The sequence below is a fragment of the Grampus griseus genome, assembly GCF_964374135.1.
Source record: "Grampus griseus genome assembly, chromosome: 2".
Taxonomy (NCBI): Eukaryota; Metazoa; Chordata; class Mammalia; order Artiodactyla; family Delphinidae; genus Grampus; species Grampus griseus.
In genome coordinates this window covers 27,730,633-27,850,142 of record NC_139018.1, presented here as the reverse complement: position 1 = coordinate 27,850,142, position 119,510 = coordinate 27,730,633, and the positions used below count along the sequence as shown (strand labels likewise).

Here is a 119,510-nt window from a genome sequence, read left to right as displayed (position 1 = left end):
TCACAGATTTGTTCCTAATTGGACTTTCTGTTAGAATTGAATTAAGTCTATTCACTTAATTTGAGAAGAACTGACATCTTCATAATTTTTCCTCTTTTCATTCAGAACCATGGTAAACCTCTCCATTATTTCAAGTCTAATTTTATTCCACTCGGATATGAGTCTGTATAGTTCTGTAGTTTCCTTTATATAGATTCTGCATATTTCTTATTAGTGATATTCCTACCTGCTTCATGGTTTTTTGTTGTTGTTGCTATTGTGAATGGAACCTTTTTTTTTTTTCCATTCAAAAGCGAACCCGTAGAGCGATAGGATCTCTACCACCGCTCTCAGCTGTGAGACTCTATGGTTCCTTGGCTATATAGGAACATTCAGCTCGCCCCAACATTATCCGAACCGGAAGGAAGGTGGCAACCGAGAGTCGCCAAGCAAAGGGCCGCTCTATCTTGCCTTTGTTCTCCTCTCGGTGGCTACTGCGCAGGCGTAATCGCCCCGGTACCGTCCCCACCTTCCCGGTCGCGGGCGCAGCTCGGTAGCGCCGGCGCACTGGCGCGCTCCGTTTACACGCTCCGGGACCTGTAGGCGCCGCGAGTTCCGGCTGTCGCCGTCGCCGCCGCAGCTCCTGGAGGTCGGTTGCGACGCGTAACGACGCCGGGACGAGCGCTGCGCCTTCTTCTCCGATATGTACCCGAATTGGGGCCGGTATGGCGGGAGCAGCCACTATCCGCCGCCGCCGGTCCCGCCGCCACCGCCGGTGGCGCTTCCTGAGGCCTCGCCGGGGCCCGGGTACTCGAGCTCGACGACTCCCGCGGCCCCCTCCTCTTCTGGCTTCATGAGCTTCCGCGAGCAGCACCTGGCGCAGCTCCAGCAGCTGCAGCAGATGCACCAGAAGCAAATGCAGTGCGTGCTCCAGCCCCATCACCTTCCTCCGCCCCCCCTGCCGCCCCCGCCGGTGATGCCGGGGGGCGGCTACGGGGACTGGCAGCCACCGCCGCCGCCGATGCCCCCGCCACCTGGGCCGGCTCTCAGCTATCAGAAGCAGCAGCAGTACAAACACCAGATGCTCCACCACCAACGAGACGGGCCTCCTGGTTTGGTTCCCATGGAGCTGGATTCTCCCCCTGAATCTCCCCCAGTACCGCCAGGGTCTTACATGCCCCCGTCTCAATCTTACATGCCTCCACCTCAGCCACCACCCTCGTACTACCCCCCGGCCTCGTCTCAGCCCTACCTGCCTCCCGCTCAGCCGTCCCCTTCTCAGTCCCCACCTTCCCAGTCCTACCTGGCGCCCACCCCATCTTATTCTTCCTCTTCCTCTTCCTCGCAGTCCTATTTGAGCCATTCCCAGTCCTACTTGCCCTCTTCTCAGGCATCTCCTTCCCGCCCCTCCCAAGGCCATTCTAAATCCCAGCTGCTAGCTCCGCCACCGCCGTCCGCCCCTTCTGGGAATAAGACAACTGTCCAGCAAGAGCCTTTGGAGAGCGGGTCCAAGAACAAGAGTGCTGAACAGCAGCAAGCTGCCCCTGAGCCAGATCCCTCTACGATGACTCCACAGGTAAGAAAACATCTGCCCAAGCTGCGCCTCTCACCTAGAGGGCCCTAAGTGAGCAGGCCTGGGGGCTTTACCCAGGGCTTAGCCTAATTCCAACACACGATAACTGGCTAATTTACACTCCAGGGTAGTCCATAAAAGTCAAAGGTCTGACATCCCAGCTTTTCAATTAGCTAAATGTGGATTATTAAAAGAACAGTGTTTGAAGATATTTCTAGACACCAGAGTGATGGGGTGACTCAAGAGTTACTTCTCAGATGTATTCCTTGGTTTCCTTTGATCATGCTTCTAGGTTTTATTGCTGTTGCAAAGGGCTTTTTTGTTGTTGTTGTTTAATTGTAACTTAAACTAAAATTCTGTTTTAGGGGCAGCATAAAAAAGAAGCTTCTCAAAGGGCTGACACCTGAAATGCATATGAATCTTATGACCAGTTAGTTTCTTTAAAAGAAAATTAAGGGCCACTGATAGCTGTCAGCTTCCTGAATTAAGAAGTCTCAGCAAATGAAGGGTGGAAATCTTGTTCTAATCAGGAACATCCTAATTATGTTTATAGATATATATGCAATACCTAGGGAAGTCTACATATTTGACCTTTTTGGGAATCTGTTGGTCATTTAAGGAACTGACCCATACATCCTGTTCTCACATCACTTAAAGATAGTTTTAAGACATGACCAATTTGCTGCATTGCATTGTTGTTACCATTTACTCCACAGTAACAGCCTTGGAATTCAGCCAAGTTTTAAAAAAATGGTGGTGACATCTCTTCATTCATGAGAGAGCCAATCTTCTAAACTTCTCTTTCAAGTGATGCTTCCCTGTCAAAGATTGATAGGGTAGCAGTAATAAATGAATTCCTGTCTTGAGAAAGAAGATAAAATTAAGTGGAAGAAATAATTTGTTTTGGTTTCTTAAAATAGACACTTTTAGCAATTAGTAATCTACCTAGATTCCCTCATGAAAAAAGAGAGTCTTTTAATCTACAAGCTCAGATTTACATATAAAGATTTCCAAAAGATATTATTCTAATTTTACAGTGGTTTGGCATTAGAAATTAAGAAGAGAAACAGGTTGTTTTTTTTTGTTTTTTTTGCATCTTTATTGGAGTATAATTGCTTTACAATGGTGTGCTAGTTTCTGCTTTATAACAAAGTGAATCAGTTATACATATACATATGTTCCCATATCTCTTCCCTCTTGCGTCTCCCTCCCTCCCACCCTCCCTATCCCACTCCTCTAGGTGGTCACAAAGCACCAAGCTGAAAACAGGTTGTTTTAAGTAAGCAAGATGTGGTGCTTGGCACATCATCAGGAGAAAACACTTGAGATGCTGGGGTAAAACAGTAGAATGAGAGATTCTGTTAGCTTACACCAAATTAGTACTATCCCATCAGGTTATTTCTCCAGATTCCTCCATTATAATAGAGATGGAATTTTTGCCCCCTTTACCACCCCACTCTGAGATTTCCAGTGCTTTTGTTGTCCAGCACTCTCAGAGTTAGTCCAAGCCAAAATATGACATTTATATCCTCATCTCTACTGGACTTTTTCTGGCCTCTTAGACAAATGAATTGTTTTTTGGTAGTGGGGGATGGGGGGTGGGAATCAGACCGATCCTTAATATGAATATTTAGCACGAACACTGTTTTTGTTTTTCTGCCTTTGTACCCTTGTCTATAGTGAACTTCTTTTAGTGCTTTGACTATTCAGTGCCTCAAATTCTTTGATGAGAGCCGTAAAGAAAGTGGTGGAAGATGAGATTTGAGAGGTGGGAATGGGCCAGATCAAGAAGGCCCTTGCTAAGCCTCTTTAGGTTTTTTTTACCTCTCTCTAGAATTCATCCCAACTTCCTCAACCCTCTCTCCCCCCTTACAGTTGTATTGCTTTCGAGGCACATCTCAAATATCAGGGTCTCTATGAAGCCGTGCTTCAGCTTACCTGTGTGGTTTGGTTCTGTTCTTCAAATCTTAAGTCCCTTGCAGACAGGGACTGCCTCACTTACCTTTTTATCCCCTGTAGCACCTAGGCCAGTGTCTTGCCAATTTGTCAGCTCTCCACAAAGTTTTGTTGAATAAGATACAAGCGTTGTCGTGTTCTAGACTTAGGATACTTTGGTGTATTAGGTGGTAAACATTTTCTTCATGCCAGTGCCAGTCTCTGACAATTAACCCTTCTTTGTTGATTCATATTTTATTTTTGGAATATTTCATTAAAAATTTTTTTATGGTGAAAGATTTTAAACATGCACAAAAGTAGAGAAAATGGTATGATTCTCCCCATATACCCATCACTCAGATTCAACAGCTATCAAGATTTTGCCATGTATGCTTCACCTAGGCCTTTACTGTTGTTCTTTTTGTTTGTTTGTTTGTTTTGTTTTGTTTTGTTTTGTTTTTTTGTGGTACGCGGGCCTCTCACCGTTGTGGCCTCTACCGTTGCGCAGCACAGGCTCCGGACGCACAGGCTCAGCGGCCATGGCTCACGGGCCCAGCTGCTCCACGGCATGTGGGATCTTCCCGGACCGGGGCACGAACCCGTGTCCCCTGCATCGGCAGGCGGACTCTCAACCATTGCGCCACCAGGGAAGCCCCTTTACTGTTGTTCTTGCTGAAATATTTTTAAATGAATCTTAGATCTCACATCATTTCCTTCCTACATTCTTAGACATTTTTTTTAAAGGACTTTTTCTAAGGTAAACACGTTATAACGCCTAACAAAATTAACAGGTTTCCATCATCTAATACCAGATCTCTTCAGATTTCCCCTATTGTCTCATCATACTAATAAAAATAATTCCTTGATATTATCCATGTTAAAATTCCCCCATGGACTTAATAAAGTTTTGATGGTTTGTTCAAATTGGGATTCAATATAAACATTTTGGGGCAGAATAATTCTGTTGTGCGGCTGTCTTGTGCATTGTAGGATGTTTAGCAGCAACTCTGGCCTCTACCTGCTAGATACCAGTAGCAGCCCCCAGTTGTGACTACCAAAAATGTTTCCAGATATTGCCAAATATCCCCTGTGGGGCAAAATCACTCTCACTTGAGAATCCCTGATTTAGGTCAGTCTCTCCTATTCTGTTTCTCTACCCTTGCCGTTGAGCTTGTTGAAAAATCTGTGTTAGTTATCCTGTAGAATGTCCCATGTCCTGGATTTGTCTGCTGTCTCGTTGGTGTCATTTGACTTGTTCCTCTCTCTCCCATGTTTTTTTTTGTAAACTAGGCATTAACTGTGCAACCTTCTTAGATTTAAGTTCACCTTTCTTTTGGCAAGTGTACTTCGTAACCTAGGAAGTGCTGTGTACTTCATTTGCATCCCATCAGGAGTCACTCAATGCCTGGCTGTCCCATAGTTAGTGGTGCCAAGATTGATCAAGGAGGGGGTGACTGTTTTCTCTGCTGTAAAGCTTCCCATCAATCTTCAATCTAATATTTCATCTAGTGGTTCATCCGTTGATGGTCTTTGCTTGAGTAAATTATTTCTTTGTTAGAGGCTGCAATATGGTGATTTTTTTTTCTGCTGTTTCTTCTATATTTACCATAAGGAATTCTGTAAAGAAAAACTTTCACTCATGAACTAGGGCTGTTTGATTGGACATACAGTTAGCATAGAAAAGACAGGATAAGTGCTTGATATTCTTCCATTTAATTTCTAGTTTTCAGAGTAAAGTGATGATATAATGGAATGTGTCATTTTTGAAGAATTAACTCTTCTGTGTGTTTTAAAGGACTGGCTAGTTAAAATGCATACTGGTCTTTTTTTTAATGAACTGTGATTTATTCTTTTATTCTTAAAACTTATTTAGGTAAAGCTGTTGACTTTGATTAGAGTTTTTAGTCACTATCTAATACTTAAATATATATTGAGTAACAACTGTGTGCCAAGAACTGTGCTTAGTACTGGAGATGAAATGGTGAACAAAATAGACAAGGTACCTGCCCTCATTCACTTGTTCCAATGCGGGGAAAAGACATTTAAAAAGTAATTGAAGACGTGTAAGGTGCTGTGGAATTATAAAATAGAAAATATCACTAGACCATTCCATAAGGATTAGGAAAAGGTGAGCTTTTTTAAGCTCACCATTGTATTCACAGGGCCTTGCTCAGAGTCTAGCACATAGTAGGTGAAGAATAAATATTTTTCAAATGATTGAATATAGCTGGGAGCTCTCACCTAATTGAAGAGACCTCCCTTTGCAAGTAATATTTAAATGAAACCTGAAGAATGGGTAGGAAATAACCAGATACGAGTTCAAAGAATTAAGTTCAGTAGGGCTTACTGAAGGTACAAACCAGGCCAGGGAGGACCTATGAAGACTTTATCCTAAGGGCAGTAGGAAGCCATTGAAGGATTTTATATAGGCAAATGTGACAGATTGGCTTGTTTGAAAGTTCACACTGCTTTGGGGAGAGTGGAATCGAAAGGAGCAAGAGTGATTTAGAGAGAATAGTGAATAGAGTGATCCAGGCAAGAGTTAGTAGTGGCTTGGCCTTGGATGGTGATGGAGGAGATGGAGAGAAGTGGAAAGACTGGAGAAATATTTTGGTGCTAGAATCCAGTTGGAGATTGAGTAGTAGTGGAGAGGGAGGCATCAAGGACGATTCCTGGGTTTCTGGGATAGGAAACTGGGTGGATGGTGGTTCCATATACTAATAACCTACAGGAGGGGGAAGAACAGGTCTGGGGAGGAAGGGAAAATGATGAGTTAAGTTTTAGACTTACTGAGTTTAAGATCCTTGAGACATAAGATTCTAAATGGAGATGTCCAGTTAGAAGTTAGATACAGGTCTGGAGTCTAGAAGTGAGATCTGGGAGACATAGACTTGTGAGTCATCGGCATAAAAATGGTATTTGAAGGCACAGAAATAGATGAGGTCTCCTGAGGAGTGTGTGTAGAGTAAGAATAAAGTTTAAAGGACATTGAGCCTAGCCCTGCAGAACCACAGTACCTAAGGGAACCAATGGGAAGAAAGGCCAAATAGGTAGATGGAAAATCAGGACAGTGCAGTGCCACAGAAGTGAAGGGAAGACTGTTCCTAGGAGGAGGGTGTAGTCAGCTGTGTTACTGCTGAGAGGTCAAGCAAGATGAAGACTGTGAGTTATCTTTTGCATTTACTGACATGTAGATTATTGTTGACCTTGGCAGGAGCAGTTTCATAGTGACTGAAGCCATATTGCATTGATTTGAGGAGTGATGGAAGGTGAGGAAATGGGGATGGTGAGTATAGACAACTCTTTTAAGAAGTTTGACTGAAGGAGAGAGAGAGAGAGTATGTGGGCAGGAGCTGGAGGAAGAGGCACAGTAAAGGAGTTTTTTTTTTTAAGATGGGACCTTAATTCCTGGAATAGAGTGTGAACTTCAAAAATGTTGAAAATAAATATATTTTAAATAAATTTAAAAAATGGAAATCCATTTCATTATTTTACCAAGTCCCCCCTCCCCATCCCACTTGCTTTAGGATATGACATTGAACATTTAATGTTACAGGCATTTATCCTAATCAACCTGGACAGGAAAGGCAACCTTTCAAAATTAATCTTTAAAGCATCACACACATAGACGCATGTGTTCATTCATTCATTCATCCATTCATTCATTCATCCTCTCTCTCTCTCTCCCTGTCCCTCCTTCTTTATATTTCCCTACTTGGAGAATCTTTTAGTACCTAGTTCCTTACTGTACTGGTAGCAAGTGGTCAGTAAATACTTGCTGAATTAATTAGCATCTTTTTTGGTATTTATGACAGATACATCCTTACTTTTTAACTCTATTCAATCTCTCTCTTTTTTTTTTTTTTTGTGGTACACGGGCCTCTCACCATTGTGGCCTCTCCCGTTGCGGAGCACAGGCTCCGGACGTGCAGGCTCAGCGGCCATGGCTCACGGGCCCAGCCGCTCCGCGGCATGTGGGATCCTCCCGGACCGGGGCACGAACCCGTGTCTCCTGCATTGGCAGGCGGACTCTCAACCACTGTGCCACCAGGGAAGCCCTATTCAATCTCTTTTTGAGTGTGACATTTACTGTGATTTTCCTCTACCTATGAACTAACATCCCATATGAGATGGAGTTGTCTGATATAACGGGACATTCAGAAGAACTGGCTACTATTTCAGCTTCATTAGCAAGTCCAGGCAGGTTTTATTCCTTTTTAAAATAGAGATAAAGCAATCTCCTCTGGGGTCACTGAGGACATTTCTGAATGATTTCATCATTATTCATTTGCAGAGCTTTAAAAATGTGCCAAAGCCTCGTCCTAGGATTGAATTAGATCTGATTTCTGCTTATTGGGTGCATATTAAGTAGAAATTGATCTGCAGTGCATACTGTTAGTAAATCAACAAGTACCTGAGCTCCTAACAAGGTTCTTAACCTTAGACTAGGTCTAAGACAAAGATAGAAAGCACAAGAATAAGGTGGGTATAAATTGATAAGGAATCTAGACCTGAATAATCTTCCTATCTATAGCCACTGGCTTCTAGTTTATGAAAGATAGTTTGCATCTTTGTATGTTTTGGTGATGCTTTCAAAGTAACTTAAAAAAAGGAAACTTTTAACTTCTACTTGAAAGAGTTTATTAATTTTTTAAAGCTAAAAAACAAGCCTGTTGCTGTTTTCAGTATTTTCATACAATAATGGAAGAAAGTTGAAAATGTTCTAATACCACATAATTGTTGACTATCATGAACAGTGTGTTGGTTTTTTTCTTTTTTTTTTTCATGTTGAATAGTAAAAGTAATTATATTTCAGGAGCTGATGATTATGTGTATGTTAATAAAAAAGAGAAAAACCCAGTCATGACCCAAACTTCAGGATGGAGTTAGTGAGATGGAATTTACTCTTCCAAAGGGATGTAGCAAGTTTCAGGTCATAGAAATTAGTAGCCTAGAAGGGAAGTCTTTAGCTGATCAGCAACTATTTATTGACACGCTACTGTGTGTTCCAGCACTATGTTTAAGCACCAGACAGGATATGAGAAAAGCATGAAACACCTCTCTCCCAAGACAGTTACTTTCTGCAAATGAGAAAACAGATAACAAGACAGTATGTTTCATGAGAAAAGAGTATCATGTATATTTGCATGTGGAAAATTGGAGAGGATATACAGTAAAATAGTAACAATATAGGAAATCCTGGTTATCCAGAGACAATGAATCTCAGTGAATGCAAGTAAAATGAATCCATTTAACACAAGGACCAAAAGTTTATTGTAAAAAGTAAAAAATTTAATTTGGGACACAATCTTGAAAAATAAAGCTCAAAAATCATAAAGAACAGCTGAGTCTTAGAGTTTATAAAGAATAAAGTGTAGATTAGGTTTCTGTACTTTAATTTTTGTGACAAAATTGTGTGACAACACTATATTATCATCATTTATTTCATTTTTGAATATGTTGAAAAAATATTTTAGGGATTTATACATTTTTCCAAGGGCTGTTTTTCAACATTTGATATTCATGTCATTCTCTTTTGCAGTTCCTATTATAAAAATTATTTTTGGTTGTTAACTGGTAGTACTTCTGCTAGATCCTGCATCTTTATAATTGTAGTAGAAGTGTATGCTATTGTTTTTCTTTTTGTTTATATGCTGTTGTTAATTATAGAAGTATATAGGGCAGTTCATTAGTGAATATTTTAGTGTTATGACAACTTTTTTTTCCTTATGCCACCTTGTAACCATGGGGAATTATATAGTGAACACTGGGATAATGAAGATCCTGTAGTTACTTCTGAGTGGTGAGATTTTTTTAAAATTGATTTTAATTATTGCTTATTTGTAGTCGAGTCTCTTTATTTGAGGTATTTATATTTTATAAAGTTGTCAAGAACACTGAATTAGTGAATACTGAACGATTGCTCCTGGGGGAAGTGCAGGGTTAGGTTCCTGTGGGCCTTCGGTCACATTTTCTTCAACCAATCAATACATAACCTTGTTTTATATGTGTTTCTGTTTAAAAACAAATTATTTAATGTATATTGTTGATTCATTAACATTGAACTCACAGCCAACAGCACTATAACACATGCCTGAAAGAAGCTTATCCAACACAAGTATTTTCTTCTTAAGGCACATCATAGCGTTCTCGCACTTAGGAATACTAGACAGCACTTCAGCACAATGCTTGGGGCCATTTTAAACAGCAAAATCTTCAACCAAAAAGTACAGAAATGTGAAAAATGTGGCCCTAAATAGACCTTGAAAAGAACACTTATTTACAATATAAGAGCTAAACAAAAAGGCAGAGCATGGCCGTGTTCTGCCTCAGACAGGAACGTGCAAGTCAGATAACTAATTTTTTGCCCATCTACGCGTGTCCACAAATCACTGTGAAAGTTCCCTGAGTGTTGATTTTGGAGTTAGAAATAAATTTTAGCAAGTTGGCAAATTCACAAATACAGAATCCATGAATAATCAGGATAGGCTGTATCTTCTAATTTTTTTCCACATTAAACTTATTACTGTGGTAATTTTTAGAAAGTGGAAGCACAAAATAAGCTTCCAGAAAATCAAATTACAGTATAACTTGGAAGACAAAGTGAAACTTTTAAAATAAATAGAAAGCATTCTAAAACACAGTGTATTTTCATTTATGTATATATACCTGGGTATGGCAAGATTAATGATACAGCAGGTGTTTAAAAGAGGGAAGAGAAGACAGAGAGAAGAGGTAGGACTGTTTATTATATTCATTAATCACGAGACCCCCGTGGATAAAACTGAACCAACTAAAGGCAAGTTAAAAACAATAGCTATGAATACTGAAAAGATTTACTCTGATCTTTTATCAGAAAGACTACTCTCACCTCCAAAAGCATGTTTTTTTAATGAGAATAGAGAAGTATGTTGAATTAACATGTATGGTTTAATTTAAATATATAAATTTGGGGGAGGAATTGAAAGATCATGTTTATTTATTTGCCTTTCTCAGTTCAGGTTTGCCTTTTATTATATATAAATACATGAACACAGACACAAGTGTAGCTCCCTGTCAAAACCAAGTTGCAGATATACAGGATTGTCAATTAAAATTCTTTTTTTTTTTTAATTTTTAAATTTAATTTAATTTATTTTTTTATACTGCAGGTTCTTATTAGTCATCCATTTTATACACATCAGTGTATACATGTCAATCCCAATCTCCCAATTCATCACACCACCACCACCATCCCCGCCACTTTCCCCCCTTGGTGTCCATACGTTTGTTCTCTACATCTGTGTCTCTGTTTCTGCCCTGCAAACCGGTTCATCTGTACCATTTTTCTAGGTTCCACATATATGCGTTAATATACGATATTTGTTTTTCTCTTTCTGACTTAAAAATGGTTTCTGTTGTAGGAACAGCAGCAGTACTGGTATCGACAGCACCTGCTTAGTTTGCAGCAGAGGACAAAAGTGCATTTGCCGGGACACAAAAAAGGTCCTGTTGTAGCAAAGGATGCAGCTGAGCCAGTAAAGGAAGAAGTTACTGTACCTGCCACCAGCCAAGTACCAGAACCCCCTCCATCAGAGGAGCCCCCATTACCACCCCCTAACGAGGACGTACCACCTCCTCTCCCACCTGAGGAACCCCAGGTAACCATGAAGTTAATTACTTGGTATTTATTAAGTTGTTCCATTTTATTCTGCTTCATATATATATGTACCTTTGTTATATATAAATGGATATATATTTTCATTTTTTTTTTTTAAGTGCATGTAAAATTTCATTTGTGGGATAGTCAGATGTGTGCCATATCGGGTTTAGAAAAGGCATTTTTTCATCGTTTAAGTGAGAGTGAAGAATTAGACACTCTTCTGAATTGAGTGTCTCTAAGCACTAAAGGGATGCAAGTGTGGGTGTTTTCATATTGGCAGCACAGGGCAATAATTAAGAGATTGAGCTTTTATTGTCAAACTGCCCGGGCATTGCTACTTGCTGGTGGTGACTCTGAGCAAGTTAGTTAACCATTCTATGCTTCAATTTCCTCATCTACAAAATGGGCATATTCAAATAGTAGCTTTCTTATTGAGCTATTAAAGCATTAAATGTGATAATCCTTGTTGCTTAGCATACTGACTGGCACATGGAAAGTTCTCACGTTGGTCCAAAGGTCATTGTTCTCCCAAGAGCCTTATATGGAAACATTAATGAAACATGATGATTACACTGTAGGCAGCTGGTGAAAAGTGACTAAGGTGAAAAAAGAAATTTCTCATATAGTGAAAAGGATAGTAACTGTGGATTGACTTTCTGCTGGGGAAATGGTTATCCTATTTAGGAACAGTGAGGTGATTATTCTCGTAAAGACTGTGGGATTTATAAATTCCTTTGTATTAGTATCCATGATCACAGTATAGATAGAACTAGGTATTTTATCTAAGGATAGAATAGCTTTTCTCACAGTTGCAGGGATTCTGGACTTTATAACACAATACTATTACAACATAATACTTTATAAAATATTCAGGTTTCTTATTAATTTGGTTGCTGTTTATGACTTAGAAAAAGAAAAAAACTGTACCCTCTCTTTTATCTTTAGTCTGAGGACCCAGAAGAAGATGCCAGGTTAAAACAGTTGCAGGCTGCAGCAGCACACTGGCAGCAGCACCAGCAGCATCGAGTTGGCTTCCAGTATCAGGGAATAATGCAGAAGCACACTCAGTTACAGCAGATCCTACAACAGTACCAGCAGATTATACAGCATCCACCACATATACAGGTGAGTGCTTCCTCAGTTGCCACATGGGAAATTGCCCCAGGATGTTAAAGGGATTTGTTTCTCATGAAAGAGATTTAAGTATGAAGAAGGAAAGATATCAGCTGTTTCGTCTGGAGTGCCCAAGTAGTTATTTGTCACATTACTGGGGGCTGGGAAATGTGGTATTGTGAAAATGCTCTTGGGGAAGGGCGGGTATAGTGGAATCTTCTGATCATGTTAACCCAGGCAGATGTTAGAGTACTGTTGCTAAGAGATTTAAGAACCAGGGCTTCTTACAGACTCACAGACATAGAAACAAACTTATGGTTATCAAAGGGGAAAGCAGGGGGAGGGATAAATTAGGAGTTTGGGGTTAACAGATACACACTACTATATATAAAATAGATAAACAACAAGGACTTAACTGTATAGCACAGGGAGCTATATTCACTCTCTTATAATAACCTATAATGGAAAAGAATCTGAAAAAGAATGTGTGTGTGTGTGTGTGTGTGTGTGTATATATATATACACACACACACACACACACACACATATATATATGGTTTTTTTGTTTTTTTTTTTTGCTGTACACGTGAAACTAACACAATATTGTAAATCAACTATACTTCAATTTAAAAAAAAAAAAAGGAATTCCCTGGTGGTCCAGTGGTTAGGACTCTGTGCTTTCACTGCTGAGGGCGCGGGGTTCAATCCCTGGTTGGGGAACTAAGGTCCTGTAAGCCGCGCAGAGTGGTCAAAAAAAAAAAGAAGAAGAACCAGGGCTTCTTTTTTTTTTTTTTTTTTTTTTTTTTTTTTTTTTTTTTTTTTTTTTTTTTAACATCTTTATTGGGGTATAATTGCTTTACAATGGTGTGTTAGTTTCTGCTTTATAACAAAGTGAATCAGTCATACATAAACATATGTTCCCATATGTCTTCCCTGTTGCGTCTCCCTCCCTCCCACCCTCCCCATCCCACCCCTCCAGGCTGTCACAAAGCACCGAGCCAATATCCCTGTGCCATGCGGCTGCTTCCCACTAGCTATCTACCTTACTGCGTTTGTTAGTGTGTATATGCCCATGACTCTCTCTCGCCCTGTCACAGCTCACCCTTCCCCCTCCCCATAACCTCAAGTCCGTTCTCCAGGAGGTCTGCATCTTTATTCCTGCTTTACCCCTAGGTTCTTCATGACATTTTTTTTCTTAAATTCCATATATATGTGTTAGCATACGGTATTTGTCTTTTTCTTTCTGATTTACTTCACTCTGTATGACAGACTCTAGGTCTATCCACCTCATTACAAATAGCTCAATTTCGTTTCTTTTTATGGCTGAGTAATATTCCATTGTATATATGTGCCACATCTTCTTTATCCATTCATCCGATGACGGGCACTTAGGTTGTTTCCATCTCCGGGCTATTGTAAATAGAGCTGCAATGAACATTTTGGTACATGACTCTTTTTGAATTTTGGTTTTCTCAGGGTATATGCCCAGTAGTGGGATTGCTGGGTCATATGGTAGTTCTATTTGTAGTTTTTTAAGGAACCTCCATACTGTTCTCCATAGTGGCTGAACCAATTCACATTCCCACCAGCAGTGCAAGAGTGTTCCCTTTTCTCCACACCCTCTCCAGCATTTATTGTTTCTAGATTTTTTGATGATGGCCATTCTGACTGGTGTGAGATGATATCTCATTGTAGTTTTGATTTGCATTTCTCTAATGATTAGTGATGTTGAGCATTCTTTCATGTGTTTGTTGGCAGTCTGTATATCTTCTTTGGAGAAATGTCTATTTAGGTCTTCTGCCCATTTTTGGATTGGGTTGTTTGTTTTCTTGTTATTGAGCTGCATGAGCTGCTTGTAAATTTTGGAGATTAATCCTTTGTCGGTTGCTTCATTTGCAAATATTTTCTCCCATTCTGAGGGTTGTCTTTTGGTCTTGTTTACGGTTTCCTTTGCTGTGCAAAAGCTTTGAAGTTTCATTAGGTCCCATTTGTTTATTTTTGTTTTTATTTCCATTACTCTAGGAGGTGGGTCAGAAAGGATCTTGCTTTGATTTATGTCATAGAGTGTTCTGCCTATGTTTTCCTCTAAGAGTTTGATAGTTTCTGGCCTTACATTTAGGTCTTTAATCCATTTTGAGCTTATTTTTGTGTATGGTGTTAGGGAGTGATCTAATCTCATACTTTTACATGTATCTGTCCAGTTTTCCCAGCACCACTTATTGAAGAGGGTGTCCTTTCTCCATTGTACATTACTGCCACCTTTATCAAAGATAAGGTGTCCATATGTGCATGGGTTTATCTCTGGGCTTTCTATCCTGTTCCATTGATCTATCTTTCTGTTTTTGTGCCAGTACCATACTGTCTTGATGACTGTAGCTTTGTAGTATAGTCTGAAGTCAGGGAGCCTGATTCCTCCAGTTCCTTCTTTCGTTCTCAAGATTGCTTTGGCTATTCGGGGTCTTTTGTGTTTCCATACAAATTGTGAAAGTTTTTGTTCTAGTTCTGTGAAAAATGCCAGTGGTAGTTTGATAGGGATTGCATTGAATCTATAGATTGCTTTGGGTAGTAGAGTCATTTTCACAATGTTGATTCTTCCAATCCAAGAACATGGTATATCTCTCCATCTATTTATATCATCTTTAATTTCTTTCATCAGTGTCTTATAATTTTCTGCATACAGGTCTTTTGTCTCCTTAGGTAGGTTTATTCCTAGATATTTTATTCTTTTTGTTGCAATGGTAAATGGGAGTGTTTTCTTGATTTCACTTTCAGATTTTTCATCATTAGTATATAGGAATGCCAGAGATTTCTGTGCATTAATTTTGTATCCTGCCACTTTACCAAATTCATTGATTAGCTCTAGTAGTTTTCTGGTAGCATCTTTAGGGTTCTCTATGTATAGGATCATGTCATCTGCAAACAGTGACAGCTTTACTTCTTCTTTTCCAATTTGGATTCCTTTTATTTCCTTTTCTTCTCTGATTGCTGTGGCTAAAACTTCCAAAACAATGTTGAATAATAGTGGTGAGAGTGGGCAACCTTGTCTTGTTCCTGATCTTAGTGGAAATGCTTTCAGTTTTTCACCATTGAGGATGATGTTTGCTGTGGGCTTGTCATATATGGCCTTTATTATGTTGAGGAAAGTTCCCTCTATGCCTACTTTCTGCAGGGTTTTTATCATAAATGGGTGTTGAATTTTGTCAAAAGCTTTCTCTGCATCTATTGAGATGATCATATGGTTTTTCTCCTTCAATTTGTTAATATGGTTTATCACATTGATAGATTTGCGTATATTGAAGAATCCTTGCATTCCTGGAATAAACCCCACTTGATCATGGTGTATGATCCTTTTAATGTGCTGTTGGATTCTGTTTGCTAGTATTTTGTTGAGGATTTTTGCATCTATGTTCATCAGTGATATTGGCCTGTAGTTTTCTTTCTTTGTGACATCCTTGTCTGGTTTTGGTATCAAGGTGATGGTGGCCTCGTAGAAGGAGTTAGGGAGTGGTCCTCCCTCTGCTATATTTTGGAAGAGTTTGAGAAGGATAGGTGTTAGCTCTTCTCTAAATGTTTGATAGAACTCGCCTGTGAAGCCATCTGGTCCTGGGCTTTTCTTTGTTGGAAGATTTTTAATCACAGTTTCAATTTCAGTGCTTGTGATTGGTCTGTTCATATTTTCTATTTCTTCCTGATTCAGTCTTGGCAGGTTGTGCATTTCTAAGAATTTGTCCATTTCTTCCAGATTGTCCATTTTATTGGCATAGAGTTGCTTGTAGTAATCTCTCATGATCTCTTTTATCTCTGCAGTGTCAGTTGTTACCTCTCCTTTTTCATTTCTAATTCTATTGATTTGAGTCTTCTCCCTTTTTTTCTTGATGAGTCTGGCTAGTGGTTTATCTATTTTGTTTATCTTCTCAAAGAACCAGCTTTTAGTTTTATTGATCTTTGCTATTGTTTCCTTCATTTCTTTTTCATTTATTTCTGATCTGATTTTTATGATTTCTTTCCTTCTGCTAGCTTTGGGGTTTTTTTGTTCTTCTTTCTCTAATTGCTTGAGGTGCAAGGTTAGGTTGTTTATTCGAGATGTTTCCTGCTTCTTAAGGTGGGCTTGTATTGCTATAAACTTCCCCCTTAGAACTGCTTTTGCTGCATCCCACAGGTTTTGGGTCGTTGTGTCTCCATTGTCATTTGTTTCTAGGTATTTTTTGATTTCCTCTTTGATTTCTTCAGTGATCTCTTCATTATTAAGTAGTGTATTGTTTAGCCTCCATGTGTTTGTATTTTTTACAGATCTTTTCCGGTAATTGACATCTAGTCTCATGGCGTTGTGGTCAGAAAAGATACTTGATACAATTTCAATTTTCTTAAATTTCCCAAGGCTTGATTTGTGACCTAAGATATGATCTATCCTGGAGAATGTTCCATGAGCACTTGAGAAAAATGTGTATTCTGTTGTTTTTGGATGGAGTGTCCTATAAATATCAATTAAGTCCATCTTGTTTAATGTATCATTTAAAGCTTGTGTTTCCTTATTTATTTTCATTTTGGATGATCTGTCCATGGGTGAAAGTGGGGTGTTTAAGTCCCCTACTATGAATGTGTTACTGTCGATTTCCCCTTTTATGGCTGTTAGTATTTGCCTTATGTATTGAGGTGCTCCTATGTTGGGTGCATAAATATTTACAATTGTTATATCTTCTTCTTGGATCGATCCCTTGATCATTATGTAGTGTCCTTCTTTGTCTCTTTTAATAGTCCTTATTTTAAAGTCTATTTTGTCTGATATGAGAATTGCTACTCCAGCTTTCTTTTGGCTTCCATTTGCATGGAATATCTTTTTCCATCCCCTTACTTTCAGTCTGTATGTGTCTCTAGGTCTGAAGTGGGTCTCTTGTAGACAGCATATATAAGGGTCTTGTTTTTGTATCCATTCAGCTAATCTGTGTCTTTTGGTGGGAGCATTTAGTCCATTTACATTTAAGGTAATTATCGATATGTATGTTCCTATTCCCATTTTCTAAATTGTTTTGGGTTCGTTATTATAGGTCTTTTCCTTCTCTTGTGTTTCTTGCCTAGAGAAGATCCTTTAGCATTTGTTGTAAAGCTGGTTTGGTGGTGCTGAACTCTCTCAGCTTTTGCTTGTCTGTAAAGGTTTTAATTTCTCCATCAAATCTGAATGAGATCCTTGCTGGGTAGAGTAGTCTTGGCTGCATGTTTTTCTCCTTCATCACTTTCAGTATGTCCTGCCACTCCCTTCTGGCTTGTAGGGTTTCTGCTGAGAGATCAGCTGTTAACCTTATGGGGATTCCCTTATGTGTTATTTGTTGTTTTTCCCTTGCTGCTTTTAATATGCTTTCTTTGTATTTAATTTTTGACAGTTTGATTAATATGTGTCTTGGCGTATTTCTCCTTGTATTTATCTTGTATGGGACTCTCTGTGCTTCCTGGACTTGATTAACTATTTCCTTTCCCATATTAGGGAAGTTTTCAACTATAATCTCTTCAAATATTTTCTCAGTCCCTTTCTTTTTCTCTTCTTCTTCTGGAACCCCTATAATTCGAATGTTGGTGCGTTTAATGTTGTCCCAGAGGTCTCTGAGACTGTCCTCAGTTCTTTTCATTCTTTTTTCTTTATTCTGCTCTGCAGTAGTTATTTCCACTATTTTATCTTCCAGGTCACTTATCCGTTCTTCTGCCTCAGTTATTCTGCTATTGATCCCATCTAGAGTACTTTTAATTTCATTTATTGTGTTGTTCATCATTGCTTGTTTCATCTTTAGTTCTTCTAGGTCCTTGTTAACTGATTCTTGCATTTTGTCCAATCTATTGTCCATTCTATCTCCAAGATTTCGGATCAACCTTACTATCATTATTCTGAATTCTCTTTCAGGTAGACTGCCTATTTCCTCTTCATTTGTTAGATCTGGTGCATTTTTATCTTGCTCCTTTATCTGCTGTGTGTTTTTCTGTCTTCTCATTTTGCTTATCTTACTGTGTTTGGGGTCTCCTTTTTGCAGGCTGCAGGTTTGTGGTTCCTCCTGTTTTTGATGTCTGTCTCTAGTGGCTAAGGTTGGTTCAGTGGGTTGTGTAGGCTTCCTGGTGGAGGGGGCTAGTGCCTGTGTTGTGGTGGATGAGGCTGGATCTTGTCTCTCTAGTGGGCAGGTTCACGTCTGGTGGTGTGTTTGGGGGTGTCTGTGGCCTTATTATGATTTTAGGCAGCCTCTCTGCTAATGGGTGGGGTTGTGTTCCTGTTTTGCTAGTTGTTTGGCATAGGTTTTCCAGCACTGTGGCTTGCTGGTCGTTGAGTGAAGCTGGGTGCTGGTGTTAAGATGGAGGTCTCTGGGAGATTTTCGCCGTTTGATATTATGTGGAGCTGGGAGGTCTCTTGTTGATCAGTGTCCTGAAGTTGGCTGTCCTACCTCAGAGGCAGAGCCCTGCCTCCTGGCTGGAGCACCAAAAGCTTTTCATCCACAGGCTCAGGATAAAAGGGAGAAAAAGTAGAGGGAATTAGTAGAAGTATGAGGAAAGAAAGAAGGAAAGGAGGGTAGGAAGGAAGGAAGAAAGAAAGAAAGAAGCAAAGAAGGAAAGAAGGCAAGAAGGAAAGAAAGGAGGGAGGGAGGGAGGGAGGAAGGAAGGAAGGAGGGAAAGAAGGAAAAAAGACAGAAAGAAAGAAGATACAGTAAAAATAAAATACAGTATAATAAAGTTATTGAATTAAAAACTTCTTATTTAGAAAAAAAAAAAAAAGGGACGGAAAGAACCTAGGACAAATGTTGGAAGCAAAGCTATACAGACAAAATCTTACACAGAAGCATACACATACACCCTCACTAAAAGAGGTAAATGGGGAAAAATCCTAAATCTTGCTGTCAGAGACCACCTCCTCAATTTGGGATGATTCGTTGTCTAAAGGAGGGAAGGTAGGACGGAAAGAAAGAAAGAAAGAACGAAGGTAAAGTATAATAAGGTTATTAAAATTAATTATTAAGAAAAAAAATTTAAAAAAAAAAAACATGGACGGATAGAACCCTAGGACAAATGGTGGAAGCAAGACTATACAGACAAGATCTCACACAGAAGCATACACATACACATTCACAAAAAGAGGAAAGGGGAAAAAATCATAGATCTTGCTCCTAAAGTCCACTTCCTTAATTGGGGATGATTGGTTGTCTATTCAGGTATTCCACAGATGCAGGGTACATCAAGTTGATTGTGGAGCTTTAATCCGCTGCTTCTGAGGCTGCTGGGAGGGATTTCCCTTTCTCTTCTTTGTTCTCACAGCTCCCAGGGCTAAGCTTTGGATTTGGCCCTGCCACTGCGTGTAGATCGCTGGAGGGCGTCTGTTTTTTGCTCAGACAGGATGGGGTTAAAAGAGCCGCTGATTGGGGGCTCTGGCGCACTCAGGCCGGCGGGGACGGAGGGGCACAGAGTGCGGGGCGGGCCTGCGGTGGCAAAGGCCGGCGTGACTTTGCACCAGCCTGAGGCGCGCTGTGCGCTCTCCCGGGGAAGTTGTCCCTGGATTCCGGGAACCCGGCAGTGGCGGGCTGCACAGGCTCCGCGGAAGAGGGGTGTGGAGAGTGACCTGTGCTCGCACACAGGCCCCTTGGTGGCGGCAGCAGCAGCCTTAACGTCTCCCGCCCGCCTCTGGGGTCCGCGCTTTTAGCCGCGGCTTGCGCTCGTCTCTGGAGTCCGCGCCCTCAGCCGCGGCTCGCGCCCGTCTCTGGATTCCGCGCTTTCAGCCGCGGCTCGCGCCCGTCTCTGGATTCTGCGCTTTCAGCCGCGGCTCGCGCCCGTCTCTGGATTCCGCGCTTTCAGCCGCGGCTCGCGCCCGTCTCTGGATTCCGCGCTTTCAGCCGCGGCTCGCGCCCGTCTCTGGATTCCGCGCTTTCAGCCGCGGCTCGCGCCCGTCTCTGGGGTTCGCGCTTTTAGCCGCGGCTCGCGTCCGTCTCTGGAGTTCCTTTAAGCAGCGTTCTTAAACCCCTCTCCTCACGCCCCAGGAAACAAAGAGGGAAGGAAAAGTCTCCTGCCTCTTCTGCTGGTGCAGGCTTTTCCCCGGACTCCCTCCCGGCTAGCTGTGGTGCACTAACCCCTTCAGGCTATGTTCAAGCCGCCAACCCCAGTCCTCTCCCTGCGCTCCGGCCTCAGCTCTCAGCCCCGCCCGCCCCGGCGGGTGAGCAGACAAGCTTCTCGGGCTGGTGAGTGCCGGTCGGCACCGATCCTCTGTGCGGGAATCTCCCCGCTTTGCCCTCCGCACCCGTTGCTGTGCACTCCGCAGCTTCGAAGCTCCCCCCTCCGCCTCCCGCAGTCTCCGCCCGCGAAGGGGCTTCCTAGAGTGTGGAAACTTTTCCTCCTTCACAGCTCCCTCCCACTGGTGCAGGTGCCGTCCCTATTCTTTTGTCTCTGTTTTTTCTTTTGCCCTACCCAGGTACGTGGGGAGTTTCTTGCCTTTTGGGAGGTCTGAGGTCTTCTGCCAGCCTTCAGTAGGTGTTCTGTAGGAGTTGTTCCACGTGTAGATGTATTTCTGGTGTATCTGTGGGGAGGAAGGTGATCTCCGCGTCTTACTCTTCCGCCATCTTCCGCCTTCTCCCCCAGGGCTTCTTATGTCACTTCAAGGTAACCTGTGTTTTTGCCTGAAAAGCACTGCAGTAACAAGCAGAAATCCACCAGCAAGATCAAAGCAACCACCACAAAAAACCTAAGCAAATGCCCCACAAAAGATGAAGTGACTTAGATACTTGTTTGTCTTGTATCTGTGAGGTATAAACTTATGTTTATATGTCTATAACAGATAATTTTCAATAGTAATATTTAAAATGACCCATAGTAGTAATAAAAACTTGAAAAATACTTATTGCTGAGACAGCTATTCGCTTTAGTGTTTGGTAGATTTTTTCCAACTCAGTGATAACATAAAATAAGTCAAAGGGAGAAAGGCGAATGATCATCATGGAAAGGATTTAACAAGCTTATCCTTAGCCTCCCAAAGTCTTGTGTTCTAATTTCCTAAGGCTGCAAATGCCCTTGGTTCATTAATATTTTAACTTATGATTAATTTTCTTATATGAATGTCTTGAAATAATTTTTATCCCTTTATTTGTAGACCATGTCTGTAGATATGCAGATGCGGCATTATGAGATGCAGCAGCAGCAGTTTCAACATCTCTACCAAGAATGGGAGCGAGAGTTCCAGCTGTGGGAGGAACAGCTTCATTCCTATCCTCACAAAGATCAGCTTCAGGAGTATGAGAAGCAATGGAAAACATGGCAGGGACATATGAAAGCCACTCAGACCTATCTCCAGGAGAAAGTCACTTCATTTCAGAACATGAAGAACCAGTATATGGGGAACATGTCCATGCCGCCACCTTTTGTCCCATATTCTCAGATGCCTCCACCTCTACCAACAATGCCTCCTCCGGTATTGCCTCCATCATTGCCACCACCAGTGATGCCCCCTGCCCTGCCTACTTCAGTGCCACCACCTGGCATGCCCCCACCTGTGATGCCACCTTCTCTACCAACCTCTGTGCCCCCACCTGTGATGCCTCCATCTCTCTCTTCTGCAGGGCCACCACCAGTTCTACCCCCGCCTTCCCTCTCTTCTGCAGGGCCGCCACCAGTTCTTCCCCCACCGTCTCTCTCTTCAACAGCGCCTCCACCTGTTATGCCCCTCCCACCATTATCTTCAGCCACACCTCCTCCAGGAATACCTCCCCCTGGAGTTCCACAAGGGATACCTCCTCAGTTAACAACAGCCCCAGTTCCACCAGCCTCCAGTTCTCAGAACTCACAAGTTCCAGAGAAACCTAGACCAGCACTGCTTCCCACTCCTGTGTCTTTTGGTTCAGCCCCACCCTCAACTTACCATCCTCCATTGCAATCAGCCATTGGCCCATCTGAACAAGTGAATTCTAAAGCTCCACTGAGCAAGTCTGCTCTGCCGTACAGTTCATTCTCATCTGAGCAAGGACTTGGTGAGTCTTCAGCTGCTCCATCTCAGCCAATCACTGCAGTCAAGGACATGCCAGGGAGGTCAGGTGGATTGCTTCCAGATCCTCCAAGAAGCAGTTACTTGGAAGGTCCAAGAGGCCCAAGGTAGGTCTGCCTTTTTTTTGGGAGCGGGTGGGGAGTGGGGGTGTGGTGGTTTTGCTGCTTTGCTGATACAGGCTGAGTAGGCTTTTATGTTCTCTTTGTACTTTTATATACATTCCTGGTTTACAGTTAATAATGTTAGTGTTGTTCACTTATTAGACATGACATAATGAAATCTAGAAATGGCAACATGCCCCCCTTTCTTTGATGTCATTGCTTTTATCCTGTATGTAGCGATTTTAGTCCAGGATGAATGTAGTGGTTTAGAGTAATGCTTATCAATTCCTTAGCTTCAGAAGCAATTTTTATTAAATTTATTGATCTTTTTTGCTTTTTGTTTATGTAACAAATAACTGGATTGGTAACTTTCTGTGACATGATATGCCAGCTGTTGGAGATAAAAATGAATAAGCATCTAGTGAAATAAGGTAATGGAATTTAGTGTAAGGGTAAATAGGACTTTTATTTTATCCATTTGTTCAGCAAATATTTATTAATATTTGTGCCTCCAGCAGTGAATATAACATAACAGACACAATCCCTGCCCCCATGGAACTTTTATCCTTTATATTTTCCTCAGTTTAGGAGATGTTTTTTTTTTTGTTTGAACCACATTTTTTAGAAAAGCACACAAAACATTTACTAGTAGTTTCTAAATTTTTTCTTTTACCTTTTAAAAGGTGTTAAATTTATTTTTCCAAGTTTGTAAAAATATTTTCTCCCCAAGTTGGCCTAAATGATAATTTTCTTATAGAAAAACATTTTCAATCAGATTTTTTTCCAATTGGAAATCGTACTGGAAATACTCCTTATACAAAATTTAGACAGGACAGGAAAGTATTGAAAAAATGTAAAAGTCACCTAATTCTACTATCTGGAGGTAATAATTTTTAAAACATATGTCATAAAAAATCGAAGCAGGGCTTCCCTGGTGGTGCAGTGGTTGATAGTCCGCCTGCCGATGCAGGGGACACGGGTTTGTGCCCCGGTCCGGGAGGATCTCACATGCCGTGGAGCGGCTGGGCCCGTGAGCCATGGCCGCTGAGTCTTCGCGTCCGGAGCCTGTGCTCCGCAACGGGAGAGGCCACAACAGTGAGAGGCCTGCGTACCGCAAAAAAAAAAAAAAATGGAAGCATACTAAGTGTATTATTTTGTAACTTGGTTTTTCCACTTGTCAGCATTGGTTAGTTTTCCATTTCAGTGTTGATGGATCTACATCATCATTTTAAATTTTAACCTAATTTCAATATTTGAAAACAAAATATATTTTTTATTTGTTCTCCAAGTTTATATTCAGAAAACAGAACTCCATCCAAAAATGAAAGCTAATTAAAGGCAATTAACGTGAATTCCGCTGAGTACCAGAAGCCTTGTCAGAAGCTTTACATACATTATCCATGGAGTCTTCTCGACAACCTGTGAACTTGGCAGTTTCATATCCTACATTTACCCTTTACAAACTGGGGCTGAGAGGATTGGATAACTTGCTCAGGATCATGTAGGTGGGAGGGTAGAGCCTAAGTCCACATAGTGGGAGCTGAGTCCAGAGGGTCCCCAGAGCAAGAGCACTAGTTAAGCACTGTGTTTAATGCCGTGATTGAGTGATGTTCATCCTGTCAGTGATTACAAGTGCATTTGTAGTCCTGATTTATTTGGCATGTGTTTCATCTTGATTTGAATTCCTACTTATCTCCTGGATTGAGCATTACCTTTTAGATACGGTAACTGATTTGCTATATGAGAAGTACGTTCTTATAACCTCATAAAACATAGATTTCCTGCTTCCTTTTTTCTGTCATAATAATGTTTTCTCTCTTTTGCCTACCAAATCTTGACTTTGTAAATTTAGGACCTACTTTAACTTTTTTTCTTTTGCCTCAGGGTACAGTTAATAATTTCAGTGCTAGGAGGATCTTAGCAGTTACCTAGTGCAACTTGCCCTCTATATAGCAACTCACCTTTGTGTTGCATTTTGTCATCCTAGGTCTTGCACATATTAGCTCATTTATTCCTCTCAGTGATCTCATGAAGTAAATGGATAAAGGGAGCTGAGATTTGGAGAAGTTATAAATAAATTGCCCCGGATGACACGGCAAATAAATGGTTGAGGTGGGGTTAGAATCCAGGGCCTTCTGACCCACTCTTAAGTCCACTGTGCTTCCTGTGACAAGCAGCTGATGGGCTCTGCTTGAACATTGGCACTGTGATAAGGAACACTGCCCCACGAGGTGCTGACAGTTTTACAGAAATTGTATTTCTTACATTGAACATAAATGTGTTGCCTTGACTTCTGCCTGTTGATTCTAGATCTGCCTGTGTGGTGCAACACATAGTGATTTACCCTGTCCCTCTTCTACAGTGTATCCTGCCGTTGTCTAAAGACCATCCTCTTGTCTCCCTCCACCCACCTTAACCATTCTGCTGTGCCATCACATAAACTGAAGTTCTCTTCATATTAACATCGGTGCTAGCTTTGTCCTGCTGTATTGTTCACTGTCCTTTTTTTAAAAAAAAATTTATTGATTGATTATTTGGCTGCGCTGGGTCTTAGTTGCAGCACTCAGGATCTTCGTTGTGGCGTGCAGGATCTTTTTAGTTGTGGCATGTGGAATCTAGCTCTCTGACCAGGGATCGAACCTGGGTCCCCTGCATTGGGAGCGTGGAGTTTTAACTGCTGGACCACCAGGGAAGTCCCTGTTCACTGTCCTTTGAAGGGCCTTTGGTTTATCAGTCTCCTTCAGAATGAACACTTACTTCAGATGGAGAAAGACCATAGGCCTATTACTAACTTTGTTATAAAAATGTACTTATATAGCTGAACAAATTGCTTTTTTTTGGGTGGGGGGGTCAGTACTCTCACAGTGTTGACTCATGTTGAGCTTAACATCAATTTGGCCAGCCAGGTCTTTTTCACCTTACTGTTATTAAGCCAGTTCTCTGTCACCCTGAACTTGTACAGTTTTTTGTCTTGTGTTCTTTTTTTTCCCTAAGACTTTACATTTCGTCTAGTTAGGTTTGGGCCTGCATTCTAGTCTGCTGAATCTTCACGAATGGAGATTACACTGTTTTTAGATATGAGATATCCCTTCCTGGCTTTTTCCACCTGCAGCTTTGATAAGGATGGCATATTTTGTCCTTGAATTGTATCCTGCTCACATTTCTACCTTGTTTTTTTTTTTCCTACCTTGTTTTAAAAACCTTTCCCTGATCTAGCTGTGTCATTGCCATTTCTATTACCCTTCTACTTCTTTTGTTCACTTAGCCCATGTAAAGTATAGTTTGTGACTGTTGCCCAGGCATGGTTTTTTTTTTTTTTTTTAACCTTTGTTACATGGGAGAAAAAGAGATCAGTGGGAAGCCGGTCAGTGAGTAAAAGAGACTGAGGTAAGAATAATCCACACTATTAAGAAAACTTGTGAATTTCCTTTATTAGTTGAATTCAGCGTTTGCTATATATATAACATACGGTAAGCCACTCTGTGTGTGTGTGTGTGTGTGTGTGTGTGTGTGTGTGTGTGTGGTTTCTTAAACAAAGCTGGGTAGAAAAACAAGAACTGAGAATACAGTTAACTGATTTACCAGTTACGCACTGTTAAATAAAGTACTGGAAATTACTTTGAGTTTTTTGAAAAATCCAGATTTAGGCTGCTTTCTAAAAACTGAAGGTTTTCAAAAAATCAAGTGACATAAATGCATCATATGTGAGTAGCACACCACATTGTTGAGCATCTGGGGCAGCTTTTTGAAACTGTTTATATGTGTATGTGTCATTGGATTCATCAAGTCTTGTAGAAGACTACCACAGCTCCAGTAAACTGTCATGTTAGTAGATGTTGGTTTCCAAGAATCTTTTATTTTCAATAATAAAACTTACTTATTGAAGAGGAACATACAGAGATGTGCACAATCATAAGTGTACAGCTTAGTAAATTTTCACAGATACACCTGTGTTATCGCGACTCAGATTAAGAAACAGAAATTAACAGTGTCTGAGAAGTGCCACTCATGCCCCTTCCCATTTTTCCTCATCCCAAAGATAGCCACTATTCCAACTTTTTACACAAGAGATTAGTTTTGCCTATTTTTGAACTTTATATAAATGGACTCATGCTGTATGTACTCTTGAGTCTGGCTTCTTTCACCTAACATTATATTATTGTGAGATTCAGCCATGTTGTGTGTAGCTGTAGTTTGTTTCATTCTCATTTCTTTACAGTATTTTATTGTATGAATATACCACAATCTGTTTATCCATTCTAATATTGATGGTCATTTAAGTTTTTGGTGGTTATTATGAAAAACACCGCTTTGTGTCTTTGGTGCTATATATGTCCCTTTAGGGGTGTGTGTGTGTGTGTGTGTGTTTGTATTTAATTTTATTTAGATATATGCCAAGGATGGGAATTGCTTGGTCATAAGAGTACGAATATGTTCTGCTTTGATAGATATTGTCAAACAGTTTTCCAAAGTGGTTGTGTCAGTTTACACTCTCACCACCAGTGTTTCTGTATTCCATTTTTTTTTTGTATCCTCATTAGTACTTGGTGTTATTAAACTTTAAAATTTTAGCAATCTTGGTGTATGTCTAGTGGTATTGTAATACGGCTTTAATTTATATTTCCCTGATGACGAATGAGATTGACTTCCATTCCATTTGATTTTCGTTCAGTTGGATTTCCTCTTTTATGAAATGCTGATTCAAGTCTTTTCCCTGTTTTACTGTTGGGTTATGTTTTTTTCTTATTGGTTTGTAGGAGTCCTTTATATATACTAGATATCAGTTCATATGTCTAGATTGTCTTGACTGTTTCTCACTCTGCAGCACTTTTTGCATTCTTATCCTTCAGTATACTAAAAAAGTAGTCTTCACTTTACCATCTAGATGGTGCATTGGAACCTTTCTAAAAAATATTTATTTAGGGGCTTCCCTGGTGGGGCAGTGGTTGAGAGTCCACCTGCCGATGTAGGGGACACGGGTTCGTGACCCGGTCCGGGAGGATCCCACATGCCGCGGAGCGGCTGGGCCCGTGAGCCATGGCCGCTGAGCCTGTGCATCCGGAGCCTGTGCTCCGCAACGGGAGAGGCCACAGCAGTGAGAGGCCCATGTACCGCAAAAAAACAAAAAAAGACAAATCTATATATTTATTTATTTATTTATTTATTTACATTTTGGCTGCGCCGGGTTTTACTTGCAGCATGCACAATCTTTAGTTGCAGCATGCTGACTGTTAGTTGCGGCATGCAGGCTTCTTAGTTGCAGTTGTGGACTCTTAGTTACGGCATGCGAACTCTTAATTGCGGCATGCATGCGGGATCTAGTTTCCCAACTCAGGATTGAACCCAGGCCCCTTGCATTGGGAACGTGGAGTCTTACCCACTGGACCACCAGGGAAGTCCTGGAACCTTTTTATTTTTTTAATTTAAAAGTAATTTTACAAGTAATTTACAGAATTAAGAATAAAGGCATAATAAAAACAACTTACTAGAAATTTTAATTAAATTTTTTTAATTAATTAATTTAATTTTGTCTGCGTTGGGTCTTCGTTGCTGCGCGCAGGCTTTCTCTAGTTGTGGCGAGTGGGGGCTACTCTTCGTTGAGTTGCGCGGGCTTCTCATTGCAGTGGCTTCTCTTGTTGAGGAGCATGGGCTCTAGGTGTGTGGCCTTCAGTAGTTGTGGCTTGCGGGCTGTAGAGCGCAGGCTCAGTAGTTGTGACACACGGGCTTAGTTGCTCCGCGGCATGTGGGATCTTCCTGGACCAGGGCTCAAACCCATGTCCCCTGCATTGGCAGGAGGATTCTTAACCACTGCGCCACCAGGGAAGCCCCTAAAAATTTTAAAAGAGGGCTTCCGTGGTGGCGCAGTGGTTGAGAGTCCGCCTGCCGATCCAGGAGACGCAGGTTCGTGCCCCGGTCTGGGAAGATACCACATGCCGCGGAGTGGCTGGGCCCGTGATCCATGGCCGCTGAGCCTGCGCGTCCGGAGCCTGTGCTCCGCGGCGAGAGAGGCCACAACAGTGAGAGGCCTGCATACCGCAAAAAAAAAAAAAAAAAAAAAAAAAATTTTAAAAGAATAAAACTCTTTGCATCAAGTAAATTTTGACACACAAACATTACAGAAGATGAAATAATTCTGTCACATATTCTTTTAGCAAAGCAGAATGGTCCAGGTTCTTGCCAAAAATATGTGATGAAGTCTTCCCTGTTTAATAACTAACTGGATGACGATACCACATTTCCTTTCTGTCCTTAGAAATATATTGTCACTCATCCTGTCTTGAGTTTGAGAGTATTCATGTAGGATATTGTCATCCGAGGACTCATAGAGATTTTGCTTGTATGATTAATTTCACATCATTATTAGGACCTAGAGCGTAGCTGTCTCTGCATTTATCTTTTGATTCATTTAATAATTTTTTTTTCTTTTGCGGTATGCGGGCCTCTCACTGTTGTGGCCCCTCCCGTTGCGGAGCACAGGCTCCGGATGCACAGGCTCAGTGCCCATGGCTCACGGGCCCAGCCGCTCCGCGGCACGTGGGATCTTCCGGGACCGGGGCACGAACCCGTGTCCCCTGCATTGGCAGGCAGAGTCTCAACCACTGCGCCACCAGGGAAGCCCTAATAATTTTTTTTTAATAAATTTATTTCATTTATTTTATTTTTGGCTGTGTTGGGTCTTCGTTGCTGTGTGCAGGCTTTCTCTAGTCGTGGAGAGTGGGGGCTACTCTTCATTGCAGTGCGCGGGCTTATTGTGGTGGCTTCTCTTGTTATGGAGCATGGGCTTTAGGCACGCGGGCTTCAGTAGTTGTGGCTCGTGGGCTCTAGAGTGTGGGCTCAGTAGTTGTGGCGCACGGGTTTAGTTGCTCCGCGGCATGTGGGATCTTCCCGGACCAGGGCTTGAACCTGTGTTCCCTGCCTTGGTGGGTGGATTCTTAACCACTGCGCCACCAGGGAAGGCCCATCTAATAATTTTGACACAACTTTCTGTGTCACTTTTCTTTGTCAGGAAATGAAAATTTCTGAATTCTCACTTGTGCTCAATGAACCCTAAAAGCAATCTGCAGTATTTTGGGCAATGCAAGGAGGGGTGACAGCTTATTTTACAATTCCATCATTCTTTTGTTGTCTTCGTATTTTGATCTTTAGCATAGTTGGGAATAATTGATAAGGAATGATGAGTAATAATGAATTCTAGGATAAGAAGATCACAAAATGTTTCAGTATATAGAAAGAAGATTCCATAATGTATCTTAGGTTTATGAAAGAATTCAGTGGACCTATATGGTAATTGCAAGATAATGTAAACTTCATTCTCTTTTTCAAAAAGTAAATTTTCTCTTTGTTCTTAGGAAAGCCTGTAGGAAAAAAAAAAGTCATGAAATATCAATCCTTACAAATAGAACTGTTTTTAAAAAACTCAAAAACTATAATTGAATCCAGTGAACCCAAATGAACCCCAAGGGTTAATGGTATCTTTTTTTTTTTGGCAGTACGCGGGCCTCTCACGGTTGTGGCCTCCCGTTGCGGAGCACAGGCTCCGGACGCGCAGGCTCAGCAGCCATGGCTCATGGACCCAGCCGCTCCGCGGCATGTGGGATCCTCCTGGACCGGGGCATGAACCCGTGTCCCCTGCATTTGCAGGCGGACTCTAAACCACTGCGCCACCAGGGAAGCCCAATGGTATCTTTTGATTAATAGAAATTCTTGATTTTTCTAATTTAGTAGTCTAATTTATTGATCTTTTCTTTATGGTTAGTGCCTTTTCATGCCCTATTTAAGAAATCTTTGCTTACTCCAAGCCCATAAATACATTATTGTATTTGTTTTCTTTTATTGTTTTACCTTTCTATTTTAAAATCAACAATCCATATAGAATTGATTTTTTTGTTAATGTATAGTATGAGGTAGGGTAAATTTCATTGTTTTCCATATGGCTATCATGTTGACCCCAGTACCATTTATTGAAAAAGTCATCCTTTTCTTACTACTTTACAGTGTCTCCATCATAACTCAAGTGACTATATATGTGGATTTGTCTGTGGATTCTATTACTTTGGTTTATTTGTCTATCCTTGCACCAGTGTCAAATAGTTTTTTTTTCTTTTTTTTTTTAATTAATTAATTTTATTTATTTTTGCCGTGTTGGGTCTTCGTTTCTGTGCGAGGGCTTTCTCTAGTTGTGGCAAGTAGGGGCCACTCTTCATCTTGGTGCGCGGGCCTCTCTTGTTGCGGAGCACAGGCTCCAGATGCACAGGCTCAGTAGTTGTGGCTCATGGGCCTAGTTGCTCCGCGGCATGTGGGATCCTCCCAGACCAGGACTCTCGAACCCGTGTCCCCTGCATTAGCAGGCAGATTCTCAACCACTGCGCCACCAGGGAAGCCTGTCAAATAGTTTTAATTACTGTAGCTTCATAATAAATCTTGATATCTCTTAGTGTAAGTCCTCCAATTCTGTGTTTCTAGATCAGGGATTTTCTGTGAAGGCTGAATTGTAAATATTTTTAGGCTTTGTGGGCCATGTTTGGTCTCTGTCAAATATTTTTCTTTCTTCCTTTTTCTTTCTTTCTTTTTTTAACCTATAAAAATATTTTAAAAATCAGTCTTAACTGGGTTTGGCCCTGGGCCGTAGTTTGCTGACCCCTGATCTAGATTGTCTTGACCATTCTTGGTCCTTTCTGTTTCCCATATAATGCTTAGAGGCAGCTTGTCAGTTTTCAAAAATACGCTGGAATTTTGCTGAACATTGCATAGACTCTATTGACCATGTTGAGGAAGAACTGACATTTTAATAATATCAAGGCTTCTGATCAGTTATACCTATTTTTGATTAGTTTTAGGATTGGAATTGTGACCTCTTCCATTCTGTAGCTGTCTTACTAGGTTTAACAAGGGACTATGAACACCATAATTTTTCTTAATGCTTCCATTTGCCATGGCTTTTCCTGTTTATAGTGATTATTTCTCTTTGGAATTTTGATTTTAGGATCTTGGTTATACATATTAGAAAATGGCATTATTTCACATGAAAACTAAAAGGGCAGGAATTTGATTCCAGAATTTAAAATCTTGTAATTACCGTGGTCTACTGATGTGAATGTGTTTATATATTGTGATAATCAGACATTATCTTGTTTAAGGGTATTTGTATTTCTGCATCCCTCTTAAGTTTTTGTACCCAATTTGGAGTATATTTTTTGTATCAAGTTTTGAAATTTTTATACCTAGTTCTAATGGTTTCATACCTAGTTTTAGGGGTTTTATTTTTTAGAAGTTTATGAAATACCTAACTGTACAAGCAAAAATTTTCAAAATATTTAAACACCAGATGTTTGTCTTTTTTTCTTTTCATCTAACCAATGTACAATGCATGTGTTTTTGTGTGATTGTATTTAGTGGATGTATACTACGTTTGTACTTTATTTCCAGTACGTTTTTATACGTTAAAAAGGTCATAGTAGTTCATTGTGTTGATGTAAAGATGGCTTATTTTCGTACATATGTTTAATATGAGTATCTCTTAATATATTTATTCCAAAGGCCTAAAAGCTCTTTACTTTTATAAATCAAAAAGGTTTTGATAGTCTGACATTTTTAACATCCTTGAACTTTGAAAAATTTGAAGTGCAGTATTGATAACTAATTTCCATTTATATGTAGTGTTGAAAGTATATTTCAATTGGTTTAACATATTCTGACTCCCCAAATAAAAATAAAATGATGACCCTTGGCTCCTGGTCAACAATTAAATCTAAAAGCAAAGCACCCTACCTTTTCATAAACACTGCATATTATATATGCAGGCATGAGGCTTACAGAAGTGAGTTCATTACGTTTTACAACTTTTCCGCCATGTTCACTTCTTCTGTATCTTTACATCTTTTAGTGCCTTCTGCTTCCTTTATCCTTTCCTCTGGCCTTTGCCTATGCTCTTTTCCTTGTTTGGAATCCCCTTTCTGTCATTTTTTGCTTTATCAATCCCTACTTTTCCTGCCCTGGGGATGGCACTTCTGTAATTATGTGTCGAGATCTTTCAGTGAGTCAGACATTGGGGATACTTAAGTGAGCAAGACCAACATGCCCCATATTTATCAAATTCTGTTCTAACTGTTGATTTACTTGTTTCATTCTTCTTATGGACTGTGAACTCCTTGAGGTTAGGTATCAGTTTATTTCCAGCACTAACACAGTACACGACAATTAGTAGGTGTTCAATAAATGTTGCTTACGCCAGAATGTCTTAGTTACGGGTAAAATTCTCAAGGCGTTCACAGTTTAGTTAAAAAGCAGTTCATTCATATTCAGAATTTGATTATAACACTAGCTAACATGTTGAAAAGTGTTCTTATACTGACTTGTGTATTATATATAGTCTTCTCTTATCACTTATATGAACTAATAATTGCTGAATTCAGTACAAAACAGATGACTTTACATATCTTTAATGACCTAAGGTGTTATTTCAGACACTTTGAATTAATAAATGTAACTTCAAGAAAAGGAACCAAATCATCACAAAACCTGAAATGGCATACTTCTTTACCTTCATAAATATGTGGTCTTTATCTTTAGCATTGCAACGTACCTTTTTTTGGGGGGGCTGCATCACGCAGCTTGTGGGATCTTAGTTCCCTGAACAGGGATCGAAGTGGAAGCTCGGAGTCCTAACCGGGAGTTCCCTGTGACATGGTTTTGACAAGCACCTGGTCAGCTCCTTTCCTCTTTGTCCAACAATAGCTGTGTCAAGCCTTCACTATTCTGCATAGACCATCTGTGCTAATGTTGCTTTCTCTGTCTTAGCAAACATCATTATTTCTCTTTGTATCTTTCATTTAGCTTCCTGCTTCACAGAGATAATCAAGGCTTTCAGGCCCAATGAAACTCACTTCCCGGCCTTACCATTACTTAAGTTGCCATCCTAATCTTTCTTGTACTCTCAGAAGAAGCCCTTTTCCTGGTTAGGGCTAACACTCTCTGTGTGTCTTTTAAAGAAATACATTTTACATTTTTATCAAAGTGATACACACACTTGGTTTTTTAAAAATCAAGAGAAACAACCACCCACTGCCCCAAACCACCCTAGACATATTTCCTAATGACATCTTTTAATTCTTTAGCTGTTTCTTTTGGTAGTTACCTTCATATCACTAAATAATGTGTTGCTACTTTCTTGACTTACACATGTATACTTACACATTAGATACTACATGTTTACTTCCTATTCTGATAGATAAAGGTTTAGTTCTTATACTGTTCTCTAACTCCATCTGCCCAATATATTTATTTCATTCAGTAAATAATGTTCATAGAGGTAAACAGTGTATTGTGATTACATTTCCTTTAGCATAATAACTTTTTTAGAATTTCTAGTTGCCTTTCTTCTTGCAACATCTTTTTTAAAAAAATATTTATTTATTCGGCTGCATTGGGTCTTAGTTGTGGCACGTGGGCTCTTTTTGTTGCAGTGCATGGGCTCTTAGCTGTGGCACACAGGCTTCTCTAGTTGTGGCACACAGACTTCTCTCTAGCTGTGGCATGCGGGCTCTCTAGTTGTGATGCGTGGGCTCCGTAGTTGTGGCACTTGAGCTTAACCCCTGGACCACCAGGTAAGTCCCTCTTCTTGCAACATCTTTAAAATAATCCTCCAACTCCAGACTCAAAAGCAACATCTCTTTTTCTCTTGAGATCTCTCCCCCAGATTCATGCATTCTCTTGCTTTTGCCTGGGCTGGTTGGCTGGTTTGCTGCTTTCAAGATCTGTCATATGGCTGTTACTCCAGCATTTCCCTTGACTCTCCTTCTAGATTGGATTCACTGTTTACTGAATCTCATGGCTTCCAGTTTGTGGTTTAGTGCCTCCTTTTCCTGGAGTGCATGCTCAACTAAGAAATTGTGGGTTGGAGTTTCCTGAGCCCTTGCATGCCTGAAAATATTTTAATCTAACCTCACACTTGATTAGTAATTGGGATATATAATTTGAGGTTGAATATATTTTTATTATAATTTATGTAAACTAAAAAACAAAAGAAAACAAAAAGTTTACCCATTTTTCCCACCTCCACACCCTGCCTCTGGCAACCATCAGTCTGTTCTCCATATCTATGAGCTTGGTTTTTTAATTAATTAAAATTTTTTTAAGATTCCAAATATAAGAGAGATCATATAGTATGTCTTCCTCTGACTTATTTCACTTAGCATAATGCTCTGCAGGTCCATTTATATTGTTGCAAACGAAAAGATTTCATTCTTTTTTGTGGCTGAATAATATTCCATTGAATGTATATACCACATCTTCGTTATCCATTCATCCATCAACAACATAGGTTGTTTCCATACCTTGGCTATTGTAAATAATGCTGCAGTGAACACGGGGTGGGGGGGAGGTGCATATATCTTTTTGAGTTAGTTTTTTCATTTTCTTCCAATAAATAGAAGTGGAATTGTTGGGTCATATGATAGTTCTATGTTTAATATTTTGAAGAGCCTTCATACTGTTTTCCATAGTGGGCTTCACCAGTTTACATTCCCACCAGTGGTACACAAGGGTTCCCTTTTCTCTGTATCCTTGCCAACACTTGTTATTTCTAGTCTTTTTGATAATAGCCTTTCTAACAAATGTAAAGTACTATCTCATTGTGGTTTTGATTTGCATTTCCCTGATGATTAGTGATGTAGGGCATCTTTTCATGATGTCTTCTTTGGAGAGACATCTCTGTATCTTCTTTGGAAAAATGTCATTTGTCTGTTGGAAAAGTATCTATGATCTTTTGCTCATTTTAAAATCATATTGTTTCTTTTTTTGCTGTTGAGTTGTATGAGTTCTTTATATATTTTGGAATTAGCCCCTTATCAGATACATGATTTGCAAATATTTTCTCCCATTCAGTAGGCTGCCTTTTCATTTTATTGATGGTTTGCTTTGCTGTGCAGAAGCTTTTGAGTTTGATGTAGTCCCACTTTGTTTTTGCTTTTGCTTTTTTTTTTTTAAGTAAGCTTTTTTAAAAGCTTTTATTTACTTTATTTATTTTTGGCTGCATTGGGTCTTCACTGCTGCACTCAGGCTTTTCTCTAGTTGTGGCGACCGGGGGCTACTGTTCGTTGAGTTGCGCGGGCTTCTCATTGTGGTGGCTTGTTGCATAGCACGGGCTCTAGGTGCTTGGGCTTCAGTAGTTGTGGCACACGGGCTCAGTAGTTATGGCTTGCAGGCTGAGTAGTTGTGACGCGTGGGCTTAGTTGCTCCGCGGCATGTGGGATCTTCCCAGACCAGGGCTCAAACCTGTGTTCCCTACATTGGCAGGCAGATTCTTAACCACTACACCACCAGGGAAGTCCCTGTTGCTTTGCTTTTGATGTCAGAATCAAAAAATCATTGCCAATGGGGCTCCCACTCTTCTTTTCATTTTGGAGACATTTCTCAAATATATTGTGATCTCTGGTTGTCCATTTATGTTTAAGAGTGGGAGACACTGAAGCTGATTGGGAGCTCTGTGTATATGTGGGGGGCTAACCAATTGTCAGACTTTGCTTTAAGTGATAGGGCAAAAAACTGCTAACGCTACGGGACCCTTAAATTCAGGCATTTAGAGACATTCAAGACCAGAGAAAGGCTGATCAGTGGTTCTGAATATAGATTTTAATTTACATAATTTTAGCCCCAAGTCTTACTTGTCTTTCCCCAGCATCCCTGGATTCTGAGAATCCTGACCCTCTCTGGGTTTCTGTGGGCAGGCCAGCCCCATTTTGATTGTAACCTTCTCTGCTACGAGCACTCTAAACTGCGGCTTCTTCCTGTTCCATATGTTACCACTCATGTTTGTTCTTTGTCTTCCAGAATTTAAAAACAAAATCCTCATCTACTGGTAGCCCCTTCTCTCTGTTTATAGTGAGTTTATGTATTTTTATTTATTTATTTTTTAAATGTTATTTATTTATTTATTTCTGCATTGGGTCTTCGTTGCTGCGCGTGGGCTTTCTCTAGTTGTCGCGAGCGGGGGCTACTCTTCGTTGCAGTGCGCAGGCTTCTTATTGCGGTGGCTTCTCTTGTTGCGGAGCACCGGCTCTAGGCACGCAGGCTTCAGTAGTTGTGGCTCTTGGGCTCTAGAGCGCAGGCTCAGTAGTTGTGGCGCACGGGCCTAGTCGCTCCACGGCATGAGTTTATGTATTTTTTAATTTCTTGCGATGACTATATAGTGTCAACTTGGCTGGGCTGAAGTACATTTTCCAGCCGTGTTTCTTTCTTTCTTCTATGTTTCTTATTAGGGTGGGTCACGGGAGATTTTTGTGTCTAACATGAAACATTTATCCCTGGTCAACCTGAAATTTTCTAACCCTTTCCCCAGAAAAGATTATAAAGCCCCTTTTCTGTCTTTGGGGAAATCGTCATTCTCTAGCTGGTTTACAACCCCTCTTTGATATTCTGTAACTTAAATTCTGAGATATAAAGCTATCTAGTACTAATACATCTTACGTTAGATGATAAGGAAGAAAAATCAATCAAAAACGTTTGACTAATAAATATATACTTAAACATTTAATATCAAACGTTAAGGAAGAAATATTCATAACTATCACAGCCCGTATTTCAGCAACTGGTCATGTAATTACAGTTGGTATTTATAACTTGCCTTCTTCCTCTACTTAATCCATATTCCCTTTAGTCTCAGTGAGCACCGCAGCTGGTCTTGGTTCCTTGTCTGGTGGAGTGACCCAAACCTTCATTTTTGAAAGGTCTGAGCTATTCTCAACCCTGCCTGAATTGAGTTATTTTAGTTTTCTGTTGACTTTAACCACAGGACATGGAAGTACTAAGGGATGTCCTAGAGGATCTCCTCCATTCCAGACATATTCCTCACCCTCACTGTGTAGAAATAACCCAATTTCCCCTTGAGTGACAGGATTAATCCCCCCCAGCCAGTACAGTAACTCCCTTTTTTGCTTGTTGATTCAGAACCCAAAGTGGCCAGATGGCAGTCTGAACTGGAGTTTAATAGAATCATTGTTGTGTCCCCTGATAGAAGCATTCTCCCTTTGAAACTAAGACTTCTAGATCACCAAAGACTGATGTCACAGGGATGGGAAGTTAATATTTTGCTGAAACCGAATTTATTACTCTCATTTATTTCCCTAACAAATGAAAGAAAAACCCTTCTATTTCTCATTAGAGGCATGAAAGGCATCACTATCACCGAAGCCAAAAACCTTGGAACCATCCTAAATTCTTCCTTTTCCATTATTTTAATCCCACCTGTTAGAAAATTTATCAGCTTTACTTTCCTTCACATCTCTCTTTATCTCCTCCTTTACATCCTCATATCAATCACTGCCTTAGAACAGACTTCACCTTCACTTACTCAAATTGTAGAGACAATCTACAATTAGCTTTTCCCACTTATCCATTTACTACTTTTCTGCTAGAGAAATCTTTTAAAAATCACGTCATATTTAGTGGCTCTACGTGCTTAAGGTAATTTCCAACTCCTTACCCAGCTGAATTAATTCACCTGTTGTAACAGAGATCCAAAGTCACATGGCTTTAACAAGTTAGAAGTTTATTCTCCCTCGGGACTTATATGGTGGCTCTACAGTGTTAAGAATCCAGGTTCCTTCTGATTTGTTACTTTACCATCTCTTAGTATGTTGGCCTTATCTACGTGGTTCAGGATGCCTCACCACCATGTCAGAGCCAGCATGAAAAAGAAAATGGTGAAGAGAAGGATGTGTTCTTCCCTTTAAGTTTACAACCTGGAAGGATGTGTAAATCATTTTCACTCTCAGCTCATTGGCCAGAACATGGCTAAACGTTCCAGCTGCAAGAGAGTTTGGGAAAAGGAGTTTTTAGTCTGGCTATCCTTATGTCTAGCTAATAATGGAGAGGCTCAATTACTGTAGAAAAAGGGGGAATGAATATTGGAGGTGTACCAGTAGTCCATGCCACCGAGGTATACGAGGTCTTCTGGAGATTGACCTTTGCCTGCCTCTTTCCTTATCTCTTAGGGTGCTGCTTTTCCACTCCTTCTCCTTTCCTAGGTGTCCTAGATCTTGTTTCCTCTTTCTTTCAGCCATGTTAAACTGTTTGCCAAACATGCTATGCTGGTATGTGTTTCTCTGCCTTTCCTCATAATGCTTCCTTAGCCTGAGATGTCCTTGCCACCCACTGCCATCATCTCCAATACTCTCTGTTAACCTGATCTCTGAGAATTTGTTTTTCAAGAGTTAACTTAAGCATCTTCTATGATATAAAGCCTTTATTGGAGAGCACCACCTTCACCCTGGTAGAACTAACCATTCTCTCCTCTGTTGCCCTTACTATATGCAGATAGACTTTAGTCATTGTACCTTTTGGCAGTTATTTACACTTAGATTCTTTCTTTTCCATTGTAAACCCTTTGAGGGTAAAGAAGACATTTTATTCATGTATCCCTTGGATGTAGCATAGTGCCTGACAGAGGATATACACTAAATATTTACCAAATATGCAAGTGGGTCCCTAGCAAAAATATCTCTGTCCGGATTTTTAAATGTCAGGGCATGCTCTTAAGACATAGCTGGCTGCTGTTTTTTCAACTTTTTATCAATTAGTCAAGATGATAATGTTAGCTCCAACAATATCTGTAATCATCCTATATTATCTTGTTAATTGTTTCATATTTAGTTTTTAGTTATAATTTAACTCTAAAAGTACTTTCAGAATTCTACGGGACTTTTTTTTCTGTTTGAAATGAGTGGCCTTTTCTGTCTACTAAGGCACAATATTTATAATTGCTTTTGAACAATTCAGTATATCAGTGACTTGCTGCAGGAGATTTGTCCTGAGACCTTCTGAGCTCTGCCACCTTAACATACTGGTTCTAAGATATAGATATCTCAGGGTTTGTTTAATGACTAAGAGTCATTTTTGTAAACAGATACTAAGGCAAGATTGCCTTAAATATTTTTACATGGAGAATTTTTTTTTTCTGCTTTACTGTCTTGAGTAATATCTTTTGTTTTACTTGTAGATTTGATGGTCCTCGAAGATTTGAGGATTTAGGGTCAAGGTGTGAAGGACCGAGACCCAAAGGGCCTCGTTTTGAAGGAAATCGCCCCGATGGGCCAAGACCCAGATATGAAGGTCACCCAACAGAGGGCGCTAAAAGCAAATGGGGAATGATTCCCCGGGGGCCGGCATCTCAGTTCTATATTACCCCCAATACATCCCTCAGTCCTCGACAGAGTGGACCACAGTGGAAAGGCCCCAAACCAGCTTTTGGACAGCAACATCAGCAGCAACCTAAGTCACAAGCAGAACCAGGAAACAAAGAACCATTAGCAGACACCAGTAGTAACCAGCAGAAGAATTTTAAAATGCAATCAGCTGCATTTTCCATTGCTGCAGATGTAAAGGATGCCAAGGCGGCTCAGTCAAATGAGAATCTAAGCGACTCTCAACAAGAGCCACCTAAAAGCGAAGTCTCGGAAGGGCCCATAGAGCCTTCTAATTGGGACCAGAATTCTCAAAGTATGGAGACTCAAATGGACAAAGCCCAAGCTGTTACTCAGCCTGTACCCCTTGCAAATAAACCTGTACCTTCTCAATCTACTTTTCCCTCAAAAACAGGGGGGATGGAGGGAGGAACAGCAGTAGCAACATCATCATCACTAACTGCCGATAATGATTTTAAACCTTTGGGTATTGGTCTTCCCCATTCAGAAAACAACCAAGATAAAGGGCTGCCTCGGCCAGATAACAGAGATAATAGGTTAGAAGGCAATCGAGGCAGCAGCTCATCTTACAGAGGTCCTGGGCAAAGCAGAATGGAAGACACACGGGATAAAGGACTAGTAAATAGAGGTCGAGGCCAGGCAATCAGCCGTGGCCCAGGGCTGGTCAAGCAAGAAGACTTTCGTGATAAAATGATGGGTAGAAGAGAAGACAGTCGAGAGAAGATGAGTAGAGGAGAAGGCAGCCGGGACAGAGGGTTGGTGAGGCCAGGAAGCAGTCGGGAGAAAATGCCAGGTGGTCTGCAAGGCAGCCAGGAGAGGGGTAGAGCTGGCAGCCGAGAAAGGGGACCACCTCGGAGGGCTGGCAGTCAGGAGAGAGGACCCCCTCGAAGACCTGGGAGTAGAGAGAGAGTACCACCCCGAAGAGCCGGGAGCAGGGAGACGGGACCACCTCGAGGGCCTGGCAGTCGGGAAAGGGGTCTGGGAAGACCAGAGTTTGGTCGTGACAGAGGTCCATTTAGACCAGAACCAGGAGATGGTGGGGAAAAAATGTATTCGTATCACCGAGATGAGCCTCCTAGGGCAACGTGGAACCATGGAGAAGAGAGAGGGCATGAAGAGTTCCCATTAGATGGTAGAAATGCTCCAGTGGAACGAGAAAGACTTGATGATTGGGATAGAGAGAGATACTGGAGAGAATGTGAACATGACTATCAAGATGATACGCTAGATTCCTATAACAGAGAGGACAGGTTTCCGGCACCATCTCGATCTCACGATGGAGATAGACGAGGCCCTTGGTGGGATGATTGGGAGAGAGATCAGGATATGGATGAGGACTACAACAGGGAAATGGACAGGGACTTGGACAGGGATGTGGATCGGATTGGAAGACCTATGGATATGTATGATAGAAATTTGGATAATGAGTGGGACAGAGATTATGGGAGACCACTGGATGAACAAGAATCACAGTTCCGTGAACGAGATATTCCATCTCTTCCACCTTTACCACCCCTCCCACCTCTTCCACCTGTGGATAGATATCGGGATGATAGATGGAGAGAAGAAAGAAATCGAGACCATGGGTATGATCGAGATTTCCGTGATAGGGGTGAGTTGAGGATCCGAGAGTACCCAGAAAGAGGAGATACGTGGCGGGAAAAGCGAGATTATATTCCTGACAGAATGGACTGGGAAAGAGAACGATTGTCAGACAGATGGTACCCATCTGATGTGGATAGACATTCCCCCATGGCGGAACATATGCCCTCCTCACATCATTCTTCTGAAATGATGGGGTCGGATGCAAACTTAGACTCTGACCAAGGCCTTGGAGGGGTAATGGTTCTCAGTCAGAGGCAGCATGAAATCATTTTGAAAGCTGCACAAGAACTGAAAATGCTTCGGTAAGTTAACTACTTAAGATCATTTCTTTTAGTCAAAACCGCATTCAGACTGCTCTTTTTAAAATGATGTGTTATATTTGAATGGAATCATTTTTTTTCAAGTTCTTATTACCACATGATTTTAATTTTAATTTCTAGTCACTGAGTGCTGTTTTAGGGTAGGATGGATATTTAGGAACTGTATTAATTATAAACTTATGTCCTGAAATATGCAAATTGGATAGCCATTCTTGGCTTTTGTAGCTATGTTGCCGACGTGCCATGCCTGTGATTGTTTCAAGTTCAAACTTCAACTTTCCAGTGCTCTGGATTTCACAGAGCTCATACGTAAAATCCCCTTTTTCCCCTGAGGCAGTTTGCTCTTTGGTATTAGATCTGATGGACTTCATATTCACTAATCTTTGGTATAACTTTGGAAAGTGCTGAAAGGATTTATATTTTTCTCTGTTGAAGCTAAGAATGGTTTACCTGGAAGCAGCCTCAGATTTATCTAACTATTGATTCTTTCTTTTTGGGATGTTTTATCTTTCATTATAACTAGAAGCAGGTATCTCTACTTGAGGATGTTACTTGTTTCTACATAATCAAATATTTTCTTTGTGAGATGGAGAATAGAATTTGGATTTCTTGATTTACAATCACCCAACTATCTATAGGTATCTACATAATGCTTCCCATTAGTGGCAGTAATAATAAAAGCTAACATTTATTGCACACTTACTATGTACCAGGAACTGTACTAAGTGCTTTGTATGTATTAATTCATGTAATCCTTATACCAACTATATCCTGAGATGAGAATTTAGGAGTCACTGACAGATTGCAATGCGAAATTACTTTTTGAGTAATTTCTTAGGAATTAGCAGTGTTTTGTGAAAATAAATTAATGGTTAGTTGTTTGTTTGTTTGTTTTTTAATGGTTAGTTTTTGATATATTCCAATGTATTGTTTTTTTTTCATTTTTCAATTCTGGTCTACATTTGTGGATTATGCTGATTGAAATTATAACTGAAGCTTTATGACTAAAAAAGTATAATGAGGAAAAATACCTGTAAGTAAAGATGAAAGATCAGGTGCCTCAGGAAACAAAACAGATTTCTGTGGTCTATAGAAGATACACTCTTAAGAGATTTGACTTTTCCAGATTACTCCTGAAGAAAGTAGTAAATGTGGAAAGTATGCTATAGAACATTTAGCTATTCTCTGTTCACTTTTAAATTATGGACACCTTTAATTTAACACCTACTGTGTGCTGGCACTGTGCTGATAATTTAGCATGTATTATCTCAATCCTCCTATCTCAAATCCCTATCTCAAAGGCCTGCAAAGATAAGCAGTAGTATTCCCACTTCACCAAAGACACTAAGGCTCAGAGAGTACCACTTGGCTACCGGAATTGGTAAACCTAGAATTTGAACCCAGTCTCTAAAATCTATGTTGTTTATGGAGAACACCAAGCTGATTGGTGTTACTAAGCTGCCAAGGTTTCTTTCCTTTCCTTTTTGAAATCTCCTTTTCACCCGTTATTGCTTTGTATAGAAATGCTGGATACAAGGTGCCTCATCATCCTTTTTTTAAAGCTCTTTCTAGGCCACATAATAAAACAAAATATATGAAGTGATGGGTAAGAGTGGTCATAGTTGAATACAAGTCAGTCACGTTGTATTGGGAAAGTCATAGTATGATTTACATGAGGCAGAAAACAATCTTTTTTTATACTTGACCCTTACTTTGTGTCCATTTGGGTCATTATACTTTACAAAATGGTAGGGAGAAAATTGGAAAAGGTCTGAAGAGGTTGTGGTAGATGTTGTATGTGTTTACTGTGGGCATTGTAAGGAAAAGTGAAGGGAATTTGACCAGCGATTTAAAGAAAAACTGGAAGAGTTAACATAATTACTCTTTAGGAGTATGAAGTGTTGTTTTTAAAGGTTTAGATTGACAACTGTTCTCACTGTATGCAGCAGGGGCTGTAAACTAAAATGCCCACAAGAACCAGACAGGTAACTAAAATGAGTGAAAGCGGGCCAGTGTAACTCTACTGGGTTTGGTGAGGACTGTGGCAAACTGCTTCATCTAAAGCGGGCAGCCACTACTCCACTGAGCCGATTGTTGGCATGTGGGAATGTAGGCCCAGTGTCTGCAGATCTCTTTAAAATTTGAATTTATATGGAAAAATATATTATTTTGCTTTGTAAGTAATGGCAGCTAGCTCAGATTTTAAAACTAATATGGAAGCTAAATTTTAAAAAACCTTTTTATATATTCATATATATCCAAATACATTGATATTTGGCCCATGTGCCACCATTTTGCAACCTCTTATCTAAAGACTATTGAACAAAAAAAAATAGCAAGAGAGATTTTTGTTGGATGAAAGAAAAACATGACAAGTAGGTGAGATATTAAAATAAACTAAAGAGGCAGGTTCTAGAATCGGTCCTTGAAGATCTTCAATAATTTATCATTATTTTATAGGTCGTAGATGACTGATCAGTTAGCTCATAAAGGCAAGAGAGTATTACCCTGGAGATGTTTTATGGGCACTGCAGAGGGTTTGAAAAAAGGTTTTAGTTTCCTTTTTTGTTCTTCAATATTAATTATAGTTATTTAGGAATGGAGAACACATGCCTTATGTACAATGGCAATTTTATTTGTTTACAGAGAACAGAAAGAACAGCTTCAAAAGATGAAAGACTATGGGTCTGAGCCACAGATGCCTGACCATCTACCACCCCAGGATTCGAGATTGCAGAATACATCTTCAAGACCTGGAATGTATCCGGTATGGGAAAATATGTGCCCAGAAAATGAAATGGTTCTTACTTTGTATGTTTGTATGTCATTTGATTTTTTTTTTTGTATTACAATAAGTATAAATTTCCTCTATAAAAAATGTAAATTTTGGAAAAGTAAAAAGCTAATGGTAATGGACCTTTGAAAATATTATGAGTATGGTCGAAAGTGTGACAGAAATGCTTTTTCCCCCAGGGTTTGATAAGTACACCAAGTACACCTGAACTATATATATGGCTTTGTGTTCACAAAATTGTAGAATTTTCCTGGTAATCCTTTTTGTTCAAATAGTCCTGTTTTCCATTTGGACAGTGTAGGGACTCCCTGTGAGCCCTGCTCATGTGAGCTTCGTAGTCTCCCTGCCTCTTCAGGCTACTAGCCTTTAGCTAGGGAAGGGGTTGAACATCATGCCCCAGTTCAGGCAGTGAAGCTACGTTAAAGACTTGTGTGATTAAGCTCTCCCCTTGTTGTTGCTGTTTTCGTTTTACCTTTAAGCCAGTGATGGGCTTTAAAAACGTTATCATGCAAATATAAGTGAGAGAGAGAAAAAAACACTGCTGAACCATTTCATCAGATTAACTCTTCATTTCTCAATGTTCCCTTCCATCCTAATCTAACACACAACACTCGGATGTAATTGTTGATGTCGGCAACCACCATGATGTTGACTCCCCAAATCATATCTCTTGGCCTGTGTATGCATCCATCTGCCTACAGGGTTTCTCTCTGGGTGTGTCTCCTGCCAAACTCAACATATTTAAAATGGAGCTCATTACCATCCTCCATGAAAACTTGTTCTTTCACCTCATTATCACCTAGTCACCCGAACTTGAAACCTGAAGCCAGCCCTAACTCTTTTCTCTGTTCTAACCTTCTGTGTTCAGTCATTCTGTTGATTAATTTTACTATCTTTTTAATATTGTTCAAGTATTCTATCCTCCACTTCCCTACAACCTCAGTTCTAGCCTTTGTCAGTTCTTGCCTAGATTATTTCAGAAACATCCTAATTCATCTCTCTCCATCTCATTCGCCTCTGATCCATTCTTCATTCTGCTTCCAGAGTGATTATTTTTAAAATATTTTTTGAATCAGATTTTGAGTTATAATTTACATATGTTTTAAGCCCACAGTTTGAGTTTCGACAAATGTATACCAAAAGATAAAAAAAATTTCCACTGCCCCCAAAAGTTCTCTCATGCCACTTTGTAGTTAGGACTACCCTACACTCTACTTTAGGCAGCACTGATGTGACTGCTGGCCAAAATAGACATTTTATGTCTTTGTCTTTTTTTTTTTTTTTTTTTTTGCCTGCATTGGGTCTTCGTTGCTGTGCACGGGCTTTTTCTAGTTGTGGCGAGTGGGGGCTACTCTTCGTTGCGGTGCACGGGCTTCTCACTGCGGTGGCTTCTCCTGTTGCGGAACACAGGCTGTAGTCATGCAGGCTTCAGTAGTTGCAGCACGTGGGCTCAGTAGTTGCGGTACGTGGGCTTCAGTAGTTGTGGCATGTGGGCTCAGTAGCTGTGGCGTCGGGACCTAGGGCACATGGGCCCTAGGGCACAGGCTCAGTAGTTGTGGCTCATGGACTTAGTTGCTCCGTGGCATGTGGGATCTTCCCAGACCAGGGGTTGAACCCACGTCCCCTGCATTGGCAGGTGGATTTTTAACCACTGCACCACCAGGGAAGTCTCCAAAATGGACATTTTAAGACATAAATCTCACCATGTTGTACCTTGACTTTAGAACGCTTCAGTATTCTTGTGTTCATTTCAGGATAAAATCTAGATTCTTTTGCCTGGCCTTTTATGTTCTTCCTGAGCTGGCCCAAGCTCTGCTTACCATTACTTGCTACTCCCTCTCTTTACTTTCCCTCCACATGGAGCTTCTGACAATTCTATGAGTGTGACTGGCTCTTACTTCATGCCTTTGCATATGCATGTTGTTCTCTAAACCTAGAGTTTCTTTTTTTTTCTCTTCCTATCCTCTCCTCCAACTAGTTAATTGTTTATTTTTTAGAACTCATCTCTGTATCTTCTCTTCCACTTGTGTAAGACAATTGCCCTTGCATGTACGCCTGTAACATCTTATGGGCCTCTGTCAGAACCCTTATCATACTGTATTTGGATTGTCTGTCTTCTTGTCTGTCTTGCCTTCTGTCTTGTCTTGCCTTCTCTCTTATCTTGCCTGTCCTTCATAAGGATAGGAACTACATCTTTTATCTTTGACTCTCTTAGCAAATGGTAGAAGCTGTAGATTATAGATCCACATTTCTGCTTTATTCACTTGATAAATCAATCATAAACATTTTAACATATTGCTACAAGCTTTATATTTTTGATGCACAATTTATTAAAACTATTCCATTTAACAAAGTTAAACCTCTGTTTCTAATCTTTTATTAATACAATGTTAATAAATGTCTTTGTATCAAATTCTTATTTTTTTTTAGTTTTAATATTTTTTATTGAAGTATAGTTGGTTTACAATGTTGTGTTAATTTCTGCTGTACAGCAAAGTGATTCAGTTATACATATATACACATTTTTAATATTCTTTTCCATTGTGGTTTATCCCAGGATATTGAATGCAGTTCTTTGTGCTATATAGTAGGACCTTGTTGTTTACCCATTCTATAGATAAAAGCTTACATCTGCGTTCTTTATTTTCTACAAACCACTACCCATTATGCTTCAAATACTTGTTTTAGATAACTTCTTAAAAGTACTTTTAAAGTCCTACAGTGGTATACTTTAGTTAAAGAACGAGGACTTTTTAATGATTCCTATAATATAGCCAACAGCTCTCTAAAATAGTTATATAACAACTATACTATAGCCTTGCAAGCATCAGCTACTTAATATTTTTGGAAGATATAATATTTTAATAAAATGTTTGGTAGTGGGGCTTCCCTGGTGGTCCAGTGGTTAAGACTCTGCATCCCCAATGCAGGGGGCCCAGGTTTGATCCTTGGTTAGGGAACTAGATCCCTCATGCTGCAACTAAAGATCCCGCACACAGCAACGAAGATCCCGAGTGCGGCAACGAAGATCCTGCGTGCCGCACCTAAGACCCGGTGCAGCCAAATATTTTAAAAAATAATAAAATGTTTGGTAGTTTTGATAATTAGTGAACATGAATATTTTCTGATAATTGTTAATTACATTTCTTATAAAAATTCTATTTTATCTATTTGACTCTTAAGGTTTTTCTTACTAATTTATGTTATCCTTAGTATGGTACAGATATTAATCCTTTCTCATGTAAATACTGTAGGAGGTGTTCTGTTTTTCACAAATGTATATATTGCTTTCACTATGTAATATGAAGAAAACACTTTTTATTTGTAGACACAGTCCAGAATTCTTAGGATATTTAAAGCATGTCTGGGTAGCTGTGCTCCAGATGCAGTAGCTTTGTCATGTATGGGCATTCCCTTAATAAAGTTTAAAGTGCCGTAACCTACAGTTTACCTTACATCATTTACCTAATAGTCATTTGTCTTTAACTCCAGCCTATAGTGGCCTCTTGTTAAATAATATTTCTTACGTATTAGCCACAATGTAATTTTGTTACTCAAAAAGTTTAACACGCAGCCTGTGTATGAATAAATATATAAGTAATGTGTATTGTTGGCTTTCCAAGGTCTAAAGCAGCTGTCAATTTGTTTGTCAATAGAACAAACCAGAAACATAGAACTAAGAGAAATGGGTAAAGAGTGTTCGAATCAGAGATTAAAATTATCTCTGATTGCAAAGATTAAAATAAAATTTAACGATTGGGTTTCAGTATTAAGTAAATAGAACCTATCTGCCAAGAGATTCTACTGTTTCCTTAATATACATTCCTGTTGGCATTTGGTGGCTGTCAGAGAGATTACTAAATGTCCCATTTGGTTTCTTTGTTTTGTTGTTTCCCAGTTCTGATGTTGTGTGTTGGTACCAGCCTTGCCACAAACTACTATTGTCAGTCAGACAATTAGGTAGAAGTGAGGGAGCTAGCTAGAGTTTGTTTCTCTCACTGGAAATTCACTATTTTTGTGGAAGAGATAGGTTACCATAGTGGGGAGATAGTTTATAGCAGAGATTCTTAACCAGGTGGTGAACATCAGAATTACAGAAGTTTTGTTTATTTTAAACTAATGCTAGAACCTCACTCACAGAAATTCAGTAGGTTTGAGGTGGGCCTGGGATACTTGTATCAAATTGGCTAGCACCCTAATTTTTCTGGAAGGAGAAGAAAAAGAGGGTGGTTCATTGCAGGGAAGGGAGGAGGTCATAGTGTTGAGGGCATTTTTTTTTTTTCCTTTTTTAAACCAACCTAATTGAGGTATAATTTACATAATCTGATTTGCCCATTTTCAGTTTGTAATTCAGTGATTTTTAGTAAATTTACTGAGTTGTCCAACCATCACCATAATCCAGTTGTAGAACATTTTCATCACCCCAGTAAGATCCCTTGTGCCAATTTGCAGTTAATCCTCATTCCTACCCAAGTCCCAGGCAACAGCTAATCTACTTTCTGTCCCTATAGATTTGCCTTTTTGGGCATTTAATTTAAGTGGACTCATACAATATGTGGTCTTTTGTGTCTGACTTCTTTCACTTAGCATAATGTTTTCAAGGTTCATCCATGTTATAGCATGAATCAGTACTTCATTTCTTTTTATTGCCAAGTAACAATCTATTGTATGGCTATACCATATTTTGTTTGTCCATTCACCAGTTGATGGACACTTGGGTTATCGAATAATGCTGTTGCAAATATTTGTTTGCAGGTCTTTGGGGGGCCATGTTTTTCTTGGTTAGAGACCTAGGAATGGAACTGCTGAATTATTTGGTAAATTGAGGTTTAACTTTTTGACAAATTGTTAGACCATTTCCCAAAGTGGAAATTTTACATTCTTACTAGCAGTCTAAGAGTCTTTGTGTTTCTCTACATCCTTGCCATCATTTGTTATTGTCTATTTTATCAATTATAGCCATTCTACTGGGTATGAAATGGTACCTCATTGTGGTTTTAATTTTCATTTCCCTCATGACTAATGATGTCGAGTATATTTTCATGGGCTTATTGGCCATTCATATATCTTCTTCGGAAAAATATATGCAAATCTTTTGCCCATTTTTTTTGACTATTTGTCTTATAAGAGATTTTTATATTCTGAATACAAGTCCATTATCAGATAGGTGATATGCACATATTTTCTCCCTAATGGTGTATTTTAAAGTACAAAAAGTTTTGAATTTTGAGTAAGTTCAATATATCAAATTTTTCTTCTATGGATTGGGAACCAGATTTTAATTTCTACTGATATGTGAAAACATGATGGTATGCTCATTCGTTAAGCCATTTACTCTGTTCTCCAGCCTCCAGGGTCCTATAGACCACCCCCTCCTATGGGTAAACCACCAGGTTCAATTGTAAGACCCTCTGCTCCACCAGCAAGATCATCTGTTCCTGTGACCAGGCCGCCTATCCCAATACCGCCACCGCCACCCCCTCCTCCTCCGCCACCACCTCCTCCTCCAGTGATAAAGCCACAGACTTCAGCTATGGAACAAGAACGCTGGGATGAAGATTCTTTCTATGGCCTCTGGGATACAAATGATGAACAAGGACTGAATTCGGAATTTAAACCTGAAGCTGCAACGATTCCATCTGCTCCAGTGTTACCACCCCCACCTGTTCACCCTTCCATCCCTCCTCCTGGCCCGGTGCCTATGGGTATGCCACCAATGTCCAAACCACCACCAGTGCAGCAGACTGTCGATTATGGCCATGGCCGAGGTGAGTGAAAGTGGCAAATTTGTATTTGGGATTCTAAAGGAATTGTTAGCTTCAGCTTTGGCTTCCTTAAGCTTCACTCTTACAGTGTTTTTATCCCTGATTTTGTTTACCAGACATATCCACTAATAAAGTTGAGCAGATACCCTATGGAGAAAGAATAACTCTGCGTCCAGATCCACTACCTGAAAGATCAACTTTTGAAACAGGTAGGAGTCCCAGAGAGATCAGTATTTTTAAACCTTTTAGGACCCAATTATCTCATGATTTCCCTTTTGGTAAGGTTATCTGGGCCTCCCTTTTTTTTTTTTTTTCAGTGTTCAGAAATAAAGTTTTGTGTGTGTTTTTTTTTTAATTTATATATTTATTTTTGGCTGCATTGGGTCTTCATTGCTGTGTGTGGGCTTTCTCTAGTTGTGGCGAGCAGGGGCTACTCTTCGTTGTGGTGTGCAGGCTTCTTATTGCATTGGCTTCTCTTGTTGCAGAGCACAGGCTCTAGTCACATGGGCTTCAGTAGCTGTGGCACGCAGGCTCAGTAGTTGTAGCTCATGAGCTCTAGAGCACAGGCTCAGTAGTTGTGGTGCACAGGCTTAGTTGCTGTGCAGCATGTGGGATCATCCCGGACCAGGGCTCGAACCCGTGTCCCCTGCATTGGTGGGGAGATTCTTAACCACTGTGCCACCAGGGAATTCCCAGAAATAAAGTTTTAATGGAACATAGACACACTCCCATTAGCTGTTGTTTACAGCTGCTTTTATGCTAACAAACCAGAGCTGGGGTAGTTGCGACAAAGACTGTATGTCCTATAAAACATTTACCGTCTGTCCCTTTACAGAAAAAGTTTGCTAATCCCTGTTCTAGACACTGGGAATTCAGCAAGAGAAAAATAAAAGTTTCTGTGCTTGTGAAATTACATTCTAATGGGAAAACAAACAAAAAGAATAAATGAACAAGATCGTTTCAGACCTTTGAATGTATTATAAAGACAATGAAACATTTGATGTGATGGATAGTGAAGGTGGTTAATTTAGACAGAGTGGTCAGAGGAGGCCGCTATGACAGTGAAGCTGAGAGCTGAATGACAAGGAGTCAACCATGAAGCATCTGCAAACTGACGGTCCCAGTCAGAGGGAACGGCGGGTGGTAGGTCTCAGGAACGGGAAAGTGTGGTTGCATCACAAAGAGATGGGGAAGGTAGTAGGAGGTGAGATCAGAGAGGGAACTAGGGTTAGGCAGGGGCCAGCTCACAGAAGTCCTCTTAGAATGTGGGCCTCCCTTTAATATAGCTAAAAGATTTATTTATAAGTTGAATTTAGGGCAACAGTTTATGCTAGTTCTAAATTTAGATTTGTACATTTCTGCTTTTATTTCAGAAAAAAGGGATATAGTTCTTATTTTATATTGTTTTTATAGAGCATGTAGGCCAACGAGATCGTTATGATAGAGACAGAGATCGTGAGCCTTATTTTGATCGTCAAAGTAATGTCATGGCAGATCATCGAGATTTCAAAAGGGATCGGGAGACACATAGAGATCGAGACCGGGATCGTGGTGTTATTGACTATGACCGGGATCGATTTGACAGAGAACGCCGACCTCGAGATGATAGGTATGCTATGAGAAATATCTTTGCCAGGTGTGCAAATTACCATATACTTAAGTTCAGCAAATGTCAGTGTAGTTAAAGGAACTTTAGTAAATGATGTATTTTTCTCATGCATGTGTGTGTAATCTGGAGAGGGAAGAGTACCAGTTTTCAGGAAACTAGGTGGTTGAGTTTTGTGAGCTTGAATTCCAGAGAGTTAAATGGGAGCTGGAGATAGCCAGAAAGGAAAGGAAAGAGTATTGTTGACAAAGTTGTAGTCATTGCTTAATTAATAGGCAAACAATTTATTTTTGCAATTTGTGAGTTCTGTGGATGTGTGTATGCACAGCAGATCTAAATGGGAAAGCAAAATGAAAATATAAGTATTAACTATGTATAATAAGTACCCATAGAAAAAATTGGGCAGATAATGGTGTTGCATTATAAGAGACCTCCATATGTTTTTCATTTACCAAAGCACTTCCTGTTAAACCTTCTAGGACTCAGTCATATCGAGACAAAAAAGACCATTCCTCATCTAGAAGAGGGGGATTTGATAGGCCATCCTATGATCGGAAGTCTGACCGACCAGCCTATGAAGGACCGTCCATGTTTGGAGGTAGGTTAGTGCCTTGTTAACTATAAAGATGCTGAGAACTGAAAGCAACATGAGATGCTTTCCATTGTGGTTATGGATTTAAACGTTCAGAGTAAAATGCACCCACAGATTTCTCAGAGGTGACAACGTTATCACCAAAAATAGCCATGTAATTGATGAAATAAAATGTAAATTGCTTTTTTTACATTTTTAAAGAAATTTTGGAAGCTAGAAACAAAATCGCTTATAATCCCACCACCTACCATACTACAACTATTGTAATTTTGTATATTTCCTGTCATTCTCTCTTCACACACATATTAATGAAGTTGTAATCAAAGTATAAATACAGTTTCTTTGTTGTGCTTGTTCCCATTGATATTGTGTACTATATACATTTTTCCATACATAAACCTATTATATTAATGGCTCTATGATAGTCCATCAAGTGGATGAGATATATGACTCTTATTTTTGGACATTTAGGTTGCTTTTAGTTTTTCACTGTTACAAATTACACTTAAACTAGAAATTCACACCTACTTATACAAACAAGCTTTCCTAAGCTGATGACTTGTTCTCAATATTGTAAAGCAGAAGTTACATACAGACGGACTATAAATCACACTCAGGACTATTCAGGAGTACATGTTACTCTTCTGTGTTCTGTTAACTTTTTCCTAAGTTTAATACAAACAAGGATGAATTCAGTATTTTTCAGAACATTCTTTTTGCCTGAAATCATACCTAAATCTTTTCATTTTCTTGATTTCAATAGATTTACATTATCTTAAACTATCTCTAATTAAGGATAAAAGTAGCCCCCGAATCACCATAAGTTATATTACCTTAGGAGGAGTGGAGAGAGTTAAAATTTTAAATAATTACTGTGTAAATAGTAATTTGTTCAACTGCTGGAATCCTAGGAGAACGAAGAACTTACCCAGAGGAGCGAATGCCCCTACCAGCTCCTTCACTGAGCCACCAGCCACCTCCAGCTCCGCGGGTTGAGAAGAAACCTGAATCTAAGAATGTGGATGATATTTTGAAACCACCTGGCCGAGAGAGCAGACCTGAGAGAGTAAGTCCTATGTAAATGACTAGCTTTCTTGCAAATTAGAAGCTGATAAGAAATCTTTTTAGTATCCTGAACAGAATTTCTGTACTTTTCAGTGACATAGTATTTTTTTTTAATTTTTAAGAAAATTTTATTTTATTAAAGTATAGTTAATTTGCAATGTTGTGTTAATTTCTACTATATAGCAAAGTGATTCAGCTACACAGATATATACATTCTTTTTCATTTTGGTTTAATCACAGGATATTGAATATATATAGTTCCCTGTGCTATACAGTAGGACCTTGTTGTTTATCCATTCTGTATATAATAATTTGCATGTGCTAATCCCAAACTCCCAGTCCATCCCCCCCCACCCTCCCCCTTGGCAACCACAAATCTGTTCTCTGTGTCTGTGAGTCTGTTTCTGTGTCGTAGTTAAGTTCATTTGTGCCATATTTTAGATTCCACATATAAGTGATATCATGGTATTTGTCTTTCTCTTTCTGACTTACTTCACTTAGTGTGATAATCTCTAGGTCCATCCATGTTGCTGCAAATGGCATTATTTCATTCTTTTTATGGCTGAGTAGTATTCCATTGTGTATATGTACCACATCTTCTTTATCCATTCATCTGTTGATGGACATTTAGGTTGTTTCCACGTGTGACATAGTATTAATATCAGATTAAAGGCATCTCCAAATCATCATAAAATCTCATAAACTGCCTACCCTATAGAATCTAAGAAATTAGAGCTTAATTGCTTGGCAGAAAAAAATGTTGAAAATTTTAGAAAATAATTCATAAGAACTCAATTAATTGCAATTTGAAGAAGGGAAAAGAGGATTTGGTTTTATGGTATGTGGAACTAAAAGAGGGAGAATTAGGAGACTTGATTAGTTTAGACCTATTTTCCTCCATATGTATACATTCTTAAATTTATCTTATATTGCAAAATAATTAGATTCCATTTAAATAAAATGGTTCTGTTTAAATAAAACGGGAGATTTCCATCAGAAGTTTGACTCTGTATATGTATGTATGTCACTGTTTTAGAGTCTGTTTCATCTATTATTAGTATAGTTACTCCAGCTTTCCTGTGGCTGTTGATATATCATTTTCCATCCTTTTAATTTCAATCTATTTGTGTCTTTCAGTGACACAAATAAAGTATGTTTCCTATAGACAGCATATAGTTGGATCATGTTTTTTTATGCGGTCTGATAATTTTTGCTTTTTAATTGGATTGTTTAAATCCATTCATGTGTAATGTTATTATTGATATAGATGGCTTAAGTTCCCTGGTGGTCTAGTGGTTGGGATTCTGTGCTTTGACTGCTGTGGCCCGAGTTCAATCCCTGGTCGGGGAACTGAGATCCCGGAAGCCACACGGTGCTGCCAAAAAAAAAAAAAAAGGAAGATATAGATGGCTTAATTCCATTCTTGGATTGTTCAGTTGTATTGAAATACAATTGATTTTTTCGTATTGATTGTATATCCTTCAACATTGCTGAACTCATTTATTGGTTCTAATAGATTTTTCGTGGATTCCTTAGGGTTTTTCCTATCTATAAGATCATGTAATCTGCAGATGGAGATGGTTTTACTTCTGACTTTACAATGTGTATGCCTTTTTTCTTTTTCTTGCCTCATTGCTCTGGCTAGACCTCCAGTACAGTGTTGAATAGATGTGGTGAGAGTGGACATCCTTGTTTTATTCCTGATCTTAGAAAGAAAACTTTCAGTCTTTCACCATTAAGTACTATGTTAGTTGTGGGTTTTCATTAGATGTCCTTTATCAAGTTCAGGAGGTTCCCTTCCATTCCTAGTTTGTTGAATGTTTTTTTTTTTTTTCTGCGGTACGTGGGCCTCTCACCATTGTGGCCTCTCCCGTTGCGGAGCACAGGCTCTGGACGCGCAGGCTCAGCGGCCATGGCTCACGGGCCTAGCCGCTCCACAGCATGTGGGATCCTCCCGGACCGGGGCACGAACTCGCGTCCCCTGCATCGGCAGGCGGACTCTCAACCACTGCGCCACCAGGGAAGCCCCTGTTGAATGTTTTTATCATGAAAGGATGTTTGATTTTGTTAAATGCTTTTTCTGCATTGAGATTTTTTTGTTTTTTATTGTATTGATACAATGTATTACATTAACTGATTTTCACATATTAATTTGAATCTCTGGGATAAACCCTACTTGGTCATGTTGTGTACTTCTTTTTATATGTTGCTAGATTCAATATGGTAGTATTTTGTTGAAAATTTTTGTATCCATAATCCTAAGAGATATCTGTAATTTTCTTGTGATGTCTTTGTCTGGTTTTGGTATCAGATTATATGCTTGCTTTGAAATGCTGGCCTCATAAAATAAGTTGGGAATTGTTCCTTCCTCTTCTGTTTTTTGGAAGAGTTTGTGAAGAGTTGGTATTCTTCTTTGAAGGTTTGTTAGGATTCGGTGAAGAAGCCATCTGGGCCTGGGCTTTTCTTTTTTGGCAGTTTTTTGACTACTAATTAAATCTCTTCACTTGTCATAGGTCTATTCAGGTTATCTATTTCTTCTTGAGTCAGTTTCAGTAGGCTGTGTCTTTCTAGGAATCTGTCCATTTCATTTATCTAATTTGTTGGTATATAGTTGTTCATAGTATTCCTTTATAACCCTTTTAAAATTTCTGTAACGTTGGCAGTCATGTCCCCCCTTTTTTTCTGATTCTAGTAATTTGAATTTTCTCTCTTTTTTCTTAGTCTAGCTAAAGGTTTGTCAATTTTGTTGCTCTTTTCAAAGAGCTAGCTTTTGGCTCCATTGATTTTTCTTTGTTCTTCGGTTCTCTATTTTATTAACTTCTGGTCTAATATTACTATTTCCTTCCTTCTGCTTGCTTTCGGTTTAGTTTGTTCTTCCACTGTCTTATGTTGTGTCTTCATTTTTGTTTATCTCAAAGTATTTTCTGATTTTTCTTTTGACTTCTTCTTTGACCCACTGGTTATTTAGGAGTATGGTGTTTACTTTCTACATACTTGTGAATTTCCCAAATTTTTAATTTTACTCCATTGTGGTCAGAGACATGCTTTGTATTATTCCTATGCTCTCAAATGTATTAAGGTTTGTTTCATGGCCTATCATATGGTCTGTCCTGGAGAATGATAGGTCATTGTTAACTCTAAGATCTCACTGTGAAATAAAATCTTCCCTGGGTGATTTTTTTTTTCGTTGTGTTTCAGATTGTTGTTATAATGAGAGGATTGCCTGGCAGTGGAAAGACACATGTTGCGAAACTTATTCGAGTGAGTATGGGAAAGTGGAAGAATCAGTTGCTTTTGTTAGCCACTTGCCTTCTTAGCAAGTTATATGATATTGATACAGATATTTCCCATTTGATCCATTCTAGTTGGCCCATCTGGTAGATGCTATATCATAAGTATTGATCTGCTTAGGCAGATACTTTGCCCCTGCTTGATTTGAAACTACAAGAAGATTGCGTGGTATTTAGCCACAGGAGAAACTTTGTGCACATTTATTAACTTATTCCATGAATTCTCTTTAACTTTCTTGAATATATGATTCTCAGGATAAGGAGGTAGAATTTGGAGGACCTGCACCCAGAGTTCTAAGCCTGGATGATTACTTCATCGCTGAAGTGGAAAAAGAAGAAAAAGATCCAGATTCTGGAAAGAAAGTGAAAAAAAAGGTATGGTATATTCCTCTCAGATTACATCCTGATTCATAAATAGCATTGAAAGGAAAACATGTTCAGAGAGAAATGTGGTTTTTTTGAACACAAACTTTAGTACTCAGGTATGAAGGAAAGACTAGAAAGTTGTCTGTATCCAAATGCTAACGAGGGAAGAGATTTAAGATGATTCTTTGCTTTTGCTAACTCCATATCTCTTTGGGGGGATCTTAGGTAATGGAATATGAATATGAAGCTGAGATGGAGGAAACCTACCGCACCAGCATGTTCAAAACTTTCAAAAAGACTCTGGATGATGGCTTTTTCCCTTTCATCATCCTGGATGCCATCAATGACAGAGTTAGACATTTTGACCAGTTTTGGAGTGCAGCAAAAACCAAGGGATTTGAGGTATAGATTTAAAAGAACTTGAGAGTACTTTATGTTATCATGTAAGTGCTGCATTTGTTTGCCTAATCATTATTCATTCTTCCTTAGGTGTATTTGGCTGAAATGAGTGCAGATAACCAGACTTGTAGCAAGAGGAATATTCATGGAAGAAAGCTTAAAGAAATAAATAAGGTGATTTTTTTGAAGCACAGAGGGTGTAATATTCTAAACTTCATTTTGCCTGTTTCATCACTGTTGCCTGGAAATTCTTATTTATCCCCTTTACTTTCAAAATATATTTTCTACCTGCTTTAGTAAATGTTTCTTACCCTTTGTATCTAAGGGTACGAGGTGTCCTAGCTCTTCCTGGAACTAGCCTGTTAGACTTCACAGTATTAGTTAAATTTGTCTTGGCTATTCTCTTGGTCTTTCTTTGAGTAGTTTCCAGAGATAACGTGACCTCCTGAATCTCTCAATTAGATGGCCGATCACTGGGAAACGGCGCCTCGTCATATGATGCGTCTGGACATTCGTTCTTTGCTGCAAGATGCTGCTATTGAAGAGGTGAGCGTCCTTTGGCTCGAAAGCAGTGCAAGAGCGACGCCTTTTTTTATTTTGAAAAAAATTTAAATGACAGAAAATGGCACGTATAGTATTGCGTTGGCCAGAATGTTCGTTTGGGTTTTTCCATAATGGAAAACCGTAACAAACGTTTTGGGCAACCCAATATAAGAACACCTGCATGACTTTCGTTGAGATTCACCAGTTGTTAATATTTTGTCTCATTTTTCTCTATTTAGATTTCTTCTTCCTCTTCTTGTTACTACTGCTACTGCTACTGCTACTAGTACTACTACTATTCCTCTTACTGTGGAACCATTTGAGAGTTAAAATGCAGACCTCATAAACCCTTTAGCCCTAAATATTTCAGTAGATATCTCCCAAGAACAAGGGCATTCTCTTACAAAACTAGAAGACTCAATTATCAAATATAAGAAATTTAACATTGATAAGATATTATATTAGGTAATATAAATTTCCTGAATTCTTTCATATACAGTCCATATTCATATTTCACCAGTTGTTCCCATACTGTGCTTTATAAGAATTTCTTAAAATCCAGGATCCAGTCCTTTAATACAAAAAATGGTTTCTCAGCTATGTCATTGTCATGAAAGACAAAAAATTTTTGAAGAGTAGAGGCCACTTAGCTGTTTTGTAGAATGCCCCTCAATTTGGGTTTGTCATGATTAGCTTTAGGTTAAACATGAGCAGGAATTCTACATAAGGGACATTGTGTTCTCACTGCATCATATCAGGGGTCATATGATGTCATCTTATTTCATTATTGGTGATTTAAGTGTTGATCACTTGGTTCAGGTGATATCCATCAAATTTTTCTGCATTTTTCTCTTCCTAATAAGTAATCTGTAGGGAGATACTTTGATACTGTTAATATCCTGTTTCCCGACAGATTTTCACAGATTGCGAATTCTTGTCTAAGTCAATTACTAGTTTGAAATAAATAAATCTTTATTATGGAAAAGGGGAGATTTTTCTCTTTTAATCAGTTATGTACTTCTGTTTCATTTGACCTCTTCCTGTGAATGAGAGTTATCTGTACTCAGTGTTGTCACTGTATTTTTATGTGTTTTTACCTCCCATGCCACTCCTCATCCCATTTCCTCTGGCTTCTGCCCCAGCCATTCTCTAGAGACTCTCTCACCAAAGATTTCCATGGCAATGGACAATTCTCACTTCTCTTGCTTAATGTTGCAGCCACATACGACATGGTTGACCATGTCCACCTTCTTGAAACCATTTTTCTCTTGGCTTCTGTGAGTCTACCTTCTCCTGGTTTTCCTCTTGCATCTCTGGCCATCCCTTTTCAGTCTCCTTTGCTGGCTTCTCTTGCTACCCAGTCCTTAAACGCTGGAGTTCTTTAGGGCTCTATCCTAGGCTCTATATTCAATCTGCACATTCTGTATCGATAATCAGGCTTTTTGGTACCTTGGATTGCCACTTCTATGCCCTTAATATTAAATTGTAAAGGCTGGAATGAATTTCATCAATATCTTAACAGTAATTATATCTGTGTGGAGGGGTTGTGGGTGATTTTTATAATTCTACCATTATTTTCCAAATTCTTTACCAAAAAATATGTATTATCTTAGTACACCTCAGACTCAACCTATTCAATATGTAATTCATCCAAACCTGTTCCTCTTCTCACATTCTCTATTTTAGTAATTAGATCCATCAGTCCACTTGGTTGCTGAAACCCTGACTCTCTACTCTCCATTATCTTTGACTCTTTACTTTCCCCTTGTACCAGTGTTTGATTCTACCCCTCCACCATGTAGTCAGTCTACAAGTTTTGTCAGTTTTACCTTATAAATACTTCTCTGATTTATCTACTCTCTATTTGTATTGCTACTATTCTGGGCCAAGCTATTATCATCTGACTTTTCACTGTACCCTTTCTTACATTTTGAAATTTGAATCATACCTGTTTTACTTGATTGAAAAAATACTTGCTAAAGGTTTTAAAAAGAAATCCTAGTAATCCATTGTCATTCAAAACAGATAACCATCAATTTAGATCATTGTACTCAACTTCATAGAGAATTACAAAGATGGATATCCCAGGAAAATGAAAAGCAGGAATATCATCTTGTCTGTCAGTTCTGTTTCAAAGTTTAGGGTGTTAGAAATTACTTAGCATGTAACAGCAAGTCTGTGTGTCTTGCACTGGGCAACTGTGCTCATTTCATATCTCAGTGAGGGACTCAACATTTTCCTAGATGTTAACTCAGTCTTTTTGTGTGTGATTATTGCGGTATTATAGGTGGAGATGGAAGATTTTGATGCAAATATTGAAGAACAGAAGGATGAAAAGAAAGATGCAGAGGAAGAGGAAAGCGAACTGGTAGGAGACAGAACAACCACTTTGAACAAAGTGTCTCTTTATTAAAATTCTTAAGGGTTTAAATTCAGCTCTGTGATCAGATGACTATTGTTGATATTGCACCTTAATGGTAAAAGTTCCCATAATCATCTTCAAGGAGACTTTTGGATACTTTTTGTTTTTCCCCTGACCAAAGGAAAAGAACCCTCTACTGTGTTGTTACAAGAAAATTTTTAGAATGCTAAGAAACTTACCCTTGTACTCACTCATCTATTTGTGGGTGGCTCTAGGGGAATACACTTTTTAAGAAAATCGATTACATTTGAAAGGGTATTCTTACATTCCAGCAGATACGTGGTACAGCCTACCCAATGTATGCATAATTGTCTCTTCTTCGCTATAAGAGCTCAAAATTGATTTTCTATAAACTGAGGCAGAAGAACTTATTGAATGAGGAGGCAGAGGGTTGCCACTGACTGCTGGATTTGTTCTTCCGCATTTTATCCTATTAAGTGATGGGGAAAATGATTTGACTGTGTAGGCAATGCATTTTGCTTAGGCTGATTAAAGGCTTACGTAGTGCGAATTCAAAGATCCCGTGTACCTACTGTAAATGCTTTTGATCACACCTCTGTAGTGATGTCTGCCTTTACCCTGTCATTCAAGAATATGCGACCTATAGACTTACGTTATTTTCAGTGTTTGCTAATGGGGTACAGAGATTAGCAGTGCCTTGGAATAGTGTTGCTTTTTAAATTCAAAATATTATTTGTTTTATTTAATACTTCAGCCCTTGCTAAAGCTGCTTTTCATATTCTTCTGAAAATGTGCAAAGCGAGAACCCTGATTCCTAACCCCTAGAGAATACATTCTCTCTAAGGAGTGGTCCCATCAACCCATGTGTGTTATAGAGGACTCTGAATAGAAACTGTGTGTTTGCATAGAGATGGTGTCAATCTCTACATTCCTAGATTTCATATGTGGATTAAAAAATAAGCTTTAAAGTTAATGGCATTTGAGTCTCCTATGTTTTTTTTTCTTTAAACGAAGTATTTTTATTAATTAGGTTGTATTTTGACATACATGATCTAAGACGTAGGCAGGAAGTTCACTTAAAGGTCCACGCTGTCCTGGAATATGGCTAATGACCAGTTTAGCTACTTGCAGCGTGTGTACTAGCAGTCGATCATGTGAGAAGTCTCTAATGTTAGCTTTCTGAAGCTCTGTCTTCCTTTTGTGGAGATTTCAGTTCAGCATATGGTTCATAACATCTGACTTGCTTAGGTGTAGGTCAAAACTTGGAACTTTTAATTGAATGTACTATTATTTTTAAAAGTGAAACACACTGTAATACTATATTTTTTCATCAGAAACATGGCAATGAAGCCTTAGAACTCTACCCTGCTGAACTATCTCTTTTATTTCCAAGTAGCCTAATATTTCAAACAGTGAGAAAATGATTTTAAGTTTTAAGGAAGAAAAAGATGGTTCCAGCAGGGGGAAATTAATGTACTCATTTTGCTTATCTTCATGTTACAAACCTTCTCTTAACCTTTTTTCAAAATGCAGAATCGAGATCTTCTACTATTGGGTTCTATTCCAAGAGTAAAAGATTCTTGGAGAATTGACCCTTGGAAAGGGTTAAGAGCAAGTCTTGTGTCATTCAGACCATTTTAATGGAATTTTCACTGAACTTTACATTTTCTACTCTGTACTGATTACTATAGCTGGGTGAAATCCAAACTTTTCTTGGTTAAGAGACTCCTTTGGGGGGATCATTGGTATGATATTTTGTCTTCTTTAGTGCTTCAGTGAACCTCATAGATCTGACTCAGAATTTATAAATATATTATTCTAGTGATGTTTAAGGTTTTCAGATGAGTTTTTGAGATACAACTGTACAAATTCCATCAGTACTAAACTTTTAGCACCATCATTTCAGCCTTTGTCTTGGTTTGTTCTAAACATGTATTTGGAAAGGATGGTATAATTTATAATCTGAAATACTGCCTAATTAGTTGAAAGTGAATTATTAGTCTGGCTTAAAGACTAGAAATGTATAAAACGTGTAGATTTCCTGGAAGAATGATGATACTCTAGTACACTCTTACACAGAAGCTATTGTCATGAAATGTTCAACATACTTTCCAACTTTACCCGTGTGTCAGTCTATTCTATGAACTTGAACATTCCCAATAGTAGAAAGATATATGGATTCTTAAAAGAAGATGCTGACACCTTTGATGAACCTGTCCTATATAATAAGTCCTAACCTAATATTAAAGTTCTGTATGTTAAGACCTAATAGAGAACAGAGTCCAAATGAAGGAAAGGGGGAATCAGTGAATTATGTGGAAAAAGCATACACTTGCTAGGTGAATAAACTGAAAGGCTTACTACATAGCTAAATAGGTACATTGTGAAATTTGAAAATCTTATGTAGGACTTTGTTTGAAATAAACCACCCAGTTATTTTATTAAATAAGATATAAATTGCCTGTGGAGATTTCTGGGTTTTCATATAATAGAAAGATGTAATTTTTTAAAAGACATCAGAAATAATAATCTAGTTTCCAACTGATGAAAAAGTAATGCTCTGAAATTGATTCAGTAAAATTAGTCTTTGTAAGATCTAACTGGTAAATGGATTGAGTCATTTTAAAATGAAGTTGAACTTCATAATTGTGTTCAGTGATACCAAGTTTTCTCCCTTCTTTTGAGTATCTAAAAGTACACTGGAATATAAAGTAACTGTCTTGAAGAACACTCTTTGGACCTCATGGCTACTATCACTTGATAATAGCAGTTGTATTTAGAAAATAACCTAGCTAGTATTATAAATTCTCTGCTACTCTGAATGATATTAATTGAGCACAGTAACTACCATACATTCTTACCGCATTGGCTATATAGCTGCTGTTCAGACTACAGTTGTGTGTCCTGAACTGTAGTTGCCGCCAAGCGCCTTCATGATACCACTCTAAAGTGACTATTCTGAAATCTGGGCAGTGAAGTTTGGTGAATTTGGTAATTCAGTTTCTTCAAAGATAATGAGACTGTGTTTTCCCTCAGGATATATTTATAAATAGTGAGTGGAAACTGAATCCATTCCCAGTTTTAATGCTTTTCCAATTCAAAAGTGATGTGCATGTATGTGTCTCTTTCTAACCCTTCGAGCTTCTCTCTGTGTACGATTTAGGGTTACATTCCGAAAAGCAAATGGGAGATGGACACATCTGAGGCAAAGCTAGGTGGGTATTTCCTTTTTCCTGTTTTTATATGTGATACCTGATGGTAATGGTCATAGATCTTTCTGCTATAAGAAGAACAAATTTCCCAAAGTTTCTGCTTAAATGAAGATTTTTGGCCTACCTTACATCCTCAGTCTATTTTGTTGGCTTTCATTTTATGTCTTGTGACAGAGTGAAAGAAGAGTATTTTAAAAGAACTACCTTCGGTACCACTTAAAGTTTTTAAAGTAAATGGAAATATGTGATAAATTTAGGAATAAAACACTGTCACTTCTAAAATCCATTCATTTATATTAATCAGAAATGTTGGTGTAGGTGAGGTTTCTACTTTTTTAAAAAAATATTTAACTGCAGTCCAAAGTTGAACCTGATTATGAATACTTTGGGTAATAGTGGTAGTAATAATAATAAATATTGAAGTTTAAAAATTAATTAAAAGGCAGTTATTTTCCTTGTATAATAAATTAGAGTTTCTGAGTTGGGGAGGTAGATATATAATTCAGGTCTTTGAGGAGCCCGCTTTGTAAGATTCCGTTTAAATTTTCCTCCAGCTTGTCTTTAGTGCCAGATTACAAGGTAGACTGGTGAAAATTATTGTCAAAAATTGGAGTTGCTTAAATGGGGTTCTTTGTCAAGCGGAAAATCATAATATCCAATGGATTTTACCCCAATATTTCACGGTAATATTGCAGAACAATTTTTTTTTTACCTCACCTAAAGAGAACCATTTAACATGTTGATTAAGATGTATTAGTAAATAATTTAAGATAATGGTATAAGATTTTTTGAAAAGATGGACCTTACTAATATATGAAGTATGACTGTTGGTCTCTGCATTTCTCCTCCTGGAATTATACTGGAACTCCAAAGCTGAAGTAACCATAGAAATATATCTTAAATTTATAGAACAAATTTGAGTCATTTAGCTACTTCACTGTTTGGGGCATATTATCTGTGTTTCTGACATCAGAGGGATGCACTTTACACACAATTGCATAGTCTATGCTTTTTATTTTGCCCAGCTGATCATGTGAGCCATTGATGACGACCAGGTCCTATGTGAAAAGATAATTCGTAAACTGTAGTATTACCATATTGTTGCGATAGGTGCTTTGTTGCAAAGTCTAGGATTTTTTTTCTAGTGTATGGCATGTGAAAATGATAATGTGGTTTCTGACATATTCTTGCATTCGTCCTCCCTCTGTGGGAAATCTTAATAATAAACCATCTCCTTCCCTAAACTTTTAAAGTATTCATAAGTGTTTAAATGCAATTAAATATGTAGGAAAATAACAATCACAAGTTACTTTTTTAATAATAATGCTTTAGATATGTTTACTTTAAGATTAGATTAAATCTGAAGTTCTGTACTTATAGAATAACCTATAAGACTATAAGATCGTTTCCCTATTTTCTGGTTCTCTAAGTAGTGATTATCTTTTGAGGCAAAGAGAAATGGTAATTAAAGAGACATGGGGATTGTAAAATATTTTAGCTGAGCATATAATCTTTAGAGGCCTTATGTAATATATTATGTAGGATAATGCTTTTTTTTTAACCCGAGCTAGTCCACTTCCTATTTTCCTTTCTAATTTCTAAAGAGAAAGGAAAATGGAATTTAGTTATGATGATTATTCAAGATAATATGACATTAATCTTGGTATCAATTCTGGAAAAAATTCTGGCCTATCTACTATTTGCTTCTCAGAAAATACATTTCATATAAATTCAGTCCGTTTTAAAGGCAGAATGTTAGACAGTGATCCAGAAATAGAACTGTTAAATAAACCATTTCAATTAAAGGCACTGAAGATCTAGTAATGAATCTAGGAAATAAATTCTTACATGTTTGCAGTTGGGTTTTTGTTTGTGACAGTGATGTTTCGTATAATGACTTGCCTCTTGCACCACTGTGTTATCTTGAGAGCTATATCATCTTTAGAGAAAGGCAGATGGAGTGTGAGCATTCCTGAAAGTGCTTGCTTCTTTGAGATTGGCCCATGGAGCCAATTGAGAAAAAGAAGAAGAGCCTGAAACATGAGGCTCTTCATTTGAGAATTAGCCTGTTTATGTTGCCTTCCTTATCATAGCAAATTCAGTAGATTTGATTAGCAGGTACAATTTATTTTTCTGAGTATTTTACCAACATTTCTTAAATTACTCTTGGTAACATGATTATGCTGGGTGGAAACATACTAAGCTTTAGCAGTGTCATACATTGAGCTAGACAAGCTGAATCTGTAACTGAGGAGTTTTGATTTACAAATAAGTCTGCCAGTGAGAAAATACTTACCTATAATCTTTCAAAGAGCTGTTAAATCTCATTGTAGAGTCTTGATCTGTGTTCATTAAGTACAGTATACAGTTCAGCCTATGTGTGAGTGTTAAATTGGAAGTGGTGTAATTTTAGAAAAATTCAGAACTGGCCTGAGCTGCATCTGGCATGGGTGTCATGGAGTTGTTGAAGACTGCCTGTGGCCCACCTTCAGTAGCACCTGAATGGCTCCTTTCCAGCTGGGACACAGGCACCCTAATGCAAGGAGGGTGGGTGTTACATGCCACAGCAAATGCTGGGATTCAGCATTCAAGCTACTTAAATTCCACTGACATGATTTTGGTTTCTCAAACTGAAAAACCAAAAGAATATTTGAGACTGTTGTCATCCTAATTTAGGCTTCTTCATATCGAGTACTTTTTGCTTTTCTCATCTCAGTGTCATTGTCTCTGCTTATGAGTTATTGTGTACTGGCCTTCTACATGTCAGGCGGTTTCATCTCTTCACAGTTGGAATGCAATTATTATTTGTATAGGCACGTAACCCTTGTGTGTTCACTGTGATCAAATTTTCAGAAATATCATTTATGTTTAGAAAATATATAGATATATCTAAATTTTTTTTTCTGTTGTGCTGTAATAATAATATATACTGTTTTGAAGATGTGGTAAAATTCTGTGACCTGCCAAGTTGGATATTTATACTTTCATCTTCATCTTAAAACTTCACCTTTTGAAATTCAAACCTCTGAAAATCATTAGTATGAGTGTGTTGGACACCAGTCGTCTTCTGTAACTAACAAATACCCCAGATTCCTCTTCCTTCACCTTATGCCATACATCTGTGTGTTTGGGTTTCCAGGATGCCATGTGGAAGAGGTATGAACCTTTCTTCAGCCCCAAGAAGGAAACTTTAAACATGTTGTGCACAATAAAATTTCAAATTAAACATTACAAACAAGGGTGTTCAGACTAGAAATACATGCTCTTCTGAACTTCCATGTTGCAAATATGGGACTCCTGGTGTGTAACTCCTGTCATACACCCAGTGTATGAGGAAAAGTTCTTGCAGTTTTCTCACTGCCCTTCTGTATTGCTGCCTGGCCATGTTCTCTTCTTAGAGTTGAAATATGAAATTTTCCTTTGAAGTATGTTAATGTGGAAGTTGATCTTATTAAGTTTGGAAATCCTTTGAGGTTTATTCAATAAGTGTATTGGAGCTGCTTACTCTTCTGCTAATACTGTACACTGTTGAACTAAGAACAGTTTTACTGTTTGTGGGACTTTGTTGGTTTTCTAATACCATATTCTATGTCCCTGTGCAATCAAGGTGTCACTTCTTTAAGGTCTTGTATAATATGGCCTGTCATATACATGTAGGTTAGAGCCATTTGGTACAGCATGTGATTTACAGAGGAGATTAGAAGACTGTTCCTGTTGAACTCAATCCGTGTTAAAAATTTTCAGAAGTGATGTGATAAAAATTTCTTGGGTTTTGTAAAGTGTTGTAGTTTGCCTTGCTGATATTTCAATAATATTGCTTTTATGGGGGAGGAACGTAGGAAATAAAAGCTTTACCAAGTATGCAAAATCTTCCTGGTTTTTGAGGCCTGTATGGTACGCACAGTTAGTTGTGTGTATAACTTCTACATTTGAAGCATAAACTCACCTTCCCTCCTGCTTCCATTGTACTTTTCTTTTCATGTCAAGTTCTCTCCACCTTGATGCCTAAAAGGTTTCTATTATATATACACTCTGCACCCTTTATGGACTTAAATGAAATGTGGTTATTGTGTGTTTCTGAAGTGTTTAGGTTTTCCTTTATTGACCTACTTAATAATAGTGTGTTTATAACTACAGATGATCCAAAAATTTAGTGCTTCAGTGTAGTGCATATATATATATAATATATATATATATATTATATATGTATATGTATAACTCATAATATTTCACATGTAGAATTCAAAATCAGAATTAATAACCAATAAAAAACCCCACACATTTTCATCGTGTGTTCTTGAAGACACCTAAACTCATATCTAATAATTTCTGAATCAGCAATCCCTGTTCATTTAATTGATTACAGTTTGGGGCTTTTGGAAAGCCTCTCAGATTGAGGATTCAGAAAGAAAATTCAGATCCAGCCACTTTGGCTGACTAGCCCTTAGCCTCAGGATGGTCAACAGCACTTCACAGTATAACCAAAGAAAGTGGTGATTTGTATAATCAACTTACTCATAAACATTCTCATGACGAATCGTCTCACAGTGGTCAAAATCCCAAGAAACTGTTAATCTAAAACCTTTCTGAACGTTAGCTTGGCTCATTAAGTTCTTGTACTACCTGCTTTTCATATAATACGATACACACATGACTGCACATCTAATGGGTGGTGTTAATATTGTGTTAAAGAAAAGAAAGAATGGAAGAAATTGCTCTTAGAAAAACCCAATGTTGCATTTTCATCAGAACATGAGAGCTGAAGTGTTGTGATTTTAGGTGGGGTGGGAGGATAAGGAGGCCAGGAAACAAGTGTCTTCTCTTGTTCTGCCCATATTTGTTACTTAAACCAACATAGTAATGTAAAGGCTGCCAGTATGAACACCAGATAAACAATGGAAATTGCACAGAACTCGATATTATCTCAGCCAAGAAGATAGTTTGGATCTACAAGTGATGCTGCTCTCACAAATGCGGATGTGCCCTCTGACAGTGTTCCAGCCTTCTTTTCCCTTGTTTTTGTGTCGTGTGCCAGCTCACACTCTTCCTTAATGCTGCGGCTCTGTGTTTGTCCCTCAGACAAGTTGGATGGCTTGAGAACTGGTACTAAAAGGAAACGTGACTGGGAGGCTATTGCCAGCAGAATGGAGGATTATCTTCAGCTCCCTGATGATTATGACACTCGTGCTTCTGAGCCTGGGAAGAAGAGGGTAAGAGACTGTCAATAACTACCAACAGATAAAGGGCCCGTTTAGGCATCTGGTTTTAGAAAGTTATAGTCAGATAATCATATGAATGCTGTTTTTTTAGAGTGGTTTGGTTTATACTGTATCATATTACACATTAAAAAAAAAGAGTCCTTACAAATGATCAGATCAAAATGTACAAGTAACTTAAAAAATGGAGAACAGAACCTCACGTGGCTAGCATGTTGTCCACTTAAAGGAGTTTGGAATGGCTGCTTGTGCCATTTTGTCATGGGGCAAAAGAGCCAGGTGCAAAGTAGAGTATTAAAGAGAATCTATGGGACTTCTTAATGGATTAGATGTAGAGGGTCCAGGATGGATGAAATCAAAGGTGACTCTTCAGGGTTCTGGCCATAAGCATTCCATGTATGTGGTGCCATTTACTGAGTTAGTGAAAAGTAGGGGAGATGGAAGCTTAGGAGTGAAAAATCAGAAGTTCAGGGAGGTACCAGTTAAGTTAGAAGTGATAATAGGACTCAGGTCTGCAAAATTTAGAAGTTCAGATAGAGGTAAATGTTTTAAGAAGTAAAAAATACTCCATTGTTAAATGATACAGGGAAGACAAGTAAATTGAGAAAAGAGAAATAGCCATTGGATTTGGCAACATGGAGATCGTTGATGTTTGATCAAAAAAAAGTCAAGCTTTCTTAGAGAGTTGAAGGACAGAAGCCGGTTTGGAGCAGATGGTAGAAGAGTAGGAAATGAGGAAGTGCAGAACAGCAAATGTAGATAACTTTTTGAAGAAGCTTTGCTATGATAGGGAACAGAGTAATGAAGCCAGGATGTTGGCTAAGTCTTCCACGTAGATGTCAGATTCAATAAACGTGATAATTGTATACATCCTTTAAAACAAAATAAAGTAAGAGGGATCATATTACATATGATTTGCATAAACCTTTTCCAGCTAGTCTGTCTTGATCTTTCTATGTGAGTATATACAAACCTACAGTTCTTTTTATTTTTTTTTGTCTGTGCCACGCAGCTTACAAGATCTTAGTTTCCTGATCAGGGATTGAACCCCGGTCCTCGGCAGTGAAAGCACAGAGTCCTAACTACTGGACTGCCAGGGAATTCCCTACCGTTCTTTTTAAATGCCTGCCTAGTGTGCCATTGTTTGGCTGAATAATCAGTTATTTATCCAGTCCCTTATCAGTGGATGCTTATGCTGTTTTCATTTTATTGCTAATATAATACTCTGGTGAAAGTCATATGCATACATCTTGGCATCTTTTTGACAGTATATCTCTAGGGAATATTTTTAGTCTTAAAGCTGCAAGCTCATAGAATATGATTTATCATTCTGACAGATATTGTGAGATTGTTTTCCAAAAAGATTGCACCTATTTATACACCCACATGTAAGGAAATGCCTGTTTTTCCACACTTGCACCAACAGTGCTGTTATTGAACTTTTTAACTTTTGACAATCTAATCGGTGAAAAAAAAAAGGTATCTCATTTTTCATTTCTCTAAGTAAGAATGAAGTTAATAATAATTTCATCATCATTACACATCATTTCTTTTTTATGAATTCTCTTAGTAATTCAATATTAAAAGGATATTTATTAAGAGAATAAAAATGCCAGTAAAACTTCATTACAGTGGATACCATTACAAAGGACTCCAGGTTTCAAAGCTCTTTCAAATACTGCAGACAGTCCCTAGACCTGCCCTTGTCTGTGTCTTGAGACCTGGTTAGTGGCCTTCTGTATGTGCCCAGCTCCACGCAGGGACTACTTGTCTTGATACCTCTTATTCCAGTTTTAAGGTTGGGGCAACAGAAAAGTAGAAACAGCTCTTCCTTGGGCATAATAATTTGGTGTAACAGTGAATAATTCCAAATGAGAAATATTTTTCTCTAGTTCATTTTTAGTCAGGTAACTGTTACTCTCTTCAGTCAGGAGTATGTGATCCCATGTAATTTACTTTGTAAGCTGGGTGGACAAAGAGCATGAGCGGTTCACATCCTAATTCTTGTGGCTCCTCTTTTCACTCTCCTCCTTGCCTCCCACCCTCATTTCAAATAGCTTTTTTTTTTCTTGAGGAGATAGTAATTTTTTTAACATTTTTATTGGAGTATAATTGCTTTACAATGGTGTGTTAGTTTCTACTTTATATCAAAGTGAATCAGCTTCAAATAGTTTTTAACACTCAAACCACTTACCAAAATCAACATCAGAGCACAAGGAAATCCTACAGGTAGCCAGGAATGCAAGACTCATTACTCATTCCTTTCCTGGGGTCTCTCTTTTTTTTTTTTTTTTTTGCGGTATGCGGGCCTCTCACTGTTGTGGCCTCTCCCGTTGCGGAGCACAGGCTCCGGACGCGCAGGCTCAGTGGCCATGGCTCACAGGCCCAGCCGCTCCACGGCATGTGGGATCCTCCTGGACCGGGGCACGAACCCGTGTCCCCTGCATCGGCAGGTGGACTCTCAACCACTGCACCACCAGTGAAGCCCTCCTGGGGTCTCTTGATTTCTAGAATTCAGCTTTTTATAAATATTGGGCAGGTTTCTGGGATTAATTTACACTGTAACACAAAGGTAGTTCTGTAGAGTTGATATTAGAATTTTACCAAAATGGCTAGGTTTTAAAATATAATTTATTTTTTTAAATTTCCACTTGCTTAGTTGGGTATAAAATGGACTTTAATTTGTGTTTCTTTGATAACTGTGGAAAAGTGAACATTTCTCTTGTTTGCTGAACTCATACATTTCAGAAATATTTTTGGTGACAACGGATAAAATATATGTATCTGAAACTTTTGCGTATTGGTCAAGAGTTTTCTTTATTATAACTTTTTTTTCTTTTTACAGTTAAGATAAATGGCAAAAAATTGAGATTGTAACTCTCAGTAAAAGTACCTCTAGGAAGATTAGGAGGGACACTGACATTTAAGAAGCTATTTCTAGTTGAAAATCATTATTTTGCTCCATATATTTTTAGTGTTTTTGGTAATTATTCATTCCTTCTACAGTGTTGTATGTCTGTGTGTCAGGTCTGTGCAATTGGAGGCCACTTAAGGAGTGGACCTCCGCTGGAGGAGCCTGACATGTAAATAAATAATGTTGATATAGCATCAGTTTTAAAGACTTAGAATTTAAACTACAGATTTAAAAATTAGCTGTTAGTTTACTCAGGGCAAGATTGATTAGTGTTTAACTCTGTGCTAAGGAAGTACTGTGGACTGGTTACCGTTTCTTTGTTCAGTGGCCACAATCCATCTGTCCATCCATCCATCCTTTCTTCATTCCCCTTAACCATAGTCATCTTTTGCTAAAATGTATACCCTTGATCCCAGGGAGAGCTGGGAGAGGGGTGCATGAATCTGTCAAAATAAATACATCAGCATTAATGGGCAGAAGGCCCAGAGATCTTGGTACACAGAAGCCCACATTGTTTATTAAAATAGCTTTTTACTGAGGCCCATGAAAGAAATTGAGTCATAGGTTTTCTACCCACAAAAAATCTACTTTAAAAAGAGGCAGGTGTTATCAGTTTTCCCCCACAGCTGTTACTGTGTATCTTATCTTTGGCTAACTGGTTGCTAAAAACAGTGGTGGTGGTGGAGGAGAAGAAGCCTAGTCATTTGATTACCATTCCTATAAATGATAATAGGGAGGGTCAGTGTACCTCTAAGAGCAATTACACATTTCCAGGTGCAGCACGGTTGAGCATGCTCCGGTTCCCTTTCCTGGTCATAGATCACAATCACAATAAATCACAAGCCATATTTAAAATACAATCTCTGCAGACTTTGGTACTAGGTATTGCAAACCACAGTTTCATAGTCTCTTTTAAGTATTTCATGTTTTAGAGGATATATCTGCTTATATTTTTTAAATTACTACCATAACATGTAAGAATCCATATTTTAAAAATATCAGAATACCAATAGAAAATACCCCTGATCTATATATTTGTAGTTATAATCTTGCCATAAATGGTGTCAACTGAGTCTGTCTCTTGGTCTCTTCATCTCATAAATGAAAGTAATCATACCAGCTCCCTGTTTTCTAAGGATAAATTTCAAAAAAATTTATTATGTGGAGATAAATAAAACTTAGTCTTTCGGGACTTCCCTGGTGGCGCAGTGGTTAAGAATCCACCTGCCAATGCAGGGGACATGGTTTCGATCCCTGGTCTGGGAAGATCCCACATGCCGGAGCAACTAAGCCTGTGAGCCACAACTACTGAGCCCAGGCGCTGAGACGACTGAAGCCCGGGTGCCTAGAGCCCATGCTCCGCAACAAGAGAAGCCACTGTAATGAGAAGCCCACGCGCTGCAACGAAGAGTAGCCCCCGCTCGCCGCAACTAGAGAAAGCCCGCGCGTAGCAACGAAGACCCAATGCAGCCAAAGATAAATAAGTTTTTTAAAAAAGAAAAAAACAACAACTCAGTCTTTGATCTAGGGTGTATATGGTCTGTTAGGGAAGAGAGATCTGTAAGTGGATAATTGCAATATAGTATGGAAGTTCAAAACTAGACATGTCAAAATCCAGAAGTAACTCCCGGGAAGCAATGATTAATTATTTGATTGGCAAAGGACAAGAGGGATAAAGCAAGGGTTGATGACTAGACTCATGCCAGGTGGACCAGGTTAGAACAAAGATGTTTCAGGAAGAGAGACTAGTTTGTGCAGCCTTACAGAGATGAGAAATGGCCCAGTGTGCTTTGAGAGCTGGAAGTAATTTTGTGTTGCTGTATAAAGTGCCATAGGTACTGCCCAGAGATGCTGCAGGAGAATAGACAGGGCCAGATCCAGAGGGACCTGTGTGCTTGGATTTCATTCTGTAGGTAGGGCACAGATTTAAAGCTGTGTGTATTTTAGGACGATTCCTCTGGCAGAGTGGATCGGAGGGAGTGCGAATGAAGATAGGAAGACTAGGTAGAGGTTAGTGCTTTTCCTTAGGTAAAAAATGAGGCCAGTGAACTGAAAAGGAGTGACAGGAGGGCGAAGGGGATAGGACTGAACTGAGGGCTGAACTGTGCAGGAGCTGGAGTGGTTAGGACTTGGTGATTGACTAGAGAGTTTTCTTTCTGTAACTTAAGGTATATGGCTTTCTTCAGTCCTCCACAGTTAACTTCTAAGTTTTTAACCTCCTGGCTTTAAATTAGTTATCCTACCCATTAGACTATTCAGAAAGCTAAGAGGCTCTTTGCGTACTTATTTTTTCTAAAGCCCAGCCTAATGCTGTGTTCTTTTTAGGTGAGATGGGCAGACCTGGAAGAAAAGAAGGATGCAGATAGGAAAAGGGCCATAGGTTTTGTGGTCGGACAGACTGATTGGGAGAAGATCACAGATGAAAGTGGTCACCTGGCTGAAAAAGCCCTCAATCGAACCAAATATATATGAGACTTAGTTTTTGAATGGAGTCATTACTCCTCTAAGGTAAGGGTACGCAGTCATATAAATAGCCTACTGTTTGTTGTTTTGAAGAGTTTGAGATAAAGAAGACAGCATGCTTTGCTAAAAATGCTTCTCTTCTTGTATTGTTTTCTGGTTCTAAAAGAGTAAGTATGTGCTAGTTGCCAGCATTTGCAATACAGGGTATTAGAAAAGGAAGCAATTTTCTGCAACCTGGCTTACTTATAAAAATATAAGACTTAAGAAAAGCTTGGATTCTGTAGATTTGGTAAGGAGTGGAGTGATGAGAGAGACTAAGGTCTGCTGAATTTTCTGTCTGTTCCTTCCTGCTGTGACAGCCTTTTCTTTTCTTTCCAGGTGGTTCGCTTTGAGGTGGTCTGAAGCCAACGCCTCATGGAGCTTCGTTGTGTGTCACCTTGCTTCCACATTTCAGTTTTTGTTTTGTTTCTACTGCTTTAGTTTTTTAAAGTTCTCCAGTGTCCCCAAGAGGTATTAGGATCTTGCTCTACCCAAGCAAGACATTAATTTTTCTTTTTAACTACTTTGGGGAGGGAGGGATTGATAGCTTAACTGCCGAAGCCAGGTGGAGATCTGCCGGAGGACTCCAACAGACAACGTTTCCTCCACTGTACAGTGTCGCAGACTATCTCTATCATCATTGCTTTGTGGCTGTTTTTGTTTTTTTACTGTATGTAACTGGTAGTTGATTGTACTAGGATTAAAAAAAATAAACTTTCATGATAAAGCCAATGAGATTCATGGGCTGTACAGCATGAGCCCCTTTCTCTTGTTTTCTTAATTTTATTTTTATTGCTTTTTTAATATGGTGTGTTCTAATTACATGCTAATTGAACATCCCAAAACCTCTTTTCCATTCAATATTATGTAGCTCAATGATTCCATAATTCATGTTGTAAACACAAGGCTCAGTGATGTTCACAACACTTACCTTTGTTTTATAGCTGATTTCTTTCTCTATCTTGGTGTCTTGAAGACTAGTAGAGACAATTTCAAATATTCCTCAGTTCCCTGGAGCACATCTGTTCTGTATCATGATGTTTTATTGTTTTCTTTATTTTTTGGATCCTTTCTCTGCTCCTCCCTCTTTTCTTTCCTTACTTTCTCCCTTCACGTTCTGTTACGTTTTGATTTTTCCCTGATCTGGCTTTGACTCCTGGTAGACAAAACTGATGTACTCCATGAAGCTTGGGAGCTTGTTGCCTCACTGCTAACGTTGAATTGTTGATTTTTTAAGTCAAGATTGCAGGGCAGGAGTATGGCGATGCAGGGTGCTCTGGTAGGCAGCCTTTAAGCCTGTCAAGTTTTCAGGTTCTTACCAGATTGTTCATGATTGGGAAGCATGGCCTTCTGCATAGAATTTCCTCTCTTGTGAATGGTACCAGGTGGAGCCTAGAAACATACAGAGCTAAAACCCAAATATCGTTCCTGTTTAAAAACAGAAAAGGAGCTCTTTTCCCTTTTTCATTCTGCAAAGAAAAAAAAAGTTATTTCCAGCATGAGAGAAGACAGAGAAGAGACTTCTTTCTCAGACATCATTCCCACTATGTAATTTAACTCAGTAAGCTGTAAATTTGTTTACAAAAGGCTTGAATATTTTGAAACGTTTACTTTTGGGCTACAAATAAAAACCTTTTAGTTTTATGACCTACATTAAATACTGTGTGAATAGAGATAATATTTATTATTTATTATAATATTTATTACCATTCAAATAGTATCATTTTTGGGTTCAAGAGCTTGAAATTATAGTGCTGAAGACTAACGGGAAATTCTGATGACTCTGTACTTTTTTTATCTTTGCTGCAATTCTGAATGTTTACATGTAAGAGGCTTTGTTATTAACAAGTCAATCCTGAATGTATAATTTGCTACATTAAGTAACTTCTGGTGATTGTAGTGTTTAACAAGCTACTTTGATTGCTTATTGGCCGACAAGACATTTCTATGTAGTGATCTTTCTCAGCCGCCTCTCCTATGTTGAATTAAGGTACATCACAAGATAGTCAATAGAATTATCATTTATACAAAGACCAACTTACTAATTACTGAATCTACCAAATGTCCGTTCTCATCAAAAAACAAAATTTCCAGAATGTGTTCTTTAGTTCAGGAGGTATATATGTTCTTAGAGAGAGTGTTTTACTTCAGTTTTCTTAACCTTTTTATGTTCTGACTGACAGTATTCAGAATGCCAATGAAATGAGAAGTGTTGATCACCCACGAATCCCTTTAAATCTGTCATGCTTTTGCCTTGCAGCCATGGCTTTGTGTCTGCGATCTTATGCCAAGAGGGGGGAGGGAAAAATGAACAGGGTCAGAAATAGCCTCTGCTGATTTTTAGAAGATACAGATTAACATGACCTTAGGCGATGAACATAGAATGTTGCCTACTTGGTATAACACATAACCTCGATGAAAGGAGATTAATGAAAAAAAGATCAGGCACCAAAAAGAAAGTAATGGTCAGTTGATATTTGACTTTGCTGTTAAGAAATTCTTAAATTTACATTATTGCTAGAAGCAGAATAGAAGAAAAAGATCAGGAATATCTTGGAGAAATTTGGTGTGGTTAGAAATTGCCTTGATAACACAAATACTTTAAGTTTATTAAGAGATGTCCTTGGAATGCAGAGGACCAAACTTGGGTTGCATTTATTTGGTAGCATTTTACTGTTATTTATTAACATTGTTTTCCTTATCTCAGAAAGCTGCTTGGTACGTGTTTTTTAATTTTTATTTTAAACATAATTAAGTTTAAAATCTTTTGTGGTATCTGTGTCTTAATACAAAATAGTCCGATGGGGAAAGTTCCAGTTATCTTTAATGTTTCAGATCTTTTAAACTAAATGTAAAACCTCTCACTTCAGCAATTCAACTCTACTTATAAACTCCCGTGCAAGTAATGTGGTAGATGAGATGCAGAAATTTTTCTATTTGGGAATCAATTTATTTAGGGTTAAGCTGGCATAGTCAAAATATGTTGTGACTGATACAGAGATCAAAAGCCATTAATAATACACGGTAGTCTGCTTGTTGACACTTATTTGATTCACATAATTTTCCAGAAGTTCAAATTTGGTTAAGATATCAATAGTTAATTCAGAAGTTTTTTTGGATAAAGATAAAATCTTAAATTTTCTGGTTGGATTCATGTCTTGTGAAAGAATTTGATTGTTGATTGTACAGATCAGAGTAAGTACCATCTCATCTGGAGACCAACTATTAAATTCTGAATTGGATTGTCTAAAAATTTATTACTTTGGAGGCACCTCAGCTTTTTGTTTAGTGTTTTATCTTCCTAACTACACAAGGTGCAGGTATTTTGGTAACAATAGACGTCTAGAGCCAGCTTACTGCTAACACTGTAAAAGCAGCAGGTTGTCAGCTACAAAGAGACCATACAGCTGTTTCAGATGGATTTTAGAGTTCAGAGTTACCAAAACTGAGATGCATTTTACTAGGCTATAGAAGAATGATTCCTCATTTCTAGTATTGACAGACCCTAATACAGGTTCAGGTTCCTTTCTTTAGAACCTATGTGACGTTAATCAAATTATTTACCCTATCTGAGCTCCAGTTTCCTCATCTATAAAATAAAAATAACAAAACTCACCTATTAAAGGTTTCTGTGAGGAGTAGATTGAGATAATGCTTGTAAAGCTGCTTGGCACAGTATCAAGCTCAAAAATTGGTAGCTGGCATCATCATTATTTTTTGACTTGTTCTCATATAAGCTTTTAAAATTAAAAATTTTCACTTGGCTTGAAGATAATTGTCACCTTTTATAGTCAGCTACTATAACTGAGCTAGGCCATATGAAATAGTGCAGTGAGTGTAGGTTGAAAGAGTAATAATTTAGAAGCATTGTCAGGTAACCAGTGAAACTGATCTTCAGAACTAGTATGGAGGCGTAAGAGAATCACTTAGGTACAAAGGCTCATTAATAAGTACCCAGGAGGGGATGAGTAGTAATGGAAAGCTATTGCCAGACCACATGTATGAACAAAGGCACTGAAGCATTGATTGGCCTTGTCATATATTCAAAAAGAAAATAGTAATTTTTATGAATAAGTAATACATTCATATGGTATGAAATTCAGAAGGTTCAAGAGTATGTATAGTAACATCTCCTCCCTTCCATCCAAGTCCTCAGCCTCCTACTATCCCATCTGTAGAGGCAACCAGTGTTGACTGTTTCTTTTGTGTCCTTTCAGAAAAATTCTGTGGATAAGCATTAACATTTTTGTTTCAGTTTACCCAAATGGTAGAGTGCTACACACACTACTATGGTGTTTTTTGTTTTTTGCTTTGTAGTATGTCTTAGAGGTCATTCTGGTCATATAGAACATTCCCATTCTCATGCCCCCACCCCTACTCCCCTCTCCCTCTTCTCCCCGGCTTCTCTTTCCTCCTCTTTAGTTTTCCAAAGGTACCTTCTTATTGTAAGAAGCTTTACTGATAATTTTTAGAAATGTATCTGTATTTCTGTTCTTTTGATGGCATGGAATATATACTGTGTGGGTCTGTTTCTGTACAGTTTTATCACGTGTGTAGGTTTGCGTATCCACCCCCATCTTCCTCCCCCTCCCACCGCCCCATCTCTAACCCTAGGCAACCACTAATCTGTTCTCCATCTCTGTAATTTTATCATTTAAAGAATGTTATATAAATGAAGTCATATAGTATGTAACCTTTGGGGACTGGTGTTTTGGCTTTTTTCACTTGGTGTCATTCCCTTGACATTTATCCAAGTTGGTATGTGTATCAATAGTTTGTTCCCTTTTTATTCCTCAATAGCATTCCATCCCATCCTCTTTTATAGCTGTAGAATGTTTTATTTTATGTCTTTACCGTAATTTAACTTACCAGGTCTCTGTTGATGGGTATTTAGGCTGTCTTTTGCTGTTATAAATTGTGACTTGCATATATTGTCATCATTCTGCCACTTCTATCCTTGCCTAATTTCTAGCAATGAAGGAACACTACTAATGGCATCCTTTACATAGACATCCTCAGAGGGTGACAGGTGCTTAAGAGCCAACACAACACATCACAGCAGTGAACTGTCAAGGGAGATGACAAATGAAATGAAAAAGGCAAATCTTGTTTCCTGGAAAATCCTGCATGATAGAATTCTGACAGAGTAAAGAACCGTGGTGTGTCTTAGAGAGCTAGAGTGGCCAGACTGATGGTTCATGGTCCACACGTGACTAAGAGTTAAGACCTTAGTCCACTGTCCTCCTCTGTACCTAGGTATTTATGCTTTTGCACCTCAGTGACTCATCTGATCTCAGGCTCTATTGCTTTCACATCAGACTGTAGTCAAGGAGCATCCTCGTGACTGAGGCTGAGCTTCTGCAGTTATGGACAGCCCTCGGCCTGCTAGCAGGAATCTGCATTTGTGATCCTACGAAGAACCTGTAGACTTAATGGTTTATTATGTAGGGAAAAAGTTGACTTTGAATCTTCTACTTAAGCTTGAATTTTTTACCAAATATTCATATTCTTGTTTTTTGACAATATTGATCTAGATTATAGATCCCTTTCCTTTGATATTTGAAGAATTGAAATAATTTCTTCCACCATGACTTGAAATCCCACTCAAATCTATTGTTTCTGATAGTGAGTTCCTATTTCTTGACTAGGCATGTCTAATTTTTTTTTTCTTTTACAGCATCTAGCTCAGTGCATGGCTCATATATCTGTAGAGTGAATAAATAGAGGGGATGCCTCCTATGTGTATGGCAGTGGTCACTCAGAGTCGGACAGGTGACACATGTGTGAGGCAGAGGGTGGAGACTGTGGCAAACTGGAAAACAAGGTAGGTCCTGTTAAAGGGGAGGCGGCACCTGCTCAACCACAGCAGACTGTGGCCATCTGGGGATTTGGATCTTGTGTTGCCAGATTTTCTGGGGTTTCAAGAGAAGTGAGAAAACTGGATTTTTATGTGAGATCTTCAATATTTCAGCACCAGGAACTTTTTTGTTTGGTTTGTTTGGTCTTTTTGTGAATGCTTCAGCGCACACAGGCTGCCTGTCATTTCACACTTGAAGGCTGCGAATTGAAATTCTTGATATTAGGCAAGAGGTTGAAGAGACCATAGAGCTCATTCCTGTTGAGTCCCTTCATTTCACAGGTGAAGTTTCTGAGGCTGAAAGAAGAGAAATGACTTGCTCACTTACCTGATGGCAGACCAAGGCTAAACCTTGGTTTTCCAAGTCTGTAACCTGGCACTTTCTTTTTCCTTAACTACAACACCCCCTTTATGAGGCCTCATAAGTTCTAGGATGGCATATCCTCCGGTATTGAGTATGTTGTATGTGCATGTGCACAGGTGTGTGTTTACTAAATTCTGTGGTCCTGGAACAATGTGACCCATTTGATCACCTCTGAAACTATCTTGACCTCTCAAGAAACAAAGAGTAGCTATACACATGGGCTCTCATTTATTACTTATTAGATTGGTTGACATTTCTGTTTAATCACAGAAGCTTAAAAATTTGACAAGAGGGCTTCCCTGGTGGCACAGTGGTTGAGAGTCCGCCTGCCGATGCAGGGGACGGGTTTGTGCCCCGGTCCAGGAAGATCCCACATGCCGCGGAGCGGCTAGGCCCGTGAGCCATGGCCACTGAGCCTGTGCTCCGCAATGGGAGAGGCCAAAACAGTGAGAGGCCCGCGTATCACAAAAAAAAAAAAAAAAAAAATTGACACGAGTATTGAATCGATTCTTGTACAAGAGCAGTGGGGTTTTCTCTAGAAAACCACTCATGTATCTATGCTTATAGAAGCAGCTAGCTTATCTACCTTATGTAGAAGCTTATATCTGAGCTATAAGCTCAGATAGCTTATAGGAGTAATTTTGTTTTCTGTAATTTATTATTTCTTATGCAGTGTAACCAGCCTATTTGCTTTGGCTCCAATGACAAATGTTATTCCTACTTCACTTGGAACTTCCCTAATACCCACTTTATTGAAGACAAACGCATCAACTTAGCAGTGAAGTCTGTCAATAACATGATCCCAACTACTACAGCTTTCTCTTCTACCTTTCTTACCATATGTACACGATACTGCAGGTACGCTGTGTGACTTACTGTTCCCGCAACACTCCCTAAAATTTCTTGGTTTACTGCCTCCTTTTTATCTTATCCTTTAGAAATTGTAACTATCTTAATTTGCCTTTCTAGGAGAGTAACTTATATACCTCTCTATTCCTTCTTCCCCATCCCTTCCCACTCCCAAATGCAAGCTCCTAGAGAGTAAGAACTGTTTTGTTCATCTTCATCCTTGTAATACTGAATATGCAGTACCTGTTACGTATAGTTGGCGCTCAGCAAGCGTATTTATTTATTTATGCTTTCCTTTTTTGTGGTTTTTTTCAACAAGCATATTTAGAATTGATGGCATGGTATATTTAAATGTGAAGTTAATTCACATAGGTAAAAATGTATGTAATTTACAGAACTCCAATTTTTGTTTGCTTCTTCACTGCCTCTGTATCTTTTGGTTGGTGGCATATCCATAAATGTTATATAAATCAGGCATTAGAAATTCAAATCCCTAATATGGACAGGAAGATATCATAAGTGAGAGAATTGGCCAGTAGTTTCACAATGGCATGTTAAGTTATATTATTTCAGCAGAAACATACTTTTTTGCAATTGGACATGTAGAAATATTCTTCATTCTCATAGAAAAGTATCCTCTTTTCCATTTTTCTTAAAACATCTGACACTCTGTATCTTTAACTTTTCCACTTTTGGTAGAAATGTAAGTACAGGTATTAATTTTATTCCTAACTCTCCTGTGAGAAAAACAGCAGTGGAAACAGAATGATATTGGCAACTGACTCTCAGTCTCAGTACTGGGGAGGCAGTAAGGCATGGTGGGGACTGGGATGTTGCAGAGTGCTTGCCCTATCTCAGTGAGACAGTTCTTCTCCAGCCAGTGGTTGCCATGAAGCAAGGTAGACCCAGTGTTACCAGATGAAGATAAAGTAGAAATCTGGATTTTTGTTTGAAATAGTCTTCTCAAAAATACCATGGGGACAATACAGTAGAGAGAAAACAAATCACATCTGAAAGTCACATATTTCAGCCATCATTTTGGGACTTCTGACATATACCATAAGGGATGGTGAATCTTGAAAGACAGTTATTGCAAAGAAGAGATTCTATAGGAAAGGAAACATCAGGTTATATCACATAGATGGTATAAAAATGCTTTGACCAGCACCTTTTAACTGATGTCTTGGAGTGAGCAATTCTGTTTTCATTGAGCCAGATGGTAATACATACATAATGTACTGATGCTGAATTTGCAGTGGGTTGATTTTTGTCCATTGCTTGCTTTGACATGGAAGCATGTGTATTGCCCCCCTTGGCTAACATCCTTCCAGTGCTTCCATTTATCAAGATGCAGGTAAGCACCTTATGTGTGCACAATTAAATAGTGGGCACACACCTGCCCCACAGAAAGAAGACAGCAAGAATTCCTTTTGGTTAAGTGGAACAGCTAAGCAGCCATACCTGGATGCAAATTTGACCAGAATGTTCTCTTAACTCTCCGTTGCTTTCTACTATTTCCTCTGGGGGAAGAGGATGCGTGTCATTCGGCTTCTTTGTTGGCACCTATCAGTGTCAAGGTGGGTATACTTTTGATATGTTTGATTTCTTAAAGTATGTTTTGGGGCATTATCGTTTTCAAATTCATTTCAGCCATAAAATATGAACTCATTATTTAAAAAAACATATGACATATAATACTAAAACCCCCCATTGAGCAACAAACACCTTAAAGTCTTAGAGGCAGTTACTGTTATCATTTTGGAGTGTGGCTTTCCAAACCATTTTCTGCGCGTTTGTATACATATACATGTATCTATAAGGATATAGTTTTATTGTTTTTTCCATGAGTGATATCTTTACACGTTGTTTTGCAGACCCACTGTGTCATATATATGTACACATATACATAGGTGTATGTGTGTATTCTATTATAGGTATATAACATAGATTATATTCCCTTATTTGTGATCATTTTTCACTGTCATAACAATGTTGCATTGAACATCCTTGTAAATGCCCCTTTTGGGGTATATCTTCAAATCTTCCAGGGAAAATACAGAACTAAATTACTGGGCCACAGGGAAACAATTTTTTATCTCCTCCTAATAATTATCTATCCATGTGTTTTAGAGAGAGTCTGAACTTAATGTCCAGGGTTTCAAAAGAAATGCTTTTTTCTGGTATTTTAGAATTCTAGTTTTCTATGCTGCTGTCATTTGAATTCTGCCTTTTCAGTTAATTTGGAATTGATATGGGTAAGCAAAATAGGTTCTGAGTTCTAGCCATGGTTCAAAATTAATGTTTTTGGATGATGTGTTACAGTGGTGGGGAAATTAAATTTTCAATTGAGAAGATAGTCTCCCTTAATCATGAAGTTCTTTTTTCCAAGTCTTTCTCTGCTCCCTTTGGAATTATAACAGCTGAATCCACAGGAACCATGAAAATATTTTCTCACATCACACATTTTTTAAAATACTAGTTTGAATAATCCTGGAAAGTGTAGGTTTTGATACTGTGCCCTTTTCAGGAAAATATATATATATATTGTTTTAGTGAAGGTCAGTTTTCTTAAGAGAATCTAGTTCATTTATTTAGGTATTAAAACTTTTATTAAAAGAATATTCCTGGGCTTCTCTGGTGGCGCAGTGGTTGAGAGTCCGCCTGCCGATGCAGGGGACACGGGTTCGTGCCCAGGTCCGGGAAGATCCCACATGCCGTGGAGCGGCTGGGCCCGTGAGCCATGGCCACTGAGCCTGCGCATCCGGAGCCTGTGCTCCGCAACGGGAGAGGCCACAACAGTTAGAGGACCAGGTACCGCAAAAAAAAAAAAAAAAAAGAATATTCCTTACACAAATGACTAATGTTGAAAATGAAAGAAGATGTCACTACAGATTCCATGGAAATTAAAAGGATAACAAAGGAATACTATGAACAACTCTTTGACCACGAATTGGATAACCTAGATGAAACAGACCAATTACTTGAAAGGTACAATCAGCCCAAACTCACACAAGAAGAAATAGACAATTTAAATAGGCCTATTTCTATTAAATAAATCAATAATTATTAACCTTTCAAAGCAGGAAACACCAAGCCCAGATGGGTTCACTGGGAATTCTATCAAACACTTAAGAAAAAAATTATACCGACTCCTTATGATCTCTTCCAGAAGATAGAAACAGAGGAAATACTTCCTAACATACTATGACGCCAGCATTATCTTAATATCAAAACCAGCGACATTACAAGAAAACTACAGACTACAGATTTCTCTCACGAAACGCAGAAATCATCAACAAAATATTAGCAAATCAGGGCTTCCCTGGTGGCGCAGTGGTTGAGAGTCTGCCTGCTGATGCAGGGGACGTGGGGTCGTGCCCCGGTCTGGGAGGATCCCACATACTGCCGAGCGGCTGGGCCTGTGAGCCATGGCTGCTGAGCCTGCGCATACGGAGCCTGTGCTCCGCAACGGGAGAGGCCACAACAGTGAGAGGCCCGTGTACTGCAAAAAAAAAAAAAAAAAATCAAATCCAGTTATGTAGAAAAAGAATTATATATCACGACCAAGTGGGAGATATACCAAGTATGCAAGGCTGGTTCAACATTCAAAAATCTGTTAATATGATCCATCATATCAGCAGACCAAAGAAGAAAAACCACATCATATCAATAGATGAAGAAGAAGTGTTTAACAGAATCCAACCTATTCATGGTAAAACTCTCAGTTAACTAGGGATATAGGGGAACTTCCTTAACTTGATATAGAATATCTGTGAAAACCCTACAGCTAACATACTTCATCATACTTAATGGTGAGAGACTTGAAGCTTTCCCCCTAAGATCAGGAACAAGACAAGGATGTCCCCTCAGACCAGTGCTTTTCAACATTGTATCAGATGTCCTAGTTAATGCAGTAAGACAAAGGAAACAAAATTATATGGATTGGGAAGGAAGAAATAAAGCTGTTCGCAGAAGATGTGGTTGTCTATGTAGAAAATCTGAAAGAATCAGCAAACTCCTGGAACTAAGGAGCAATTATAGCAAGGTTGCATGATACACAAGATTAATTGATAAAAGTCAGTTGCTTTCCTATGTACCAGCAATAAACAAGTGGAATTTGAAATTTAAAACAATACCATTTACATTATCACCCCCCAAAATCAAGTACTTAGGTATAAATCTAACAAGGCATGTACAAGATAAGATCTATATGAGGAAAAAGTACAAAACTCTGATGCAAGAAATTAAATACAGATATTCCATGTTCATGGATAGGAAGACTCAATATCGTCAAGATGTCAGTTCTTCCCAAATTGATCTATAGATTCAATGTAATCCCAATCAAAATTCAGCAAAATTTTTTGTGGGTGTCAACAAACTGATTCTAAAGTTTATATGGAGAGGCAAAAGACCTGGAATAGCTAACACAATATTGAAGAACAGAATTGAAGGACTGGTACTACTTACTTGAATTTGGACTTCAAGACTTACTATTACAACTATAGTAATCAAGACAGTGTGGTATTTGTGAAAGAACAGACAAAAATAATTAAATGGAATAGAATTGAGAGCCCAAAATAGATGCACATGAATATAATCAACTGATCTTTGACAAAGGATCAAAGGCAATATAATGGAGCAAAGATAGTATTTTCAACAGATGGTGCTGGAACAACTGGACATTGACATGCAAATAAGTGAATACACCCTTCACAAAAATTAACTCCAAGTGGATCACAGACCTAAATGTAAAACACAAAACCATAAAACTCCTAGAAGGGAACATAGGAGAAAATCTAGATGATCTTGGCATAACCCAGGAAAGCAAGAATTGATAAGTTGGACTTCATTCAAATTCAAATTTCTGCTCTGCTAAAGACACATTCAAGAGAATAAAAATACAGGCCACAGGCTGGGAGAAAATATTTGCAAACCACATATCTGATAAAGGACTATTATCCAAAATCAAAAAGAAGTCTTAAAGCTCAACAATAAGAAAACAACCCAATTTAAAAATGGGCCATAGACCTTGACACCTCACCAAAGAAGGTATACAGATGATAAGCATATGAAAAGTTGCTTCACATCATATGTCTTTAGGGAAATGCAAATTAAAACAATGAGGTACAACTACACACCTGTTATAATGGCCAAAATCGAGAACGTGGACAGTGTCAAATGTTGGTGAGGATGTGGAGCAACAGGAACTCTCATTCATTGCTGGTAGTAACACAAAATGGTGCAGCTACTTTGGAAGACAGTTTGGCAGTTTCTTACAAAAGTAGACGTGTTCTTATCATACAGTCTAGCAGTCACACTCCTTGGTGTTTACCCAAAGGAGCTGAAAACTATGGGCACACAATAACCTGCACATGGATGTTTGCAGCAGCTCTATTCTATAATTGTCAAAATTTGGAAGCAACCAAGATATCCTTCAGTAGGTGAGGGGATAAATAAACTGTGGTACATCCAGACAATAGAATATTATTCAGCTCTAAAAAGAATTGAACTATCAAGCCATCAAAAGACATGGAGGAAACTTAAATGCATATTACTAAATGAAAGAAGCCAGTCTAAAATGCTACATGAGTCCAACTATATGACATTCTGGAAAAGGCAAAACTATGGAGACAGTAAAGATTAGTGTGATTGCTAGGGGTTAATGGAAAAGGAGGGATTTTTAGGGCAGTGAAACTATTTTGTATGATACAGTAATGGTGGATACATGTCATTATACACTTGTTCAAACCCATAGGATGTACAATACCGAGAGAACTCTAATGAAGACTATGGACTTTGCGTGATGCCGATATATCAATGTAGATTCATCATTTGTAATGTACCACTCTGGTGGGGATGTTGATAATGGAGAAGGCTGTGCTTAAATGGAGGCAGGGAGTATATATGGGAAATCTCTGTACCTTCTGCTCCATTTTGCTGTGAACCCAAAATGGCTCTAAAAAATAAAGTGTTTTTAAAAATATATATATATAGAAGGACAGAGACAGAGAGGGAGGGGGAGAGAGAGGAAAAGAGAGGATCTCCTCTTTTTCATATGAGCCTTCCGCTTTCATTAGATATGAACCTGAGCGAGTCAGTAGGGCCTCTACAAGGCATTCCCAAAGTTTTATGGTCAGGGAAGGGTACTGACAGTGGAGGCCCTAATCCAAGAGTTGATATGTTTCAAGTTGAATAATTGCTTAGTATTTCATGAGCACTAAAGCATATGATTACTCTTTTCTTTATGCATGTTTGGAAGAGTGATGAAATATGAAAAGTGTTCCATGTGAAGAGTTGTGTGCGAAAGCAGTAGTTATCAAACTTTGCATATAAGAATTATCTAGGGATCTGTTAAAACTCCCAAAGTTCAGGCTACACCTCATAGCAATTAAATCAGAATCTAGAGGTGGGACTCAGACACTGGTAATTTTTAAAGTCCACTGGGTAGTTCCAATATGTAGCCAAGCTTGAGAACTGGTAGGCTAAAGGAGGTTTTAAATTTTATTTTATCTCCGTCTGAAGGTAGGTTCATTGATCACACTTTCCAAAGGCCCTGGTCTGTCAGTAACTTCGCAAGTGTGGAAGAAATTGGAGGTGTAGGAAGGCTGTTTGTTAATAGGAAACTCCTAAAGTGAAAAATAAAATCCACCTAGCCTGAAAGAGTTAGTGTTAGTTTCCAAAGGTCCTTGATAGCCAAGGAACAGCTTAGGCACAGGAAGAATCTGGCTTATTGGGAGCAAATAAAGCCAAGATTTAAAACGTCTTTTAATCTAAAACACATATGTGCCCCTGGGCCTGAAAACAAGCCAAGACATTCACAGTTGTGGTGAAGATTCCTAACAATACAAAGAAATGAATTGCTGTACGATGTTACTTCAACTTGGAAGTTTAGAGGGGAAATGTGATTTGTGGGGAGGTTGTAGACAGATGAGGAGTGTGGTGAGCACGCAGGACAGGTTGTTTTTCCATGACTTCTTTCTGATCCCAAAGAGCAGAACTAGCTGATAGTTCGATTATCTGTGTACTCAGAACAGAACAAGACCAAACAGACCCTAACAGAATGAAAATTGTGTCCTTATAGAAGCACTCCAGTCTGTGCTGGTGTGGGCCTTTGTATGCTTCTTCCTTAGAGTACATCTCTCCTTCAATAGAACCCTTTCTTAAAGATTCTGATTCTATGTGGGTTATGTTTTTTTCTTTAACTTTTTATTTTGAAATAATTATAGATTCATGGGAAGTTTTTTAAAAAAATGTACAGGGAAGTCCTCATGCATCCTTCTCCCAGCCTCCCCTATGTTAGCATCTTACATAAGAACCAAGAAATTAGCATTGGTATACTCCACAGAGCTTGTTCAGATTTCACCAGTTTTACAAGCACTCAAGTGTGTATGTGTGTGTAATTCTATGCCGTTTTATCATGTGTGGCTTTGCGTAACCACTACCATAATCATGATACAGTACTTCACATGGGATTTTGAAGAACTGTTAAAAGATATGGAATGAGTCACTTTGCTCGTAGTCCCATCCCCAACTTGAGTTCAGGACTTTGTATTGCTGGGAGGTGCCACATAGCTTTTGCAACCTCAAGTGGCTTTTGGTCTTTTTTTTCATGGGATCATCAATACAAGTGTGTTTCTCAGTAACTATGCTTTGAAAAGGTAAATTGTGGTCACTTTATTTAAAGGAAGTGAACTGTTAAGTATATACCCCAAAGCCGAAAAATCTGTTATTGATCATTTTGGGGGCAAATTCACCAGTTCTGGTACAACAGCAATGGACTCAATGCTTGGGAGTTCTTTTTCTGCCAAGTTTTGGAACATTTGAGATTTGCTCAATAAATAGTGCATCTTTCTAGTTCCTGAAACAGTGAGAAGACTGTCCATCTGCCAGAGAAATGCCCTGATACATTTGAAGTGAATAGCCATGATTCTATAGTAAAGAAGTGAAAACTGTCACTTAATAGCATATTCTCAGCATTGTCAACATATTAAACTCTGCCTCACTCAAGAGAGAAAGGATACATTATCATAACTACCATTCACATGGTATGAGGATTTTAATTATCTTTGCATCTAGTATAGCAAAACTAAGGTGTTTAGGAATGTAAGTCCAGTGATTTTAAGCTTTCTGTTCCCAGGATTTGCCGACAAATCTACAGTCTAGCAAAAACTGTTCATGTGTGTGTTCTGTTCTAATACCTGCACCCCATTCTCTTCTCTAGAAACTCTTATTTCTGACACTATTTTTGGCAAGAGTTCCATAGGAGAGGAGTTCTGGAGTTTGTTCTGGTTGGTCCAGAGTCAGTAAGCTCAGCCCTGATGAAGTAAGGGGATATATGATGCGGAATAAAGTGTCTAAACACCAAGATGGTAATCTTGAATAAAAGCAGCTTTGGGGTATTTATAAAGAATATATTCTACCAAATGTAATTGTGTATTTTTTTGTTAGGGATTCATAGGGTGAGAATTCAGCAAAGCATCAAATTGGTAATCCTATTGTCTCATAAATCTTGATTTGAAAAAGTCAGTTTATTTAGAAACAGTAGCCAAAAAAACATTTAGAGTCTTAAATGTTCTGAAAATGGTAATCACGGACCCATATTCATGAAAGAACAGAGGAAGAAAATAATCAACTTTAATGACTATTAAATGAAAAAGAACCAGAGAAGAGGTCAGGTTATTTTCAATAAGAAAGCAAGCTTTTCTTTGTGGAAATGTAAATAGATTTTAAAGGTTAAGAGAGGAAAATCAGAGTTGTGTCAGTACATGCTCCCCCTACCCACCCACCCACCCAATCAAGAAAACAATGAAACAGCCTCTTTAACAAGTGGAACAACTACAAAGATGTTTTGAATAAATGGCAGAAGTTAATTCAGAAAATACTCAAGCCAGAAACAGTCTATCCAGTGGATACTGCTACAGCCTCAAAAAGCAGTTGCTGAAGACAGCAAGTTGAATAATTTTAGAAATACTACATCAGTCACAAAGCTTATAATTAAAAGGGTGTCAAAAAGGCAATGTATTGGCCTACAGAAAAGCAGGTTGATGTCTTAGCAACCAACTAGCAAATAGCAATAATAGCTATGTCATGTGTCAGGTAAACAGCACATCAACATAGGATTGTTATAAAGAGTGAGGGAAGCATATAGAGTTTATGGCACATGGCTTTTTTTTTAGGCTGGGTTTTGTTTACCTCTCAGAAAACGTTAACATACCACTTTAAAGCTAAGTTTTTTGCTATCTTTACAGATACTAGTACATGTTACTACATGGTTATAGTAAAAATGAAATTCAGAATATGTTTTATATCAGTAATGTCACACACATCAGTGCTGTTCTTAAGAAATAATTCTCCTTCACTGTTAGGAGTACAAGTTCATGATTTTGCTAACAGTTTATGACTGCTGAGTAATAATGTAGCTAATAATATTTACTGAGCACCTACTGTACGCTAGGAGTGTGCTGAGAATTTCATGTATGATTTTACCTAAAACTTACATCAGTACTATGAGGTAGGTACTATTTTATTATCTCTGTTTTACAAATAGAAGAGCTGAGGCCAAGGGAATAAGTAACTTGCAGAGATCAGAGCTGGTAGGTACTTGAGCCAGAATGACAAGGCACTCCAGAACTCATGCACCTAACCACAGAACTCTACTTAGGAAAGGTATTGGTTGAGGGGGAAAGTGAAGGTGGGGGGTGGGCAGCAGATCAGATAGCTGAGGATAAAGTGGGGGAAAGGGAAGGGGAGAGACGACATTCTTGCTTGAGGTACTCAGTGCTTGCTTACTTTTCAGACTTAGTTAAGGAGAAGCAGTTGTCAAGGAGATAAGGAGTCTGAGCCACAGAAATCAGTAAATATGGGGAGAAAAAGGGTTTTCTAAGGGAAGACTCTAGGACCTGACGTTTGTTTGAGGGGTGATGCTGGAGAATTGGGAAATGGCAAAACAAGAGTTTGTCAGTGTGAAGGGTAAGATTGTTAGAAACAAATAACCCCGAGAGACCCTTGGTGAAAGAGCAGGCAGACTCCTCAGTGTGAGTAGATGGACATGTGAAACTGGTGGGGTTTGGAGTGGGTGTTCCTATACTGTTTTCGTTGTCTGTACCTGCCCTCAACGTTTCATCAGACATTCCCTTCTTCCTCTGGGGCCTAGCATCTGGTTTTCTAAAAGAATATGATTGAGCATTCAACTCCTGGACACTTGGTTATACTCTTTAGGTTTATGTAGTCTGAAAGAGCTTCTTCTGGTCTATAGAAATTGTCTACCCCTGAAAAATACCCTTTTCAAGAATTATCTTTTTCCATGGGTGAGCACTTAGTACACAGTTTTAAGTGTAGGTACCATGATCTACCTCAGAGATACAGCATGCATTAGTAATGCTCTCAAATATGTAACCAGAGCTCAGTCTTTACAGTGTGTGTTGTATATACTTAAATCTGACCAAGAATATACTTTCATGAGAAGTATTGTATTTGCCATATTGTCACAAGCATCAGCCTGACAGAACTATAACTTCAGCTCTCCCCCTCATCACTTTATCTCATTATCTTTTCTGATTTTCTCAGTCCTGAGAAAATGATCTTACATTGTGTGAAATACAAATACACATGTATTATGTGAAATAACAAATTACCTAATAGAGTTTGTGTAAAAAATCAATGGATTTTTAAACGTTCTGTTTTGTTTTGAATGCATGCATCATCAAACTATGTTTGATCTGCTTTACAGAGCAAAGGTTCAAAACTATAAAAGAAAAACGATAGAATCCAGTATTACGAACATTTACACTTTGCTGTACACCAAAAACTACCACAACATCAACTGTACTTCACTTAAAAAAAAAAAAAAAAGGGCTTCCCTGGTGGCGCAGTTGGTTGAGGGTCTGCCTGCCGATGCAGGGGACGCGGGTTCGTGCCCCGGTCCGGGAGGATCCCACATGTCGCGGAGCGGCTGGGACCGTGAGCCATGGCCGCTGAGCCTGCGCGTCCGGAGCCTGTGCTCCGCAACCGGAGAGGCCACAACAGTGAGAGGTCCGTGTACCGCCAAAAAATAAATAAATAAAAAAAATGAACATTTAGAATATATACTTCATCCAGGAAACTGGTTACCAAAATTTCAGCCGATTTTGTAAAGATTTTAAAAGAAATATTTTCTTAAAGGCACATGTAAAATTATGTTATGGAAGGCTTATTTTAAATTATTCTTTCTGAGGATTCTATATTACGTCATTGAAAACAAAGACAATTTTTAAAAGTGGACCTGTGTACCTCCCTGGGTCTGGGGTGCAGAACTTTATTAAAGAGTGCTGTGCTATCGCTGCCAGGTATGCCCTTCCTCTGATGGAAAGAAAATGGCTCGGGTAGCCCCTTATATACCTAGGAGATGCCTTTCGCCTCTTCACCGTATGAATCCGGTCTGGAGCTGTGTATACTGTATACAACCATGTTTGAAATAAAGGGTCCTAATGAACATTTTTCTGCATGGAATGCCAGTTAACTGCCTGCTTTCAATTGATCATTGGATATTAAGTCCTCAATAGTGCCATCATCTTAAACCACAGTCCAGCCCCTGCTGTCCAACAAAGAAGGATTGGACAATTATGCAGTATTTGACCAGACACTGAGCATGTCTAATTTGGGTATATCCACATAACACCTTGATGGAAAGAATAAGCAGACCTTTGGCAATATTATGACTGCTAAAAGAACACAATAACCATCTCAGCTTATGCTCGAATGTGTTCCCACCATACTTGGTAGAGACAGAAAAATATAGTAAACTAGAATTCTTCTGTTGGCAGAGCATATATATTTATGCATTCTTGTGTGTTTAGCTCAGTGGTTAGAGAACACTTCCTGGAAAGACTGCAGTACCCAAATGTTTTCAATTTGAGTTGTACATTTCATCTAATTGGTCCCTGGGACAAGGTTCACTGCCCTGGAGGTGGCTTGGCTCAGTGTTTAAAACTAATGAATTTCAGGTTTGGGACAGAAAGTGGCTGTTCATATTGGACAATCATGTGAACTTGGAATTGTTTCCCATGAATGTCTTAAATAACTATGTAATGTCACTCTGGACAGCAGGTTCTTCTGTCCCCAAACACAGATGCCTGATTGCCCTTGCTCAGGATACTCAGTGCTTGCTTGCTTTTAAAACTGAGGTTTGGCGGAGTCCTTCATTTTTGTGAAGAGAACATTGTGGGAGAAAATAGGGCAAAGATCATCTGAGTGCAGTTGGATGTGATGAAGGACACTTACAAATAGCCTTAAAGCAGCCCAAAAAGACTGGCTTGGGCTGAGTATGTTTGTTTTGTTTTTCCTCTTAGCTATTTGGAGTAAGAGAAAATTCAAAAGAAAGTCGTCTTTCCTACCTTTTTATGTTGATACATCTAGCAATAATTTAGGGATTTCATCTTATCTGATCCAGCTGACCTGAAAAGTCAAGGAAGTGGAGTAGTTAAATGTGGAAACTTGTTTTGCACAGAGGGAAAAGAAGTAAACTAACGAAGTCACAGACACCCCTTAATCAAGAGCACAGAGCTCAAGCTCTGTGACGCCTATCCTGGCCTGCGCACCTTTGGCATCCTTTCACAGACTTGACCCTGACTAGCTGGGAAGCTAGATACAGTTACTCAGCTTTGCAGATGTCTTGCCTATATGCTCAGAGCAAGTCACAATTTGTGTTGGAGCAGTAGGTGAAAGGAATGTTGATTTCATGAATTCCTTTATCTGTGAAAGATTGACCATGGGCTGTAATGTCCTTATGGAGCAGGAGAATTTCCATTGCTGTGTGATGCTGTATTTGTCCCACTTAAGCCATCCACGGTCTGTGCAAAGCCTCGCATCTGGGCTTCATTCCTCCTTCCTCTTTTAAGCAGGGTAGGCCAGATGAGCCCCTAAGGCCCTTCTAGCTTTCGTGGTCTGAAGTTCAGTTTCTTCTGCACATGGGAAGTTGGGGCATTAATTGCATTGGTCACCTAGAGACTGTGTGGGTTATTCAGCTGATAAACTCTTCCAGCAGATAAATGTGAATGTACAGCAACACTCAGGTCCTGCAGAAAGTTTGTGTCGGCTTTGCTGGAACGATCGGTGGACATCCGGGTGATGAAGCACTCCTAAGTGCCAGGCAGGGGTTGTCAGAAGCTAGTGCCGCATCAGTGCTGGATGCTCACCGGGGGTGGTGGCCTGTGTGAGAGCATGGGCGGCAGCATGAGGTGGTCCACATGCAGCCTGGCATCAGAAGGCCATGGGTTCCTCCACACTCCTGACTGCCCCTACCAACCCAAATGCCCTAGCCTCATAGCCTTTGGCGAGTTATCTTACAGTTCTAAAACTTCTGTTTGGTTGTTTTAAAAATGTTTCAGGGTAAAAAGCTTAAAGGTAATGTATTTGAAAGTGTCTTTCAAATAAGTGGAGCTTGATAAATAGGTAACTCGAAACAGCAATTTATAAAAACCCCAAATAAGATAGCCTTATCTGAAAGATGAAGGAGAAAAAAAATAACATTTGTGTAGTGAGAAACATTTCACAGAGCACTTTAGGACATGTCTTTTTATCCATACAACCTCATGTTACAGATGCAGAGACACCTGCAAGTTCCCAGGGTCATGATACCTGGAAACAGTGGCGTGGAGATACTTCTGGTTCCAAACTGTGGTGTTCCTTTTACAATATTTTATAGTTAATGTTAAACCTCTGGTAATTCTGGAAAAGGAAATAAATGATCAAAAATGGTAATGGTACCTATTTGAGGGGTTTCTCCTTATGCTCTTTTTATATGACTACAGCTGTACTGACTGCCATTTAAGATAAACCCAGGAAACCCAGGCCAGTCGCCCCTCACTTTGTGGGACCTTAATTCCGAAACAGCTCCTGGGGATAGCTGGAAGATTTGAATATCTCTGGGATGTCACTGTCCAGTTTCGAAATAATTTTGTAAATGGGTTTCTTCCAGGAAGGATCTGAGTCTTTGCCTGCGGAGACAGCCCTGAAGAACTCCTGTAATGTCAAGCTGGCGATTTCCAAGAAGCAATCTGGGACCTGCACTCCCAAAGAGACCCACAAGGAAGAAAAGACGTGAGGCTGTGAAGCACTGGCACCATACAGACCTCACTGCCTGATGCTGCCTGTTCCTAGGGTTGTGGGCTGATCAGAGCATCCCTGCTCTACTGGCCCCTGACTTGTGGAATCTCTTCCTCCCTCATCAAATACATACCTTAAAATGATGGTACTGATGAGACAGCCCTGGGAGAAAGCGTATTAGGGACACTTCCTTTGCAGGAGTAGCTGATTCCACTAATGAGTGGCGTTTTTAGTAAGTGGGAAACTGACTCTGATTGAAGTTAAATCTGTGGTTCAGAAGAGGTTTTTCGTATTCTTTTCCTTAGTGCCTCATGTGGAAAGAACTGCCCCCAAGCTTACGACTGTCGTACCTCATTCTGCCATCTTTTGGGACTGGGTTCGAAGGACTTGGAATCATTCCTGCTCCCAAAGCCAACCAGGAGGCTTGCAGGGGTGTGGGGGGCCTCAAGAAGATGTTCCAGGACCTCACCCAGACTGGCACCATTAATGATGGGACATCCTACAGGGCCTCCAGATCCAGCCTGGCCTGGGGCTTGCCACCACTGCGTGCCAGATGACACCCGCACGTGGAAAGACGTGGCAGCGCTGCCTCCCAACCACATGCCTTGACCCCCACGAGCCTCACAAAGGAGGCGTGGTCCATTTTCCCCACAGGTAGGCTTAGGTTTCCGAACATACTCTGATGGAGCATCTAACCAGTGGATGCCAGCAGTGCTTCTCTTTTTTGGAGGTGTCATTACACTGCTTTGTGATCACAGTCAAGTGAGAAATGCGAGAAGAGGGAAGTGTAGTCAGTGACCAGACACACCCAGCACCTGCAGAACAAGATGCCAGCCTAACCGAGCTGTCAGCCACACACAAGGAAGATTACGAGTTCTCACCAGCGACACTTAGGCCACCTGCTCACCCTTTACTGATGCTTTACCTCTACGGTGCCACCAGCGTGCCTTCACAGAGATCCCCAAAGGACTGAGAAGCTTGAGGATTGTTTATTATTTCCAGAAAGGATTTGAGGTGACTTGCCATGGGAGACCCACAGATAAAACTGTTCAAGGGAGAATGAAGATAAGAACCAAATGATTGAAAGAACAGAGACTGTTGTAAAGAAAACCTAGGCCAAGACTAGGCGCTGCAGCTGAGCCCTGCATTCAGTCCTGGGCCTCCTGGCGCTAAGGTGAGAAGGTCGACAGGCTGTGTAACTCGGTCATTACAGAGTATTGTCTAAAATGGCATAACAGCTGACCTCTGGCCAAGTTTATGAATAAAGACTGGCTGTACATTCAGTTTGCAGCATCCATCAGTTGCCTAAGAGAAGATGTGCAGGCTGTAATCTTTGTGGATGGTACAGAGATTGGCCCCAGGCTGCCCTGCTCTCAGTGATGTAAGGACAGACACGGAAGGGGATCTTTTCTAAAACTCCAATCACAAAGGGAAGGCACTCATCAGTCCTCCTGGGACCCAAGCACATGATCTTACCTCAAAGTCGTTTCCCTTGTTATAGTGCATATTGAGAGCTCGAAAAAGCTCCGAGTTGCGGAGAACCACCAGCATTTTGGGATTTGTGACACCATCTGAAATTGCTTGCCGGGCAAATTTCTCCATCTGGATATAATAAAACTCACGGAAGTTGCTGAACCACTTGATCATCTGGGAGGTAATGCAGCGGTTGAACTGTACAAACAACAGGGTCCGTGAACTCAGACGTTTGCCGTGAGGTGCTCGGTCAGAACTGTCAGCTTCCAGTTCAACACAGGGGTTAACAAGAATGGCTTCAAGCAACACTAAAAAGGGCTTTCTTTAAAAAAGAAGCCACAGCTGTTTTCTAAGCCTATACAGTTATACACAGAAAAATCTGAATTAGGCCATAATGCCCATTAGAAAATGTATTTTATAGCCTAGATTTATAAAGGTTTTTCACTCTTGAAGTGTGACTTTGGGAGGGTCCAGGGTCAAGACTAGTGTGGTCCCAGCTTCTGCTGCACCCAGGTAGACTGCATGGCAGCCCCAGAGCCCTCTGCCAGGTAGAGAGCCAAGGAAAGGGGTAAAGGTATAGATCAGAGAGCCATTTACTGGCAACTCGGAGTTGCGGAATGAATCAGAATGAGAGCTTGGTGCAGGGATCAACCGAGCAATTGGATATGAGGGCAAGAGCTCAGAAACAGCAAAGGGATGATATAGATACAAAGTATTAACAGCCCCTAACCCAATACCCAGGGTAAAGGAGGCCCTCAGAAACTTTATGGAAACAGGCAGGGCCTGGTTCCAGCCACCAGACCTTCATTTTTCGTATTGTCACGTTGATCTGTACGCACCTTCAGTCGATTTTGAAACACAGCAGTTTGAATGTAAAGTTGACAGGGACAGTGTCCAACTCTTGATATACTCTTTCTTTTTTTCATAGCGTCCCCAGCAAAGACAGAACACTAGGCCAAAGACGCCATTTCCTAGTGGTTCTTTCTAACCCTGCCTCTCTCCCCGTATGTTTCTGGGTATACCTACAGTTCAAAAGCTTAAATTCAGACACCCAACTTTCCTACCCTCAAAGTTACCCCTGATGATTCAGGCAGTTTCTCAGCCCAGACCAAAAATGCCACCAATTCCATCCACAACATGAAGGGGAGCTAAAGTGCACATATGATGACCTAGGACTTGCCTCACATGGGAAAAACCCGCTGCCACTTGGGAGTTCTGCAGAGGCTGAAACTGAGTTGAAGGAGTTTACCTGAACATCAGGAAAATAAGCCTTCAGGAGGTTGGAACTGGGATAGCGTGTGAAGAAAAACATTAGTTTGGCCTTCTTCAAGTGACCAGGGTTGAGGCCCTCCTGGATTTATCCCAGGGTCAAGGAAAACTAATACCAGTTTATCAAATAATTTTGTCAAATTATCCAAATAGTAAATTGCCCTGTTCCTTATGCTTTCTATTTTATTTTTTTTCTGGTTGAATGATGTATTTGCTCTGTTTTTCTGCCTCTAGCAAGTATGATCAGATAAGCTTTTTCTTTCCAGATGCTGAATACCATATATGTACAGTAAAGTTGCAGAATTTATAAAGCATTTTGATGTGTAAAAGTTCTGTGGCACATGTGATATCAAATACAGTTTGTTGTACTGTGTGTGTGATTTCACAATACGATGGGAAGAGATGGCAACTCTCTCCCAGATAAACCATTTCAAAACCTCAAGTAGAGATTTACTTCTCTCTGCCTCAGTTTCCTCATCTGTAAAATGAGAGGAGTCGACTCGATGGTCCCATTCTGGCTCTCATCATTGCCTTTGCAGTGTTGACGCCAACGAGCATCTAACCAGACTGAGTACCAGATCACAGTTAACTTTGGCTCAAGAAGCTTGAATTGCTGGGCTGCAACTGCTCTCCATTTGCCTGGCAGAATTTTCCCTCATCCTTCCCATCTCAAATCAGATGTTCCCTCTGCTGTGAAACCTTTTCTTGCCAAATTAGGCCTTCCTTACCCTGGCCTACCAACACTCTTTGTATAAACCTTTTTTTGTAACAATGACACTATTGGAATTTTATTGCATGTTTGTCTCCCCATTTAGACTGTTAGCTCCTTGAGAGCAGAGACCTTATCCTTTCATCTTTGTATTCCACGTGCCTAGCCCGGTGCTAGGAACATAGTAGGTGCTCAATAAATGTTTGTTGGATGAAGGAATGAGGGAGTGATTAAATGGTCAACTTTAATCCATACACAAATATGGCAATTCTATTCCAACTCATTCCTCACTCTGGGAACAGATTCCTTCCCCTTTAATAAGAGTAGGGGGCTGTGGTGTGAAAACTAGCACCAGGGTGAGAGGGAAATAAAAGATTCTTACACAAGAACACTTAGCATTCCCAGGAACAATCCTAGGGCTGAGTGCAAGCATACAGAGTTACCCCGGAGGTCAGGCCTGAGCTGTAGCCTTAGGACAATAAAGACTTCTCAGTAGGATATGTCAGTTTACCCGAAGGAAACCAAGCAACTGATTATAATTATAGCTGGCCAGTCACCCAGGCTGCTGTCCAGGAGGCCCCTGCTCCCTGCCTCATTGGCCCTACTTCTTATCCTCCATAAATGCTGTGGACAGAATCCTGGATTGAGTCCAAAGACCCAGTTTCAGATACAGATTTTGCCACCAAGACCCTGTGTGACCTTGGGCAAGCCACTTATGTTCTCTGGGCCTGATTTCTAAACTGTGGAGTGTAGTGGTTGAAGCTTGTGCTTAGCAGTCAGATGCTGGGTTTGAATCCTGTCTCTGCATGTGTCTGTCTTTGACTTTGGGCAAGTTATTTTGCTTCTCTGTCTCTGCCTCCCTGATACTGATCTAGAGTGGATGATTGAGGAGGGTAAGATAACACAGGCCCACAATCCGTTATCTGAAACTCTGGGCCAAATGGAGGCCAGACTTCAGAATCCCTGTTATTTTATAAAGGTAATACGGTGCATGTACGATGTGTTAGTTAACACCCACAGCAGGGTCTGTGGCAGGAGTCTAATCCGTTTAATATTCCCACAGCAAAATCAATGACTAATTATGCTAAGTGAGATAGTCTATAAATAGCCTCCTATCAGTGCAGTCAGGTTTTGCAACCAAGTGAGTTCCCATCAACCTTAGGGGAAAGAAATAGAGGTTTTCAGAGCGTTTTGTGTCTCAGAATTGTGGCTAAGGGGGTGAGCAGGGGAACTGCGAGTCGCAGTGCCCGCCGCAGAGAAGGTGTGCAGTAAATCGTCATTGTCTCATCATCATACCTGCTCTACCTGTTTCACAGGGGTATCACGTGAATGTGCAGGTCCTTGAGAGCAAGAACCTTATCCATTCAACATTGTATTCCACGTGCCACGTGAAGAACTTGCTCTTAGGTGGCTTTCATGGCCCAGAGGAATAAATCTCTAATGCTGGAATGAGGGAATAATTGGGGCCAGGATGCTGCCTGGGGGCCCCCAATCATTCCAAAGGTAGCCAAGTACCTGACCCGGGTGCCCCCCGAAACCTCCTGAAGCTCTTGGAGCCCAATCCTCATGTCATGAGGCAGGGCCAGGCACACCCCTGTGTGTGTATTTCTCAGGGCCAGGTGCCCCTCACAGGGGAAGGACAGCAGAGAATCTTTGGGGACTGAGCCCTTGAGGTTCTTCCACCACCTGACTTTGACAGAGAGTCTTAACCAGTAGCCTCTTATCAGAGGCCCGACAGATAGCTTTCCTCACAGAGGGCTATCACCTGACGAGAAATTCTGCCTATGTTGATATCTCTATGCCTACTGGTGGCTGGTGAGGTGCTCTCAGCGTTGGTTTTGTAGCTGCTCACTGCCTGCCAGGAAAGCAGCCAGCGGGGCCAGAGCTTCGGGAGTGTTTCTAACACCTGTGACCAGCAGGGGGTGCTCATAGCATTTAGGACACAAGGGCAGGCCTGGCGTGGTAGTGAGCTGGCCCCATCCCATCCTGCGTCCTCACCACTGCTTGCCAGGTAGAGGGCACGACTGTTCACACCTGCTTGTGTGACTCCACAGGCACAAGGAGATTCGACGTAAGGCTGTCCCTGAGAAGCAGCAGCGTGAGCTTGGCTCCCTAAAAAAGCAACATCCAAAATATGTTCTCAGGAACTTGAGTCCTACAGATGCCTGTTGGAAAAGGGTCCTTTGGTCATATGAGTTTGGGGCTGCATACATTCTCCTCTTAGAGCTTTTCATTGGACTTAAGCATGGCTCTGACAAGTCCCGCAGTAATGGAACTAACCCAGTGTTTATTTACCCAAGCTACTTTTTCTCCTACTTCAACAACTGTTAACATCCTGAGGGAGAGTTACTCTGAAGAAAAAACTGTTTAAGAGTGGGGTCTGCCTAAGGGTTGCAAAGATGATGCAATAAGATTCAGACCCTTGGGATTTCTCTGGTGGTGCAGTGGTTGAGAATCTGCCTGCCAATGCAGGGGACACGGGTTCGAGCCCTGGTCCGGAACGATCCCACGTGCCGCGGAGCAACTAAGCCTGTGAGCCACAACTACTGAGCCTGTGCTCTAGAGCCTGCGAGCCACAACTACTGAGCCTGAGTGCCACAACTACTGAAGCCCACGCACCTAGAGCCCATGCTCCGCAACAAGAGAAGCCACCGCAATGAGAAACTCGCGCACCACAACGAAGAGTAGCCCTCACTCACCGCAACTAGAGAAAGCCCGCGCGCAGCAACAAAGACCCAACGCAGCCAAAAATACATAAATAAATAAAAATTGAAAAAAAAAGATTCGGACCCTCTCAGACCAGCCTGGGCCCCGCAGGCTTCCCCATGGGGGCCTCCTCTTCCTCCACATGTGTGCTCTCTCCTCAGCTGCAGCTTAGAAGCTAGTCCTTAAACTGAAATCTTCTTAGCCCTTTCAGCTCACCCCTCAGGTCTAGTCCCTGCAGAAAACTTCCCCTTTCCCATCTGCTCCAGAAGTTTCTGGTCCCTCGTCTCTTCCCCGTGAATTATCTGGTCAGAGCCGGCCTTTTGCCTGTAGGGCCAAGAGGCTCCAGGAGCCATGCCTCAGGTGAGGCCATTCCTTTGACCCGCTGTGCCAAGGTCTATGGGCAGCTGACAACCAAATGGTGGGGTTTTTCCTTCCACAGGGTATTTTGGGAGCCAATTTGGGTTTAAAAACAGACAAAACCCTTTCAGACCCAAAGGACTCAGTCAGTAGTGGTAGAATCTGATGTGTCACAGAGGAAGGTGACGGACCCCTCCAAGCATCCTTAAATCCCAGGCTGTGGTCACCACTTTCTCAGGAGCCTAACACATACGAGCCACAGGGGAGGGAGGCCCAGAAGCAACGTTAAGAAGACCACCGGGAAAGAAGAGCTGTTCCCTGCGCTGGGTACTTATTTGTCCCCCCCTCCCCTCATCGTCCAGACTTCCTGTCTCTCTGGGCTGTGACAACGAGAACTTCAATTACTAGTAAAGGATATGTAAAGGGCTGAAGAGAAAGGAAGTGCGTCCGTGACGGCCTGCAGACCACCTTGCTCCATTTTCACTGAGGGAACGAGGGGCAGTCTTTCCAAACAGGTGGACTTGAAGAGCCAGGGGCACTGTTGCTGGCTCAAAGCCAGTGGTCGCAGTTTGGCAGCTCGCCAAGGTTGCAGGGCCGCCTCTGAGGAGGGGTGGCTCTGGGGAGATGAGTCCTGCGGAAGATTGCCCCTCCAGTGGCCACTGGGCCTATGGCCCAGTAGCTGGTTGAGAATCTGATCTTCCTGGATGTGGGCAGGCACAGTCAAGGGACAGTTTGCTGGGGGACCCTGACAGGGTTTGGGGATCATTCTCGGAGAGACAGGGTACCTGGGAGAATCTAGAGACTTGGCCAGAGATAAGTTTCCCAGTGGAGCCCCTGTCTGTGGCTGGGCCCTCCTGGGCAAGGCAGCCAGAGGAAGGGGATCTTTACAGCCACCTCCCTCAGGAGGCGAGGGCTTGCTTCTACCATCTGGCACCAGTCCCGGGAAGCTTCTGCCCAGGTGAGTCAGGTGGCCTGATGGATCCAATAGCACCTTCTGTAATACTGAGTCCACAGCCTGCGATATGGCCCCCGTCAATTCTTTCTTCAGAATCTCCAGCAAAGCTCGCGCTCCAGAAGGAAGGAGCCTGGGTTCCTCAGACTGGTGTTTGACCTCAGACACTCTGTGCTTCTCCACCCTGGAGAGGTCCCCGCTGGAACCCTGGCGGTGGTCACTGTGCACAGCCCAGGACCTAGACCCAGAGCCATCCCTCTGCTTTACACTCAGAGGGTCCTTCCCTGTCTCTGAGCCTCCCGGGCCCTGAGCTGGGGCCTTGGGCTCAGCAGCCTGCAGGATGTGCTCCTGCAGGTGTTTTAGCTGTTGCTTCAGCAGGTGAAGCTGTTCTCTCACCCGAGGGCCCCCCTTCCTGCTTCCCCGGTCCCCGGCAGGGCCTGGCTTCAGGGGGCCTTGCTGCACGGGAAGATTCTGCTTCCTCTTCCGCTCCCGGGCCTTCTCTGGGCAGCACGGGCTGTCCCTGGCTGGGGCATTGCCTGGCACCGGAGGGTTAGGGGAGAGGCACATGCCTCGGACGATGGTCTCTACTCTGGCTCTCTTTGCCTGGATGTGCTCATCCCAAAACCAGTCAGGGTCAGCGAGGCTGGAGCTGGGGACCTGGCTCCAGGGAAATGGGGAGTCTCTGCCCTGTTCTCTGGGGGACGGGCTTCTTCCATCTTTGGTACGAGGTTCTGCCAGGTATGAGCAGTCCCGGGATGGTTGAGAAAGCAAGCTGAAGTTTGGATTCATCCCTTGGCTCCTCAGAGGCTGTTAGTCAGGGTGCTGTGAGAGAATTCCTCCCCCTCAGGTCCTCAGCTGGAGGTGCACCTACAGTGAGCTGGGGGCTTCTCTTCACAAAGAGGAAGGATTCAGACTCTACGATGCCGGGGCTTACCCACCTCCTGGTCAGACTCTGAAATTAGAGACAGGAGAAAACAGTACGTGTGACTTTGAGCGGTGCTTTTCAAACTTGTACGTGCAAACAAATCACCTTGGAATCTTGTTAAAATGCAGATTCTGAGTCTGCAGGTCTGGAGTGGGGCAGAGATTCTGCATCCCTAACCAGCTCCCAGGTGATGCTGTTGGTCCAGACCACACTTTGAGGAGATTCTGAAGAGCAATTCTCCAAGAAGGTTCTTCTCCTGCCAGGGCATAACAATAAAATAATCTGTAATGATAATGATAATGGCAGCTAACTGCATAACTGGCATTGGGCCAAGAACTTTACATCCATTACCTAATTTATTTCTCATCACAGCTCTGTGGGAATGTTGTCAGTCCTATTTTACAGATAAGGAAACAGGCTCAGAGGAGTTAAGAAGTTACCTCCCTAAGGTCATACAGCTAGTAAGTGTCAGGCTGGAGTCAGAACAATATTTGTCTTGATTCAGAGTGACTATCTGCAACAGAATCACCCTGGGCGCTTGTTAAAACAAGCAAATTCAGTAGGCCTGCCAGTCCTAATTAATCAGAATCTCTTGGTGCTGGGGCAGGGCACCTGCCTTTAAAACAAGCAAACTAAATTTTGAGAAGCCGCTGTTTGACCGCTATGCTATCTTCCTCCTGGAAGTGTCAGGTTATGCATCTACCTTTCCACGTTTCACAGCTACTTTTTAAGCATCTACTATACATCAGGCCTTCTGGGCACTTGGAGAGTCGGTGGTGAACAAGACAGCAGAGTCTTGCTTTCACAGAGCTGGGCGTGTAACGGGAAGAGAGAATAAATAAGTACATTTTCAGGTCGTGCTAACTGCTATGAAGAAAAAGCACAATAAGGGACTGGAAATTGGGATGAAGGTATGGGGAGAAGGAGAGAGCTATGTTAGAAAAGACTGAGTAAAGCTGTTTTATTCCCATGAGTATCAAAGTACACTGCACTTGAACCAGGAGGCTTCCGGTAGCAGGTATAAGGCACTTTGAGTTTACGAAACATTCGTTCATGTAACGTCATTGCATCTCACACCAACCTTGAGAGTCAGTGTAATTCTCCCATTTTATAGATGAGGAAACTGAGGCTCAGTGAGGCTGAGTGGCTCTCAGTTACAAGATTCCAAGTCTTCTGTTGCAGCCACACTTCAGCTCCCTCCCTGAAGATGAAAAGACCTGCATAAGAGATCGACTTCTCTGCCTGTTAAAAAGTTTCATCCTTTCCTAGAAAAGGTAAGTGAATTTCTCTTTTCTCTACAAATTTTCACTGTCGATTGCTGCTCTAGTCCAAATGATGGCGGGAGAGAGCTTGCTTTCTTCTTCCCACTTTCATCCTGAAGCTTACTTGGAATTCTCTGCTCCAGGAAATCTCAGCTCTTCTGCATCCAGTGGGTTCTAGTCAGTAGACTTGACCACAGCCTCCACCTGGAGCCGGCAGGTGACTGGCAGCCGCACAACACAAGCTTTCTATGAGCAACGTCATACCAAGTGCCCGGGCAGAGGGTGGGAGGTGGTGGCATCTGCCGTGCCGTCATGGGGGAAGCGCCACTGAAAGAAGGCTAGGTTCTCAGCTCAGAGTGATTAGAAGATTCTGGCTTTGAGTAAGGAATACATTTGTAAATTACTAAAAAAAATGTGACTTACCAAATAAATATAAATTAAAGAATTTGTTATCACCAAGTTTTACCAACAGTTTGGATGGTTTACCACCTCTTGGAGAGAGAAACATTTAACTTCCTGTGACCATTTGGCAATGAATATATATTATTTGTATCATATGAAAAAATTATTTTAAAATCACATCATCTAATAAGCATAACTGGGTCATTGAGCATGCCTTAGCTGCTTTCTAACTAATAATGATCACTACACGGGAAGAATTGATATTTTAACCAAGAGGAACTATACAACAATAGTATAAACCATGTATATTTTCAGTTAAGTAGCTTCCAAAAAGAAGAGGGGTTTGGTTATAGTTATTCTAACTACTTAGTGAATATTTCCTAAACTCAACATTTTCAAACCCAAACTCTAGAGCTGCCCCTCTGCCTTACCTCTCTGCTACCTATCTTATTGTTCAAGCCACAAGCTGGAGAGTCTCTTTGACCCCTGCCCACCTCCTTATCCTCAACATTAATTTGGTCACCATGGCTGGTAAATTTTTGGGCAAAAATGTCTCTGAACTACATTCTGCCATGCTTTTCCCATTATGTTTTCCCGATTCCACGTCTCATAACTTTTCACCTGGACAATTCCAATACCTCATGACTGGTCCCCATCCTCTAGCCTCTCCTTACTCTGGTCCTTCTTCTACATTCATTCATTTATTCATTCAACAAACATGGATTGAGTGCTGACAACAGACAAAATCCTCTGCCCATGTGAAGCTAACATCCATGCAAAGGGAGGCAGATGTAATAACGTACTAAGTAATGGAAGGCCATTATATAGGGCCTTGTTGGTCATTTGTAAAAACGTTGGGCTTTACTCTGAGACAAATGAAGACCCATTGGAAGGTTATGAGCAATGTGACCTGACTTAGTTTTAAAAGGCTCATTCTCTACTGGGTGGGGAATAAACAAGGGGGTGGGGAGCAAGGGTTGAAACAGGGAGACTACTTAGGAGGCTCTTGCGATAATCTAGATGATAATAACCCCGATGAGATGGCTTGGACCAGAGTGGCAATAGTGGAAGTGGGAACTTGTGTCAGGTCTTGGATATATGTTGAAGCTGGAGCCAATGGGATTTACTAGCAGATGAGATGTGAGGCTCAAGAGAAAAAGAAGTATTACTGATGATGACTCTGAAGTGTCTGGCCTGGAAGGATGGAGTTGCATGAACTGAGCTGGGGAGGGCTGCAGAAGGAGCGGGCTTGGGGAGGAATACCAGGAACCCAGTTTTGGACATGATAAATTTGAGGTAATTATTAGACATCTAAATGAGGGTGTTGAGAAAGCAGTCGGATAACTAAGCCTCAGGTTCAGTGGGGAGATCTGGGCTAGAAATATAAAATTGAGAGTTGCTGGTGTGTAGATGGGTGAACTCATCAAGGAGTCAATGTAGATAGAGAGGGGGCTGAGGTCTGAGTCCTAGGACTTAACAGCATGAAGAGGCTGGGGCCAGAGGGGACCCAAACAGGAAACACAAGGACCAATCAGTCCTAGGAAGAAATCTAGTCTAGTCTAGGAGTGTGTGAGGTCCTGGGAGCCAAGTGAAGAAAGTGTTTCTAGGAGTCGGGAGAGGTCAAGTCACATAAGGATTGTGAATTGACCGTTCAAGTTAGTAATTCCAGATGTTAATCAGAGTCATTTGGGATCTTGATCAGAGCAGTTTCGGTGGAGTGGAGGGGGGGAAAGCCTGGTTGGATTGAATTTTAGGGAGAGGACAAGAAGGGGAATTGGTGACATTAACCATGACAACTTTTTCAAGGTGTTTTGTAAAGAAGAGAGAAATGGGACAGTAGCTGGAAGGAGAAGTGGGTCAAGAGAGGGTTTCTCAAAGGAACCCTCCCACACTTTTGGTGGGAATGCAAACCAGTGCAGCCAATGTGGAGAACAGAATGGAGGTTCCTAAAAAACTAAAAATAGAGCTACCGTATGATCCAGGAATCCCACTCCTGCACATATGTCAGGAGAAAACTCTAATTCAAAAAGATACATGTTGGGAATTCCCTGGCAGTCTAGTGGTTAGGCCTCCGTGTTTCCACTGCAGGGGGCATGGGTTCGATCCCTGGTCAGGGAACTAAGATCCCGCATGCCGGGTGGAAAAGAATAAAAAAATAGATACGTGCACCCCAGTGTTCATAGCAGTACTATTTACAATAGCCAAGACGTGGAAGCAACCCGAATGTCCATCAACAGATGAATGGATAAAGAAGATGTGGTATATAGAGACAGTGGACTACTAATCAGCCATAAAAAAAATGAAATAATGCCATTTTCAGCAACATGGATGGACCTAGAGATGATCATACTAAGTGAAGTAAGTCAGACAGAGACGAATATCATATGATATCACTTATATGCGGACTCTAAAAAAAGTGATACAAATGAACTTATTTACAAAACAGAAGTAGACCCACAGACATGGAAAAGAAATTTATGATTACCAAAGGGGAGATGGGGGGGAGGGATAAATTAGGAGTTTGGAATTAACATATACACACTACTATATATGAGACAGATAACAGATAAACAAAGGACTTCCTGTATAGCACAGGGAACTATATTCAATATCTTATAATAGAAAAGAACCTGAAAAAGAGTATATATGTATAACTGTACACCCGAAACTAATACAACATTGTAAATCAACTATATGTCAATAAAAAATAAATTTAAAAAAAAGAGGGCTTCCCTGGTGGCACAGTGGTTGAGAGTCCGCCTGCCGATGCAGGGGACACGGGTTCGTGCCCCGGTGCAGGAAGATCCCACGTGCCACGGAGCGGCTGGGCCCGTGAGCCGTGGCCGCTGAGCCTGCGCGTCCGGAGCCTGTGCTCCGCAACAGGAGAGGTCACAGCAGTGAGAGGCCTGTGTACCGCAAAAAAAAAAAAAAAAGAGAGAGAGAGGATTTCTCAAGACAGGAGGAATAACAGGATATTTGCAGGCTAATAGCAATGATGTTATAGAAAGATAGTATTTGTTAATATAGGCAAGAGGGGGAGAATTTCTGGAGCCTTGTCTTTGGGTAGGAAGGAGGGGGTGTGATGTGGTGCACACGAGGAGGGCTGATTTTAGAGAGGAGAACCCTCAGTTTATCAGTGGTGGCAGTAGAAAGGCAGGTATGTGGGCAGGTGCTGGCATGTGGGTAGATGCGGTGATGGGAGCTGGGGGAAGTCCCTTTTGATTATTTCAGTTTTCTCAGCAACATTGTCATTGGCATGCATTTTCTGAACTGTAGGTCTGCTTATGCCCATCCATGGAATCAAAGCCTTTGCTAACTTCCTATCAACCATAAGGTTCAGATGTTTCAGCTCCTCATAACATGGTCTTATTCTAACTCCTCTGGAGCCACTACCCTCAACAGTTACCTGCATTGAGTGGTTAAGAATCTGCCTGCCAATGCAGGGGACGCGGGTTTGATCTCTGGTCCAGGAAGAACCCACATGCCGCGGAGCAACTAAGCCCGTGTGCCACAACTACTGAGCCTGCGCTCTAGAGCCCACGAGCCACAACTATGGAGCCCGCATGCCACAACTACTGAAGCCCAGGCGCCTAGAGCCCGTGCTCCTCAACAAGAGAAGCCACCACAATGAGAAGCCCACGTGCCGCAACGAAGAGTAGCCCCCGCTCGCCACAACTAGAGAAAGCCCGCACGCAGCAACGAAGACCCAATGCAGCCATAAATAAATAAATAAATAAACAAACAATAATAATTTGTAAAAAAAGAAAACAAAAAACAGTTACCTGCATTGCACTGTCCTGGGCTGTGTTTCCTGAGCTCACCAAACCCCTTCATGCCTCTGGGTCTTTGCACCTACTGTTCCCTCCACCTGGAAGGCCCTTCTCCTGCTTTTCCACCTGAGAAACCTCTACTCCTCTTTCAAAATCCAACTGAAATATCAGCTCCTTTCTGAAGCTATCAGTGCATCTCCCCTTCAGACTCTGAGCTCCCGCCTTGTGTCCCCAAGTAGTGCCTGACCATGAATTGTCACCAGATTTGTGGTGACTCAGTTAAATAAATTATTCTCTCAGCGCTTTAGACTGACTTTTGTCTCCTCATTAGAGGTACATTATTTCAGATCTCTCTAGCACCTAGCACAGAGCCTTGTGCATGAAACAAAATCAACACAGACAGACCGAGAGACAGACAGACAGACAGATAGACAGAAGAGCATAGAACCACCAACTGCCAAATCTCCCTTGTGGGTTATTGAAGGTATTGTTGCCAGTGTTCCGTGTAGTCTTTGTGCCCCGGAAGGCACAACTGCTAGAGTAAAAGACAGGACTCAGTGTGTTCAATGAAGCAAAAATCAGCAAGAATGCCTTGAGGTCAGAAACTGGAAGTCCAGCCAGACTCTGCTGTGGTTGGGTGCCCAGAGACGTTTACGCCCGTCTCTGTAGGACAATCATGGAAACTCTGCATCTGGGCAGCTGAGAAACAGGAAACCTCTGTGCTGGAGCCAGCCTGCTGCCCAGAGCCCTTGATCTGGGTGTGGCCTGAAGCAACAATGCTTTCTGTCTGAAAATTAACTAGCAGCACTCTCACATTCACTGATCGAAGTAGCCATTGTCACAACCCTTTAAAAATAGGTTTACTGCCTTTCTTAGATTATGAAAGTAATACAGAATCATTTTACCCCAAATATAGAAATGTATTAATAGGAGAAGAAAGACACTTCCTCCTAGAAAAAAAATCACAGCTAACATTTTGGTGTTCATCATTTTTTCCAATGTTTTTCTCTGTGTACAGATAAATTTCCATAATTATTTTCATTAAAAAACCAACAATGGAATCATAAATGCATAGTTCTATAGCTTCCAATTTTTTTGCCTCTTTCGTGTCAATGAATATTAATCTACAGCAGCACTGTGAAAGCCAGTTAGTCCACTGTATGGATGTACCATAACTTATTTAATAAATTCCCTTTCTAGGGACAGTTAGTTCATTCTTATGTTTTCACCATTATAGCCGTAGCATGGACCTTGGAGTCTGACTGCCTGGATTTTTTAAAAAAATTATTTAATTAATTTTTTGGCTGCATTGGGTCTTCGTTGCTGCCCGTGAGCTTTTCTCTAGTTTGTCGAGCAGGGGCTACTCTTCGTTATGGTGTGCAGGCTTCTCATTGCAGTGGCTTCTCTTGTCGTGGAGCACGGGCTCTAGGCACGTGGGCTCAGTAGTTGTGGCTTGCGGGCTCTAGAGCACAGGCTCAGTAGTTGTGGCGCACGGGCTTAGTTGCTCCGCGGCATGTGGGATCTTCCTGAAATAGGGTTTGAACCCAGGTCCCCTGCATTGGCAGGTGTATTCTTAACCACTGTACCACGAGGAAAGCCCCTGACTGCCTAGATTTGAATCCCTAGAGCCACTTACTAGCTTTGTGACCTCTCTGTACTGAGCCTTCCCGTCAAAAAAATGGGAATAACCATAGTACCTACTGTTATCATAGGGGTGTTGTGAGGATCCAATGAGTTAACATATGTCACATTTTTAGAGCAGCTCCTGGCACATAGTAAATTGCTGATGTGTTAGCTATTGTTATTATGAGTAGTATTGGGTTGAACACTCCTATCTATATCCTTGGCAACTTATCCTATTATTTTCTTATGTTACATTTCTAGAAGTGGAAATTCTGGGTCCAAAACTAGGCATATGTTAAACTTTCATACTTGTCACACAGCTGCCCTCCAGTTTATATCCAACTGATCGGGAGTAAAGATGAGGGTCTGAAGGAGAATTTTCCATTTTGACTGTATATTTCTGCATTAACTGAATTTTCATAAGAAAGTACTCATGCATTACTTGTATATACACTTTTAAATAGCCAGTTTGCTCTCTTACCAACATATCTTTAAAAGAACACATATCGTCTCATCCTCAGCAACAGTGAGCATGTCAGTCTTTTGTCAGAGTCAGTCTTCTAAATCTTTGCCAATATGATGGGTGAAAATGTTATCTCATCATTTGTATTTCTTGCTCATTTTTCATATATTTTGGGAGAAATAGTTATGTTGTGTATATTACAAAACTTAAACATGTTTATATCATTTGAGTCAATGACTCTACATCTACGAAGTAAAATCAAGATGCTATTAAAAAATAAAATACATTGTTTTTGGGCTTCCCTGGTGGCGCAGTGGTTGAGAGTCCGCCTGCCGATGCAGGGGACACGGGTTCGTGCCCCGGTCCGGGAAGATCCCACATGCCGCGGAGCGGCTGGGCCCGTGAGCCATGGCTGCTGAGCCTGCGCGTCCAGAGCCTGTGCTCCACAGTGGGGGAGGCCACAACAGTGAGAGGCCCGCATACAGCAAAAAAAAATAAATAAATAAAATAAAATACAATACATTTTTAAAAATTAAAAAAAGAAAATGAGGGCTTCTCTGGTGGTGCAGTGGTTAAGAATCCGCTTGCCAATGCAGGGGACACGGTTTCGAGCCCTGGTCCGGGAAGATCCCATACGCCGTGGAGCAACTAAGCCCATGCGCCACAATTGCTGAGCCTATGATCTAGAGCCCGCGAGACACAGCTACTGAAGCCCGTGCGCCTGGAACCCATGTTTCGCAACGGGAGAAGCCACCGCAATGAGAAGCCTGTGCACCGCAGCGAAGAGTAGACCCCGCTAGCTGCAACTAGAAAAAGCCCACGCACAGCAACGAAGACCCAATGCAGCCAAAAATAAATTTTTAAATTTTTAAAAATAAAAATTAAAAAAAATTAAAAATGATCTGATACCCACAGATTTATATCAAGAATGATTATCTTAATATTATTTATAAGACTAGAGAGTGGTTAAACAAATTATAAAGTATGATATCATCTATGTGATGCTATACTATGCAGCCATTTAAAAAAATCATGTTTGAGAAGAGTTTGTCAAACATTATTTTATAGTAAGGAGAGAAAAATCACATATTAAAAATACAAAGAAGAAAAGGATGAGAAAGAAATACATTAAAATGTTAGCAATAGTTCTTCATGGGTGATAGAACCATAGGTAATTTTTTTCTCTATTTCTTCTTTTTACTTTTCTGTATTTTCCATAGTGGGTATGTTCTCACTCTCGTAATTAAAAAAAAAAAAGGCATCCCTTGCCTTGGATAATTTAATAAAACTTGCATTTATAGGGTAGCCTACGCATGTTTGGGGTCAGAATATATATGGGAAATCTCTGTACTTTCTGCTTAATTTTGCCATGAACCTAAAACTGTTCAAAAAAATAAAGTCTATTAAAACAAACAAACAAAACTGGTGTTTTTCTCTTATTGACTCTTTCCCAGACATACATTTCTGGGCACCAGACAGGAAGAACCTCACTGGAGAAGAAAATTCAGCTACAAACACAAGCACAGAACACAGGGCTTATAAGTTAACTCCAAAGGTATGTAGAATTTTATAGCTAGAAAGTGTAAAATGAGGGTGAGGTTGAATTTCAAGTAAATAATAGACATAAGAAAGAAGCTGTGTGTCATCTCTTTTCAGCTGAAGTATTTGAAACCATGGGTACGAGCTAAAAGGACAGCTCAACTGCACAGATCACCTCCTGACATGAGAGCCTTTCTCCCTGCGAGTCTGTGCCCTTCCATGGGATCTCCCTTGAGATCTCCCAAAAGCTCTGCCCAAGAGGGCAAAGGGGAAGAGCTGCCCACAGGGCCACCTGGGGTGAGACTAGCAGCTCACAGGCCGTGTTTCCCCTTCTGTGGTGTGTCCACATTTAGGGAACGGCAAACACTTCTGACAAACTCCAGCAGGGCCACTAAGAACCAATCAATAAAACAAGGTGGGCTTATGAGGAGTCCTTAGATAAGAGGCACCATGTGAAGCCCAAGAGATGCTACGTCATTCTCATTCCTATGACTGACGCTCAGACCAGATTTATATGAGGTTTATTGTTACTTCCTTGATAATGTTCCTGCAAGGTTTTTGTTGGGAAATTTTAGTGTTTATCTTTGCAGGATTTTTTTCATTCACTTCCTAGACTCAGCTGGATTCCGATTGGACCAACCTAGTAGATCACCACTCCAATATGGTTGGAGAAATACGGAGGAAAATGCCTTATCCTGAAACAGCCTCTTCTGTACAGATGTCCTGGGATCTAAGGGCCCACCACGGGTGATTCATAATAACGATCACTTAATCACACATTTATATACGAATACATTCTTGCCTGATCCATAGTATTTCTGAACAGCCTCCCATCCTCGTACTTAGCAGGCTCAGCAAACTTTAGCTGCCACCTAAGACTTGTTCAAGGTGGCACATCTCAAGGACATACAGCATTTCCGTGCTTTACTAAGGTGTTTTCATATACGACCTCACCTCTGCTTCATTTTCTGAGGGTCCCCTGCGTCATCCATCCCCACATGGCTGTGGGTGGGAGCGGGGGCACCCGTTCATCTCTGGTCCAGCCCTGAGTAGCTCTCCCCGCTGCACTGGCTGATGATGGAAATGGTGAGAAGAGGTCAGCCTGACGGCCCAATGTGCACAGCCCTGACCATCGACAGACATAGATACAACCAAGTCGGAAGCCCTGGTGGTCTGCGTGACTAGTGCCCATGAATTATAGAATCATCTACTGGTGTTGGAGCTGGGTCAGACTCACCAGCTCTTAGGTGATCTCATACAAGTTAACTTTGCCTCTTCCCTCCCTCAGTTTCTTTGTCTGTAAAATGGGGTTGATAACAATGCCATTTACTAGGGGTTAGGTGAGGATCACAGGTGTTAACACATGTCCAGTGCTTGCACTCTCCAGCACTGATAATAGGTGCTCCTTAAATTGCAGCTTCCTTTCCCCGTAGGGCAGATTTGGAAGGCCCCATAGCCATGGACCTTTAGCACTGGAACGGGCTTAGGAATCACCTGGTACAGTGGGTGGTTTCCAGGCTTTTAGATTTCAATCATTAATAAAATGAAAAAAAACAAAAGGATCAGCTTGAGAGTTGCTGACACTTTATTTGCGGTTAAGGGCACAAAAATAAGTATAAAAGACTGCAACCTATCATTTTTATTTCATAAAAAAAGAATCTTAACCACCCTGTTTAAAAAAAAAAAACAGGAAGGGCATAATATCCAAATAAATTTAGCTTTGTAAAAAAAACTCTTTATATTGTCTTTTCCGAAAATCAGGAAAACATCACAGACCAGTGTTCAGGAACCTCTGATTGTCAAACCATGCCTGTGCTTTATGGATGAGGCAGCTGAAGCCCAGAGAGGTAGAAGTGACATGCCCAAGGTCACACAGCGGCTGCCATGTCTCACTGTTATCTAGGACAACACCCCTGGACATAAAGAGTTCCTTTCATGTGGCTGAGACAGGTGCTCCAAGCTGAGAGTTAGTAGGTCTGGGCTCTACTCCCAGCCATTTGCCCTCAAGCCACACTTTATGCCTTACCTGTTTTTCTAAAATGGGGATGATAATCACCCCCTCACTAAGACTGTCTGAGAACCTAATGAAAGATGAGCTTCAAAACTGCTCGGAGATGCATACCAGGGTATTAGAGAGTGAGGTGTTAGGAGTGAAAAGTCTCACTGTCTGTGATCTACTTGAAACTATTTCTGCCAACAAAAATAGATGAAGCAAATATGGCAACATATGAACAATGGTTAAATCTAGGTGATGGGTTTATAGATGGGTGTTGTTACTCTAGTCTCTCCACTTTTCTGCATACTTGAAATTTTTTAAAATGAACATTCCATCATCATAAAAAGTGCTCTGGAAAGGTAAATGGAAGGGATGGTGTTACTCACAGAGAAGACGCCCTCGGGAGGTCCGGTCCTGGGCTCTTCAGCCAGGTGGGGCTCGCCACCCCAGGAACTGGAGCAGCAACACAGCCACAGTCATGAAGTGATTTTGGTTTCCCTGCTTCCTCCCCAGGCAGGCCTGGTGCCTGTGGCTGGGTAAGGGAAGCCTCCCACCTCTTCTCAGTGCAAGGCACCATCTGACAGACCCAGCCCTGCTGCAGCCGCTGGCACTGGGGACAGTGAGGGCTGCCTATCGCAGCCAACCAGTGTGGGGGGGTTATGAATATGCAGATAGAGGCCAGAGCTGGTTGGCTGCCCCCCTGCCATCTCCCACTCCCACCCCATCTCAGATGTCCAGAAAAGCCAGCTCAGAGAGGACCTTCTTGAAATGCCATCTCTTCTGTCCTTGCCTAAGGATCCACGGAGCCCCTTGATATTTTGAGACTGAGTTACCCAGCTTCGCCCATTACACTGGCCTCCAGCAGGGAGCTCCTGACCTCGGCTTCCAGATTCTCCAGAGAGTCAGCTCCAAAGTGAACATCTTTCTCCTTACCCCTCACGCATCCTGAGGATATGGAAACCAGGCCAGCGCCAAAAATATGGCATCTCGGCTCTGCAGGAAGGCTATGCAGCTTCTCCCTCCAGCAGAGGTCTGAACACTTTTGGGGAGGCTGTTTGCTGGGCCAAAAGCCCCCTTCTTTGGCAGAGCTGGGGAGAACTCACTGGCCAAATCATTTCCCCCCAACATCACTAGAATTTTAGCAACTTCTCCTCCTTCATTTTGGGAAGTGGAGTGAATGTTGTGAAATACAGCAATGAAAATCGATGCACTAAAGCTCAATTCAACATGGATAAAGCCTCAAAATGTAATGTTGAGTGAAAGATGCAAATCACAGAATGACACAGGTATTCCATTTATATTACAGAATGACACAGGTATTCCATTTATATTACGTTTAAAAATAGGCCAAGGGGCTTCCCTGGTGGCGCAGTGGTTGAGAGTCCACCTGCCAATGCAGGGGACGCGGGTTCGTGCCCCGGTCCGGGAGGATCCCACATACCACGGAGCGGCTGGGCGCGTGAGCCATGGCCGCTGGGCCTGCGCGTCCGGAGCCTGTGCTCCGCAGCGGGAGGGGCCACCACAGTGAGAGGCCTGCGTACCGCAAAAAAAAAAAAGAAGGCCAAAATGTCTAGATTTTCGCTGAGTACTCATCTATCCGTTATTTTTAATTAAACTGAATGAAGAGATAGATGGAATCTAGGTATCATGAGTAATTCAAAGTGAATATAGGGTATAGTCTCTATTTTATGGACCCCAGGCTCTAGCTCCATCTATCATCTGGTCAATAATATTAGAAAAAATATAAGTAAGGATGTGAGTGTATGGTTCAGACCACACTTATGAATACTGGGGAATTTCAGTTAAAGAAAAAGAATGCTGTGTGTATTATTGAAGCTGAGCTGCCCTCTCTGTGGTGTTTTTATAAATTAACTGAGCCATTTATTCTTCCTAGAAACACATTTCTTTTTCTTATATAATTTGAAACTAAATACATCTTTTCCTCAATTTAAAGAATAAACAAAAACATGTGTACAGTTTAGGACACATGCATATTGAAGCTGCAATGAAAGCCTGGGGATGGTTAATATATAATTCAGTATAGCAGTGGTTAACTGGGATGACCAGCAAGGAGGGTCACATAGGGCTTTGTCATTTCTTAAGCTGCATGGCGAGTGTGGGTATTCTTTTTGTTACTTTTCTTTAAATCATACACATATATTTATACACCCTTTTGAATATACATTTTGCCATAAAAATCTTCTTTTGAACCCTGCCATAAACACAAGTTTATGAACTTGTATTTATCAACTCCTGTCCCAATAGGTGATGCTGTGTCCTGAAAGGCTTTAGATACAGAAGAAGGTGTGAGCTTATTGAGTTGGACCCTGGGCTCCACGGAAGCTCATATGTGACTCTCAAGGAAATCAGTTTTAACCTTTATCCTGTGAGAGAAATTTTGCACGCAACTGTGTGTGTGTGTGCACTCCTACGTGTGTGGTGTCTGACTATAACATCTAATTAACTTGGGCAATCACTGAAACTCCAGGAGAAATGCTTTGCCACATTATCCAGGCCTGAACTTCTAAACTCTCAATCAGAATCTCAAAAATTAATTATGTAAAACTGAAAAAATTAAGCAGTTATCTAAGAAATATTAACAGCAACCCCTGCAAAGGATTGCCACAAGTCCTGATTACTGTTTCTGGACTCTTTAGCTGCATCCAGCAGTGCTGTCAGCATGGCAGTATTTAATCATTCCAGTTGTATTTATTGAGTACCTACAGAGTACCAGCCATTGTGTCCTGTGCAGGGGATTTAGGAAAATAGAGTCATCTCTTTCCTTCTGCTGTTGTGCCCAATAGAGGAGACAGACAGGTAAAAATGACATTACAATCAAGGTAGAGATACAGACACAATGCTTTGGAAAAACAGAAAAGATATCTGTTAACTCTGCTAAAGGGGATTAGGAAGGGATTCAAAAGACTTTTAGAGGATGATTAGGAGTCCCTAGGTAAATAGGAGTTGGGAGCAGCCTGGGCAAAGATGTGAAGGAGTGAAATAGCACTAAAGTTCAGCACCTGGGAGAATGGGGGTGGGGAAGGTTAGGGAGAGGATCGCAATATAGCCAGAGGCCAGGTTATCAGGTGCCTGGTCAAGTTGAAGAGTTTGGACTTTACCCTACTGACAGAGAAGCAACCGAAGGACTTTAAGCAGGGGAGTGACAGGATTAGATTTGCATTTTAAAGACATCTTTGACACAGGTGCGGAGGATGAGTTAGAGAAAGTGAGAGTGGAGGCCCAGGTCCTTTCAGGAAGCTTTTTAAATTTTTTATAAATTTATTTATTTATTTATTTTTGGCTGCGTGTGGGCTTTCTCTAGTTGCGGTGAGTGAGGGCTACTCTTCGTTGCGGTGCTCGGGCTTCTCACTGCGGTGGCTTCTCTTGTTGCGGAGCATGGGCTCTAGGCGCCCGGGCTTCAGTAGTTGCGGTGTGTGGGCTTAGTAGTTGTGGCTCGCGGACTCTAGAGCGCAGGCTCAGTAGATGTGGTGCATGGGCTTAGTTGCTCCGTGGCATGTGGGATCTTCCCGGACCAGGGCTCGAACCTACGTCCCCTGTATTGGCAGGGGGAGTCTTAACCACTGCACCACCAGGGAAGTCCCCAGGAAGTTTTTTAAACAATCCAGGTGAAGGATGCTGAGGACTTGATCAGAGGCAGCTGCAGGACAAGGGTGTTTTCTCTATTTAAAGTTAGGGCTTCTGCTCATCCCTCCAGAATTGCAGTGGAAGTGCTTTCAGGGTTTGGGTGAGTGAAGGCATCGTAAAGCTCCTAAGGACCAGGCAAGAAGACTCAGCTAAAGAAACCAACGTGAGTAGGCACCAAGTGGCTCATTCATTCTTAATTCAAACTGAAGCTTATAGAACACCTTTTCTATTAGGAAGGCAAACTATAAAAGTGGATACTCAGGGGCCTGGGGCTTTAAGGGGAGGAGAAACTAAAGAGTAGAGGGAGGGCTACCTGCTTTCACTTTGAAGCATGGTCTGCCCAAAGCTGGGAGGCCCAAATTCAGCCCACAAATATTTATTGCACACCTAAACTGTGACAGTCTCTGTTCTAAGGGCTGGGGATACATTATACTTCAAAAACAAGCAAACAGACTCATAGAGAAAGAAATCTTATTTGTGGTTACTAGAGGTGAGGGAGGTGGGGGAATTGGATGAAGGTATAAACTTCCAGTTATAAGATAAATAAGTACTAGGGAGGTAACGCACAACATGATAGATTAACACTGCTGTATGTTATATATGAAAGTTTTTAAGAGCATAAGTCATAAGTTCTCATCACAAGAAAAAAATTTTTTTAATTTCTCTAATTTTGTACCTATATGAGACAACGGATATTCATTAAACTTTTTGTTATAATCACTTCATGATACACATAAATCATTATGCTGTATATCTTAAACTTACACAGTGCTACATGTCAATTATATCGCAACAAAACTGTAATTTTAAAAAATTGCTGGGGATACATCAGTGAACCAGACAAGGTCCCTAATCTTATGGATTTTATATTCTGGGGGTAGAGTGACAAATGAATGGCCTTCAAAATGTACAGGATGTATGGGGAACAATTAGCTCAGCTGGAGACAGTTTGAGTTGGCACTATGGCAGATCAGGAGATGTGGATGCAGAAGTCAGTCTACTTGGTGAAGATCTTCAGCTTGGTTAAAGGGCAATGGGAGCCCTTTAGAGGTTCCTTGGGGTTCTGTTTCTTTGTTCCGGTGTTAGGGAGCGAGGCAAGTGATTATTGCTTTTTTCAATATTTGAGGAACCTGAGGCTTAGGAAGGCAATGTCACCTGCCCAA

General features: G+C 40.4%; 2 protein-coding genes across 5 annotated transcripts; one reads left to right on the top strand and one right to left on the bottom strand.

The window, feature by feature from the left end:
* The first annotated feature begins 587 nt into the window (after positions 1-587).
* Positions 588-74,835, top strand: YLPM1 (YLP motif containing 1). 4 transcript variants are annotated; one of them, XM_082647737.1, is made up of 21 exons: positions 588-1,555; positions 10,891-11,127; positions 12,075-12,254; positions 21,346-22,340; positions 39,328-41,439; positions 44,104-44,224; positions 49,599-50,019; positions 50,133-50,225; positions 51,430-51,625; positions 52,102-52,220; positions 53,126-53,280; positions 56,478-56,540; positions 56,825-56,944; positions 57,161-57,337; positions 57,425-57,508; positions 57,797-57,880; positions 60,165-60,245; positions 63,424-63,475; positions 68,552-68,682; positions 73,928-74,110; positions 74,444-74,835. In XM_082647737.1, the coding sequence occupies exons 1-20, from the start codon at positions 683-685 to the stop codon at positions 74,072-74,074; spliced, it is 6,441 nt and encodes a 2,146-aa protein (XP_082503863.1). In that variant the 5' UTR covers positions 588-682; the 3' UTR covers positions 74,075-74,110; positions 74,444-74,835. The 4 variants fall into 4 exon arrangements, 3 of the variants coding, with proteins under 3 accessions (XP_082503863.1, XP_082503865.1, XP_082503864.1); XM_082647739.1 differs by lacking the exon at positions 39,328-41,439; XM_082647738.1 differs by lacking the exons at positions 73,928-74,110; positions 74,444-74,835 and adding an exon at positions 69,701-69,820.
* Positions 74,836-95,028: 20,193 nt separating this feature from the next.
* Positions 95,029-103,511, bottom strand: PROX2 (prospero homeobox 2; the record flags this gene model as incomplete). The annotated part of the gene is made up of 3 exons (XM_082649358.1): positions 95,029-95,214; positions 96,733-96,927; positions 102,762-103,511. 3 exons carry the CDS (start codon positions 103,509-103,511, stop codon positions 95,029-95,031), a joined length of 1,131 nt encoding a protein of 376 aa, XP_082505484.1.
* Positions 103,512-119,510: the final 15,999 nt, after the last annotated feature.

Coding starts and splice junctions, on each gene's coding strand:
- YLPM1 (XM_082647737.1), top strand. CDS start 683: ATGTACCCGAATTGGGGCCGGTATGGCGGGAGCAGCCACTATCCGCCG. Junction 52,221..53,125: donor AGGACCGTCCATGTTTGGAG/GTAGGTTAGTGC, acceptor CTGGAATCCTAG/GAGAACGAAGAACTTACCCA. Junction 57,509..57,796: donor AGCTTAAAGAAATAAATAAG/GTGATTTTTTTG, acceptor TCTCTCAATTAG/ATGGCCGATCACTGGGAAAC.